Source organism: Strigops habroptila, chromosome 2, assembly GCF_004027225.2.
Source record: "Strigops habroptila isolate Jane chromosome 2, bStrHab1.2.pri, whole genome shotgun sequence".
In the NCBI taxonomy this organism is placed as follows: Eukaryota; Metazoa; Chordata; class Aves; order Psittaciformes; family Psittacidae; genus Strigops; species Strigops habroptila.
The window spans coordinates 31797341-31941519 of NC_044278.2; the positions used below are offsets into that span (position 1 = coordinate 31797341).

The 144179-nt window shown below is 40.6% G+C and overlaps 2 protein-coding genes across 3 annotated transcripts in view; one reads left to right on the forward strand and one right to left on the reverse strand.

Moving 5' to 3' along the window:
* Positions 1-16795: 16795 nt before the first annotated feature.
* On the forward strand, positions 16796-71312 carry PCP4 (Purkinje cell protein 4). The gene is made up of 3 exons (XM_030476395.1): positions 16796-16895; positions 36126-36177; positions 68816-71312. The coding sequence occupies exons 1-3, from the start codon at positions 16887-16889 to the stop codon at positions 68941-68943; spliced, it is 189 nt and encodes a 62-aa protein (XP_030332255.1). The 5' UTR covers positions 16796-16886; the 3' UTR covers positions 68944-71312.
* Positions 71313-103201: 31889 nt separating this feature from the next.
* DSCAM (DS cell adhesion molecule) overlaps positions 103202-144179 on the reverse strand; it is a 476005-nt gene continuing 435027 nt past the window's right edge. For both annotated transcript variants that reach the window (XM_030477062.1, XM_030477064.1), the window contains exons 28-33: positions 142964-142994; positions 137212-137327; positions 134584-134733; positions 130656-130853; positions 122781-123083; positions 103202-104162 (exon numbers count right to left, since the gene is read on the reverse strand). In XM_030477062.1, the coding sequence (XP_030332922.1) occupies positions 103822-104162; positions 122781-123083; positions 130656-130853; positions 134584-134733; positions 137212-137327; positions 142964-142994 (1139 nt within the window). In that variant the 3' untranslated portion in view covers positions 103202-103821. The remainder of the gene's footprint in view (positions 104163-122780; positions 123084-130655; positions 130854-134583; positions 134734-137211; positions 137328-142963; positions 142995-144179) is intronic.

Below are 144179 nucleotides of genomic sequence, written 5' to 3' on the forward strand. Positions count from 1 at the left end.
GTGTCCTTGAAATTTATAGTTGGGGGCATTTGTATGCCTCTAGATTTGTTTTCTTCAGGCATGTTATACAGCCTGTATATCATCTCCAGTACTAGCTGTTACTTATGTTTGCAAATAGTGCTTCACAAATAACAATACATAAAATATAGAGACAACTTTTAGCACATGGGGAATATAAAATATGCAGGCACTTTCAGAAGGCATGGTAGACTAAGAATATTGAATTTCAGGCACTTTATGGAGACACCAATCTTTTGTACACACGCATATTGATTTATAATTATGACTTGAGAGACATTTTATTTATCTAGAAGTATCTAAGTTTTTACTGCTCACAAACTGTGCACAGTTGGATAGCACAAAACCCTTCCACATTTCCTTACAAAATGTTCTGATTTGGATTCCATACATGTATATGTGGAAAAATATGCATTGAAGGTAATCAGTATTTCATTCTACAGTAAGGTTTCCTAAAGTTGTCTCACCAGTTTTATATTTCATAGAAAATTCAGGCTACCTTTAATACAAAGCCACTTAAAAATAACACTGTCTTCATGTGGAGGTTTCTTTTTTACAATAAAAAAGCACCTCAGGTTTGTGTGGGCTGAGCAGAATCAACAGATGAACTCTCACCAAAGAGTACTCACAATATTGACTAAACATTTGGTTTCTTACTGATCTGATTGAGCAGAGCTTCTGTTTTCAATATTTATTTGGTAGAATATATAGTATGTCGTGCCGCTAACCTAAAATACACCATTCTTGAGTATTTGGGCCTCCCAGCGACAGAGATGGGAACTCTTCAGTTACTGACCTCACTATCTCTTTCCTCAAAAGGATCCTGCATGAGGCAGGAAGGACACAGCTTCCTACAAGCTTCCCCAGGAGAAGCTCCCAGAAAACCAAAGCATGGACCCCTCGAAGTGTTGCAGTTAACTCATCTTATTACCCGTCCCACTCCACCCAAATAGATCTTACCTGTCTAAAATGGGGCCCACCCCCAACTCTCCCTTCCTGAATTTCTCTAAATCCCACACCCACGTTCCCAGAAGTACAATAAAATTAATCTGGTGGCCTCATGGTAACTGTGTAAGTAAAATTAAGCAATCAATCAGTATAGACAGGAATGTCCCAAGTGGTCAAACTATAATAAAAAAAACCACCCCTAGCTACCAATAGAACACTGCTCCAAACCTCCTTCTAAAGATGAAGTTGAGAATTGAAATTCATAAAGCCACTTGATATGGAGGAGCACGCTCTCTGTAAATGTGACTTTTATGATTAGACTCTCCTCCTACTCACCATGATCGACTCTTGTTTCCCAAGCTATAAACTACCTGCCTCTTCTTCCCTCTGGGTGACAAGCAGCTTCATTTAACTTTAACTTTCACAGTCTTTCACTTTCCTCCCTCTTTACCATCTTTTCTTCTCCACATCTACCAAATATCTTTTCTTTAAACAAAGGCCTAATTGATACATACATAATTAACATCTGAGCATTTGTTCTCAGCTTGTATTTAGCTCTGACAATTGCTGCTTCTATTTCAGACCTGAATAAGGGCTTGCATACCTGAAGGTTTACATAATTTCCAGCAACACCAGCTGATCCAATAAAACACACTGCCTCTACCTGCAAACGTTCTCTGGCCTATGTACACCCACTGATGGCTGTGTATTTCCATTATCCCACCCACTGGGACTTCAGGCACACTATGCAAACCTCAACTGACCTTCCTGAACTGTTGTTGGGAGAAATTGGAGAAAGAAAGAGAAGCCAAATCAAATCCATGCTAATGTGTCTGCACCAAACCTCCTAAGCCAGTGGAAAAGTTAGCCATGCTGTTGTGAAGGTGTCATTTGAGAGGAGCACTCTGTGTTGCTGCAGCCTGTTGTGCCGAATGAGGTTCCTGCCCTTTTGCCCTGGGGAATTCAGTTTTCTTTTACCCATTCCTCACCCCGCTCTCTGTTCTTTATGAGGTGCTAGTTGGTAAACTCCTTTACGTTATTCTAGAAATCATGGATTATTTATGCTAGATAAGCACAGGTAGTTATTTAAATGAATATGGATATTTGCTGGCACGGAGGAATGTTGCAATAGGCTATTCCTTTTCAGCTTAGAGAGTTAATGTCTTGGATCTTCAAGTGTCATTCGCATTAGCTCTCCTAGCAGAAATCACGTCACGCATGTTATTTATATTGTTTATTTTCTACTGTGGTATGATCACTCCCTCAAATGAAGCTTACACTAAGTGCTTTTTAAAAAAATCATGTTCCAGTAAAACACTGGTTTTGTTTTGTTATGTAGAAAGAATGCCAAAATCCAGGGAAAACAATACTGAGATGTTTTTATTAGAGAAGCCAACCAGATCCATCTTGGCTCTGCCTCCAGCTCGTTAGTGTCCCATTACAAGAAGCCCAGGGGCTGCTCTGACCTTGGATCAGCTCATCTGTGCTATTGATCCCCTTAGCCCAAATGACTTTTCAGTCTATGGTCTCAGCTCCGCTCACTTGACCATGTGTTCATGCATCCCAGGTCACTCTGCTGCAGCGTTACTCCCGCCTGTTTTAGACATACTGTGAAAGAACAAAGGGAGACTTATGGTTCAGATCTCCTGCCCCACAGTCTTTCAGAGATGGTGGCAGACTATATTTTTCTTTCCCAGCAGAATAAGGATTCACAAGGTGCTATGAGCTGCCAGATGCTGAGACTGTTCCATACCACCATTCAGAGACACAGAGTTTAATTTAGATGTTACCCTACTGTCGTTGCAAAGCACAGGCAATGAATACCCCTTGATGAGGTGATACATTTATTTGGTTTTACTACAGAGCCATAAAATGTGTTAAAATTAACACTATGCTCTTTAGGTCTGTCTTGGTACTTCTCTTGCACATTGCAGCACCTATGCATAAGCCAATAACCTTCATGATGATTGCTGGCCCACATCATAAGAGTGGTGAGGCAGCAATTCCTGCTTGCAAATTAGCCTCATGTACTCTGATTGCATTATTTTTTGGTATAGAGCAGTTAGGTACACTTGAATCATGTAAAACAGACACTGTTCTGTTAAAATAGAAGCAACTTTAGCAGTCAGTTTTGTGGAGATCTGTGCCTTGGAATTTTGCAAGGCTGCTGCTTGACCTCTGAAGACATCCTCATTTTTTTTTGTTCATTTTGCTAAATGAACAACTTGAAGAGGACAAAGAGATGCAGTGTCTATGCCGAGCTACCAAAACTCACTGGGGGGGCAGCCAAGCTGGCAGAGGAACAGTTACTTTCCTCTACTCCTTTTATCCATTGCCAGAGCAGGGGACAAACACAGAGGAGTGACAAGGATGGAACCGCTGGCCACCAGGAGTCCATGCAGCCATGGTGGGGCAGTGTGATGCTCTCTAAGTGGAATAGAACAATATGCTTTGAAGAATAGCTGTAACTGCAACACAGGTTAAAATAAAATTAACCCCTTTTCACCTAAAATTAAATATGATGGTTGCATCATGGATTCTGTCATAGTGGGCTATAGCTGAATTGTGCAATGCTTTAAAGCATGAGGCAAGGTTTTACTATGGCTTTGTGCTCCTGCAGCAGGGTGTCATAGTGTTTTGATTAAGAAACATCACCTGGGCATAATCTACTGAAATATCGGCAGTAAGAACATAAGACCTAATTACTGATTACCTTTCATCTTAAGATTCTGAAAAGAATTGTGACTTTCTATATTGTATTGTGCAACCAAATTTGAAGAAATTTTATAACTTTGTATTAAATCACAAGTCAAGATTCTGTTCCGTTTGTTCATGAAAAATCTTTGCTGATTTCAGTGGGGTAACTCTATTTTAAAATTAAAAGACCTTTCTTATTCAGTAGGACTGTCTCAGTTACAAATTCCTTCCAAGGCTTCATATTTTACATCTTTTTTTCAACATGTAAAGATTAGCTGTGTGTATTAAATGTGTTTACAAGATGCATGTACTAAAGAGGATGGAACATTGGGAGGTGCAAGAGCTAGAAAGTACAAGGTAAAGGAGAAGGAGGCTGTGGTAGCACACATATATTTCCACTGCTCTGAGCTGAAACCTAATAGGTGAGGTCCTGGGAGACCTAATGAAATTACTTAGCTTGCATATGCAGTTTTGATAGCATTCATAAGAAACTTGTCAGGGCCCAAGTATGCCAACAGCCTTCATAGCCATCTTTCCTTATAATCCTCCTCTGCAGCCTCTTCCACCCCACACATCTAACGGTTTAGCTGCCTGTGTTTGAGGTCTGCACTAACACAGTGTGGCTGTTGGAGCTTCAATCACGTTTGTGTGAAAACAGCTAAGGTGTAAGAAAGAGCAGTGAGAAGTGTCATCTACGGTCTCTGCTCTTGCACCCTGTGCTCCTGCCTGGGAGCTCAGTCATTCACCCTGCTAATTCTTTTTGATAGGGCAGAGGTAGATACAATTAATATCAGATGATTATGAAGTCATTAATAGCTCTCTGAAATGGAAACTGTAAGAAGAGCCACAAGCTATGGTTACCAATGTTACTTATTTCTAAAGTCACTCCTTTGATTGTATTTGTTAAATTTGCTGCTGTGTAAGATTTGCCCAGCAGATACCTGTGCCCTTTGTGATCTTTGTAGCTGCTTAATGATAAAAGTTCAGTGGGCAAGTGAGTGCCAATGCACATCATCTCTCATTTTCTGTCTATCTTCCGGGGAAGCGCTGCCTTCAGACACATTCGTGGGTCACTGGCCAAGTTAATTCAAAACATCAACTAAATAGCCTGTAATTGCAAAGATTTACATGTAAGTGCTATGCTGAAACTACATTATTTTACCTACCACAGGTGCACAGTGCAGAGTATTCACCTCACGCTGCTTGAGTTCCTGTTACACTGGAGACCTCATAGGTAAGAGTTCACTGAACACAGTTTGCTCCATTTGCTCTGTTTTTGCTTTGCAAACATAGTTGTCACATGAATATAATTGCTAGCACAGGGTTGTTGGGTTTTTTCTGTCAAGGAGCAAGAGGACTTTATGAAGGCTTAAAGGTTTAACTAAAAGGTCAATTGGCGTAATCAAAAATTTAAGTAATAAATCTATTATCACACTTTCAACTTCATTACCCAATTGATGATTCCTTCCCCTGGGTTAGAATTGGCATTTCAGTGTGCAAAGCATGGCAATTCTCAATAGCCAGGTACATTTTTTAACGTACTTTATGGCCAAGATAATTTATGACACAAAAACTCCAAAGGACATAATGGTTTCTTTGTTCTCTAGGCATCAGTCATATACTCCTTTAAATTAGAAATGTGTATAATGGAACAAGGGGAATAAACATCTAATACAGAAATGGACTTGAATTGGGATGTTTAGGTGCTTGTACAACTTTTTGCATGATCTGAATTGAAACTAGCAAGAAACATTCTGGCAATGTTTCATTCAGACATTCTGGTCTCAATCCAAAATAGTTCTCCCTCTTTAGCACCAGTGAGGGAGGAAGGAGAAGAGGGACAGGGAGGGAAAGGCACATTTCAGCAGTAGAAAGCAGAAAGAAGATGACTGTCATGACTTCTCTGCTTTTGTAAACCAAACCTCATTCATTTGAAATTATTTTTTTTTAAAGACACTGCATTGAAGATCCTCTGGAATGACAGAGACAAATACTGACCTATTCTGCTAACAGCTCTCCCAAGAGTCAAATCATGCATTACTTGTTTTCCAGTTTTGTACTGATCATAATTACCTTTACCCACTGAACCTCATGTACTGCTGATATATGCATAGGTTAGTGATAGTATTTTGTCACTGCTTTTTAATACTGAATTTAAGTGTGGTCTAAGCAGACAAATAGCAAACTGTTTACAGATGCAGTACTGAGAGTGTAATTAACCATCCTACTTAATAAAGTATTATTGAGTATCACCCAAGAGCTTGAGGATATGTACGCAATATGGTACACAATATGTTTTTACCTGCTTCTCAGTCCTTGCCCTGCTCAGTGCCTCATCAAACTGAGCTCTCAAGAACAAACAACAACAGAAAATCCCATCAGGAAGTAAAGCTTCAGAATACATTAAAGATCCTGAGTCATCCAAATAGGCTAGTGCAGGACTGGCAGGGTTTTCCTTTCCTCCTGCACCAGGGTAAGAGATGTCCAACATTAGGCAGCCCTTGCCCTTAGGGCCTGGATTGAAAGGTTTTCTGCCTCCCAGAAACTTTGGGCATACTTCAGATCCCAAAAAATGTCGTGGCCTCTAGAGGTATACTACTAAGAGGCATACACAGGGGGAGATTGGCACAGCTCTGCTCTGTTGTAACTCCACAACCAAGCAACTACATAGGCCAGTTCTCTACTCAAGGAACAACTTGAGACCAGATGGCAGCAGGAAACCTGATAGTGTGTATTAGGACTGCTGAGATATTCCTTCAAATACAGAAAATGTGCTAGAGATAGGAACTGCAGTGACTTTACAGTACACACAGAAGCCCTCTTTACTCATGTGAAATTTGTACGAAAATATTTTCACACATCTAATTTCATGCCACCTGGCAACATAGCAGTGCATTACTGACAAAACTATGTACACACAAACAAACAAAAAAATTCCAGGCTCTAGGTCAGAACCCCTTGCATGTGGTGTCCAGAAATTTATATTATATGATTGCTCTACATTTCCTTATGTGGGCTGTACTTCATAGCTGTTCCTGGAGCAATATAAGGATCTCACTGATGCTGGCCTTGCACTGAGCTGGGGAATCTGTTGACCTCCAGAGATCCCTTTTGACCTAAGCTATTCCTGAATTTGTGAATCTGTTTGAAACACGAAACAAGACAAATAAATGCTCAACAAAATGGCAACATCCTCTGTAAGAGAAGCCCTAGCAAGCTTTCGGCCTTTTCTGGATAAGAGGGATGTTATTTAATACCCTTCCTCAATATCAGGTGAACACATCTGTTTACAGTTGCATAACATCATTAAAGTTTCAGCTTCTGAAACTTTAAATACAAAGAGATGATAAACTAAATGTTTAAAAGAACCTGGGATTAGATTCCACTGACCCTCACAAACTCCTTCGAGTAATTTATATAAATGGACCTACTTATTATTTATACACCCCAAATGCCTGAAAAAAATATAAATCCAGGACTACTACTAAATTTTGCAGCTGAGATCAGAGCTAGTTGGTCCATTAGGGCCATAGCCAGTGCTCCATCACACTGCCATATCCACTGTAGTACCTGAACTGCTTCTAATTGACTGGTGATTTCCTTTCTGATCATTTAAAGGAGTAAATACTGGACTTTTGTTTCAGTCAAATCAGAGGATACCAGGGTAAATGCCAGATGTGCCTATGCTTCATTGCACTAGAGCTGCACAGCGAGAAACCAACTACACAAGAATGCATTAAATCGAACTGAACGTTTTTTTTCTAGTCCTAAGTAGCACGATGCAGCTATTTTTAATTTCTCTGCAGCATCAAGTGTTAGACAAGCTACATGTGACCTAGCTTGCATTTTAAAGAGGGAAGATAAGAAGAAAAAAGTGCAGAAGCTGCACAGTGCCAGACACACAGCTTGTGAGTTTGGAACTGGGGGATCCTGTGGCTTGGCCTTGTTCTCAGCCTCCCTCCTTGCCAGCTATAAGAGATTATAATCATTTAGGGGAAGGATTTCTGTGCTAGACCATAAAGGTATATACACAATGACTGAAAAATAGTTCCAGGAACTTCCCTTTCGCTCATCTAACTAGAAAGTTAAAGGAGAAAGTGGGAGAGGGAGATACTCTGCCAGGACACAAATCAGGGTGGGCAGTTATGTCGTGAAATTCCCTCAGGGGAAACTTGTCCTTTCATGAACTGCAGAGAGATCCCTGAGAGTCCAACTCTTCCAAGCTCGCCTTCTGATCGTGCTTTGATAATACGACCAAGGAAAACTCTGTGCTGAATAAAATGGCACTGCAGTGAGTCAGGACAGAGAACCATATCTCTTTTTTGTTCATGAATCTATTTTAGGGTTATGCTGACCTTTACAAGAACCTTTACTTAATAGCACCTCAATTAAAGATACTAGGTCAGAGAGAGAACACTTTCTAGCAAGGATAGAAGGTGGACAAGGCCCTCAGAAAACTCACCAAACATTAAACTGAAATGTCACTGTTAGCTCATAGGAAACAGCTAAACAAGGTGTTATTATTGGGAACACAGACATTGTAGAAGAAAGATGAAGGAAACAGAAAGAAGCTCTTCTTTATGTTAAAAGTAAGGTGTTTTTAGTGAGGGGTTATCCATTCCCATCAGTCAGCTGGGAGTTGCTTTTATTTCCATCTCCATTTTATCATTTCTTAACATAAAAAATGCAAATAGTTTCATTTAAAAAGATTCAGCCAATTAGCTATACCTATTCATCAGTCTAGATCTTTAGATGCTGAACACAATTAACTGTTTTTCTCTCGCATACTTTATGTCTCCCTTCCGCACCTCATATTCCTCTCGGCAAACTAACCATTGCTAAAAGAAGAGATTTAACTCAGTGGCACAGAACATGCTGCGTTAAAGCGCCTGGTTTTGTTTCTGGGCATACCCATTATGAAATGGGTATTTCTAGAAGCAGCACAATCTGTCTCGCTCTGTTGCTGCGCTTTACGGCTCAGAAATTAAAAAATGCTGATCTTACATTTTCCTTGACTAGCTCGGTTTCTGAATGCTAAGTAAATATCTTTACCTTGATATGTGGAAGAGATCCTATTTTATGTATAAAATAAATGTAGGAAATAGGCCTAGAAGAGACCTCTTGGTTTATCAAGTCCATATCATGCTTCCTACCTCTAGCCAACATTATGTGTAATGTTAATTCTATCCAGATCCATTCACCAAAAGCAGGTATGTAAGGGTTAAAACCCCAGAAGCTGGGATTAGGTTAAGACCTCCAAAGCTTCATATATTAACCATAAATACAATTTAAAGAAGGCATTTAGCAATAGAGACAAATATTCATTTTTATTGACTTTCCTATGTGTGAGTCCTAGTATTGATAAGGTTTTCCCTCTCCAGCTATCTGCTTGGTCTTGATCCATACCCTAACCTGGTCCGCCCTGCACAGCAGAGAAAGGCTCCTGCCCTCTGAGAAAGTGAAGAACCCTGACATGTATTTGCATGAGGGACAAGCAGAGATGAAGTATGTTTGCATTTGTATCCTCTTTTAGACAGCCATTAATTATGGATCACTTGACCTTATAACTTTAACTTTCTTTTACTGGAATATGTTGTCTGTAATTACTATTAATACAGCACTAAAAAGGTTTCTGGGGTAAGTGGAACAAAAGGGTTTGAATGTCTTGACTGTTTATTTTTTCCTGTAAAACGTCTGGCAAAATTTGGGAGTGCTATGACACAAGATCAGAGGTTCTTTTGAAGCCTCTGCACTGCCTAAAGATGAAAAGCAAACAGGACAGAAACTGTTCTCAATTTCAGCTTTATGCTGTCATAGAGACCAAGAAAAAAATAATCCAGCAGCTCCAGCAGTCACAGCAGCACTGCTGGGTGGTGCACAGCGGAAGGGGTTTTCTAGCACTACCCTTCATTTTTGGTCAAACCAGCTTTCTACAGCTGGTGTAGGGGAGAAGACTGTGATCCTAAGTTTCATATGGAGGTTAACACTGGCAATGATGTCAGCTTTGGGCTTCACTTCAGCCCTTTTGAAGCTGAGAGCCTTCTAGATCCATTCTCAGAGCCAAATAGGGATTTAGGGAGTCCACAAGGGGGAAAAAGCCTCCTGAACACCTGACACTCTCCTAGAAGTCTTATTTCACCCTGGCATATGCAGCACACATACATACATATGTACATACATACATAGATATGCAGTACCTAATGCTCTCGGCTTGTCCTGGAAAAAAATCTTTATTTCTGTCAGATGCCACTAAGAATTTTGGGGGAAAAAGTTTGATTTTTCCTTTGTTTGTTTAATCCAAAGAGTTGCTGAGCACAGAGAATTTGCCCTTAACCTTAATTTCCCCAAAGTTGCTGAAGTAAAGCAAGGGAAGAAGTATACTTTAAACTCCCTTATCTCTCTATACTGCAAGTTATAATTGTTGTGGATCTTTTTAATCACATTAATTCTTTCGTCTGCACAGAGATTGAAAATTGTTAACTGATAATTATTATGTCTTTTTACATTTTAATTAAAAAGTTAACTGCCATGGATAAGTGCCAAGTACCATCTGAATGCTATACATTTTCACAACCTCCGGCTTGTGCAAAACAAAGCCAATCAAAGAGTCAAAACACTCTTGAGACTTTCAGAAAGTTTTAGGGAAGTTGGTTTAAACTGAGAATGGCTTTTTTATTTTTTTGCACCAAAGTTAAGGACACATCTTTCAAAATTCTTCAGCTGGACCAAAGAATCGACACTTATATTAGGGTGGGTTGTTTTTTTTTGTAGGATAGATGACTCACACTGTACAATAAGTCATGTCATGTAAGTCCCATGAGAAAAGACTCAATTTTTCCAAATTATATTTGATATTTTTGTGACATATAGGATTTTGTGGGAACCATTGACTCATTCCTCTTGCATGGCAACAAAGGTCATATCGTAACAAAGGCCTGAAGGCCCAGATCTTCAAAGGTATTTTGTTTCTTAACTACCCAAAGCTATTAGCTTCTTCATTAGAAGGTAAAAAGGCATACTAATGGGAGTTAAGCCTGAGGAAACCGTCTCCTTTCTGCATTTTACATTTTTTACTTGGGCAAATTAGCTGATATATGTGGTATGACCAGTCATACATCATACAGTGTCTAGGGCTATGCTTGTTAAATCTATTACTATCAAGCAGCAAACCAAAGGCTATAATTACAGCATATTTTCTGTAATTTAGGTCATGTTCCACATCCATTCTATTTACCAGTATTCAAAGGCACAGGTCTTTCTGAAATGAAAGCTTTCTGTTTGAAATGAACATCGTTTATTTCAGCTGCAATGCAGGATTTCTTTTTTCTTTTCTTCCTTTTTTTCTTTTTTTCCCATGAAAGCTTGTGTGAAATTGTTCCTTGTCTTTAAAAATTCATAGAGTGCAAAGCCAGCAAGAGGTATAGGTTTCATTTCACTTCAGTGTAACAATCTCAAGTGCTGGGAAACTTCAGTTTTTGCAGTGACAGTCAAAATTCAAATATATTCTAGCAGAGTGACTCTGCTCTGATGGAATATGCAACACCTTTCAAGACACAGCCATATTTTCATGTTGTTCTTTTTGAGTTTGATCTGAGTCAAATTTTGACTGAAAAATATAGCCACCTAAGCAGTCATCTTCCTCTGAATTCTGCATTACTGTGTCTTCTGGAGCATTTCTGCAGCTAACCATACTTTTAACAAAACCATTTCACTTCATAGACACCTGCAATAGTGGGATCTGAAGTAAAGCAAGACCATGCAGTTGTGTGTCATTGCCAGTTACAAAGACCAATCATACAAATAGCTCTTTCATTACATATATGCAACACACAGTTCTTCAATCAATGCATAGCTCAGTCTTGCAGAGCAGAGCTGTCTTCAGTCCCTTTATACGGATGAAACTCTTTGGAAGCCTGTGAACCTTTCTGTTTCAGGATCCAGCTCAGATGCTCTCTCCTCTCTGCTGAGTCTTTCAGGTAAGTGGGTGTAAAAGGCAGTAAAATTGCAGTCATATGCCAGCAGACAAGATTGAACACATATTGAGTGCAGACATGATGAATAAGGAGGTGGTATTTTAATAGTCAATTTTCAGGATATAACAGCTCTTGAAAATAGATTAGCTTAGAACATTTGCTCTATTTAGAAGTGTCACTACTTATATGTGCACTTAAGTAAAATTGAGCTTTGGACACCTTTAAGATAAAGGATAGGTTAGAAAGGCTGCCAGTGAAAAGATAGCTCAAAACTAAAACCTGGTGCCATCAGACAGCATAAATGACACACTGTAAATACCATAAACATGAATAAGATCTTTCTGGAAAGTTGAAGTTGCTGTTGCATTTACAGAACTCAAGCTATGTAAAGTTAAGCTGGCTCATAAAGGAAAACATCAGAGCTCAGGTTGCACCCAAGATGAGGATGTACCTATGCATCTGTGTGTGTATACATTCAAGAGCTAGTAAGTTCAGTAGGTCCACTCTGAGAAGTGGGAGAGGCACATAGCATTTCAGCCCACAGTTGATATCTAGATTGCTTTGGTTGGCTATAGAAGCTTTCTCCAGTGTATGATATGCAAACCTGGGAGGGAGGGAACAAGATTTGTTCAGACGGAAAGAGAGAGAAAGAACAGATGCATCTCTGAAGATCAAAGGCTTTCACTGGAGAGAGGGGAGTCCTATGACTCACTCAGGAACCTGTTTGAGGGCAGCTTATGTGGCTTATACTGCTACTGCATGCTACAATATGTGCAAGATGTCCTCAGAGTAGAGAGTCATTGCATGGAGAGCACTGCCATCACCATGAGCACCATTGCTCTGGAAGAACAGACCATGCCTGGTGCTATATTTGAAAAGGTGGCAACCTGGCTATGAACTAAAATTTAACATAGGACCTGGAGAAGGGAGGGATTTCCACCCTCCCCTTTTCCCACTAGGTAATCTGGGCACCTCATTCCTCCAAAATGTCAGCTCACATCAATCCTACCTACAGGTACTGAACTGGGACCACAGGGATGTCATGCAGTGGGTGATACTGAGGGCATGGGGCTGAGTGCCAGTGGACCTCTGGGCTTCCCCAGACACAGCTCAGTGTGCTTTCTAGTGTGCCTGTCTTGGAAGTTATGAACTCCTCAAATCAGGTCAGAAAAGAAAAACATTGTATGTTCCCCTGCTGAATCTAGTGCAAAGAGCCTTCGCTGCTAACATGCTTCTCTGTGCACAGTGGCATGTACAGCCTGAATTATCACCATGCGAGTTTCTGCTTGAATTTGACACATATATTTTGATGATGAAGAGCAAGACCAAATCGACTCCTATCAGCGACAATGGGAACTGAAAAATTATCTCTCAGCTGTCTGTATTGTTTACCATGTGATTATAGGGCCTTTGGTCAGAAATACCCCTTTAATGATTTGTGTTAGCATTGTGCTTTGTACCCATTAGCTGACACACCATGGCACTCCTGTCAGGATAAAAATACTAATACGTTGTACCCACAATCACTTTTCACTGAAAAATGTTGTCACGTAATATATAACTTCTTCAGGGGCTAAACTCCATCATAGTTACTTTGGGTCCTTACACTGTATTGACACTCCTGAAGCTACTCATGCAGTGAACTCTTACTATGCTTATTGCCTACTTGGTTCACTCACAGAAGAGCTGCGATAATTAATACCAGTTTAAAAAATGCCAGATGCTTGTGGAGGTGCTGGGAATAATAGGATGATGAAAGACGACCAAAGATGATATTTTAAATGAGGTCTTCCCCCTCTGTTGTTATCACTAGTAACCTGGAGAAGTCTCATTAAAACCCCAAAGTGGAGTGTGGGGAGAATCTTGTTCAGACTTCAAACATTCATAACAACTAGAGTCCCTGCAGTGTTGAGATCCCCATTTGTGAATGGCAGGACTCATACCTAACCTATACCTATTAATCACACAACCAGGCAATCCATGCATTTAGTGGGATGATTCTTCTTTAACCACCTCATGCTGTGAACTCATTTTTAAAGAAACAATTCATACCTGCAAATGTGGCACTGGCTCAGGTTAAAGATGACAAAATACTAGTCAGATAATGTCACAAACTGCAAATATGCCATTGTATTTCATAGGGCAAAAGAAAGTCCTCTGCCTGCTGCTGGATCAATACTGCATGGGTTCACACAATGCTGCCGCCCCTCTGCTTACTTGCAACACTGGGACCCCAGATATCCTCACTCAAAATCAAGACTGTGATAGTTACAGTGGCTGACTTGGACTAGTAATCACATCAGTGTCTGAGAAGAACTGCTGCACTGGCTCTTACCTTGTCAGGAGCCAGCAAATTTCTCCAGAACAAGGACAAATCATGATTTAGCATTTTATTCCTGCCCAGAAGCCAGGGCAGCAAGTTTCTGAGCTGATACTATAATACGTTTATCAGTTCAAGTAAACAGATATGAATCGATTTACAAAGGTAGGCAGGTCAGATCTTGCCAACCTGGGAGCCCAGGAGAGAGTAAAGGCAGGGCTCTTCCTTTTTCCTCAGAGAAGCAGTGAATCAACTGCACCATTCAGATTGGTGTCACCTGCAAACTTGCTGAAGGTATCCTCAATCCCACTGTCTATGTTGCTAATGAAGATATTAAATAGTATTGGACCCAGTACAGATCCCTGAAGGATACCACTCATTACTGGCTTCCACCTGGACATTGAGACATTGACTGTTACCCTTCCGATGTGGCTGCCCATCCATCTAACAGTCCACCTGTCAAACCTATGTTTCTCTGATTTAACAGCAATAATATTATTGGGGACCATACCAAAGGCCTTTCATAAGTCCAGGTAGACAACGTGTAGCTCTTTGCTTGTCCACTGATGAAGCCACTCCATCATAGAGGGCCACTAGATTAGTCAGGCACGATTTGCCCTGGTGAAGCCATGTTGGCTGTCTCTAATCACCTTTCCTGTGTTTTGACATATCTTCCAGGAGCATCCGTTCCATGATCTTACTGGGCACAGAGGTGAGGCTGACTGGTCTGTAGTTCCCAGGGTCCTCCCTTTTACCCTTTTGAAAAATGGGTGTGATGTTTCTCTTTCTCCAGTCACCAGGGACTTTGCCTGACTGCCATGGCTTTTCAAATATGACAGCGAGTAGCTTGGCAACTACATCAGCCAATTGCCTCAGGATTCTGGAATGCATCTTGTCAGGTCCCATGAACTTCTCTGTTCGGCTTCTTCAGATGGTCTCTCACCTGAACTTCACTTTCAATGAGAGACACTTCATTCCCCCAGTCCCTGCTTTGAGGTTCAGTGGTTTGACAGATGTAGGAAAAGAGATGACCATTGAAAACTGAGGCAAAAAATGTGTTGAGTAGCTCAGCCTTCTCCATGTTGGTTGTCACCAGTTTCCTGTTTCATTTACCAGAAGCATAGATTTTCTTTTATCTTAATTTTCTGGTCAACGTACCTGTGGAAGCCCTTTTTATTATTCTTCACATCCCTTGCCAAATTCAGCCCCAGCTGTGCCTCAGGTTCTCCAATCCCACCTCTAAATATCCAGGCAGCATCCCTATATTCTTCCCAGGATACATATCCCTGGTTTCCCTGCCCATGGAGCTTCCTCAATCTCAGGTGGAGGACCCCCGCCCAGGCCTGCTGAGGATGAGTGCTGGGAGGAGCATGGGCCAGGCAGGGGCCCAGCAGGCATTCAGGCAGGAGAGAACTGAAAGCTGTGGCAATGGGAGAGCTCCATATGCCCTTCTGCCACCGAGCATCTGCAGCCCCCATCCCTGGCAGTGTTCAAGGCCAGACTGGACGGGGCTTTGAGCAACCTGGTCTAGTGGAAGGTGTCCCTATCCATGGCAGAGGGGTTGGAACTGAATGATGTTTAAGGTCCCTTCCAATCTGAACCATGGTGGTAGTGGAAGGTGGTAGGGGAAGGTGAAGCTGCAGTGCCTGTACCTTTGCAACTCAGAAGGGAAAGGCCGTTTCCAGAAAAGCCTCACAAAATTTATTTCACTGTCTCTCTTAAGACTGGCCCTGAAAATAGATTTTGATGAAGATAAGAGGCTACTGCAAGGTAGTCCCTGGAAGCGGAAGGGTTTGGCAAGCTTCTTGGGCTCTCCAAAATAATGTGTTAACTTTTTTATTGATTTGAGAAAAAATTGAGGGAGTTAAATGCATTCCCAGACCAAATTGAATCTATATTTCTTCACAGATAACATGAGTCAGAGCATCTGAATTTGTATTGCCCAATATAGTAACTGTGCTCCACCGAAAGATGGATGCTGGAGTAGAACAGCGCGCTTTCCAAAGTTCTGTTTTAATTACTCGCTCAGAAAAATGATCAAAAAGAAAGACTCTTTCCCACATATCTGCGAAAGCAGACAGATGAAGAACAGAAGAGGCAGTGAGTCTTGTGTGACAACCTGCTGAGCCCCTCAGCAACACGGAAAAACGCCAGGTGGTAAAGACAGCTGTGGAACTTTGATGAATTAACTGATCACACTGGAGGGAAGGGATGCCATCCACGGGGATCTGGACAGGCTTCAGAGGTGGGCCAGTGACTACAGGAAGTTCAACAAGGGGCTTGGAGCAACCAGGTCTAGTGGAAGGTGTCCCTATCCATGGCAGGGGGGTGGGAACCAGGTGATGTTTAAGGTCCCTTCCAACACAAACCAGTCTGTGATTCTGTGATTCTACGATCCTATGATCCGCACGCATTAAGTCGCGCTTTCAGGCCCCCTCCAGCACGCACTGTTAGAAGGGTGCCGAAGCGGGCAGCCGAGCCCCCCGCCGCGCTCCCAGGCTGCCTGTCCCAGCGACGGCCGCTCTCCCCGCCACCTCCCGAGGACAACGCTGCTTGTGCCGGCCGCCTGGGGAAAGCACCAGTCCCGCTCCTTGTAACCGCTGCATTTTGAGGACGAGCGCGCAGCGGGGCTCCTGCCCAGAGGGAGAAAGCGGAGGCGGCCGGTTCCGCGCTGTGCGGGACAGGGAGCGCCGCGGCGCGGGTACCCGCAGCCGCCCGCGAGGAGCCGCCGCCGCCAGGGGGCGCCGCGCTCTCTCGGATGTGGGCGCCGGGGCGGAGTGTTGGTGAGGGGACGCGCCGCGGGCGCGTCGCTCATTGGCTGGCGCGGGCCGGGCTGGTCGCGGGGCGCCGGTTCTTAACAGTCGGCGCGGTGCGGCGGGAGCGCTGTACCGGTTGGGCTGCTGCGAGCCGGGCTGCCGCTGCTGCGCGACATGAGCGAGGTGAGCTGGGCTGCCCCGCGGGCAGGCACCGGAGCGTGCGTGTGCGGAGCGCTCGGCCGTGAACGTAACCTTCCCTTTGGGAGAGCGGCTCGGGAGGGGCTTCGCGGGTCGGGAGCCCGGTGAGCATCCTCTGTGCTCCCGGTGAGCCTCAGAGGGGTCCTGGGCTGGATGAGGAGTCTGAAATGTGTAGCTTCTGTTAAACCCTGCCTTCTGATAAACATCCCTCCACAGGTGCATATGCTGCTTCAGAGCATAAAGCAAGGTGGTGGCTTGCCTTTTGAAGGACCATATGCACCACTGGAGAATAATTTTTTAAAATAAACCTAATATTCTAAATATACATTTAATGCTTTCCTGTGCAGAAAGAAGGATTTAGTTAGTTGTGCTAAAGTTATCTGCTAGAGCTCATGGAAAAAAATGCTCTGTTTGTAGTTGGATGCTGATGTAAACTTTATAAATAGTGTCCTGGGAAGGATTACAATTAAGAAAAAAATGTAAATAGTGCTGAGCATGTAAGGATCACTTGTACTCTTATAAAGAAATAAGCTGAGAATTTTCACTTGTTCTCTGTGGGTTGTTTCCTTTTTTTTTTTTTTTTTCTGGTGGGAAAGTTATCTGGGGCACAGTAGAATTTTTGTGAATAGTGTTGTCATGCATGATGACTACCTGACAGCATAGTCAATCAACTGCCAGGCAGGTTCAGCTGGTAGATCTCACAATCTCTAGTGCAGCTCTTCCTTTAGGAATCAGTAGAGATGCCTGTAACTGTGCCTTACCCGGCACCTGTTATTCAGATGCTATTTCCTCTTCTAAAAGACCTGCTGCTTTGTTAATGAATGGGTATTCCTTTCTTAGCAGTGAGAGTAAAATTAGGAGCAATACCAAAGAAGTTCTGACTAGTTGTTGTGCAGGTGTTAAGATCAGCTGTATTTTTAGATGGGGTGTAAACTTGGACAAAAAGCAGTGTAGCAGCATGGTCTCTGGTATGGGGAATTATGAGGACAAGCTTACATCTTGGATTGCAGGTCAGGCCAGATGGGGAGAGCAGAGGAAATTGTCATTGTGTTTTTTTGCTGCTTGCGGGGATCAGGCTGTCTAGGTGTAGTGCACCAGGCTGACCTCTCCTTGGCTGCTGCCTGTATTTATATCAACTGGATAGAGTGCATGCATTATGGGGTGGTTTTTTGCAGTCTCTGCCCCTTTGACCCCCAGGCTAGCTGAGGTATTGTGTGAGATGAAACACTGCTGTTCTACTCCTTAAGATAGGATTCGGGGAAAAATCCTCTAGTGAGGAGTAATGAATAGGTGATATTGCTGTACTTACTATAACCGTGCAAAACACTTTTTTTGTTATAGCCTTGTACTGGGTTGTATTTGCTCAGCAATTACGCCTTCATGGTTTGAATTGGGTTGCTTGCCTTTTGGATTTTAAAAGTCCCAATGAACATCAAGGTCATCCCTAATCCAGCATAGGGGTTCTCTATTTGCAATATGTTTCCCTGTGCCTCAGAACACTATACCTAGCAAACCCTCAGAGCTGGAAAATGTCTCTGTCTCTGACATAGCACTAAGCTGTGTATGTATGACAGTTAGCACTGCACTTGGTGTCTTCAGTGCTGCTGTCATTCAGCTGATGATATCGGAGAGCGTATTGCTCACAGCTCCAGTGAAGAAAAGCTTCCTTGCTGTTACTTGCATGTCAGCGATGCTCAAAAGACTATTCTTTTTCCAAACAGAGATGAAATCAAGTGGATTTCCCCAAGCCACCTCACTGAGAAAGACTGTTAAAAAAGGAGGCAAAAAAGAAAGCAAGCTCCTTAAACATCTGTTTGCAGTATTTGGATGGGGATGTTGGTGTATTTCACTTGTAATGCTGTAACTGAAAAATATTTGTCGTCTTTGTTTTAGCCTGCTAGAAAATGTGAGGGCAGAGTGATTGACAAAAGGCTCAACTACAGCCATTAAAAGATTATCCTAATAGAATGGTGTTGGGAGGGTGGGAAGGCTTTTTGCTTTATGTTAATGCTTGTCGGGATTTGAGTGGAGCTTGAAATGTTGTTGCAAAAAATCTGAAGAGAGCTTTCATATCCCTTAAGTTATTTGCTGAGACTTTGCATGGATTCTTATTTTGCTGCTCCAAGCTAAATTAACTTATTTCCTGTTTACGGGCAGTGATTACCAGTCTGGTGATGGAGAAAGCTGAACAGAAGCAGCCATTCTTCTGACTGTAATACTTTCATGTTTTGTAGCAGCTAACTTATTTTTTTCAGGAAGGATAAAGACATTTTCTACAGAAAACCTCTACACTTCTTCCTCTGCAATATCTGCCTGAAAATGTGTTCAAGATGCCCTGTCTCTGGGCAAAAGTCTGGCCATGTAACTAGTCACAGGGAGCTTGAGGTGTAAGACTACTTAGTACCATTGCAAAACATTGTTAGCACTTTCTGCAGCTTGGTTTCAGTGCAGGTAGATCACTTAGCTGTATGGGGAACTTCTTAATAAAGTCACTGTATACCAAAATGAAATTTTAGATGTCAAAGTAGCTTTGAAAAATCTGACCTCAAATAACTAAGGAGCCTTTTCTTTAGGTCTGTAGGTGTCTTCTGTTATTTTAATGAGTCTACAGAGAAGAGCCACGCTGAAAAATATTATCTACTGTCAGTGAGCACTCATGAGATGCAGCCCTTGTATTAAAGATCTCTGGTCACATAGGATAAACTGGGGGAAGTAATGTTGGCTAATGGGCTCACAGACCAATGCCAAATCACTGCTCACAGTCAGTAGTTTAGCTAGTGGGCCTCTAGACTTGCAACTGGCATAAACTTGGTACACCACAGGGAATCCTGTCATTAGTCATTTAATCATCTGATGTTGCAGACGATGTCAGGTCATGGTGGCAGTAGGGCACAAAGGTTCACAAGAAATGTTTTGGCACATGAACATTTTTACAACATTCACTGCTTCTCTTGCCTCTTGTGTTGAATGATTCTGGCTGTCATCAGGAATCAGGTCTGGACTTGGGAAGGAGTGTAGTGAAATAATATGGTGTTGCATCCCTGGTTCAGGGATGAAGCACATGTGTAAGGAGTTGGACCTTAAAATAGCATTAGCATAGGTTGCCTTGTTGGATGCATTTATTTACTTTTGGTCTTAAGGATCAGAGTGGTACTGCTGGTGTAGGGAAGGAGTTGAGCTTTAACAGGTGCCTGATTTTGAGAGAGCCACCTAATCAGCCCACATGCCTGAGGCACCTGCGACTTAAGAGCTTGCGTTGGAAGTTGGAAGAGCCTTACACAATGTAAGTGAAGTGCTGTGCTGATTGCCAGGGTGCTGATGTGCACCACTTAAGGCGGAGTTTGAGCCGGCAGCTTTGTATATTTGAAGAGCAGCCTAGCTACCAGACAGTAGCAAGAATATTCTGTCTTTCCTTTGAAATAGGTGTCAAGCAACCAGGCATGTGAAATTCATAAGATGGGAGAGAGCTGCTAGAGGTTTGATTCCATAGTGTGCTTAGGTCTTTTAGCTGGGGACTTGATCTCAGTGTGAATACAGAGTTTTGGTCAGGCTTTGAATACAAAGAACACCAGGTCTTGTTTCTGGGAGCTGCAGCAAGCTTTCCCTTTGCCATATGTTGCCTCTGGGCTCTTGGATCCTGCTGCAACTGCTGCGTTGTGTCCACCTTCTGAAGGATCATGAAGGTTGCTCGTGTGCCCTGTAATAGGTCTGTACAGAGCACACACCATGTGGGTTATACTCATCCAGTCAGCTCTCCACTGCAGCCTGGAATTCAAAATCTTTGTTCTGGAGCCACCTTCAGTGGGAGGTACCTAGGTAGTCAACTTGGTAAAGGTGGAAGCTTCACTGGGAAGTTGACATAATATAACAAAGATGTTTTTCTGAAAATTGACCTTCACCAGTCCTTGAGGTGTGTGTGCAAGACACCAGTCATCAAGGCAGTCTCTGCTGTGGCTCTGGTACACAGTCTCTGTGTACCAGGAGTACCACCTGGCTTGGTTGGTTGGGCATGCCCCTAAGCTGGCAGAGTAACAGCTTGTGTCCTTTTCCCTCAAGGCTGAGGGGAGTACCTGGAACATATCTCTATTGCTGTGGATGTGTGTGCCCAACAGGAGCCTGTTGGAGAAGGAGAGGGACATGTCAGAGCATGAAACATTAGGTATATGTGGAGGCTTCTCTCTGAAACTGTAGCTGCTTAGGTAGTTAAATGGAAAAACCAGCGTTCCTTCATGGGTTGCTCTCCTGAACTCAGTTGAAGCCATACCACTGAAATTGTATTTAGGGCCTTAGAACTAGATGTATTTAAACACTGAAGTAAGGACTGTACACCAATAATCCTGATGGCACTAAATCAAAGAGCTGGTGTTTGTAGGGGAAACACATGCCATTTTTGTTTGGAGGACCTCCAGTTCGCTGGTGTGGTGCTTGCAGTTCTGGTGGGTGTCTGAGCCAGCCAGTCATCTTGGGTGGTGGATGGGCCCTTCTGGATGCAGTTTTCAGGTACTGCTGTGGCCCCCAACTGTTAACTATTGGCCTCACAGAGGGTGTACCCACAGTAAGTCCAAAACTGTACAGATCTAAAAAGTGCAGCAAGAACATGGCAGGGTGGAGGAGGAAATTTTGCAGCTGTTGCAGAACGGGGGTGGGACAGATAAGGTGCATGAACATCAGTTTTTAATTTTAGCCCACATCTATTTATTAGCGGAGTGGTAAATTGCAGCTCAAAAGACGAGGAGAAAAGGAGAATAATAAGTTTTAGATTGGTCACTTTGCCTACTCCTTTCATCAGTGTGGTTTCAGTGGGATCAAGCATCTTTAAAACAGCATTTAGAAGTGATGTTGGAAATTTGATTTTAATTTGGTGAAACTGGCAGATGTACTATTTAGAAGTGCACAGGCTTTCTTGTAATGTTTAGAATGCCAAAAGATTCAAACACCACAAGACTTTAATAAAAGATGGTTAGCTTTAATTGTATGCTTCAGATGTTATGTTCCCTGCAAAAGAGTAACTTAAAGCAAAACTCCTGCATTTGTAAAACGGGAAAACTCCAGCCTTCATACTGCTGTACTTGATAATAGGCTATAATTTCAGGTTGTAAAAGTGTACTAGTTTCTAGTCCCATTAGTGAGCTTATAAGAGTTATCTCCTACATCCACTAGATCATGTTAATGATGAAATGTGGTGTATAGTAGCAGTTAACTTCAACAGGAACAGTGGTGGCCTGTAATAGGTCATCCAAGGTTGCTGGGTGTTTGTTTATTAATTTGAATAAAATATTTGATTTCCAGGCCATTATTTGCTATTGTCTTCCTTGCTTTTTTCCCTAGGGATGACTTGGGAAATGTCTCAGTGTTCACATGTTTTACCTCTTCCCTGTAACTTTGCCACAGAAGAACTTGTGATAGAGTGCCTAGGGCTGGACACTGTGTATGTAAATCATAAGACACCCACTTCTTGGCCAAAGAGGCTTGGGAGAAGGAGGCTGCATGCATCAGAGGAAAGCTATGCTTTTCTTTAGCTTGTCAGTTGCAGGAGCCTTAAATTCACTGAGCCATGTAATGCTTTCTTCTCTGCAAGGCAAAGGATCTTCTGATGCAGATGAATGACATACACTCTCCCTCTAAGAGTTGTTCTGTTTCTTTTTCTTCAGTTGTTTGCACATTTGGTTTCTAAAAAAAATCGTACAGTACATAGGTGGAAACTAGATCTAACCATAACTAAAACGTCCTTTCCCCCTTCTTCCTCTACTTTTAATTACAAAAAATCAGTTTTCATTCCTCTCATGGAAGGAAATGGAAGAGACAGACTACATAGGCTACCTTTCTCTTAAAAGGAAAGCAAATGGCAATCTTGATGGAATAAACTTGGAGCAAGCAAATTGCAGAAGAGTTGCAATTGTGAAACTTATTAGTAATGACAAGATTTGAGGTCGTAGTTTAACCGCACTCTCCATGTCTGCTCTGAGACCAGACTAGCCTACTTACAGGGAAACTGGGAAAGTGTCACATAGGTCAGGTCTTTGTCTGGTGCTATCTCATCTGATCAATTCGTACCAGTGGGATATAGCCCTATTTTATGCACTAACATGGAATTTGGAAGAAGCACAAGTTTAGTCAGAGAAGAAATGAAAATTGTCTGTCTACATGCCTTGAATATTAGTTAGAGCTGAACTGCCTTTCCTCTTAAAGGGAAAGGTATTATTTTACAGCCACTCAATGGTCTTACATTATCACCTTAGCATATAGTGCATGGAACATGATCTTAACCAGTGGTGCAGCTGATACTGAGTACTGTGATAGTAGACAGAATGATGTTAGAGATCTCTTGTTAAGGCTGGAAGTAAGAAACAAAAGGGGAAGGGTGTGTGTGGGGGGAATTTCCTGCAACTGTGAAAGGTGGTACCCTTCTATCTGATTTTGCAGACTTCAAGGATACTTGGACAGAGATGAAAAGCTGGTGAGACGGGTGGCACCAGGTATGAGGGCTTCGTATATGCTAATGTGTGAAGAGACAGAGATCTAACTATGTCACAGTGTATGCAAGTGTATATTTAGTGTGTTTAACATGAAGTCTTAGTGTCTAAATGCCTGATAAAAAGGTGGCTGCTTGGTCACCAGCCATATTTGCAGTTCCTTGGCTGGCAGGTTTCATTCTAGCTGTGCTGTGGAGCCAGCTGCCAGATACTGCCAGCAGGACTAGAAAGAAGATAGCAGATGTAGTAGAACCAGAGAAACCTGAATCAAATGCTCAGGTTATAATGGTTTAAAGTTGGAAGGTCATGTTGGATGGATCACAGCACAACGCAAGTCTCCTAAAAGTGAAGAAGGGGGAGACCTGTAAGAATCCTGGTTTGCTATACAGACTGGTCTAGAAGTATTTGTAGGGACTTCAAGTGCACCTATTCTGGGAATGATGGAGCACAGTTCAGAAATGCCCAAGCTAGCACTGGCTAGGCCTATCCCTGGAAACAGGACTGTATTATGCTAAAGCTTGTTAAGATTGACAAGAGTTAGCAGGTTCTTCTGGAGTGAGTCACTGAGACATCTGGAGCAGTCCTGTCAAGTCAGCATCTCCTATAGAAACTAATAGGATTACCCATGAGAAGCAGTTTTTCCACAGAAAGAGCCTTAGTTTTGTAGGGGGTGGAGGAGAACTTTCAAAGAAACTTAGGACCTGCTCAGCTTCAAAATCACTGGGCAGAGTGCTGGAAAGCAGACAGTACCCATTGCTACTGCCTGGGGATGACTTGCATCTCCATGAGTCCTCTGTGACCTACAAAATAAGCCTTGCTACCCAGCTGATATTACTGGTCTGGGTGCCTGGCTGTCCATCTGCCTTGGTGGTGCTTTGTTGTTTATGAATCTGACACTAGAGGGATAGCAAGGTATTGAAACTGTAGTGGCAGCACTCTGACTACAGGAGAAGATACATTTCAAGTGAAAGGCTATCAAGACCATCAAAACTCCTAAATCAGTGCAAGTGATTAGTAAGCAGATGAGGCAGAAATTAATAGATCTGAGGACATCTTTGATTTCTTGAGGATTTTGGTGATGTTTGGCCTTTTCCTAGTGACACTCATGATAAGAAGGAAGAACACTGATTTGTGAGAATGTTTTTATAGGCATCACAGCACTTTCACACAAAAATTTTGGCTTTAATGAATTGGTATTTATGTTCCAGATTTGGTCAACTGATCCATCCCTGATGGGTGCCACTATGCACACGCTAGTGTACCTTTGTGCCCCTGCTGAAGAGCTGTGTGTGTTTCAGCAAAGCCCTCAAAAAGTGCTAGGTTGAGGTTAGGTTTGATCAGATGAAAGGGTGCCCTCTTCTACTAGGGCATGAGAGAGTTGAGCTTTTGATGTACAAGGTGGACTTCCCTGTAAAAGAGACCAAACAAGGTGAGTACAAACTTCATCAGATAGGTCCAATGTAATCTGGTGATGGAAAGAAGCCTGCCTGAGATGCACCAGAGTGTAATGCCCAGCTAAATGTGAAAACACATTAGAGAATGTTAAAGTTCAAGATTGGGTGGGGCACTAAGGGAGAGGTACAAAGGCAGAAAAATAATTCTCGCAAAAATCACAAGCGTGTCTTTGATTTGAATTTTAGGACTTTTCATTCTCTAGCATGAATGTTTCCAGTAATGGGATTCTTGCTGTCTTTCTCTTGTAAAAAATATTTTTCTCTTTCAAATCCCCAGGATTAAATTATTTTTGTTTTAAAATACTGAGTACTCTGGATGTTGACTCTTAAGCATATAGTTTTTACACTAATTGGAATACTCTGAAGGGTGACTTATATGAAATTAAGAGATAGTATATGGTGTTAAGGAAGGAAATCTGAACGATGTTGAAATCTGGTTCCTTGAATTCCAGATTTCAATGGAATGTGAAGTAGCGCAAGAAGGAATATAAACTGCTACAAATTAGAAGTATTAACTTGACAAGGAAGGAGGAGGAAGAGCATACTAAGTAAGAGGGGATGGCTAGGTAGGTAGCTTTCTGCACATGACATGGTGGAAAAAGAAGACATGCGACTTTGTAGCTGCCTCATATGTACTGCTATTCCACTGTGATCCGACAGATAGATACACACTCATCACTGGAAAAGAGAGCAAACACATTGTTGGCTTGGCACACTTTAAAATGCATGTGCCAGCACACATGTGCTGCAGTTTAAGCAGGACAGCCAAATGCCTAAGGCAGGCCAGCTTCATGCCAATTTTAATTTGCCAGTCAGACTTGGCTAACTATCACTTCTTTCCTTCAGCATATTTTGCAAGCTACTGGACAGAACTAACATCCAAGCCAAGCTGAAAGAACATCGCAAGTTAGATTACAGGAGATCCTCTCTTTATTTCACAGGGCTTTTATAAAGCAGTACTCAGAATATTCTTTGCTTGGACTAACAGCCTGGTGCATTTCTATCCTGGAACTGGACTAATGGGATGGATCTGCAAATGCATAAACAGTGGTAGCAAAAGATCTAGCATTAATTTTGCAAATTGCAAAAAAACCGCAACCCCAAAAAATCCCCCCAAAGACAACAAAGTTGCACATTATCTGAATTCCAGCAATGTTTAGTGGTTGTGCCTTTAACAGATGCTTTTGTCTAACTGCAGTGTGTCAGGCAGTACTCAGCTGGATCTAAGTGGATCTGCTTTCTGTATGGAACTTCTAAGGGATCTATTTTCTGTCTAGTTGTGGGATGGGTATGTTAGAATATTGACAAAATGAATGCCTGACTTTTCTGGAGGAGCATATAAATGCTTTTCTTTAATGGCATTGCATGATGGTTTGCCCTGTTCATGTGTAAGTTAAATTTCTAGTTGGGTAACACTTCCCCTCCCCCCCCCCCCCCCCACTTCATATGCAAGGCACAAAAAGCAGAATGGAGCCTGATATATAATAGATGGAAGAACTGACTGATGACTACTTGGAGAGGAGAAACTTGCAAGTTTTCACTGAACTTGAATTGAAACATAGATCTGTGGAGGGAAAGTGTTTGAAACAATCTAGGGGAGCTTTTGCTGAATCTGCTTGACCATATTTCCCTGGACTTGTTCTACAGCTAGGGCACTACGGGAACTGTAGAGCATTTAGTCTTAGGGCCGGTAACTTGGTTGGTCTGTCCTGGGGCCGAGGACCCTGGGAGCTACCTACAGCTGCTCAGTGAAAATTGCTTTCTTCTCTGCCGCTATTAACAGTGAAAGCTGATAATGGCATTGATTTTGACTGAGCATCTACAAAGTCGTGGGAGCTTCTGACTTGCAGAAATCCCTATTTTTTTTTTTTTTTTTGCTAGCTCTTTTTCAGAGCTAGTGACCTGGCTTTTCTTCTGCTCGCTGCGTGAGTGTATTTGATTGCTGTCCCTCATTCCTGGCAATCAAGGTGACCTTGTGCATCTCCCTGTCCATCTTCCTTTTTAGTTTGGCAGGGTTGCTTCTGATTGCTTGGCTGTGGTTTGCACTCATAGTGCCAGGACAGCTTTGCCCTGAACTGCATCACACTTCAAAGAAAGCAGCTCCCCCAGAGTCTCAGGGGGTGATTTCTGATAGAGGTTTGAACAATACAGGACAAATCCTCTGTCAAGCAAGGCCCCATTTCGAGGCAGCTTCAGCAGCCGATTCAGGGTTCTCCTCGCATGAATCTCCTTATGGCAGAGAGCCAGAGATAACAGGTTTGAGTCATCCCTCTGTGCAGCCCTTGGGCAGGATGTGTTGCCAAAGCTGCAGCATGCAGTCAGTCCAGTGATTCCCCTGCTACTGTAATAGCCCTAAAGAACCTGTCATAACCACAGATGGCTGGGGGGCTGCTCAGAGTTGGTCTCTGTGACCAGACTGGCTGCCCAGGGGTTTGAGGCATAGAGTAAGTGATGCATAAACATCCTTGCCACTTAGTCTTTCTCTTGTCTTGAAAATCAGATGCTTTGCCCTAGGGTGAAGGCAGAAAGTTTCTTTGCATGGCAACTTGAAACTGCTATAATTAATACCTTTTAGAAACCTGGCTGGCCAGTTACTAGTGCAATCTAACAGACTGCGATAACATCTGTTATCTGCTGAAGTATATAGGGAAATAGGAAGAAAATGAGAACATTTTTTTTAAGTTGTGTAACTGGAAGTAAACAAAAACATCAATGAAAAAAGTGCCAGAATTTTTGCAGTCTGAGAAGCAGCAGTCTCTTTTAATAATGATAGCCAATATGATTAGATATGAAGCAATTTGTCAGTGCAGACTTTTGCCATTAATAATCCAAGCTGTCCCTTGAAGTCAGCCTCTAACTCAAGTACAGCTGGGTTTATAGCTCAGTAAATTAAATTACCCTAAACTTCAGAAGGGTTTGGAAGAATGAAATAAAAAGTAAATTTTTGTTACAAAAACACTATCTGTAATCCATCATATTATGTCTAGGCAAGGATCCTGACCCCTTAATTGGCTTGGGGAACTCTTCCTATCAGGGGATGCTAATATTAAAGGATACCCAAGATACTGTCTGAATTCAAAAGCTTTTCCCAGATCCCCAGGGTTCTGTTTTGCTCCTAATCAAATCCCTGGCAGCGTTCAAGGCCAGGTTGGACAGAGCCTTGAGCGATATCTAGTGTGAGATGTCCTTGCCCATGGCAGGAGGGTTGGAACTAAATGATCTTAAGGTCCTTTCTGACCCTAACGATTGTATGATTAACTGTCTGTATTGCCTTTACATGTGGCCAAAGCTTATAATTTAGGCTGCATGGATGTACCTGTGTTGCTTCACGTTTTGCTCTGTTGCAGAGTAAAGATTGCTTAGAGGTAATCACACATCACAGAGAGATACTTAGTGGTATGAAGCACTGACTTGCTCTGATTTTCAGTTCTCATAACAAAATTGCACAGCCTCCTCCCCATGGTACCATCTGTTGACTGTTCCATCAGAGATATCAACTGTGTTACTGAAATAATCAACAGAAACAATTAAAATATGTATCTTTTTTTTAGCTGTATCATTTCAATGTTTGTTTTCAACACAGCTCTGCTGAAGGGTTATTTTTAACTTGAATAATTTTAGTGCTTATATTTTTTGCATGACCTTGCAAACAATTGTATCCAAACAAATGAGGCCTTCAGGATGGAAGGGTGTGGCTGGATTGGGCTAGACTGGGAAGTAGGAGTTCTTAGGGCAGGTTTCCTGCCCAAAAATGCCCTTTCTGGAACGGTAGTACCAAGTATGATGCTACCAATAGATAAGAAATAATAGCAGAAAAAAGGAAGAGACCAGCTTAACCTCAGTCATTTTTCATTTATGACATTTAGCTTAATCAATTTTTACGTAATTGAAGTATTCCTTTTGGGTTACCTTGATGTTTCCCTTTATCAATTTTCAGTGTAATTAGGATACGGGCTGTATCGCTCATCTCCAAGGGAGTGCTGAGGTAATTTTTCGGCAAGTGGTGTGAGAAGGCTTATTCTGTAGTGGATTTTACCCTCTTTGCCCTTTGCTATACAAAACCTAACATGCAGCTTAGAGAAATTCAAGCACTACAGTGAGGTTCCAACTCTGCTCATGAGAGTAATTCTGCTGAATTGAAGACAGCTACTTGTCCACATACGAGTTACCCAGTAAATAAGCCTTGCAGGATCAAATCCTCCATTTCCTGTAGAAAGAGGGATTACTTCTCATGGCTGGCATGGTAATTAACAGGATTTGGGAAATACATTCTTGCAGCTGCTTTCAAAATTAACTTCAAAGATTCCATTAATCCCTGCCTTGGAAAAAAAAGTAATTACAATGTCTTTAGAGAAATATCTGCTTAATAATGTTTTAATTCAAAATATGCTAATAACCTAAATATTAAGCAAGCTACTGTTTGTGCTAATTATGTTAATTACATTTGGTGCTGGTGTAAATATTCTGTTTAGAACATTATATTGGATCTGAACACAAAATCAGCAGGTTCTGGCTGTTGATTTTATAAATTACAGCCCAGCATTGGTGAAAGTGGGACACTGTGAAAGTTCTTGTCTGTACTACTGGAATATTTAAAAACAGTACTGTAAGTGGGTTCTTGCATCTCAGATAGCAATTCTCTCTGCCCATTTTCATTAGGTGCCTCCTTATTTAACTTGAAAGTGTGCTGCTGCTGAAGCTTGCTCTAGGTGCACTCAGAAGTGCCTATTCTGAGGACTGTCTTCAAGCCAAAAGCTCTGTGTGGATGAAAGTGAGCAAATTGCACCTCCTGAATTGAGGCAAATACCCTAATTCTGTGATCAACCCTCTTAAAGGCATTCTGCCCATTGGGTGGAGTATGCATTTTGCGTAGACATATAAATAAAATGTGTTTTACATGGACAATGACCACATTGCAGACAAAATAACCCAGAAGCAGGGACTGCAATGCTGTCTTTCAACTACTCTGAGAACCCCCAGCTTCAAGTTTACTCCTTCAATTTCCATTGCTTTCTCTGTGCCTGGTTGTCCGGTAAATCAACAGGAGGGCCATGGCCTTCTACCAGCAGGCCTCCCTGTACTGTTTTATGGGAGCTGTGAGTTCACCCTGAGTAAACAGTACCTAAACCTGCACGCCCTCTTTCCTGGGGAAGTGCAGCAACGAGTACATAAGCGGTCAACCTGTTAAATAGTCTGGTTTTCACACAGGCTGCAGGTTGTATGGACAGCTATACCTTGAATATAGTGCTTTCCTTCTGTGTGTGAAAGTAGTGTTTGAGATATAATTTGCACCAGTGTAAATGACTGTCAAAGATGCAAGGATATGAATGCTGAGGTTTAGCTTGTATCCTTTATAGAAACATGAAAGGAAACATGAAAAGATATTGGATCTTGCCCAGATCATCACAATAGCAAGAGCCAGGGACTGATCCACAGTGTCTAGAAGGAAAATCATTTGTAGTTGTTCACAGCCTTGTTAATTTCTGACAAATGTTACTGTGGTTTCTCAGATGATAATGTGTATGTGTGTGCATACTTGTCATGCCTTCAGCAACTACAAAAGCCATAGAAAACCAGTGTTGGTCACTGCCAACTTTTAGCTGCTTTAGTTTGAATCCCATCAGTTCATCTCAGCCCACCTGTGGAGTTTTAATTTATTAAAATAGCTATAGGAGAGCCTTAATAAAATTAAGTAGAATCAAGAGCTAGTGAAGTAGAACACTGATTGACCCATGAAGATAATTATAGACATTGCCAAAGTGCCAGAGATTGTTTCATTTTGATAGCCAGTATTGAAAGGTGGATCTTGGCACTCTTGCTCTGGCAATATTATGCTGCCCTTGCAATGCAGGGCAGCCTGAAAACTGTCTGTGTAAAGGAACATGCAGAGAAGGTGCTACATAGATGAGAGTAGAGCCTGTATGCTAAAAAAAAATGAGATCCTAGGGTGATAGCAGCTAGGGAAAAGTGGTGGTCTCCAGAAAGCTACTTCTTACTTATGTAAGCTTAGCCATAACCAGGAGTGTACTCCTTTGTACTGAAATATATGTTGATAAATGTATCTGAATGTCTCAGAAGTTGGTCTGGTATTTGCCATCTGGCTGTATTGCAGACCAGTTCTAAGAAAACTTATAATAGGAGGGAATGAGTGAAACAGCGGAACTTGTGCATGGCTCTTCAGCAGTACACTCCTTTCAGCTGTTCATCTTCATGCTTTTTGCTGTATAATACCAAAAAACACAGTGGTGCTTAAATTCCATTCCCATTCCTTTAGAGGCCAAGTATCCCTGCAGCATCAGTAAACAGAAGTATTTCTGTCACAGCAGCATCACTTTTCCTGCTCTTTATCTTAAACATTCTATTTTGTATGTCTCATTACCAAATTATTTACTGTGTTGTGGTTAAGAGTAATGTTTTCCACACTTAACAGTGTGAAATGCTGAATGCTGCTGTTTCAAGTCAATACGTGACATTAGCAAGAGGTTGTCAAGCATAAAGAAACAAATCTCCAGTAAAGAAGAGTTTAACCTAATTAGTCAAATTGAAATAATGAATTCTACAGAGAGTATCCATTCATTCCAGGTCACACAGCTGCCTGGTTCTTGCCCTTACTTATAGTTTGGATCTTCATTTAGTTTTTGACATACAGCTTGTGTTCTTTGCTAGAGTGTGAAAGAAAGGCAATTGCAAAATTCCTGTTGACTTCAGTTTGCTCAGGATATCACCTCATCGCATAATTATTGTCAAGTGGCATGTATGCATAATGTATGAGCTACCAGCATAACTGATGCTTCCCTCAATGCCCACTGGTTGTTTATGAAGTGTTACATATATATATCTTGGGTGTTGGGGTGGTGGTGATTTTGGGGGGTTTTTTGGGTTATAGAAAATTTATATATAGTGTTTAAAAAAAAAAAAAAATCATATAAAACTCTGGGTTCTTAGAACCAAGAGAGTTGAATATACCTGGATAGGAGGTAAACAGAAAAGGAGGCTATGTGAAATATGTAGTCCTGCATTTGATAAGTCTTCTGTGTTTTTAATCTTTAGTTTGTAGGAAGTGTGCATGCTAATGTAATGTCCCCAAAATTCCTCTATGGGGAAACTAAATATACAATGAATATTGAGGCAGTAACGGTTATATGATAAGTATACTTTGGGATATACCTATGCCTGTAGTCCAATGAACCTCAAGTGAGGCTTACTTTAGTAGTGTAAAACTCAGTATCTTCAACTATCAATCAATAAGTAAAGATTGGCCTGTAAAAAATTTTTCTTACATTGCTCCTGGATAAAGTCAACCCTAATTGTCTTCATTTGAGCAACTGTACAAGAAATATTTAGTCCTAAAAAACAGCAGGTAGAAATTGCTGATTGGTCTGCTGTTGACTAGGAAGCTTCCCTTACTTGGAAAACATGGAAAGTCCTTAAGCAGATATTTACAGTGGCATTTTTATCTGCAGAAAGCTTATAAATTTGTAAAATGTATTTCTTGGTACTTTTTTCATTTTAAGGCTAAAGCAGCTGAACTCTTCAAAGCAAAAGGCCATGAAAAAATAAGGTGCTTATGAAATAGTTTAGTTTGAGTCAATTTACATCTCTTACAGAGAAAATTTTGTGTGGAGAGCAGATAGTAGTGCTGAATAAAGGTTTGCTTGGCACACAGCTGGCTGACCCACAGCCATTTTTATGCTGCATAGTACCAATGTGTATTTCCTTTTGTCAAAGCCTTTTACTAGGGATGGACCTAGTAGCGAAACAAGGCTTAAGAAAAGCTTAGGATATGTACAGACTTCACTGCTGTTCCTCTTGTCAGTGAGTACAGAACATCCTAATAACATTTCAAATGTGTCAGTTAAATTATTTTTTCATCCTGAGTCAAGTCTACACTGAGTCTTTCTGCTATTCACTTCACAAAAACTTTCCACTGTTTCTATTCTTTTAATTCTGCTCTTGGATATTCTTTCTTTGATGTAGAAACAATATGCTTTTGAAAATTTGCAGCCATTGCTTTACTGAGATATAGCCAGCTATACGTTGTTAGCCCTGCACTGAGATGAAGCAGCAGACTAATGTTATTACTGAAAGGGCCTGTTTGTCAAAGAACTTTCTAGCAATTTCGTGTCCCTGATCTTGGGCTTTCTGTGGCTCACTGAAAAACAAAATAACCCCTCTGCCCCTGAAAATTCTATAGTCAACATGTGGCTACAATCCCGAACACTGAGGTGATAACTGCAAGCATAACTGAAAAGGTCAGGCTATTTCAAGACAAGAAAAGAATGTAAGATTAAAGGCAAAAATCAGGCTTGGGGTTGAAGGAGAGGCTAGAAGAATCACTAGAAAAGCTGTTGCAGTACTTTAATATTATTCTTGAAAAGTCCTCTGGGCTACAAATTCACTTTTGACCTCAGTTTTTATACCTAGGGGACTAACTTAATATAGTTTTTCATACCATGTTAACTAGCTGCTGTGTATAGCACTGAGAATTTAGCAGAAAAAGTAAACCTCTTTTCTTTTTGGGATTTTGGGCATATGGCAGCAGCCCTTTTTCCTTCTTTTTCTGACAAATTGGGAGTAACTGATTTTTTGAGATGTTTTTAATGATGTGCCTTTGGTGTTCTGTAAAACCACCAAGTTAAAAAATTAATATAGCCCCAAACAGTCGTAAACTGTTTTTCCTCCTATGCAACATAGCAACAAAACTGTTTATTCTGTTTTATAGTATAATCATTATGATTTTGCACTCATGTTCATTTTGGCTCTGGTGTTTGTTCGTCGATGCCTAGTGGAAGGTTTATTCAATGCTGCTTTTGTAGTGCTTGCCTTAGAAAATGCTGGGGAATTTTAAAAGCAATCTTTTGAATGAAGGAAGCTAGCTACAAGTTACAGGAAACAGACTGCTTTCATATTTTAAAATATTGTTAATAACTTGGGGACTTCACCAGTTTTTGCAGGGCTGTCCACTGCTGCTTGAAACTATTCCTGGTAACTCCTCCTCATGCTTACTCCTCTTGTGCTCTCGATGTTAAAAAGCTAAGCTTTGTTTTGCAGCCTGTGGTAGCATCTTGAAAGGTGGTGAAAGAAGCAAGAGGCTCCAGATTCTAATAATACCAGCGTCTTTAAAAAATAGCTTTAAAAAGTAGCTCCACTGAATGTATTGAAATAAAAGACTAAAGGCTTTGCAGGTGGATGATCGCATTTTATATGGCTCTTTCATAAGTTTCAGTGCGTTATTAATCAGAAACTGATTTTCACTTTCAAATCTACAGCACAGTGCTGATAGATCAAAAAATGTATATAGCTGCAGGAAAGGCTATCAGAAGCTTGTTTAGCAGATTTTCAGGCTTCATTCTGTGTATGTCACTGATCGAAGGAATGGCTGTAGAACACTTTGACTGATTTCAGACTTAAAGAAAAAAATCTTGACCTCATGAATAGAAAAATGTTCATTGACCAAAGCCAAGTTTTCTATTAGTTTTCTTTGATAGCTTTCTCCTCTCCCTGAGGGGAGATCATGAGACATGAAATGTGTGGATTCATATTCCAGCTCTTCATCAATAGCAGACCAAACCTGACAGGTATAGCCTAGGGAGGAAAGAGAAGCTTTCATAAAGGCTAAGTAGCACAGCCTGAAACACTCAGGAAATAAGACAACTTGAAGAGCACTTAAAAATAGACGGGGAGGAAAAAGCAATATAGTTACTATTTTTATAGGCAGGAAAATTCCAGTATTTTGGGGGTTTTGGGGAGGCCCCAGTAAGTTAACCCTAAAATCTATTTTCAAATGTGGGTTGAAATTTAAATACAGAAATAGTAACCAAACATTAAGTAAAGGCATAAAGGTTAATATCTTCAGCATAACTGGTTGTTGGGTGGATTTATTGATTTCTGGCTGTTGGAAAGTTATGCTTTTGTAAAAGATGTTTATCCCTTTAGAATCCCCATCTTTGTTATTGACCAAGTTTTCTCTTCTATCATAGGTCTGAGGCTCCAGGGAGAAACAAAATATATATCCATTGTATGGGGAGACTGTAGTTATAGACAGAGCTGTTTTCTCTAGGGATGCTCTGTCCCATTGCACAGAGTGAAAGATGAGGCACAGCTAGTAGAGAGATATGCACTGAAGTCTGCCACAGAGAAGATGAAAAACCCACCACTGGCATGTGGATGCACAATAGACCATATGTGGCTCTTTTGTATTTTCCTGAGCGGTTTGAAGAGCTTTCTCTTCTCCTCTGGCTTCTATAATAAGAGCTAAGAGCACACATGAAGGTTTTGTACTTACATCGTGATTAGCTCCATACACAGAATACCCTGAAAATACCACTGCTGTGAGAGATGAAGGACAGAAACCAGAGCAGTAGAGAAGGTTTCAACTAGATATTCTGGAGTAAATACCTTCAGATAAGTATGTTATATGAATTTTAATAAGAGAATCAATGTGACTGTATCTTGCTACAAACCATTTGGTTTGCAGTGCTACTGTAGCCGTTAACTTTCCTGATGCATGAGGATGTGCTGCTTCTGGCTGAATGCAGCTGGGTTTATTCACTACACTTAATAATCCTGGTTTTTTACATGTACAACCCTAGAGGATTAATTCTTTAGTCTTTCAGTAATACACACATATATGAATATTTTTGCATAAAAATGTGGTTTACCATACTTACTAAAGTACCTTAATTCCAACAGTGAGGTGCTTTCTCTGGGGGATGCAGCAGTTTGTGTAAAGTGGCCATTCCTAAGATAGAAAGTTACCTAGTAGTTGAACTACACTAATACAACCCTAATGCTGTGAATATTTATTTGGATTGCACTGGTGTAAGCCACATATTACTTTGTAGAGTGACTTAAATCACTTTTTCATGGAAAGTCATAAGGCTATTCCTTGGACAGAGTGAACTGAAATGGAAAAGTTCTACCTCCACTTGTGGCTAAAGCAAAAAGATGAGTGTCCTAGCCAAAGTCAGGTCAGGAGAATCATGGGAATGGAGGCATAGCAGAGACCTTAAGAGATGTCCTGCTGTAGCTCATACCTTTGCACTACTGGAAATCTGATTAAGCACATCCCATCATGAACATGTGATAATTATATACAGTTGCACACATAGTTATACAACTCTACCTAAATATTACTAAGCATTCCTGTTCTGACTGGTAGTGTTTCAAAGCAACGTTGCATGACTGTCCAAGGTATTGAAGAGAAATCAGGCTACTTATAATTCCAAGGGGAAAAATGCACATTCAAGTTTGTTCTAATCATTTTTTTTTCTTTTTTTCCTCAACAGAGACAAGGAACCGGAGCTACAAATGGAAAAGAGAAGACATCTGCTGAGAATGGTAAGGGTAGAGTGTATTTCTTGATGGAGAATATTAAAATGAGCAAAAGTATTTTTTTACTGTAATGATAGAGATTAGGTAGCAATGGCCTTAGTTTTTTTTTATCTTTTGAATGTGTTTGAAAAACTGAAGGGCTTCAATGGGATTGTTTTCTTTATATTTGTATGTTCAAATCATCTACTAAAGTAGAGGCCAGATTCTAAGTGTGTACTATAGTAAACCAAAGGACTCTGTAGAAGTCAGTGCAGATATGAATGAGGCTGGAACAAGATAGTGTTAAGTACAAAGGACACCAAGAGTCTAGGTTAAGTATTATGAGCAATTGCTATAATGAATGGGGAAAGTGAACAGAAGTAAACTAATTACAATTAATTACTGGAAAGCAGGAAGAATGTAAGTATCTTCTCTGAAAAGCCAAGGGTTTTCCAAGATAGGAGATTTGAGCAGTTATTTTTCATATGCGTTTTGGCCTTTACATGTTGGTCTGAATAGAATTTTGGGGCTCTTTGAGGCAACATATCCTAAAACATTAAGGGACTTTATGCTTAGTTTTCCTAATACAGAGCGGTGACTTTCCCACAAGGGCTGTTTGCATAATGTTACAGTAAATGAAATCTGTAGATGATATTCCCAGTATGATAAAACATAAATTAGAGTGGAAAAAAAGAAATAAATATTTTGGCTTGTTATAGTGTCTTGAATTAGTGGGAACAAACGTACCCTGACAGCAAAGTCATTTGCATTCGCAAGTTAACAGGAAAGGAAAGAAAGCAAAATTATGTCAGCCATTTGGGCAGCAGGGGAAGCATGTTTTTCTCTTTACTGTTTGAGCACATTATGAACTGAGCTCATTTGCCTTGAATTTCTTCCCAAATAAAATTGTCCTGTTGTCAAGTTTAGCTTAGATTTACTGATCCTGCAGCATTCTTAATTCTTTTTTTTTTTTCTCCCCTCAATGGGAATTTTGAGTGAGAAAGGGCTGCATCATTATTTCACAAATATATATGATTGTAGTTGTAGCCTAGTTTTAGGTATAGTATGAACAGGCAGATGTGCAGTTAATCTTAGACAAGTAGATACCAATTATTTTTTGTAATGAAATTATAACAACAAACCTGTCACCTATGTATAATAGAGGAGCAGTAGGGGAGATGGAATAGTGTCCTCTGATCTCCCCAATCCCTATGCTTGCATGAAAATAAAACAGAATCAGAACTTTGAACCAGAGATTGAATTCTAAATCAAAGAAGCAGAAATGTTTAGGTTTTTTATCCTTATTAGTTCTGTGCAGTTAGAACCTAAGCAGGAGTGACTTATTCCTCTGAAAACTGGGGTGTGCTGTAAACATACATACATGGTTGGGTTTGGGTTTTCTGTGTTTGCTTGGTGGCGATTTTTTGGTTGGTTTTTTTTTGTGTTGTTTTTTTCTTTTTTTTTCCTTTTTTTTTTTTTTTTTTTTTTTTTTGGCCAGAATTCTGCAATATGTCTACAGACATATATGTCCATGCCTTAAATTTTCATTGTGGCTGTTATCAGCTGCCTCCTTAGGTATTTGTTTCCCTGTCAAAAGGAAACTTTCCTTCTTGTTGAAATGGGGAGAGGAGGAAGAAACCAAAACAGTTTTCATCTTTTTAAAACAAAAATAAATAATCATGCTATGAAAATGTTTGCAGAGGCAAACTAGTCTGGTCATTGTCCTTGTTCTGATTAGAGTATGAGGAAAAACTGCTGAAAAACAGCTGAGCATCTTTGTTGTTCAGACTAATTTCAGAGGTTTTATTCACACGATGAAGACGCTGCTATTAGTCAAATTGTGTTCCTTTTTTTTGTAGAAAATTAATTTTGAGCCTGTGTCTAGGCTGGTTCAAAACTGGAGGAAACAGAACTAACGACCATGGCAATAAGCATTCTCCCTCTTTGAAGACATGTATGGTGTTGCTGTCACTGCAAAGCATTTGGGGCAATTCAGTCTCTGAAGATTCCTTTTATAGTAGTGGTAGTTTTGGTAGACACTTGTGAATACATGTTCTTGTTTGACCTTCATTAGATGGTAGCATGATGTCCTTAGTTATGTTTAGTTCCTACCGCCACAGCAGTGGTCTCTCTTAGCTAGCTTCCCTTCTAGTGAAGGATTTTATCACACACAAAATTCTTGCTCAGTCCCAATGCTTACTGCCTTGTTCTAGCAGCCTTGCTTGTTGGCTCAGGGGGATGAGCTGTGGAAAAGACTGAGCTTCCAAAAAGCCAGTAGTGTGGAGCAGTGATATGCCAGTACAGGAGCAGTACAGGAGTTTGTGATCATGGGAGAAGAAAATCTCATACACAAACTGTACTTACTGGTTGTCATGTTGATGAATAGACTGTTGTACCTACATGGACCTCCATTCATCAACAGTTATCTTCCTCAGCTGCCTTCTTGAATAGATTTCCAGACTGCTAGGTGGTAAGGTGTAGGGGACAAAGCTCCCTCTTCTCTTTCAGAGCACCGGTCATTAGCAGACAGGGTTGCTTTCTGGTATATTTTGTACAATATATATCACCATATCTTCTTGGGGTTTGTGCAGCAACAAGCCTGGTAGTTCTTGAGTCTGTATCAGTATTATAAATGCTGTATGCCAACAAAAATATTATTGGGAGTAAATTACATAAATTGGTTTTCCTGGGTGAAAGGACTAGTTTTGAAGAAGCACGACCATAATAATTAGCAGTAATACTGTGCATACAGAAGCACCTATATAAAAACAGTCTGGATGTAGGAGCCATGTAACTGTAGCTGCCATAACTGCATTGGGTCTTGGACATCCTCAGTCTACCTGAAAGCTGAGACATGCTTATTCGTGTATGCCATTACGAACTTAACTCATAAACTCTAATATATAATACTGTTCTCTGTGGTAGAAAGTCCACAGAACTATCCCCCCGCATCTCCTCCTATATGAATCTGACTTGGTCTAATAGAGTCAGTGGGATTAAGAAGCTGTAATTTCCTTCTTACTCATTTTTGATCTAGTCTACTGTGCTTGCAAATGCATCCTAAATGAAAACAGGATGTTCCTACCTTACTTTTCTTATTATCTTGGCGATGTCACAAGGTTCCTTTGTAGGTTAACACTTGTCACTTCTCATTCTGTTTCACATTACCCTGTGTTTTTTTTCTATGTAATTTGCAAGCTGGTATCATACAATCTACTCTTTACAGCCTAGCACAACTGGCAGGGAAATAATTGCATGAGAACCAATTATTTCTATCTTCAAATTTAGAATCGCTCTTTTCCTATTAATAGATCTCACCCTTTCTTCTGCAAGTTCATAAGGCATGTGATTATTAATTGATATTTGTTAATCATTTTCTTGTAATACCAGATTTATCATTTAGCAATATGAATATTTATAATACCAAAATACATGCTTTCATGTGATGAATTCTATAACTTCCTGGGTATGAGTGAAATGAAAATGAATAGGTTTGCATGAATTTACATATCTTGGTGGATTAGGTGTACACAATCACAGCAAGATGGCCAGTTGTACTGAAGGTGGAATGTTGTGGTTTAAGCCCAGCCAGTAACTTGGAACCACAGAGCTGCTTGCTCACTCCCCTGCTTCTTCCTCACCCTGTTCCCAGAGGGATGGGGAAGAGAATCAAAAGAATGTAACTCCCATGGGTTGAGATAAGAAGAGCCCATTAACTAAGGTATAATACAAAACCACTACTGCTACCACCAGTAATAATAAGGGAAACAACAAGGGGAGAGGATGCAATTGCTCACCACCCACCAACTGATACCCAGCCCGGCCCAAGCAGTGATCTAGGCTTTCCAGGTAACTCCCCCCTGGTTTATATACTGGGCATGACATGCTGTGGTATGGAATACCCCTTTGATTAGTTTGGGTCAGGTGTCCTGTCTCTGCTTCCTCTTGGCTTCCCCTCCTCCCTGGCAGAGCATGAGACTGAGAAAGTCCTCGATCGGAGTAAACATTACTTAGCAAGAACTAAAACGATTGGTGTTATCAGTGTTGTTCCCAGGCTGAAAGTTAGAAACACAGCACTGCACCAGCTACTAAGAAGGAGGAAAAAATGACTGCTGTAGCTGAACCCAGGACAGTGAAGCAATATTCAGTTTCTACTCATTCGTAAGCATTCGTCTTGTCAGTGATTTCTGCTTTGGGGTGATGTGAAAACTATAAATAAATGCTCTGCATTTCCTCCTCTTCATACAGTATGCCATGGGATGCCTCTACATAAGGATAAAAATAGAGTTAAATTCTTATCTTTACACCTAAAATGGAGTAACCTAAAGTCACTTAAATCAGAATGCTTTTAGAAAACATGAACTGTAATGGTAAAGAACTGTAAAACAATCATGCATGGTAGAATAGAAATACCTCTCTAGTGAGCTTTCCTAGTAGAGGGATATGCATCTTGCAGTATTATCAACAGTCCATTCACCCATCTCGTCTACTCAAGGAATTTGGGAAATTCTGCACTCTGTGCACACTGCACTCAGGAATAAAGAATCTTGCTAGGTCTGACAGTGAATGATTGTCTTAATAGTTATTTATGCAGAGTGCTTAGCTTCATAGAGCTTTAATTCCTGGCTAGAGGCCAGGATGATTATTGTAGGATGGTCTAATATAAATATCTGTTTAAGAACTTGAAATTAATTTTCCACTAATATTCTCCAAAGACTATGTAAAAATATACTGGTTTTGGGAACAGCCCAACAAATAAACTTGTGGAAAAAATTTTTGAAAAGGGAGGGAACACATGAGACTAACTTGTATAAATGCTCAAAGGATCTTATGGAACATGGTTTGCTATATCTGCCCAGGTCTAGAGGTCATTTTCTTTAGTCACAGGAAAGGGCAGTGACTGAGCTGTAGCAATGCAATGCCTTGTCCATTTTTTCTTTACCACAAAACATTGCTTGTGTGGCAAAAGATACAGTAGGTCTTGCAAACAACAGCTGAATCAGTGTAAAACAAACCAACAACAAAAATCCCAAACACACAAAACCACCCCCAAGACAAACACAAAACCCACCCTTTCAGACTGCTTCTCTGATACTGGACCCATACTGCACTAATCAGAAGTTAGAATGGGGAGTACTGTAGGAAACTAGTTAATACTGAGTTTTCCTGGCTAGTAGATTGAGTGTTGGGAGGAAAATTACCTTGCCCTCTTGTTTCTTTTCATTATGGTGTTCTGCTAAAATTCTCTTGTCCCTTGAAAGTGATACTTCACAGAATATGATCTCCAAGTCAGTAATGCGGTGTGTCTCTCTTCACTTCTTCCAATGTATATCCAGAGCCAAATTATGTCCTATCTCATACAACCTATCTAGTACTAGTGGGGATTTAGGAGTGAGATGAGAATTATTTGCTTTACCTCATTCCCCATCTCTTAAAATAGGAAGTCTGTCTCAGCAATGTTCCTAGATGTATATGCCACCATCAAATAACACCTTCACAAAGCCTAAGTACAAAAGTGTTTGAACCTGCAGCATAGTTACATAAGTTGTAGTTGCTCATGTACAGATCGCTGAGGCTCAGAGGAAAGTGTAAAAAATCCTTTGTGAGCTCACCACCATGATCTGTAGTTGAATGTTTCAGATGAGAGTTATGAGGAAAATTCAAAGTAAAGAGTTCTAGACAAATGCTATCTCAAGGCATAGCTATACATGGCAAAAACAGTACAGGCAACTTTATCTGCTGAGTTTCATTTCAGGCACTTTCTTGGGGATAGCTACACATAAACCCAGAACCAACCCCAATATGTCTCAGGTCCTCTCCTGTCCTGTATCCCTTCCTTTGCCCAGACTGGTCTGTTTATCAGGGAGTCTGTTCATCTCTTCAGGCAGCCAACATGTCTCAGCAAAAGACAGATCGAGCCTTTAATAACAAGGCTCTCAGATTGTTCACAGATCTTCCCTAGAGAGGATACTGAAAGGAAGAGAGGGGAATTACACACAAACTTCATTTCCTCTCCTAGGTGAATTTCCATTTCTTGATGCCAGAGGAAAGTCCTCTCCAGACGAATACTGTGTGTGTATTTATTTGGGGCAATGATGACAATGAAGGATTGCTCACAAAAATCTTCATTTCAACAACTTTTGATGTTTATCTAGCAACAAAAACTTCTAAAGCAATAATCTTTGCATGTTTGGGATAAAGTAGACACCTTCTGTACTGAAACTTCACCTCCTCCCACATGTGTCTGTACACATGCAGTAGTTATCTGGTTTCATGGAGAGAATCCTCTGGTAGAGTTTAAAGTAATGACTATACCTAATCTAAATTGAAGTCATAATTGTAAGAGAGCAGATACTGTTCTTATTTTTGTTACCCGACAAGTTGGGTTTGATACTGTGCATTACTGCTGCACTTCATGTGGTAATGAGAACCTTTCATTTGTAAATGTTTAGGCAGAAGAATCTTTTCAAAAAAAAAAAACAAACAACAAACAAACAAAAAAAAAACCCAACAAAACAAACCCCACAACCCAACATTGTATTAAAAGCTTAATCAATTACCAGAGCCAGTAGTGCTCATGTAGTCTGGCCAATGTCCTGCCTTTGGAATTCCCCACAAGTTTTCATTTTGTGTATCATTTATAACTACTCTCAACATTACCAAATAAGTCCATCCACTGACACAGGGTATAGCGTTATGCTCAGGAAGGGTGTCTGTGTATGTTGATATAATGTTAATTAAGCAGCTTTTTCTCAAATGTTGTTTTGCTGTTTGTTTTGGGGTTGTTTTCCTCCCTGAGACTGCTCTAGAGAGGAAAATAATGGTTTCCTATCTGACGAAAGAGTACCAGAAGAGCAAATTAAATGCAGAAGTCCCGTAGGGGAAAAACAAAGAAGAAAACAAAGCAGGGTAGCACAACCATAGAATAATGATTTCAGCTTTTTAAACTCACTTTTTAAGGACTTAATATGAAATTATTTCAAAATGTATTTCTCCCTTTTCCCTTAGAGGAAAAAGTCCCAGAGCTAGCTGGCATCTTTGAGATGAAAACCTTCACACTTAACACTCCTGCTACAAATGAATCTGCCTAGGTACTTATATGGTCCTCACCACCATAGTAACTGAGTGTCTTCCAAGTATTTAAAAATAGAGATAACAATAACAATTTTTGCCCCAACCCATCTCTTTCCAGCTTGCTACAGGAATAACTTGATGAATTTATGTGTCTTTGTTTTGCACACAGTGCCGGCATGCAACTTGTGAAACTTGTCTGCTGGCAAAAGCTTACTGTATTGTCAGGAAAACCAGGTTCAGTGAGAACAAAGAGGAGGAGTGAAATTGCCTTGAAGAGTGGAGACTGTAAAACTAAAGGTAGAAAGAGCACTGTTGAAGTCTGACACCCGAGCTTCTTCAGGATACCCACAAGGATCTTGATATACTCCTTTATCCTTGGTTGTTTTTTTTGAATATATATTTGCATTGATTGTGGCTTGTTTAATCTATTACCAATCAGAGTAGGATAATGAGAAATAAAACCAAATCTTAAAAGCACCTTCTCCCCATCCCCCTTCTTCCTTGGCTAAATTCTACTCCTGAATTTTCTACCTCCTCCTCAGCAGTGGTGCAGGGTAATGGGGAACGAGGGCAGCAGTCTGTTCATCACATGTTGTCTCTGCTGCTCTTTCCTCCTCAGGAGGGGAGGACTCCTCGTGCTTTTCCCCCACTCCAGCATGGGGCCCCTCCCATGGGAGACAGTCTTCCTCAAACTGTTCTAGCTTTGGGTCCCTTTCATGGGGTGCAGCCTTTCAGAAACTGACTGCTCCAACATGAGTCCCCTGTGGGATCACAAGTCCTGCAGCAAACCTGCTCCAGTGTGGGCTGCTATCTCCATGGCGCTATAGGTCCTGCCAGGAGCCTGCTCCAGCAGGGCTTCCCATGGGGTCACAGCCTTCCTTGGGCATCCCACTGTTCCAGTGTTGGGTACTCCATAGGCTGCAGGTGGATATCTGCTCCACTGTTAACCTCCATGGGCTGCAGGTGATATCTGCTTCACCATGGATCTCCATGGCTGCAGGGGGCACAGCCTGCCTCACCATTGTTGTCCTCACAGACTGCAGGGGAATCTCTCTTTGGCACCTGGAGCACCACCTTCTCCTCCTTCTCTTCCTTTGTGGACCTTGGTGTCTGCAGAGGTTTTCTCTCTGACCTATTCTCACTCCTCTCTCCAGCTGCAATGGCTGTTGCAGAGCTTCCCCCCAGCCTTCTCCCCCTTCTTAAATATGTTATCCCAGAGGTGCTACTACTGTTGCTGCTGGCCTTGGCCAGTGGCAAGTCTGTCTTGGAGCTGGCTGGCATTGGCTCTATTGGATGCAGGGGAAGGTTCGAGCAGCTTCTGGAAGCCAGCAACCTCTGTAGGCTCCTAGCTACCAGAAACTTGCCCTGTGAGCCAAATACAGAGTCCTAATCCTTTTTGAGATTTGAAAAAAAAGAAGAAAAATTTTTCATTAGGAAGAAAAAACCCAGTCAGTTGTAAATTAATAAAATAATGATAAAGCTCTGGTGATGCTGGTGTTTTTTCCTTTTTGATGACTCATAACTATGCTGGTGTTCCAGTCAAGCGTTAATGAGGAAAGGCAGAACTGAAATTATGCCTTTGACAAGTGCCATGTTTTTTTTCGAAATCAGTCTAATTATCAGTGTGCTGCCTCACTATGTACTAGGGAGAACGAGACTTCTTTCCATGGCACGTAGCTGACATGCACTGGTTCACTTCCACAAGCGTGCACTCATTTGAAACTCTGCTGTCATCAACACTCTGGGAAGAGGAATGTTTAGTTCTGCTTTGTTGCTGGTAGCAACCCAAATGAAGGACCCAGGTCAAGCCAGTCCCTAGATAATGCTGATAAATCCAATAGCGTTACCTCTGAAATGAATCTGTCCCTATGTCATCCAGGATGGTTTGGGTCTGTATCAGGAGTAGAATCAATGGCATATGTAAGCTAGTGTAGTTACACTGGAAGTCCATGGAGCTGGACTGACTTGCACAAGTTGCAGATCTTTCTCTACATGCTTCTGGACACTAACAACAGATGATTAAAAGGCTACAAGAGGTAGATGTAGCTCAGCAACATGTTTTTTAATTTAGTGGAAGTGAAAAATGAAAGGGGAACACAATCAACGCACAACAGCGGTTACCGGGATTTACTGTTGTGGAAACATGACTTTTCTTTTTGACTGTACACACTATCTGCTTTACTTCATACAGTAGACTTCTGTTATTTTTCTTTTCCAGAAGACTTGGTTTTGTAAACAAAATGAAAATACTTTTCCACTTAAAAGTTGCTTGTCTGTTAGTAATTTGGTAAATGATTAATCATTTTTTTCTGAAGTTTTTTAAGATTTTAATTTATAGCACACAGCTGTCTTAATGCGCTTAGCTCGATGCTCCAAAATTAGCTTGTAATTTGGTGTTATCAAGCTCCCTTGTGTAAGCAGGCACCAGAATTTAGAACAGCAGGAGTGTTACAGATGCAATTAAAATTTGGTCCTTAGCTGAACCAGTGACCAGTTAAGGCTGCAAAAAGGAATTAGATGCTACACCATGAACCAGCACACCACCACACTTTCAGTCCCAGTGCTCGGAGCTTATTTCAGGACCTTATGTAAAGTGCCTAGGTTGGCTGTACAATGTAAAAGAAGGGTGTCTCACAGAGGGACTTCAGCTCATGGGCATCTTGGGTTCCTATGATGAACAGGAGCTATTAGGATTAATAATAGTAAACTCTGACCCTGTCTATAGGTTAGGGGTGCAATTCCTCTTGCCTGGTTGTATCAGTGTACATCTTTGTGAGACACCTAAAGCTTTGCTTCTTGTCAACAGAGAGAAATGCATTCTCTTGTGACATTCTACTTACCAGAATGAGTTTCTCTGGAGAGCCTGGTATTTATAGATCCTAATCTGATGTAAATATAAAATGGCTTCTGATTTGCTTGACTCTATCAAGGCTGAGGAATGTGTGCGTAATACTAAAATAAAAGTCCAGAGCCTGTATATCTCTGGAGTTAAGTGGATGCTCAACAGGGTTTTTCAGAATGTCATTTTTGGACCTGGGCATTTAATTTCTTCTTAATCCCATTTCAAGCAACTCTATCCTTATTTAGATTGGTATGATCCTGGCCACCTCATGTCAGCTCTTCCAGTGATTTTTCTCAATGGAAATCTGGATGTGAAAGTATCCAAATAGTTCCTGACTTGAGGTCTTTGCTAGCTAGGATGATGGATATGACGAAAGCATTTGCTTTGGTCCGGCACACTTGGTTCATTTTTTCCCCAGCCCACAGTGGGTTACAAATAGGAAAGACTGAGAAAAATACATATTTTCCAAGGAGGAATTCTCAAGAAAAGAAGAAACTTGGGTAGCACTGAATATGGAAAAGGCTTTTCAAGAGTCACAGTGGAATATAGGGCAGGGTGCTCTGGCAGCTCCTTGGCATATTGTGGGTAGTCCCGAGACTGGAACTTGGCTCTCAGCACTTCTCTATGGTCTCACAGAAACATTATTTAATCATGGTTGATGAATGAGTACTCTAACTCTGTTCTGAGTATCTCATCTTTCATTCTAATTTATACCTAAACCCCCGAGACTGCTGTTGACTCTAGGTGGGGAAAGCATTAATTACTTGTTAGTTTTTAGTGAAACATGGGCACTCCACAGTGACCAATTTGCTAGTTCCTCTAAGAGCTGCCAACAAAAAATGGACATGTACAAATTCATTCATTAGCACAAACTAATTAAAATCCAGGCTAATTGCCAGGAAAAATAATACATTACTGCAGGATGTTGGGATTCATCATGTGTATGTACTAATCTAACAGTAACTATCCTTACTCCACAGTTTCTAATCTAAGTTACAGATCTCATACTGATAGGTGGACAGCTAAGAGTTAGCCTTTGGATTGCTAATGGCATTTTCACTCTAAGTCCTTTCTACTTGCATAGGTTCTCCAGAAGTGCTCTTTTCTGAGAATGTGTTGCAACAACTCTTTCAAACACAATGTGTAGGACAGAGTCCCTCACCTGAACATCTTTAGTTTTATTGCACAGTGGTGGTGCATTAACTTCCAATACATTGTGACTTGAGCATTCTGTAGTTTGAAGATTAGCCTTCATCAGTCCTTTCTTTTCCTTTTGTACGTTTTTTTAAGGGCTTGTTCTCTTCATTCTGCCTGCTTTATATAGGCACTGTTTTCTCTAGTCAAACCAGGCTGCACTGTTGTATGTAAATGATTTTTACTAATTTTCTATTTCAGTGTTCATAAAATAATTTAATTATCATTAGAATTGGTAGCACCTGAAGAATGTGGGGCTGAGGTCCCTATAGACACTGCAGAGAGTTTCTGACCCAAGTTTCTGAGAAGAAGCAAGAATTGGCTATGGAGAAAATTCTGGTCTGGATTCTCTGATTTGTGTCAGATGTGGTACAGCTAAACAGAAGGGTAGGAGGGAAGAGATTAATAAAGCTTGAAGATATGTTTATTCTTCTAGCCTTAGACTGATTTCATCTGGTTGAATGTAGGTTATCAGGTGTGGCACCTTCGAGAAAAGATGTGGATGCACACATAATACCAGACCTCAGTTACATTTGGGCCCCATCTTGGGGTATGATGGGAGTGCACATACCCTCATCCTGGCTTATACAGATGGCTGTTCATCAGCACAGATTGGAATCAGATACTCCCCTTGTTTTCACCTCAAATAACCAGGGGCGAGAACCCTCACAGGGAAGGATGTCTAGACAGAGCTGAGGCAGCTGGATTCAAGGCTGACATCCTGAGGCAGCTACCTCTTGGTCTAGCAGCCAGCAGACTAATTACTAGCAGACAGTGCAAAGCACAGCTGTATTATCATCTCATCTAATGATTTTGTTCATAAAGCAGACAGCTATATTTTTCACTAGCAAAAATTTCTCAGTGACCTTTACAATCAATCTATTCATAACTAAACACTATCTCTGGTGAGGTCTGCCTCTGGGAGGCAAAGACACATTGTACCACCTAGGAGAAGCTGTGAAAAATTCATTCCGGGTTTCTTTTAGCCAAGAAGGTAAGAAGACAAATGTAAGATATAAGGTTTTGGACCTTTTTATCAATGGGTGATAGAAACTGTCAGCAGAGGGCACAGACGCAGGCTTTGCCGATCAGTCATGACTCATCATTCAATCCGTCAGCACCACTTTGTCTCATCTCAGACAAACTTAAGCCTTTGGTTTAAGTTCCTTTCTCTGTAAATTCAGGACAAAGAAATAGCTCTGTTAGATTCCAGTGGAAAGAAATCTGGAGATTAAAGATCCATAAACAATACCGTATATGCTTAGCACACGGGCGGATGGGTGCAGTTCTTGTGCCAGGTGCAAGACTTGAAGTTGTTCTGCCCATGTCCAGGAGGTTTGATGGACTTTGTCTGCACCGACTGTTGGATCTCTTTGAAACTGTGACCCTATGCCAGAGAAAAGTGTCCCAACTGTTGTTGAAGTATTTATGTTTTTTAAACGAGGGACCACATAAATAAAAAACAGGAGACTGAGTCATGAGATGGAGGAGATCTCTTAGCTAAAAGCAATTCCATTATGGAAGAACATCAAAAAGAAACTTTAATTTTTGGCTATTCCCTCCATTCCTCCCATACCACAGGCAGAAATTGTGAAGAATGCAATTTAGAGGCTGTTCTCAGATGCAGCAGAATTAGTGTAGATTTTTGGTCTTTATTCATCATCTTAAGAGTATTACTGCTGCTAACATTAGCATTTTTATTACATGATGGACTGGTTGATATCCAGAATGATTTGGAATTCGAATACTTACATTTTTCCTTTTATTAGTTCTTTTTTCTTCTTGCAGTAGAAGATGCTGCACTCACACACACACACACACAAAATCAGTGAAGCAAGCTTCATCAAGGTATACTAGTGCTTCTTTGTAGTTTCTCCCCTGTTTATCTGTGTGAGCTTGTAACTCCCACTCCATTTGGTTCTAAGTTTCAGGTTTTAATGAACCTAAATGTAAGCACATCCACAACTGTCATTTTTTTTGGAGATGCAAAGATCCTCAGGAAGTTATTGTTTTCCTCTGCAAAGTATAAATAAATCCAAATTTACTTGAAACTTGGCATGGAAAGGTTTTACAACTACCATAAATCTGAGCCTTGTTTCAAGTTTCACACAACTCTTAGGGTATCACAGTAATTTTCTATGCCTGTAAGTAGTTTTCTCCAGGATTATGTAGTACCACAAAGCATATGTAGGGGTAGATCTCTTGATTGAACTTGCAGAATAGAAACTGGCATCTAATTAACCTAAGCTGAGACAGAGAGCAGCTGCTTCTATTCTGCTCTGTGTTTGTGAGGTTTCGGGCCTAGCAGCAAACGGCTGAGTACAACTTCCACTTTTGTTCATCACAGCTAAACATTTCAGTATAATTGCTGAGACAGTGAGTGATCCAGCTTAGAACTGCTGGCCTCTTCTTCCAGTGTCAGGGATACCTTTTGTTCCTGAAAGCAATGCTGTCTGGATGTGACAAAACACTTGATAAGCTTGACCAAGCATGCCACAAAAGAAAACAAAAAGCAATGTTGACTTTCAGTTCAGGCAGTTCCAAAAAAGATGTTCCATCCCCCCAGTGGCTTGTTTCAGGAGAAAGTATGATTGATTTGGTAAAAAAAAATATGTTCTGGTTGTTGTTAGTCAGAAGAGGTTGCACAGATTGAGGTAAGCAGCAGAAAACAGAGACTCAGATCCTCATTTGGTGCAAATTGCCATAGCTATTCTGCCAGTGATTTCTGCTGGTTTATGCAAGGCCGAAGAAGCTTTTAACCAGTCATTGTATAAGTAGACAGTTTTCTGCCAGTGAGACCCCTTATTCTCACAGGCAGCAAGTGAGCGTGCCCATGAGAGTAGGCTGAAGCACATAGTGCAGTGGGATGCTCTGTAGTGATTTGAAGCTACCGGTCCTCTCTGCCAGGCAGGCCAGCCTGCTACGATGGGTCAGGTTTGTTATTCCTTACTTTCTTCCAATCTTCATAAAAACTGAAGTTTTCCTTTCATCTTGTCCACAAGCAGTTTCTTCTGTGGCTTGCTTTCTTACTGTCTCCTTCACGCAGTGTTTCTGTCTCACTTCTCATTCTTTCTAGTCCCCCAGAGAATTTCATGTCCCTTCAGCACAGCTAGGTCAAGTGCTACTTCTCCCTCTAACTGCCTGATTTTCTCTCCTCTTGCTTTCCCAGGCAAAGTTCTAGTCTGGGGTTTTAATAAAGAATACACATTCACCAAAAGAAGGTTACTGACTAATGCTCTAATTTGGAGTCATGGTTGACCCTCACCCAAAGTCTCTCATTTCTCTCCAGTTTCACAAAACATTTACTGTTTCCCAGACTAGATTAAAGCAAGGGCCAGGTGAGTAGGCAGCAAATAATTATCTGGAGGAAGAGCAGCACATCTAAGAAACAGACAAAGCAGTCTTTAAAATAGTGGGATTGGAAACAAGTAGGCTTAATTTTTCCCTCCGCCTTATTAACTTGGGACAGAAGGAAGGAGTAAATATTGTGTTTCCTAAGTAAAAGAGAAGAAAAAAATATTTAATTGGTTCTGTTTACATTCAGGTCTAAAATTTGAGCAGTGAAGAAAATGAGGTGGGTTTTAGTGCAGCAGGGACTAGTTCTGAGGGGTGCTGTATACTGTCCATTCTGCATATGCCAACACTTGTGGTGTCAGTTAGGGGTTTCAGTCCTAACTTAAATCCTTCATTGCACTAACCCAGCTTGTGTTTCCTGATGCAGAGGAAAAACATTAAATTTCTAGTCCTTCTTCTAGATGCTAACCCCGAAAGCTCAAGGGGGTTTTAATCCTCAGTAATAGGGGAAGGAAAAATTAATCTATCTAGATTAGAAAACAGGGGCTGGAAAATTCATCTGAGGTTGGTCAACCATGTGTGTCATCTAAGATGCTGTTTCTCATCAGCTTTATTGACAATCTGACATGTCTGTAAATCCAAACAGAACTTAAGAAGTGCTTAAGTTCACACAGGGGAAAATGTTTCCTAGAGAATTTTTAAATGATTAGCAGAATTAAGTGCTAGAGAAACGCTCAAACACAGAATGTATAAGGGAGAGCTTTGATTAATTTTTGTCCTCCATGTAATCATTATAAGCGACTCAACTATTTATTAATTTTTTTCTGAAGTTAAACTTCAAGAAATCATTGGCAAATCTCAAAACAACAGCAAAGGAATAGTCACAGTCTGTTTTGGACCCCTTTTAAAGATTTTCCAGCTATCCATAACTTTTATTTCATTTAGTTTACATTCTTTTACTTGTATTACATAAACTTCTTTTGTTTATTACTATCTGGACTGGTGGCAAGGCCAATTAACAGAGCTGCTGAACTCCGCTGGTAAAAGCTCCCTTTTAGGTTGTACACAGGCTTTCCAAAATCCAATTGCTTAGGCTCAAATTTGTCATGTTGATTGCTTGCCTTAAGCAGAATTATTTTGGAAGGGTTCAGCAAAGTCATTCCAGTATGAGGCTTGAACAAAATGCTAGCATGTCTAGCAATTAAAAATAATTTCTGGTGGCCTTGGTTTTGACTGTTTTGAGCCTTTGTCATTTTCAACAGAAATGTGAGATTTGCCATCTGGGATTTGACTTTTCTATCTTCAAAATTGGCCAAGTTAGGAATGTTTAGAAAGACAAGTCTTACGCTTGCATGTGTTCAATGTAGCAGTTAATTATTTTTTTTAATGACAACTCAACATCACTGAGCCAAATAGTAAGCACTCAAACAACTAAGCCAACACTGTCTTTGCAAGACTTAAGGAAATTACAGTTTTCCTTAATTGCTGCCACATGCTTCTGTAATCTAAGCTTTTGGATGGGAACTGAAACTAAGAGCATGGTAGTGCTCCTTCTGTGTTCCTAGGACATCACAATTGTAGGAGGAAATGTGCCTCCTTAGAACCAGATGGTCACAGAAACTGGAGCAGGGAGGTCAAAGAATGGAATGACAAAGCAGTTCAGTAAGTCTCATCAGGAAACTAGATGCCCAGAGTATTAGGGAGGGTTTGATACCTTTGAATGGGAACTGGGACTGGGAGGGAGGAATATGAATTGGGCTGTGAGAACTGGAGAAGGCAGCTAGTGTGGGAAGGGGCTGGGGTGGAATTCTGAGGTTAGGGGATGCCCTGGTACAGTTTTGAGGACTAGAACTAGCCAAAAAAAGAAACAGAATTGTTGAGGTCTACTGGGAACCATGATGAGGATCCAGGCTGAGGAAGAGATGGTGTTAGCCCAGAGTTTATACAGATGAAGTGGAACAGAATTAGTCACCACACCTGAAGGCATCAATGAGCGATCAAATTCTTGAGCCTGCAAGTCCATACCTTTCGTTGTTTCATTGTTCCTTTCCTGTCAGCCATATGAAACCCACCAACAAAATATGCAACTCATCCCATTTCCTGCTGATTCAAGTAGAGGAAAACAGCCTACTACCACTATCAGTTACTTCATTAAACCATGATGTCTATGTGGTGGATCTAACAGTTCCAAGCAGTCATGCTGCGGAACCATGTGGATATCCATATGTTGTAGCAGAATATAATTTTTTTCTTTAAATCAAGGAAACACAACATGCTCCTAAGGCTATGAAAGTTGCAATGTCAAGAATTTGAAACAGGATTTTCTGGAATTAAAGTTGTCTATTCAAAATTAATTGAATTGCATGATGATATCACTGTCATTCATCCTTCACTAACTTTTTCATGCTCGACTTGGTAAGCTTAATATTTTTTTACGATAGTTTATGTGTGACATAAACATACAACTGAAGCAGGAGGGAAACCTTTGTTCCCTGGCTTCAGTTAGATTTTTGTCAATTAGACTATCTGGCACTGGGCTTAATAACTCCCTAATTGCAATTGCAGCACTTAGCTAAATCAATGCCCACCCTTCCTGATAAAATTGTTTTTAAATAGCTGTTGTTAAAAGGCACCAGGTGAAAACTTAGTGAGGTGAAAACAGAGATTGAATTAATAGGAACCCTTCTTTTCTTTCAGACAACCTCACATTAATAAAGCTTGTTTGTTGTTTTGTTCGTTCTAAAGTGGTTTTGCATTTTTTGCCTTGAAACCATTTTGTATTTAAAAGCAAACAACTCCCAACACCTTCTGAGTTTCAGGGAGATATTGTAAATTTGCAAGGATACAAAACATTTACTGTGAATTGTAGCAAAGTATTTATTTAGAATCTTGCTGAGCTTTACTGTCCTAGCACTTCCTAATTCGTTGCCTGGAAGTTGTGTGGTGGTTTTTTTGTGATTGTGCTTGAGATGAAGGATCAACACCTACTTCTAATTTTTTACTTAAAACCCCAAAGCAAACAAAAAACCAATGGACAAGTAAATGAACATGTGTAGTGACCACCTGACAAAATCTGTGCGCAGCTTTATGCCATTTCTCTGTTTCACTATCTCTGCAAGTCTATTTGCCACAAGGCAGAGATCTATGAGGAGACAAAGCCAGTCACAGACATCCAGGGCAACATGTTGCATACGGATCACCATTGCTTTCCTGCTCTCTTATTCCTCTATCTTAAGGCCATGTATATTGCAAAGGTCAATGAGGCTGCACTAAGAATGCTTCAGTAGGGGTGGTCATGCATGAATGCTATTAGGTGGGATTGCTAAGCCAAAGGAGGTGATGCTGGACCAGGATGGGGGGTGAGAAAAAAGGGCACAATCTCTTCCAGAGAAGGAGGAGGTCAGGAATGCTCCAGGTAGCAAAAGTAGTTTGTTACAGCTCTGAGGGATGGAAGACAGCTTGGGTGGTGGGCCGGTGTGGTACTTCATAGCCACCACTTCCATTGGCAGTTCAGAAATGCACCGCACTTCAAGCATGAACAACCTTTCTTTGTGTCCTCAGTGTACTACTGCGTGGGTTTGTTAAGTGCACCATCTGCCAGGGCAACGAGATCGTTTTCCCTTCCCTGCTCCATAACCTCCTGATAAAAAGCTAGGAATATGGGCCTGCTTTCTCCTCCTTTCACTGGGACTTTATTGGAAAACCAAGCTTGTTTTTTGCCAACATCCAAAAAAAAAAAAAAAAAAAAAAGTGTGTGATTAATCAATACATACAAAAAGGTGGATGCTCCTTCTCCTTGCTACATACTTGAGAGTAAACCCGATAGAGCCCAGCCTTAATGATCTACACTCTAGTCAGATGCTTGTCAGAACATATAACTGCATTCTTATGGGAGAACAACACCTTCATCATTTATATGAAATAGCATCAAGTTCAAACGAGGATGTTGCTGAGTCAGTGCCTGGAACCTAGAAGGTTTGGAATTTTATTTTTTTATGAGATGGGAAAGAGGAAAAAAAGAAAGTAGAAGCATGATTTGAAGTACTGTCTAGTGCCTTTGGTGCCTGACCTTGCTCGTTAATCTCTGCTACTTTGAAAAGACTTGGAAAATTACATTAACCTATACCATCAGTCCTCACTCAATAAATACAGACACTGAAGTCAGGAACGAGAAATCCCACAGAGCCTTAGTATTGACTTGTTAGAATTCCAGGCTTTAGCCTCACAATACAGTAACTGTCTATAAGTAATGAACAAACTGCTGAGAAGGGCACTTTGCCCTTCTGGATTCATTCCCCATTCTTTGAAAAACAATCTATTCATTGCCATTTTTTACTCCCTCATGCTAAACAGTAAATTGTCCTATGTGCCAATAAGGTCTTTCCTATTACTCTATGAGAGGAAATTTGTGGGAGAGCAGAGCTATATTCACGTGCTGTCTTAGAGCCAATACTCCTATTAACCTTAGCTTCAGTTTCTACCGCAGGAGAGAGGAAATTAAAAAAGAAGACAGGGATAGATGGAGGAGCATGTTGTATTTCTTCAATTAAGGAATGATGAAGCAGTAACTTGTGTGCTTTGGCATTTAAAGAACATGTGTGTATACTTGTCCTGCAAAATCAGAATTTTCTATTGACTGCACATCAACTAAGATTTCAGTGCAGAAGCCATGTCTCCTCCTTACCCACAGGTGCTGCACAGGATCCAGGAAGGAAGGATAGGGGACTCATGTTGGGGAACTGTACTAGGAGGTGACCACTATGGTTTTCTGTGCAGTTCATGCAGACTATAATCTCATGTCAATGATCCTTGCTTTGGATCAGCAATGAGAAGCATGCTAGCAATACCTTTTAAAAGGTACTTGTCTTGCCCAGCACAGGCAGTACGTCTGACTCACCCATTTTATTTCTTCTTCTTCATGTAGTCTCAGTCCTACCATCAAGTAATGGCTGCCTTTGACACATGCTAAGTGCAACAAGGTTCCTTTGAGCACCTCCACTTTTCAGCAGAATGGCAGCAGCCATCACCTGGCTCATTACAGCTAAATAGCAGAGCAGAGAGTTGGTGTTTACAGTAGCTTACAAATTCAATTATAGTTTTCTCAGCAACTGTCATTTGGCTGCTGATTCATACATTGATATTGGTTGTCGTGGTGTTAACTGTAATCCCTTATTAGGGAAATATAAGAAATATCACTGATGTATACTTAAAAAAAAAAGGCTTTTGAGCATGAAATAGTCTCTCCATAGCATGCAGACACACATACATGCACAAAAATTCACTATCCTTGAAATAAATTGCGAGGATGGTAAGAGGTACTGGTGCAGGTTTTTTGTCTGTTCAACTATATATCTATAAAAAGAGAAATGTATACAGACTGTTCAGTCAGCTCCTGAGGGAACATGAGAAGATCTATATCAGCTGCACAACTGGCAGCTTCACTGGCAATCTCAGCAGAGGGAGCGAATGTTCGTTTTGACCCTCTGTTGAAGTTCTCTCCTTGCTAGCAGTGGGATCGAAGCACACAGATGGAATAGTGTAAGAAGGTATGCCTATTTTATTTTCTTCCTTCCTGAAGCAAATAAGATATTCTAGCTGCTACCATATCAGTATAATACCTTTCATAAGGGCTAAATAATTTATTTGATGAGAAAGAATTTCACATGAAATAGCAGGTGTGTTCATATGAAATTCTACAATGTGTATTTCAGGAACATGCTCAGGGAATGTTATTCATTTGGTTACGTGTCAGTATCATGGACAGTGGGATAGAATGCTCCCTCAGCAAGTTTGCTGACACCACCAAGCTTTGTGGTGTGGTTGACATGCTGGAGGGAATGGATGCCATCCAGACAGACCTTGACAGCCTTGAGAGATGGGCCAGTGCAAACCCCATGAAGTTCAACAAGGCCAAATGCAAGTTCCTGCACATAGGTCAGGGCAACTCCAAGCACAGATACAGGGTGGATGCCCCATCCCTGGAAGTTTTCAAGGCCAGGTTGGATGGGGCTTTGAGCAACCTGGTCTAGTGGAAGGTGTCCCTGCCCATGGCAGAGGGGTTGGAACTAGATGAGCTTTAAGGTCCCTTCCAACTCAAACCATTCTATGATTCTGTGATCTACATCTGAATTAGCCACCCTGAGCTCCCTTTATAGCAAATAGACGACTAGCCTGTATAGGAAGGGGATTCAAGGCTGAGATTCATGCTATCCTAAAATGTCTGCCTAAAGTAGGTCAGATGAATTGCATCCTCAGAGTGTCTATTTTTCTCCATTGATTTCTTTCTAAAGCGAGCTGCTGATGAGCTCTGATGTAAACACATGCTGGTATTTTTCTTCTTATGGTTGGACTTGATCTTGAAGATCTTTTTCAACCTAAGTGATCCTATGATTCTGTGATTCTAAGTGAAGTTAAATGAATTTTTCTCAGGAATTGCTTCTTTATATAGAATCCAGTTTTTAAATGTTCAGCCTAATGAGCATCTGCACAACATGTAACATGGCTTTCCAAATGGCTGTTGGGCAAGAGAGCCTGCAATACGCTAACACCCTCCAGCACATTATTCCTCCTCATCCTCTTTCAGAGCCATATTGCCACAGGATTTTCGTTTGTCTCCCCCCTAACTGCTATTTCAGTGCTAACATGCATTCTCCTGAGGTGCCCCTCTCTTCCTAAGAAAGTTAAGCAAACCAGCCTGCAGGGGAAATAAATGTATCATGTGGCTTTTTGTGTTCAATGGAGACATGGTAAGCTCAAATTAATGATTCTGCTCAGATAACAGCCCAGGCTTATTCGGATAACAGCCCAAGCAAAAGAAAACAGTGGAAATTTCCTAGAACCCTCCTGCAACAGAATTTCTTTATGGCAGAAATCTCCATCTGCTTTCAGGAGTCAGAGACATGAAAATTTTGTACCTTTAGTGAGAGAATTTCACTATAAAGAACATACAGTAAGGCTACTGTCCAGACTGCATCAATCCAGCACTGCATCTGTTTGAACTTGTGGATGCTGGAGCAGAAGTTATAAAGCAAATTGGTGCAGGAGGACGTAAGATCTGCTGGGAGGCTGAGTCTCACCGTAAAGCGATGTCCATCAGATTACGCTGGTCTCTGCTCAGACTGTGACTGAACTACCTTGGAGCTGCTCCAAAAGCCTAAGTTTTATATCCATCACATCTCTGGGGCTCTGCTGATGGGATTAGTTTGGTTTTATGGAGGAGTGGCAAACTTCCTTTTGCCAAATACACTCCCAAAAGAATTTCTTAGAGCATGATTGTTCAATTCAGCCTGTGGGCTGGATAAGGTACCCTGTGACAATTTTATTATGTCTCCAAAGGACTCCAAATGCTTCCTTGGGCATTTTTAACCTTACAAGCTCCCCTTCTATCTGTAAGGCTTTGAGAATCACCTCCACAAGCACACCCAAACTGGCATGTAGTGCAAGATGTTAAAAAACCATGATACCCATCTGTATTAAAGCAGTGGCTTTTTCACATGGAGGGATTATGCCAAAGTAATTATCCTACTAACAGCACAGAATGGTGCCCATTTTCATGCAAATAAAGGTTGCAGTGTTTGAATATAATTTGTTTGTTTCTTGCATTTAATCTATGCAGTAAAGTAAATGCTTCTTACAGAAAACTTTTTTAGATACCATGGGATAAGGCATAGAAGATACTGAAAATACAGCTCCTTTCCTTAAGAGTGTAACATTGAATGGCAAAGCTCAGTTCCTGTACCTTATACTGTCCACTGCTGCAAGTGTGGTTAAATACTTTGTAATTAGAACCTGGTGATGGATTTTACAAGAGGAGACTATCTTCTTGCTGTGAAGATTTCCAAGCTCTCATGTAACAGTTTTTGTTAAAATTACTGTGAAAACTTAAAATAGCGCTCTCATTAGTTGCTAGCAGAGCTCTGCTGGTATACAATGACGTCTGGAAACTGCCCTTATTTTCCACTTTGAAGATGAGCAGGGCAGTATCTCACTCTTCATTTTCTTCATGTTGTGTGTGAAGAGAAACACCTTCTGACTCCATACCACAATTCTTTTGATTGACTTCTCTCCTTTTTTTGATTGACAGGTTTTCCTCCGTAACCTATGCTACCTTCCCCAGCTCATCTCACTTTGGCAGTACGTGGATTTGAGCCCACTTTTCTGCCACTTCTGTGTGGCATATTATGATCACTGCCATTTCTCTGGGCTTATTCCCTAGCTACTCTTATAAATTGCAAAGGATGGGGCGGGGGAGCATTCCTGGAAAGCAAGGCCATTATGCAGCACAAGGGAGGCAGTACCACGTTGGAAGATGAACACCTCTTTTTTGCATTTTCCTTACAAGGGCTCTCAGGTACTGTTGGTTATCACACAATTAGAGCAAGTGCCAACTCATTTTGGGTCAGTTCCCTAGCAGTCTAGAGCTATGAAGAGTTTTGAAGTGCTGGAAGCTACATCTCTATTAGAAATGGCTTGAATCAATAAGACTAAAGGCTGTTCCACTCAAAAACCCAGGGTGTTCTCATCCACCCTGCCTGCAAGGTAGGGTCCCAGCCATGCTATGTGACCACAATAGCCAGGCAGTGCCTGGCAGAGGGCTAGCTGGAACAGTCCCAGACATGACAGTGGCTGCGCTATTACATGCTTCAGAGAAGCTGTGGATGGCGCCTGAGCCTTGGGAGGCTGGTGCTGGTGTAGCTGTAGCCTAGGAGGTAGCCTTGAGGAAGTTCTTCTGTAGTTATTTTAAAAAAGACACTTTTGCAAAGGTCATAGTACTGAGGGGCAGTGGAGGGGGCAGAATTTATTGTTCTGCATTTGTAATCACATTAGGGTTCCCAGCTATGACTTGGAGTGCCTGAATGCTACCATAATAGGAAAGTAACTGATCATATATTAATCAAGCAGTTGACTAGCGAGTCAAGAGGGCAGCTTGCTTCATGCACTGCTGAAATGCAGCTCTTTCCACAGTCGAAGAGCAAAACTGTTTAAAGGCACAGTGTTTACTGAGGAAGTGAGAACTGGAAATTGCACAGGAAATTAAAACCACATCATAAAAATTCTCATTTAAAACTTGGCTGAGATATTGGGGATCACAGGCTTGCAGCTGCAGAAAGATTCCCATAACTTTGGACTGAATTTGTGAGGAGGATCATGGCACTCTCTCCTGGAGCAGAGGACTTAGGGCTAAGTGTGTTAGCCCTGCTGGTGTGATGTCATTCTGCAGTGAGAGAGGGACCTGATGTGCTAGCACTTGATGCCCAATGCCATTTCCTTTTAGCTCCCAGAAGCTTCCATTGCATTTGCTAGTCAGCCTATCACTCCTCAGATGCAGCTTTAGCTATTAAGAGATTAAATGATACAGCTAAGATGGTCATTTGAATTTGCTGTGTTCCCAGTTAAACTTCTGCAAAGTTTGATCTCCACTTGGGGATGTGAATTATCTCAAGAAGCAAGTTTCATGCCCAGAACACCTCATAGATCCCAATTAACAATTATGTACCTATCTATACATCAGTTATGCATTTGTAAACCATTTAAAAGTCTGTGATACGTTAATTATTTTGAAGATGGGGAATAATTGCTTAAATAATATTAGCATTTAAAGAAAAAAAAACAGTATTTGTCTCTATTAATTGTTGAACACAATCAATTCATTTGTAGTTGGATACAAATTACTTGTAAATACAATTTTTGTAAACTGATTTTTGTTATTGTTCCTTTCTGTTTCATTATGTTACCCCATACATGATTTTGTGCTACTTTATCTTATGTCAGAAATAGTATTGCTGCTCTCCAGCGTTATTACAACTAGGAAAAAAATGATTAATCAGTCGTTTCAAATGCCGCATGCTGAAATAACATTTTTAAAATCATACAAGAACAACCACTATTTTCTACAGCAAAACTGATCTTTTAAATTTGAGATAAAACCACTGCATTACAAAAGTAAAGGTCAATTTGAAGAAGAAAGGATTCTGGTTGCCTAATGAAGTCTTCTTCTTTACACCAAATTGTAATTTACAGTTGGATTGCAAGATGTTGATTCTTTTCTGGCTTGCTTTGAGTGATATTAAGGGGCCAGGTGGTGTGGTTCAAATAAAAATAGCTGTTACATTTAATCTGATCACTAATGATAATCTTTATTTTCCTTCACACTGTGCTTTTAAAGTCACAGGAGACTGCTGAGCTCCAGGGTTTGCTCTTCAGTTTGAGAGATGGTTGCTGTGTGGATGTTAGCACTTCTCTGGTGCCTACCACCTTCAACTAACTGACCATGGAAAATGAACAACCCTGTATAAACTCATAACCTCCCGCACCACTGAGTGCCTGTCTACTGACTTTCAAACACAACAGTCAGCCTTTGACTTTGGAAGGTGGCCCTTTAATGTGTGAGCTCATTATGGAGTGAAAAAACAAGAACAAATGTACTGATGTAGTCAATATCTCACCCTGCAGCATTTTTAATGAGAAACTATTGTGTTATTCATAAACTAATTAGAGAAAAATTCTGTCCTTAAAAATGAAGTAGCTGAACATTTGAGTTGGATAAAACAGTCAGATAGTGATACCCTATTGTGCAGGTATGGATAGGAAAGGGAAAAAGACAGAATTTCTGTCTTGCACAGTCGCATGGTCACTGCTCAGAGGACTGAAGGAATTGTGCCTCTTGTGTCTGAGGAGATGATGGAGCCACAAGACCATCACATTGAGGTAATTCCACAAAGGCCTGGTACTGCATTAGCATTATGCTAGCATGTTGGTAAAGCAAGTAACTACAAGACTGTCAGGGATTCAAGTCTTTTGCAGATGGCCAGTCTGCTGGGGGGCATCAGGGTGACCAAAAGAAAGGCTCAGAGCCACCCTTCTGAGTGATGTGGCCTTGGCAGTGACTGAAGAGTTTTTATTAAGAAGTAGACTGCCTCCTTTCTTCAGCCATGAAGTCAGTTATGGTGTGATTTTCTCTCATCTTGCACAGAAGAAGTCTGAATTGACTTCCCTAGAGGAAGATGAGACCCTGTCTTTTGCTTGCTCAGCCCTCACTTAAATACAGAGGGGGAAGAATGGCCTTGTCAAGTCTTGGCTTTCAAAACTGGTGCTTGTAAGGAGTTAAATCTGGCCTCCATACATCTAAGCACCCATGTGTTTTGTCTAGCTGGCTGGCTACTTTGTGGAGTCTAGTCAGACAAAATGACTCTTCCTGTCACATAGAGATTAAGACAATGCTCTACATGAATGTCAACATCCATGAGATTCCTACCCATTTTGGTCCTCTTTAATTAGGGACTGTTCTGCCTCATTGGACAGACTGGTGTTATAGCTTAGGATCAGAGTAGCATAAAGATTGTCACAGCTTGAATAATCTTTTGAACAGTGGGAGGTAATGATCCTGCCTGAGGCAAAATACTACTTCTGGCATGTAATGGGGCACTGTGATTCTGTCCCAAACTTCCTTTAGTTGTTTTCCAAATGCTGCAGTTTAGCTCCTAAAAAATGCAGTATTTTCACGAGTATATTCCTTCTTCAGTACAGTCCTGTAATTCCTGTTGAATGTGGGCCAAGTCAGCAGGGGCAGAAGATAGTACTTTAGACATGAAATGCCAGTTAGAGGCTCCATTCATGCTGAATGTTTTTCCAGAAGGTGACAAGCAGTCTCTGCATCATCTAGAAGATGGAGACATTCTGAGAATAAAGCATGAGTCCTCTTTTCCTCCATATCCATCCCACCAGCTTTTGCCCTTCCTTGAACACTTTTAGGAAAGACGTCTGTTTAGCCTGTGTTCGAAGGTCACAAAAGACTGCTTTAGGCTTTTGGCCCATGTGGAATAAGCAGTGTTTTCTTTTTCCAGTGTTGTCACAATTCATTTTACTTTATAGTTGAAAAGTAAATGAAAGAAATAGCTGAAGGCATATTTGTGAATAATTACATTTGTACCACATTTCTTGAGAGTTTGCTGGGTAGATTTGTGTGTAAGATTTGATTTCCTTGTTACAGTCAGCTTCATTATCCATCCAGTGTTTGCAATGGATTATGAGGCAATGTAGCAGGTTATGGAAATAGCCTTCTAATGTTTCATCTGGAAATGGAATAAATAGATCTTTTTCAATTTCAATGATGTGAAATGAGCTTTCAGGATGTTAGATGTGGAAAACAGCTAATTAGATGCTGTTTCAGGCTCTGCTGCTAGGAAGACTATTGCATATACTGAAGTAAAATCTGCAACCTGCAAGTTGTCTCAGTCTTTAGTCCTGCAAAATAGTCTGTAGCACCAAGACTGGTGCTGGGTCATGGTGTGCTTCTTATGATGGTGGGACTCATCAAGCAGTTGATGTTGTGCTCCAAGGAGTTTGTTCCACCACAACTCAGATTTGCCTGAATTGACACATGGACAGAGTCAGTCCACATTAAACATGTGATTTTGAAAAACTCACAGAATGATGGAATTGTTACAGAGTTGGAAGGGACCTCTGGGGAGGGATCATCTGGACAACTCCCCTGCTAAGGCAGGGCCACCTAGAGCAGGCTACACAGGAATGTGTCCAGGAGGGTTTTGAATGTCTCCAGAGAGGGAGACTCCACCACCCTCCTGGGCAGCCTGTAAACTCATCAGATCCTAGACTTTTGTTGTGGCCAGCCCATGACCGTTGGTGTTGAATTGTTCTAGTCACCTCCCCTGCTGGCAGTGATCAGAACCCAGCAGGGACAGGTATTGACTCCCCTCTTGTCATGGCATGTTTGGAAGAGTGGGAGTCACTTTCTAGGAGAGAGAATTTGGATTAAGTATGAAGAAATCTTTCAGGGAAAGCCTTGAAACAGCTAAGTGTAGTGAAAAAGGTTAGGGGGTTTATTTTTTATGGTGTTAATAAAAACAAATCCTCACAGAAGGTGGAGAGTGCAGACTAGTGCTTATCAACCCTTTTTGATTTCTGAATCCCTGAAAATCACAAATAGCTTATGAGTTGAAGTTTGCTGACAACAGTCTTCTTCCTACTAGTTTCCTCATGCAAGCCTGTGGTACTCAAGAGATCCTCACATACCCATGTGGAAGAAGTCTGCACATAGTCTAGAAAGCATAGATACCAACAAAAGCATGTGTGTGTGACTGAGGATGGGGAAAGAATCCAGATCTACCTTTATTGCTATAAAAAGGTAGCTTAGAAGAAGGTAGCTTATTATCAGACATACTGGTTTGCCTCCATCAGTAGGAATGAAAAAAGCAAGTCCAAGAGTAAAGCCTGTGCAAGTGTTTATGCTCTGGCCTGCTGAGTGAAAATTTCCTGGGTTTTCAGATTGCTTCCAAGCTAGTGATCCCTTGTGAAAGGAAAGCTGAGAGTGAGAGACAGTGAATGAAAGAGGGACATTTCTATGGACTTGCTTTCAGTTCTCTGTGTAAATTTCATTATTTGAGCATTCAAACTTAAAGCCTGAATGTCTGAGATATACAAATGACTACTGACAGGTAAAAGCTTGCGTGGCATAGGTGCATATAAAGTAGGAAGGGTGCAAAAGGCTTTCAATCACCGATGTTGGTGCAGTGAGGTCATATCTAGTCTGTGCAGGTCCTCAGCACTGGCTGGGTTTTCACTGTAAGTAAGAGGTCAATTCTTAATTCATAGAATTATAGAATCATAGAATGGTTTGGTTTGGAAGGGACATTAAAGATCACTTAGTTCCAACATCCCTGCCATGGGGGATAGGAACTCATGTTCTTAAATCTAACTAACCAGTAAAACAAAACAGTGTAGTTAGCAGGGTGTAATCTATTTTAAATCATTAGGCTCTTTTTAGTAAAGTAACTCAAGGTAAAAGTTGAAGTCTTTTTCCCTTTGCATAGACAAAGCCAAAGAAGGCACACCACTTAATTCCCTCTCCAGATTGACAATCCATCTTTTAAAGTATCTGTATTGTGACAGTTGTGACATCAATAGAAAATGTTTTGGGGAGAACTCTGTGAAAATCCACCCCCAAAATTTAGGAAATACCCCATCCAGCTCTTTGCAGTTTAACACAGGACTTAAGCTCTTTAAGCAAATATGTCTGTGTATTTCTATATTTATATTGCTAAATATTCTCTGTCTATATATATATATTCTTTATATATTCCAATTTGGATATTCCATACATGTATATCAAAAGAGAAAGAAAACACAGATATGTCATATACATTATATATAGATGATATACATATTGTTTTATAATGCACATTATGCATATAGAATCATAGAATCATAGAATCATAGAATAGTTAGGGTTGGAAAGGACCTTAAGATCATCTAGTTCCAACCCCCCTGCCATGGGCAGGGACACCTCGCACTAAACCATGTCGTCCAAGGCTCTGTCCAACCTGGCCTTGAACACCGCCAGGGATGGAGCATTCACAGCTTCCTTGGGCAACCCATTCCAGTGCTTCACCACCTTCACTGTAAAGAACTTCTTCCTTATATCCAATCTAAACTCCCCCTGTTTAAGTTTGAAGCCATTACCCCTTGTCCTACCACTACAGTCCCTAATGAAGAGTCCCTCCCCAGCATCCTTATATGCCCCCTTCAGATACTGGAAGGCTGCTATGGGGTCTCCACGCAGCCTCTCTTCTCCAGGCTGAACAGCCCCAGATTTCTCAGCCTGTCTTCATACGGGAGGTGCTCCAGCCCCCTGGTCATCCTCATGGCCCTCCTGTGGACTTGCTCCAACAGCTCCATGTCCTTTTTATGTTGAGGACACCAGAACTGTACACAATACTCCAAGTGAGGTCTCACGAGAGCAGAGTAGAGGGGCAGGATCACCTCTGTCGGCCTGCTGGTCACGCTTCTTTTGATGCAGCCCAGGATACGGTTGGCTTTCTGGGCTGCGAGCGCACACTGAAGCTGGCTCATGTTCAGTTTCTCACCAACCAACACCCCCAAGTCCTTCTCTGCAGGGCTGCTCTGAAGATCTTCTCCGCCCAACCTGTAGCTGTGCCTGGGATTGCCCCGACCCAGGTGTGGGACCTTGCAGTTGGTTTGGTTAAACTTCATAAGGTTGGCATCGGCCCACCACACAAGCATGTCAAGGTCCCTCTGGATGGCATCCCTTCCCTCCAGCGTATCAACCGAACCACACAGCTTGGTGTTGTTGGCAAACTTGCTGAGGGCACACTCAATCCCACTGTCCATGTCGCTGACAAAGATGTTGAACAGGACCGGTCCCAACACCGATCCCTGAGGGACACCACTCATTACTGTTTTCCAACTGGACATCGAGCTGTTTACCACAACTCTTTGCATGCGGCCACCAAATATATGTGTAATTATATATATATATTCCTATACCATCTATAAACTATTAATGAATTTCTTCATTGCCCAGGTAAATGTTATGGCCCATCTGAACACTTCTAATTTCTTAATCTACACATCTAAGTCATGGCTAAAACTTCTCATCCTACCATTTCTTCTTAGTGATGGGAAAAAGAGAAATACAGAAAGAGTTCATAAGGAATTTTAGTTTTGATTAAAAAAAAAAAAATGCATCAAAAAATAAAAGGAAATCAGATCTTAAGATACTGTAAATTATTGTAGTAGAATTGATTTTAAGGCACTGATGATAATTCAAATCAAGCAAAGATTAATTGGCCTGGAAATTCTAGACAAAAGTTGTACTAAATACTGGGTTTTCTTTAGTCTATAAAATCTTAATGTAAGATTGCCAAATCACTACTGCAGGTGAACATACTGCTAAGACTTGGCTGTAATAGGAAATGAGTTGTACAAGAGAGATTTCAGGACGTGTGAAACCAGTTGTGTTTACTCATCCATTCACCAGGTTTTCCTTATTGACATTTCCAAGGGACAGTAATTTATATACTGAAAAGCTAGTATGAATGTTCTGTTTTCTACTGTTAAGACTGACAGCTGTGTCTAGTGAGTGGCTAGGGAGGAACCTAAAACTCAGAATGTTACAACAAAAATGAAAATCATCAAACAATGAAAAGACATTTGTCTCATCAATTTCAAAGGTGATTAAATGCTTATTACTAATATAGACATTTTGATTAAATATTTCTCCATAAGAAATAAGGGTGTTTATCCATAAGTGATACTCTCCTCTTTAGAATAAAATAATAGGACCCTATTAATAGAGGAGAGATCCTGACATATGGTCAAGGGAAACAGGTTTTATTTTCTTATTACGGATACCACAAAGTGGTTGCTATTAGAACTAGCTGATCAGGCTATTGATTTTTTTTTCCACTTAGATATTTCAAATGAAAAGTCTATATTTACATAGAATTTCATGACTGAAAATTCTTATTCTTTTTTACAGAATGATTTGTTCCCATTAACCCATAAATACCAAATCAAAACCAACCCTGCAAAGTACCAACAAAATGGTACTAAGTAATTTCGAAAATAATAATTCCTTTTGAAATTTTATTAAGAAAAAAATCTCCATTTCTCTGCTGTGTACACAGCAATGTGGAGAAGATGGTATCTGGCCATAGGAAAATTTTCAGAAAGCCTTGTGTTATAGTTATTATTTAGGAACTGGTACAGAAATTTCTGTTTCTTTCACAAGCCACTCAAAGTTTCAGTATATAACATGGCTTTAATGGGACAATTCAGTTTTCTCCTTGGCTGTGTCAATAACTTGTGAGCATAAGGAAGTAATTTGAAACCTTCACCTCCTTTTCCCCATGAAAAATAAAGCAGTAATTTTATTTCTGTACTTAAGGTGGTTGTGTTGCTTGAATAGTTAACACAAGCTGTGCATATTCTTGGATTTAATGGCTGTGGAAGTGTGACGTAATGTTGGTACGATTCATTTTCTTCCATAAAGTCTTTGCTTTGATAACCTACCTTTTCATTATACTGCATAATCAAAGTTTTGGTAAGCTTCCAAGCTGTTCTTCCCCTCCAGAGTTTCTCTTTCTTCTTACATTTTCATCTTTCTTCTTAAATGTTCTAAGTAAAATATTCAGTGAACATTTCATTTATGTTAACATAGCTGCATTTATTTCATTATTGTATTTAAAATAAAATCAGTATGAAATATGCCAAAACCTTCCCTTTAAATATTTGCCCAGTTTAGAATGGATTCTGGTTGTGCAAAATAGACACAAAAATAGAGTTCTGAATAAGTAAAGGCAAGAAATACTGCAAGATTCATGTTAAGATCATGGAATGGTGTCTGTGTTTTCTAGTGGGAAGGAGAGAGAGAGTGGGGACAAAGTTTCTTTTCATTTTAATAATACATTGAAAGTATTTCCCTTGATTTTCATTAACAGTATTTGGGGATGAGCATCCCAGAGTTATTAATCTCAAGAATAAAAAGCAAAGTGGTTCAAAATGGGTGAATTCCCACAGCCATTTTAAGCAGAGCTGTCTGCAGACTCCTGGTATGACGTTCACTACAAGAATTATGTAAGTGACTTTAACAAACAGGCTTCTAGAGAAGAGAAACTCAGTGGTATGACAAGGTCAGTGGAGTAAATGCGTGTTCTGACTTTATTAGTCCAGGCAGATTAGGGTTATCTTTGCGATGAGGCAGGACTTCTCCCAGGCCTGCACTTCTAACACAAAGGTGGATGAAGTAAAATTCAGCAAAGTCAGCTGGGTTGTCAATGTGGAGGCTGAATGCAGTTGAATGAAAAGATGAGGACTGCGAATAAAGGAAGACAAAAAGCCAAGGATTGAGGATGAAGGGCTACAACAGAGCCTGGAGAGATGTGAAGGAAGCAGCACAGTGGTGGAGAGATTGGACGTAAATGACTCAAAGGGGTAGAGTGGTACGTGTTGAAAGGAATGAGGCAGGAAACAAGTGAAAGGATGGAAATTTGCCTTAGGAAGTATTATTTCTTCCTCTAATGCAGGAGGATTGATAGGAACAGGGTCTTAATCCCTACTTTAAAATATTTTAAGGTGCCTTTTAGAGTAAATATAAGGATATGAATAACTTCCACCTGGAGAGTAGCACGGGAGGGTCCCTCTGTTATCTCCCCGGGTAGGAGAGGATTGGCTCAGACATCAGGGTCATGCTCAGTGACTGCCGAGCACCATTTGGATGTCACTCCTTGGTGCCTAGCTACCAATGGGCTGTTACAGACTCTGCCATTGGGAGTGTGTTGGAGGATTTGATCAGCCGTGTCCCAAGTTTTTTTCTGAATATGCTCCCTATCATCATGGCTGTGTCTGTGAAGGAGAGAAGGGCAGAGATTTTCACCTGTGCTGGCCAGTGGTAATCACTGTTTGAAAAAACTGTTGATGTTTTCTTTCGTTTTCTTTGAGCAGATGGGCAGAAGAAGGTTCAAGAGGAATTTGACATAGACATGGACGCGCCAGAGACAGAGCGGGCAGCTGTGGCGATACAGTCCCAGTTCAGAAAGTTCCAGAAGAAAAAAGCGGGGTCCCAGTCTTAGTAGCTACCTCACAGCTTAAAAAAAAGTAATCTGAAATGATTTATCAAGAAAATCAGAAATAACACAAAGATGCATGTACAGAAATAATCAATATTTAAACCCCCATTGGCAGATAACAAACCATAAACTTGTGTGTGACTTCATCCCAGATGTTTCACGCCCATTATCCTCTGTAACTCACCACTTTACTTGATGTTGTAATAAAAAGTTAGGGTGAAGTAATTAAAGTGTCTGCCTTCATCTGTCTTTTCATATTACTCCCGCAACCACAGCGTTACAAATGAGCCCAGCCCAGATGCTTGTTTTCCTCTTCACGTAAAGCTTGGAGACATAAACAACACCGTATGTTACAAGGTTTTTGCTGAGGGATGAGAGCGTGCATCTCAGCCCAGCTTACCTCATTTGGAGAATTCCAGCTGCCAGCCAAATGTGACAATGAAATTACTTTCTCGTAATGAGCTGAAAGTAAAAAGTTGCAAGTAGAAGCTGGCATGAGGGGAAAAGGTGTAGGAAGCAGTGAGCAGTCTATTTTTGTCTAGCGATTATGCCAATAAAGTGGCTTAAGTGGGGAAATTGTCCCTGTCCTTCTTCTTTGCATGGTAACGTTCAGAATTACCCAGCTTGGACCACATTGACTGTTATGGAAAAAAGAATTCAGACACAAAATACAAAATCCAATGCCACAAACCTTTGGAAAGGTTGTAGGTTTTTTTAATTTGTAAAAATAGAAACTGACCCTCCAAATGCTGATGCAGCTTTTCACTCTCTACATAATCAAGAACTATTTCTATGCCATCTCTCTGTTTTCATCTTATTTTCCATTTTTGATGAGTAAATCATAACAGACTCCCTATCACCATTTGCACTGTTATGTATTCAACATTATATGAGCCCCTTAATGTATCACTGTATTAGCCCAGTTTCTAATTAACAAAAAGTGTCCACAACAATGTCTTTCTTAAATTGGGAAGCATTTCTATTTTCTCCCTGTTGTAAAACAGGAACAGACCAATTTCAGGCTAGATCTAAGTGAGGATCTTGCCTGGCTTCAGACCTGATCAGGAATTGGCTGCACATATAGTGCATGAGGAAGGTTTAAACAAGTACCTTGTACTCAGAAAAAGGAGCTATTTAGGTTGAGCAGGTGGGACACGTACTACACAGAGATGTATAAAATAAAATCTCATCCTCTTCTTGGCTTCATCAGATTTAGGGGTTCCAGTAGGCATCTTTGTCTCTAGGGAAATCAGAGAGAGAAGCATTTTCTGAAGGACTGGTGTTTGCAGTGGTTCTCCAAGATGGGAGTGTGAGCCTCACCTCCAGGCTGACAGATGCAGGCGTGCTGAGTTGGGGCAGCCTGCCTGCCTTGCCTTTAACTGGGCAGCCTGGAGCTGGGGCTTCTTCAGCTGTGAGAGATGCAGGTATAATTCCCAGGTCTGTCTAGATTGAGTAATTTCTTCCTCTCCCGCCTTCCACAGTAGTATTCTGATCACCAGGGCAAAGGCCATGTGTATCATTAGTGCCCTCATGTAAACAGAAAGCTGCAACCAAGGGGTAGTAATAGAGGGAAGGAAGGATCTCACCCTGGTGGCAGTCACTTCCCATGAGAGCCCACCATAGCAGCAATACTGAAGGTGTAGAGCTGTGAGGGGAACAGGACCAGAGAGGGAAGGCCCTCAGCCTTATGGAGGTGCTGGGCAACAATTTAGTGAGGAGCCAAAACCTGATGGTGGTGATAGGAGCGCTGGGACTGTGCTGGTTAGGAAGAGCCCTTGGAGATGTTGAGCAGAGGAAGCCTTATGGATACTGTGGGTGATGCAGAAAGCCAGTGCAGAGACCTGTGGGTGCTTAATAAGCACGGCAAAACTGGGTGGGAATGGGCAGGGCTCTTTAGACCTTAGTTTGAGGATAAACATCTAAATGCTGCCCAGACCTGCCTTACGCACCTCTGTCTGGGCCAAGTCCCAGTCCTATATATGTGTTACCCACACATCACCTGCAAAGTCAGAATTCTCCAAGCTGCTGCTCAGCGCTTTCCCTCTAAAAGCACATTTTAGCAGCACTGTTTCTGTGCATTTAGGAATTTCACAAATAAACCTCACGGCTGCTGTGCTCCAAGTGTGGTTTGTGGAGGCCATGGATTCCCCACTTGCCTTTCACAGAGACTGCTCACCATATAATAATTACCTTAGCATAATAATTTAAAAATTGTAATGGGTTTGAATTATGTTGGTGCCATTTTGTTTAGATGAACATATATCTGTAATAAAGGACTGCATTTGTGTTCTGCATTATGTCATTTGAAATAGCATGAGCTCTGTAATGGCTACTTAATTGAATAAAAACTATGGGTAAGCACTAGGCTTTTATATTTGATCTGACATTCCTTGGTCTTCAATTTCCTACACAACAGGAATAATCATATGGTTGGGACACAGAGAAAATGATTACATTATTGAAGCACAGCAACAAGCGCTGTTAGTAAATGAATTATCGCTCTCTCAGCAGCAGGGCTGTTCTTTAATGTGACATTCAGAGTGCATCTTTTACACACACAGTCTTAATATACAGTGAATCATAATGAGGAAACAGTGAACTGGCATGGAATTTGGATTAGTTGTGCCTGCCCCTGTCAGACAATTTCCTTTGTATGAAAATGGGTTTGTATCACAGATTCATATTCCTGGGAGAGGAGAGCTTTCTCCCTCTTGAGTTGCTTTTTGTTGATCCTTTGTTCATATCCCAGGTAGCAGGTTTAATTTCCTTCCTTACCACTAACTCATGCTTTTCAAACACCTGTCTGGATGTTGCTGAGGTGAGGAAGAATTTGGTTCAACCAGGAACTTCATTATGATGTGCAAAAGAGGACATTTAAACATTCTAGGTGTTATATGGGTCTTTTAACTTCCAGACACTCACTGAACTCTGTAGTTAACTGCTACTTCTAGCTGGTACCAAGTCATAGAAAGAAACTTTTAAATTAGGTTGATATCTGTGCTGGTAAACCAAAAGTTCCCATAGGTGACATGAAAGATTATTCAGAGCAGTTGATTTTGCAGAGAAAAGGGTTATCACTCCCACCAACATACGCCCCCACCCTCCCCAGACACATCCATATTGCTTCTGCTCCAAATTACTGTCAGATTATCCCAAAAGAGAATAACCTACAGTTGAATAATCAGAACAATTGCCTGAGCCTTAGAAATCCTTTTTTCACATTGTTGACTGGACCCTAAAATAACCTGTAGAAGTAAACAGCAAAGGAGACTATTAAGAGTAAAGAAACACCATCAGAAAATACAAGAATACCCAAATGAGGAAAGCAGCAAAGGATGTGAATTCTGTCAAGTTAAACAGAGTAAGGCAAGCCAATGCTTGCTGAAGGTACAGAATTATAAATGAAACTGACTCCTCAGACTGGTAGCCTACTGAAGAATTGTGAGGATGTGGGGAAGTGGAGGTCTTGCAGAAAGTAGAAATGAATCTTGCATTAATGCTTAGAGCAGGGTCCCACAACACTGGTCTTTTTGCAATACATCAGCCTGAGGAATTCATTGTCAAACTGAAATATCAGTAGAAGACAGTGGAGTAACCTGGCAAAATTAGTAACAGCAGATTGCCAGGACTGGATGAGGTTCACCTATGTATTATAGAGGAGCTCAGATACCCAGTGGCCACCTTGTTCAACCCATTGCTTGTGATGGTCTCAATTCCAGAGGAATAGGTGATGGCAAATCAATAACTTATTTTAGAAAATGCTCTAGGAGTATTCCAAGATTTATAAAGACTGTCTTCATTAGGTAGCTCGAGAGAAACTATGATATGACATCATACAACCATAATACTTTGGTGCCAGCCTGATAGCAGCTGTGATTCACAAATCTGATAGCAGTTGCTGATAGAGTAAATAGGTGGGTAATGGTAACCCAGGTGCATTTGAATTTTGAAGTTTTAACAGGGCTTGCGAATGGCTCTTAGAGAAGTTAAGCGGTCAGGGAACAAATGGTCAGGTCCTCTTGAAGAAAAACAACAAGTTACGGGACAGGAGCCAGAAGGGTTGGAATGGCATGTCCAGTTTTCACAATCACTGGTGGGACTCCAATGGCATCTATGTTGTGCAACGTTATTAAAAATCACCTGAAAAGAGGGATGATGAAACATCAGGTGTCAAATTGTTATATGGGTGCTTTCTACATAAAAATCCCATTCGTTGCTCCTTAGTTTTACAGAAGGGGTCTGTCCCTTTGCATATCCCAGTGACCCTCCCAGGGAGGAGAGAGGAATGCAGATAGCTTCTGGTCATACACGTGAAGGTCAGACGCCCTGTGGAAACAAGAGACATTTCCCTCCCCTGGCTTATTTGCCCTCAGTCACCTGAGCTGAAATACAACACAACTCAGCGCTGCCCCAGGGAAGTGGTGGATTCCCCAACACTGGACACTTTAAAGATTCGCCTGGGCAGGATGGTGGGATGTCTGGTCTAGGTCATGCTTTGCCTAGAAAAGTTGGATTAGATGGTCCTTGAGGTCTTCCAGTCTGGTATTCTATGATTCAATGCTGTGTTTTGAGCCCAAGAAATTGACAGGATTCCCCAGGGGGATCCAGGGTGAGTGCAGCAGGGTCCCAGTGGGATTCCTTATGGCAGAGTGTCCCCATTGGGCTGCTCACTGGAACCAGTGTCAACAGCATCTCTGTCATCTGCTGCACTCCTGGTGCAATGCCTCAGCTTGCAGTCTGCTTGAAGTTGCTCCAAAGCACCCTGGCCAAGTGCAGCAACCCAAATATGTCAGTGAAGACATCTGCCTGAGCACATAGTGGAGGTGGATGGCTGGAAGGGAATCCTCTGAGCAGCAGAGAAGCACAGCTGGGAAGCAAAAGTGCTGCCGAAACTTACTGAGCCATCCAAAGGTGATTTCTCTTCAGCTCAGGTAATTGACTCCTGGCGTCTGAGCTGTTTCAGGGCTCATGCCTCAAAAAAGCAAGGCTCTCTGGCATGTAGCTGGCATGTAAACACTTCCAGGAGGTGTTTATGCAGCCTGGTGAATCCTGTCACCCAGTGCTTCCCAGATGCTTGTCCACTGGATCCTGAGGAAGGGCGCAGGAGAGTGGGGGCATTGTCAGCCACAGTTCCTGTTCCCCTGCCTCAGAAGGCCAGCTGAAGCATGTCATGGTGTCTCCTTCATGAAAAACAAAGCTTGAGGGGTGTGTGGAAGGGCAAAAACATGACACCAAGGTGGTATAACAGCCTGTGTTTGGGACATGGCTGCAGTGCACATCTAACCCTCTGTGGTGGTGCTCTGATGTAGGAGTAACCAGAGGCCTCTGCATCTGAGGGGCATCTTAGGTGCGCTCTACTACCCTCAGTCATTACCTGCCAGCTCCTATTTTAGACCTGGCAGCTGACTGTGGAAACTTCCAAAATAAAGACCCAGCAGTTTGGCTGGGACTTTATTCTGAAAGCCAATGTGGGATAGAGTGCTTAATGTTTCCTTGAGACCCACAGGCTAGCAGATGTCTTGCAGCAAGCAGAAGCTTCCTAAGGTGTCTCCTGACAGTCAGCAGTTTGCTGTGATGCTGCAAGAGATACTCTGTTTCTTACATCATCTCAGTGCCATAATATATGGCGCTGCAGAAATGCCTTTATATCCATTACTTACCACTTACCATTCACCTCATTTTTGACCTGACCTTAAGTCTTTTTGAACGTGGTTATCACAAACCTGAGGTCACTGAACGGGCCTGGGCTGACTGATTATTTACTTGCAAGTAGTATGACGAACCTTGGATTTTAATTCTGGTTTAACCTAAATTAAATATTCTTTGTTTTCCAGTATCAGCTCTACGCACGTATTCAAAGCCTAATGAGAAAAAAAAAAAGAGAAGAGTGTATTATTGGATTAAATTAATATTTAGACATCTATCTCCTGTACATATTTAAATGCAGATATCCTTCCCAGTCTGCAATCAGCAGGCTTGTATTGACCTACATGGTCAAGATAATCTTCAGAGTGAAAAATCTAGGAACTTACCTTACAAAAAGAAGCCATGCCACTTCTAATCCATTAAAGTCTAGTCAGGAATGGGTTATTTAGCTCAACTCTTAGATTGTGGCAGTGCTGGTTTTTCTTTCTTTTTTAATCCCTAAACTCTCCCTGACAGATGGTCTCCTGCCTTTTAGTATCTCTAGTGATGGTGAGGCTAAAACCTTCCTTGGCAGCTTGCTCCGTGGTTGAACTTTTCTTAAAGCTGTAAAGGTTGGTTTGTACTTAACCTAAATCCTCCCTTCTGCCATTCAGATTGATTTGTTCCAGACCAGCTATACCCAGTTTCCCTCATCTTATCTCGTAGATCTCCTTTTCCAACCCCTTTCATCATTTTTTCTTATTCTCCTTTAAACTTTGCCAATTTATCTGTGTGCCTAAAATGAAATGTAGCCATCCAGATGAAACGTAACCAGTGCCAAGCACAGCAGCATAATTATCTTGACTGTTTTACAAGTGAAGATCTCCCTACCACAAATTTACATGGCTTTTGGCATTTTTTGTGACAGCATTATTTTGTTGGCTTAGAGTCAGAACATAATTTTTCCATTAATATGGAGCCTCTGCAGTCTCTCTCTCTAGTCAGTAATTCCCCCTTCTTTTCTACAAGAGACTATATTGGCTTCTTAATTTTATAGTCCCACTGCACCTCTGCAATACCAGGATGATAGAGAAATCCAAATAAATGTCTTTATCTGCAGTTTTTGGCCTCCAAATTGAGCAGGAATTGTATTTGGTTCAGATTTTTTTGTGTGCCTTCCCCTTTCCTATTTCTAAATTATTACAGTCAGGTTTCAAAGATCTCCAAATCAACCTTTTTTTTGAAGCTCGGAAAAGGTTTCAATGATTTTATTCTCAAAAGTTATCTTGCCTTTACTTGTGATGACTAATTACTTGTTAAGAAAAGTCTGAATATCCATACCTAAAAATAGCTCTTGAAATAAGCCGGAGGACTCTTGCCTCTTCTCAGTGCGTTGTGATTTAATGGTCTTCAGAAAGGCCAAGCCGATACTATTACTCACATTCAGTAGTAGTTTCCACCATAAATATTCCCACTGAAGTCTTCAGCACTAATGTGACAGAAGGAGGGTATGTGAGGGGATGATCTCTTGTCCTCATCAAGTATGCAAAGAATAGTTACTTTCTGCACTTAGTTTGCAGCTTTTGGCAATATGATATCACTGTTTTTCTTTAACCATTGTAATTTCTTCTTGGAAACCAAGTCCACATTTAATATAGTGAATGATAAAAAAAAAAAAATAGCCACAAGATGGTGGCAATGATTAATAGCAACAACAACAATAACTACAGCAAGGGGAAAATTGCAAAAGACTGGTGTCTCTCCCAAACACATAAAAATAGTTCAGATCACATACACAAGACACAGTGACACAGTTCTTTGTGTGGCATGGGAATACCTATAATCCTCTTCCTGGTGTGGCCGAGCTCAGTTGTGGTGGTGACAGCAAATTGGCACTTCTCAGCAGCAGGGACCTTGCTGGTCACATCCCTGCTTTGCTCTAACCCTGCGCAGGTTTGCTGCCATCCCACTTTCCCCACTCCTGCACAGGTGATGCACTGCTGCCTGCAAGCCAAACATGGGAAATGTGTCTGGTTCCCACTTTAATATCACATGGAAGTACCTAGGTCCCCTTTGTAGGACTATGTTTTGTTTGTTTTAAACCTCTCATTGTCAGATTAAGACAAAACTCATTTTTGTCCTGCACAGCCTTGAAGTGGGATTTGCTTGCAGGGTAATTTGTTAGCTGATGGAAATGCACATCTGGCTGGACAGCTGACTGGCCTGAACAGGCAAACCTCATTTCCAAAACACCAGACAGCCCCAAAATAAGCATCAGCATTAGACCTTTTAGTTGATAAGCCACAGGTGGTGGAGTCAACACACTCCCCTAAAGCCTGGGGTGGTCCTAGCATTAGGTACTGCTTGTCAGGCCCCAGCAAGTGGGGAAGAGGACAAAGAAGACACACTGGTAGGAGACGGTAGCAGAGCATGGGAGCAGAGGAAAGTGAAGGTGATTGATGTAGTGGAAAGGGAAGGGTTATGGGAAAGGTGAGGGGACATACGTAATGACAGTGCACTGAGGAGGTATAGGGTGTGGGTAGAGAATTACAGCAAGAAGGGTGGGTGGAGGGGGAGCAGTGGCAGGGAAGGGAGGTGATTGCCTGATGCTGAAGAGCTGGAGCATTTCATTTCCCACTCACTCTTCTGCTGATATAATGAAATACTTAGATATTTCCCATTCAGTTATGTAAAACTAAACACTGTAGCGTTGTCTTTAGGGGATACCTGGGCAACATTGCAAGCACTGAGGCATTTCAATGTGTTCAAGTTATGCAAGGCAATTGGCAGGCATTTTGGGATCACAGCTGTGCTGTGTAAACTCTGTCTTAGAGTTCAAAATAAAAATGTCAGTATTTGATCAGTCATCCTGTAGTTTGCCCTCTAGACTTTCCCCTGATATATGGTAACTACAGTCTCTGGAGAACACACGAAACATCTCCTGTGTCTAGGGCTTAAGAAGTGAGTTGGGAGACATCATATTTGGAGAATTTAAAATCACTGTTAAAAGGGAAAGCAATTTTATTCCAGTGGAGTTATTCTGCCATCAATATCGCTCTGACCATAGAGGATTTTTCTTTACAAAGGATAAGTTAAGGCAATCAATCGTTTTTATCTGGTAAATTACAATGGACAAAATACAATTTGGAAGTAGGTAAACACAGAAGTCATTTTCCACCCTGCATTAGCTCACATCTCAATGGATATTAGGCCTGCGTTTATTGAAAGATAGCTTATTGCCTGGGACATTGGGATTTTAATAGAATGGAATACAAACTCCAGTTTATTGACATCTGCTGCATAGCAAAAGGATGAATGATTAGCTTCTCTATTTCTGCTCTTTTTCATATTGCTGTGTGGATGCACACAAGGGAAAGGCATGCATTATGCATCGTATTCTATATACTTTTACACAAAAGAAGTAGTCATTGCATAGTTAAAGAAGCACTGTCCATTAATGTAAGCTTTTCTTGGCATTAGAGTTACCTACATTTATTCTGTTCTTATATATGTACATGAGTTAGTACCCATCATCTGAATTAAAAGTCCATTATCTTAATTCTGTGTTACACATTGAAATTGCAATCCTGCAAGCTTTGTAGTCAATGAGACTTATTTAAATAAGCAATTTTCAATATTATTTATAGTTTATAGCTGCCAAAGCTTTAAGGACTAGCAACAAAGAGCAAAATAACAGAGTAAAAGTAAAAAGAGTAAAGGAAATATAGTGAGAAGGGGAATTCTCTTGATGACATTTTTGCCTGCATAGAAGCAGGCCATTCTCCTCTGAGGAAGCAAACACAAAATGATAAACATTCCTTTTTTATCTCCACAGCATCCATTCAGTGCCAGCGCACAGTCAGAGCTCTGGCTCACACTGGCGATGTGCAGCTGCTACACAGGAAAGCAGGCACTGGAGAACAGCCCTGCCTGCACCAGCATGACTTACGCTTTGTTTCTGCCCTTGAATTTCACTTGCATCACGTACCACCTCACTGTGCAAACAGCCCAGCAGTGTGGAGCAGGGGGCTGGGCTGCACGACTGCAGCGCAAGTGAGGATGTGCTGCAGAAAGGTGAGATAAAACTCTTGGATCTGCTTCCCCACTGCCGGTACTGAAAGTTATCACCTCCAGATTTATCACTCCATGTCTGTCTGAGAGTGTCCTAAAACTCAGCCTCCCCGCAGCCTGCTCTTGCTGGTGGATGCAGGCATGGGTGGGCAACTCACAGGCACCTGTGGTGAGGTGTATTGTGTTCCCACACAACAAGACCTAAGGGATAACAAAAAGGGTCGCAAAGTGTGTGTGTGGGGGGAAGCACTGCTTCATTTAAAAGGATAGTCATCAGACAAACGAAGACATCATCCAGTGCCCTTTGCAATTCACAATGCTGCAGAGCAGCAGCTCGCTCATTGGTTCTGAAATGTCCTTCTCGCTCTCTGCCTTGGAAATAGCTAATAATATGTAGGGGATGGATCTAAGACTTGCAAAACACCACTGAAAAATTATTTGCATCTCAGGAATACAAAATCAGATAGCCGAGGAAGACACATTTACACAGAAAGCTGATTTCTCAGCTGCCGTGGGTGTTTCAGGGAGTGCCTTAGCTATTGTGGCATGAACTGGCACGCACTTGTGTTGCTTTTACGCTGTCCTAGCAACCAAATTTCGCTCCTGACTTTCCTGCTGCTTCTTGCTAAAACATTCCCAGATGAATAGCTTTTCTGTTGATACACTACAGATAAAGCTTGATTGGGTTGCTGGAGTCAACACTATTATTTTTAGACAATAGACTGAGGCCTCTGATGCAAATCAACTTTAAAAGGTTACTTTTGTTTGTGCACTTTAGGCTATGTTATTCCCTTTTCTGAATCCATTTTCACATGCTCTGTCAGCAGCAACATTCTTTAGGTGAGACGATTATCAAGGCCAGTTAATTCCCTTTGCTTGTCTTTTCTCTGACATAAAATAACCTGTTGATTTCCACTGAAAAACATCTTATCTCTTGGCATTTAGGAACACTTGTATTAATGAGCCTAGGAGTGAAGTATTACAAAGGCTACTTTCCAGTCTGATAATTTCTGAAAAAGCAATCAGTTTTGTTCTCTCGCAACAATACCAGTTAAATTAAAACAAAAGCAAGACTTGCCAAGCTTATGTAAAGCTGGATCACACTTCAGACTGTATTTTTATGCCTTCTTAGGTTTTCTGAAGTCCCAGAGGATGAAATTTGCAAAAGCTAGTGCAATTTAAAGTCATTGGCACTTATGCACTTTAATCTCCTGGGTGCTTTTGCAAATCTCTCACAGCCTGTAAAAATGTGCTATACTCAACTGCAGCAATTCCATGATGGATGAGGTTTCTGCCAAGCAGGGAGGTTTAGCAACATCTCTCTTCACAGTGCATCTCACTGTTATTAACAAGCTCTCACCTAAAGCAAAATAAATCTGACTTAATTTGCACCCACTTCCAGTTATTAGCCATCCATTTATAAGCATAGCTGCAATGACATCCGATTGATTGTTTCTTGTTATGTCTGTTGCATCAAAAATAAAAACAAACAAATTCTGTCTCATTACATATCTGCATCTATTAGCAGTTGTGCAAGATTTGGCTGCAATGAGAGTTTTAAGAAAGAACAAGTCTTATGGAACAGGTATTTTTCTCACTACTGTTTGAATTAATCTCAAACCTGCTCTTTTCTTGAGAACTGAGAGCAGTGGTGCCTGTAATTCCTGGCAGGTGCAATAGTATTGCTGAGGTACAACTACTACAGACATCTTTCTGGGCTGCGAGATGAATGTCAGGTGCCTGAATTCATCAGAGGAAGTGTACAGCAGCCTGGTCATCTTCATACCTGGGTTTGTGCTCTTGTGAGCTTCTTGCTGCCATCTCTGCTGTAGTAGAAATGGCTGAACTTGACGAGGGAGCACATCCTTTTCAGCTTCTGCAGTTACATGGGGCATATCTGTTCAGTAGAGTCCAGCTTTAATCTGGAGGAACAAGACCTTTTCTGGTGCAGAAATTCCCTTTTCTGGAGGGCAAACCAAGCCAACTCATTGGCTATTTAGGTCTTGCCGTAGGCTTCAATGGCTGCCGCAAACCACCTTTCAACACATACTTGAAAGTATCCAGCCCCTTTCTCCTATGGAAAGAGATCCTGGTTGAGATAGAGAGGAGTTTATCCCTTTTTCAAGATAGAGTTGATCCAATCCATTACTCCTTCGTTATTTATATAGCATCTACATTCACTACATCAATGCGTATGTTAGAAATGCTAATGTGATACCAGATGTAAGTAGTTAATAGGCTGGAAAGTCATAGTTAATGGAGACTTGGAAACACATCTAATAAATCCCTCAACAACAGAGGCCAGGCCTTAGAGGTGGGCTACTTGCAAACCAGTTTTCGCCAAACTTGGAAAAAAATGAGAAATTAATAAACGATGCTGGAGACATAACTTTTAATGAGGACATGAGGCTGTTAATTGTATAACCTAGGATATTTGTGACTTCCCTTCATAGCAGTTTAGGGTTTTTCATTCTACAGTCAAAAATCTATTGGAAATTGTCAGAAGGAAACTGATAATTTGTACAGACTCTTTTTTCCTCTAACATGAAAAGAAAGAAAAAGAGCTAATTGCTACAGCCTGACACTGGCTTCTCTGATTAACCAGGACCAAATATTTTAGAGAAATCTGTTTCTTGCCTACATACAATCAACCAAGTTAGTTGATCAAAGAGAGATTCTTTCTAAACACCCTGTTCAGCAGAATAACCATATTATTTTCCCATTTAGAGCAATATGAGAGGCTCTGTGTTCAGCTGAAATTTTAGAAAAGTGTACTGCATCTCTGCTACCTACTTTAATAACAGCTGTATTGCTAAAATAAGCAAGTCTCAGTCTCTGTGGTTAAAAGTTCTCTTTTTTTATTATTATAATTATTATTATTATTTAGTTTTATATTTTTATTTTTTTAATAAAAAAAGTGTTTTGTTTTGTTTTTGGGACGTGGTTTCTTGTGTGTGTGTGTGTTTGTTTATTTGGGGGTTTAGTTGGGTTTTTTAGGCATAGTTTCCAGAGTCATGTAGAAAGCACTATTTCTCCTGGAACAAATACGGAGCCACCTTTTAAAACTTTGTTGACATATTGATGGATGATTGTCTTTGTACTTCAGTAATGGAAAAATTTAAGTAGTTGGGATTTTTTCTGGGCCCTGGGCTATAACACTTCTCTTTTCTTTTCAAACTTTTATACCTTACTTTGTGAGTTTAGAGTGAGGAGAAATACAAGGATAGTAAGTTTTTTTAGCTATGGTATTTAACTTCAGACCTTACAGGATTATCTAGTTAAGTTCATTAACTAAACTGTCAGTCAGGGAACAGGTTATTTTCACATCTCTTCTGTTGACAAAAGGTCAATATAAATAGATGCTAGATGTTTCTGGCCAATGCATCCAACTGTTGAATTTAGCTATATATATTGGGGCTATTCAAATTGGGGCTGTTCAGCCTGGAAAAGAAAAAGCTGTGTGGAGATCTCGTAGCAGCCTTCCAGTATCTGAAGGGGGCCTACAGGGATAGAATAGAATCATAGAATCATAGAATGGTTTGGGTTGGGAACAGGTTGCACAAAGAAGTTGTGGATGCCCCATCCCTGGCAGTGTTGAAGGCCGGGTTGGACAGAGCCTTGGGTGACATGGTCTAGTTGAAGGTGTCCCTGCCCATGTTGGGGGGGTTGGAACTAGATGATCTTAAGCTCCCTTCCAACCCAAACCATTCTACGACTGCCCACGTGGGTACAAACACATGCACATTTTAAAAATTCTGGAAGACAAAAGCATTTAGATTCTATATTTTAATGTGTACAAAATCTGCATTTCATGTAAGAGCTTTAATAATTCCTCATGCGCAGGTGTTCAGTTCTTTCAAAAGTGCATGCATGACCTTTAAAAGAAATTACTCTTTGGAGAACCCTCCTGAGTGGGTTATTTCTGCTTTACAAATGAAGCTTAGATCAAGGTCCAGGGGAAACTAATGGGAAATATATTCACCAAGCAGTCATTTTCTCTAATTGAATTCCTGGAGAGGAATAGCTAGAGGAACTGGTGGCTGATCTGTTTGCCTTGGCATTTGGCTAGGGAGAAAAGAGTGACAGAGATCTTTTGTATGAGAGGTACTGTCTTTCTTGGGTGAAAATAAGGGACAGCATGAAAAATCAGCAACCCTTTGGAGAAGCATGTTTCCCTTAGCTTTCCAGGATTTTTTTTTCTTTTTCTGAATTTTCCTTTGGCTGTGACATATAAAATTCAGTTATTATGAACTTCACTTTCTTGTTTAAGATATTATGTAAATTCAGTGTAACTGTAATGCGTATTTATATTTCATAATCATTTCTTGAAAATTCTTTGCATGTGTGAGCGAAGCCTAAGCTTTAAGGGATTTAATATTTAGCATATTTCTGCAATCTGGCAAGGTTGTCTTTCTGCTGATATATTTGAGTTAGGAATTTACACAGCAAATGCCATAACTATTAAGAGTGAGAGAAAGCTAGAATTTTAAAAAATTAAGACGTTTAAAAATAGGAACCTGACCTTATCTAATACAGGATTCCTGATGCCCTCTGCAACATACATACACCCTTCACTTAATATTTCAGTTCCCATCATACATGGTACAAACAAACCTAAATCAATCAGAAGTTTCCACCTTTTGCAAACGTCTACAGTTTTCAAAAAGTCACCTTTTTCCTTCCTTCAGAAAGTGTAGTTCAAAAAGTGATTAAAAATTTTCCTCTCAGAAATCAGAACATGGATTCAGCTATTTGAGAATAAATGTGCAGCAGCGAATTAAATAATTTTACATATTTATTTTAAAGAATAGTTACTGTTATGAAGAAGTAGTCTGTCATCTGTTCTTTGTTGTAATTTAACTTTCAGCTAATGCATGATGTCAAACTTCAGCACATACAGGAGAAGATTGTTCTAATTTTAAGATTGTCATAGATTTTAGCATTAAAAATGCAGCATTCACCCATCTACTTCTTCACCATCTTTAAGAGACTTAAGAATTACAACTTAGCAAATACAAACTAATACTAAAAAGATATTTGTTATATCTGCAGAACATCTTCAGTTTCTTTGTGCTTTCCTGTGCAGAGCTAAGTACTCTGTGCCTCAAAAATTCCCAGCTGTCAAGGCTGACATGAGCAATCTGCTAGCAGAGAGGGAAATATATTGGAAACCTCCTGTCCTATAGACTTTAGAATTAAACTGATGTCTTAGGGGGAACATGTTTGCTGGTTCTGCAGTGTATGAGCTAAATAAGCATTCAGTAATTCTCTTTTCTATTACTTTGAAGGCAGAGTGATTGCTTCAAAAGCCAATTTTAGTGTCACCAGCTGCGTATCATGATATGTTGACCAACTACAGACAGTTTTATGGTAGTATACTACTTACAATTACAAACACTGTAAACGATTCACTTCAATCTTGAAAACTTTTATGCAGATCTGTTCCCCTTTCAACTAGTTGTACACCAGGAGACAAACTTTAGAAATATTTTGGTACTGCTTTAGCTTAACTCATCAATGGCCACAGAAAAACAAGTTCCACTTCCTTTTTCAACACGTCCTTGCTAACTTCTGCAGCTGAAAAAGGAGCTGATATTTTGCTAATAATGCATAAAATGCACTCGCTATCAAGGTCTATCTTTTTAATGTGTGAAAAGTCTTGGAAAACAAACTTTTGTCATTGTTTAATCACTGATGAGAGCAAGCATGGACTATACCACGCTGGATTTTTATGCTACAGCAGACATAATGCCTTCTGTAATCCCACATTTCTAAACAACAAAAATGGTTTTTAAATGCTTCTTACAAGATATGCTAGATCTATAATGATGAAATACTCTGCAGGCTGCCTTGCAATTAGCCCCTATGTTTCAGTACCATGCCAAGAGACTGGAAATGGCTTCAGCTGAAGCTGTACTAAATCTCATGTCTGTTCTCTTCTCTGCCATGCAAAATCATCCACGTACTCATTGCAGAAAGTGTGATGCCTTTTCTTCTTTTTGGAGGTGCAGTTTGCCTTATTGATGGACCATTACTACTTCAGTTACTTTTATAATCACAGTGCATGAAAGAATGTAGTTTGACCAGCTGATATAAATAAATCCTAATTTCAAAATTAAACCATGGTTCTGCTGAATGTTCTGCTTCCCTTGTGTGTTGGACTAACAAATGGCTCCAGATGCTTTGCCACATACAGCTACCATTTATTGCCTGAAAAAAAAAATAATCATGGAATAAACCAATCATCAAACACTAAGCTGCAGTAAAATACCAGAGCAATCCTAGCCTGGCCTGGCAGGATAAAGCTAGGTGTTTAAGTAAACTGCAGTCTTCTGGAACAGAATTAAAATTTTTGTTCTTTGGAGTTGCATTCTCCTGGTGGCTGAAGGCACATTTATATAAATGACATGAAAAACTGAAGACCCTTTGGTGAGGAAGTGTAAACTTTTGTTGATAACGTTTTAGGATTTGCTCTCAAGCAACAACATCATCTGGGGGAAACAAAGCAGCGTGCAGTAGCCAGCTCAGCCACCCAGAAGCTGGTGGCAGGCAGGGAAAGTTCTCACCATTGCTCCCTGGATAGTCCTAGGTCTTTGGCTTTGCTCTTCTATAGCTGGTCTCCCAGTCTTCTGTCAGCTACAGCCTCAGCAGTAGGCAGAGGCCCCAGCACCTTGGTCTCTGTTCTTTGAGGTAGTGGAGCCTGGGTGACATTTTGCTAAGCTCTGGACTGGACTTTTGCTGAGGAGCTCACTGGAAGGGTGATGCCATGGGTTAAAGCCCAGGTCTTGGAATGTAGTATAGGCAAAACTCTTGCAGAAAAACATTTATGGTTGATTTAGCTCCTTACCCTTTGTTCAGATGGCATAGGAATAAAATAAAGGCTGGTCCTTTAAAGCAAGGTGGTATAGTCACTCCATACAGTGCTGGTGGAATGGATTCAGATTTCAAGTGTCTCTTTTAATAATGATTATTTTGAGGATCTTGATGTTTTCCCACCTTGGACAATGTTTTTCTTTCATCAAATATGCCACTCACAGGCAACAGAAAACGATAAACCCCACAACTCCTGTCACCTACTCCCTTCTGCTAGAGCATTTCTTGTCAGAGGCAAGCTTACTCCCTTCTCTTCTGAAATCAAATCCGGGGCAAGAAATCTGCTTCAACTGGAGCAGAAAGCAGCTCCCTTCCTTCATTACCCCAGTTTGGGGCTCCAATACATGATTGCTGAGGCATCACATAGTTTACCTTTTTAAATAATCAAATTTTGAGCTTTTATCCTGCTAAAGTATCCCCTTAGTTCTGATACTTGAAGGATTACATGTTCCTCAAAGAGGGAAAAAAAGACAAAAAAAAGACAATTCGATACAAAATGACAGCAATTCAACACAGTTTGGATTTCCAGAAAGGTGAGATTTTTCTCTCTCTCCCTCTCTGTCCTCATCAGGCCCCATTTCAGCTCAGCTTTTGGCACCTTTTTGTCCTACCAGAAGAGCTCCTTCATCACTTCTGTGCCTGCTGCCAGCTCTGCACCACCACTTTCTTTCCTGTGCCGTCACTTAATAAAGTCACAGCATGAGTTGCTGGGCAAAATCACGTTTCTCTCCATGATGGATCATTTCTGAAAGAACCACTTTCAATCAGTACTAAATAGTCTTCCCCAGGGTTGCTGGGTGCTCAGCACTTCTGAAAGCACTTATGTCCCTGCTTGTCTGTGGCAGTAGGAAACCAGCTTGAGGCAGTGGTTAAAATCATACTTCAGCTTCATTTCATATGTGCAGGTACTTAAAAGCATTTTTGTTTGCAGCAGTGGTGGGAAGAGTAGGATGACATCAGAAAACATAGGTATCTCTTCTGAATTTCACCAGAAATCTTAACAGAGATTGCCTTGCTCTTCCTACAGCTTGTGTTTCACATGAGCTGTTTGTTGAAGGATGACCAGAGGAAAAAACCTTTAATCACAATCCACGCCAGCTGGTTTTCAGTCAGCAAACCTCTGTCACTTCGATTAGTAACGCAGAAGGGAGAGCTGCTTCATCACCAGCTATTAAGCTACTCCTTCCATCAGCTTATTCGAAACAAAGTTTTCTTTGATGTCCATCCCCAATTTTACTTTCCTTTGTTCTACTTCCCACCTTTAACCCTCTCTTGGAGAGCAAGATGCTTTATGACCACGGTTAAGGTTCTCAAAACTGTCAGAAAAGGCAAGTGATGGTGTCTGATGAGAAGAGGCAATCAGCCTTCAGCCGTCAGACACCCTTCTCTCCACATAAGCAGGAAACTTTTCACAATTCAAGTTTGTTTATTTCCTGAGCTATCTAAAGGCCATGAAATGCTAATGTTAACGCTGCAAGCACATTACTGCCTCTTTAATTTATTTCAGCTAACTTCTGTTGATGGCATTTGGGTAAGCTAAACTGCCAGTTGAACTGAATTTGTTGTGCAGTTCGAAGTAAAAACAAGGCTGGAAATAGATCTGTATTCAGAGGCATCTAATTAGGAAATCATCATGATAGTCAATGCAAATGTTTTCCAAGGCACTGCATCTGTGCACCATGCATCAATTGCATACTGAGATTGCAACATCCATTTTCCAAGTAAAAAAAAACATTTTATGAGAAAAACATGCACTTTCAGTCTGCCCGTATGAAAGAAATAGCAAACTTCAGGTTTTGGTGCTTAAGCCCCTGTGTGTAAATTTCCTCAATGAAATAAAGTTAGAAGGAAAAAAAGAAGGAAATAAGAAGGAAAATTTGTGGGGCAGGATGTAACTTAAATCTGTGCAATGCTTATCTGCTGAGAGTTGTGATTTAGAAATGCCTGCTCCTATAGCATTAGGCTGCATACAACCACTGATTGATGTAGAAGGTGTCAACCCAAATGGATCAATTTTGCAGGCCCAAACACTATGAACTGCTCTGAGCATGCCGACCTGTGCCCTCCTCTTTCATCTCTTGTTTGAACAAGTGTTTATATATTTTCCTCCACTTGCATGTGTGTTTATATATATATATTTATACACACAGGTATATGTACTTACATACAGCAAAAAAAGTAATGCTCCTTCCTGAGCAGTATGAAGGAATTAAGGGCTTGGGGTTCAACTTTTAGATAGACCAAAAATAAGACTGATAATGGGCAAGATTCTCCATTCTTACATTAGTCTTTCTCATAAACCCATGGTCCAACCATTTTTTTTTTTTCCTTTTTTGACTTCACTGTAGAGAAAAAATTCAGGCATTTGCTTCACCGGGCATGCTTCCAGATGTGAGATCATCTTCTTTGTTGTCTGAGCTCTTAGATCTGGTGCAAGTTACACATGGGGCAGGCTGATCATCATAGGTGTATGAGGGAGAGTCTCTTCTATACATAAAGTTACTTAGTTCATTATATACTTTCACTGTCTTTCTGCATCTTGCTACTGATGGAAATAAACTTTCTACAAAAGATAAAAAAATGTAATTGAAACATCATTAGCCGTTAAAAGCCTTATTGGAAAAGAAAACAAACAAACAAACAAAACCCCACCCAAATATCACAAAGCAAAAAAACAAACAAAAAAAATCTGCTAAACTGTTCTGTAGTGTATAAAAGTGAAGTACCAGTATTTCACTAACTGGGCTAAAATGCAAGTGTTAATGTTCTTACACATATAACATTGTTAGCGACATTTTGTGGAGTTTTTCATTAAAACATTTAAAATACTTTGAAAGCGTCAGAAGTGCTGTGGAGTGTTTTTCCTGTGATTCTAAAGTGTTATAAAAATCCTTAAGTATTTGTACAAACTCTCGCTAAGAAAAAAAAGAACTTGCTGCTAGTGACTAAACCTGACTAAAAGTAACTAGTCCATCAAACTCAAAAGAACAAGCAATTTTATTCAAGTTCATTTTGAGATTTGATTATTCTTTTGAAAATGGTAGAAAACAGCACTCCTGAAAATCCAGGCAGAAAAAAAGGTTGATCTCCTAGGTCTGTTTAGTTGCTACCCTTTAAGAAAACAGATAGCTCTCCCCTTTTCTTAGAGTAAGAATATAATTTCTGGCCTCTCACATCTGTAGAAAACTGCTTTTCAGGAAGAACTTATTCAGCTAGCAAGTCATTACAGTTCTATTTGTAGAACAAATGGGTCTTTAATGGTTCACAGTCTTATTTGAATATTCATGCTAATGTGCATTTTTTCCTGTTAGGAAATAATCATGTGGTAACCAAGCACTCCGATTAGCTGCAAGATGCAGTTCTTTTAGGAAACTAATTTACACAGATTCTTGAGGAGATTGAGGAATCTACCATGTTAATTAGGGAAATTAAAGCTACTGTATGTTTTCATCTACCTGTCCTAGCTCTAGTATATGCAACATGCCATTTATAGCTGCAGTGCTTCCTAAGGATCTCCCTGCTTATAAACGTTAAAAATCTTGACTATCCATCCTGAACATAGAAGCAAAGCAGTCACTGCAGATCCCACTACTAACTGCTATACAAAATAATGTAAAGCTAAAATAAAAAATGAGGCAGAAAAGAAATGAAAATGCAGAATTTAAGCAGGTGTTCTCACTTGACTGGTATGAAGTGTCGTAATTCATACAAACTCAGCACCTTTTTCATGACTAGAGTCACTGGAGTCAACTGAAGAGAAGGATGTTCTCACCGATATCCTTGGTTACAGGTACATGTGCACATGCCCACTAAATACCTCATTTTGCTATCTCCCTAAGCTCTTTTAAAACAGAATTACCAGCAATTTCACATACCCAAATTCTGCAATTACACAGCTCAGCCCAGTGCCAACACTGACTGTGACAGTTTTCCACAGACAGTTTTTTAACTGTCCTACTGGAAACTAAAAGGAAAAAAAAAGTTTAACAAATGTTTGTGGTAATAGTTTTTGACAGAGCCTTATAAATCTGTAGTCAGGTATGAACTGATTATGGTACTTTGCATATTTTACTTACTTCCTAAAAGAACCAGTAATGTAAAACATTGGAACTGTCTTCAGGGACTCTTTTTTAAAAAATTCTGTCAATTAAACAGTACAGTTATAAAGTATATTTACAGAATTTTTTTCTCTAATTAATTGTCTTAAAGATAACTGTTATTTGCTGTCATATATTAAAGAATACAAGAAGGAAGGGAAAGAAAAGAGGAACCTTAAAGCATTTCTATATAATTACTTATTTATTAAAGCATGTAAGAGGGTGTACTACCCATACATTTTTATGTGAGATCCATTACAAAAAGTATTGGCCGTGCTGATCTGACGGAAGCTTTGCCTTGGAGACTGAACTTCATAGCCTGAGCTTTAGGCATAGCCTTGTTTTACTCGGTGATCGGGGACTTGTGGTTGCAAAAACTAAAAGTTAAAAGCCTTGCTGACAGAGCTAATAAGGCTGTGAGAAATTGAATTACACAGCATTGCACAGAGAAACAATTGAGGAAGATAAAAGTTCTTCTGGAAGAACTGATAAAAATTGGTGCAACATTTGCAGGACTGGTATGTTAACATCTGCTGTCTGTCTTTGCTGTACTGTCCTATTTTCACCTGTTGTCTTTTTATCTTGCTACGTAAAGAAAACAATTGTACACAAGTGTTTCCTATAATCTTTAAGTAAGCAATTGATGAATACTCAAAATCTTGGACTGGACGACCATTAAAGGTCCCTTCCAACCCAAACTATTCTATGATTCTATGAACGCCACCATGCATGTTCTTGCACATTCCACTCTTAAGGCAGATGGTGAAATATTACTCATTGAAATACTGACTGGAGCAGAAGGAGGACAAAGGAGAGGGTGAATCACCTCTCCTGACTCTGAAGTGCAGACATGACCTATGGCAGTTGGCTGTACACATACACGTATATTGTCACATTCATACATTTTTACCTTCTGTATAAAACATATCCGTGACCCTAGATGCAGACCTTTATGCCCCACAGACATTAGTATATCACAGGACTGTCAGAGCACATTTTTCTTTATTAAGCCACTTAAAACTAAAGGATTGATTTTTATTTTATTTTATTTATTAATTTATTTTGTACTAGGAGCTCCAGTTAAGTATTTTCCTTCTCTGAAGCTCATTTTGCTTTCTGTTTGGTTTCCTCCAGCAGATATTTTTGCTGACAAACTCACCTTTGTGTCCTCTAATAGGACACTTAGGGAAGGCAATAAGATTTGGGAAACCACTTTGCCATGTCTGAACTTAAGCCAGATCACAGTGATGTTAAATGAACTCCTTTTAATAATTCATTGCAGCAGAATATGGTTTACTTTTAGTTAGCTCTTACAGAAGAAAAAAGGCATTTGGCTTCTGAGCTTCATATTGCAGAGCTGATGAATTGCTCCCAGGCTGCTGTCCAGATGGTCCTCCAAGCTGGGCTGCCAGAGAAAATCCACCACATCTTCCCTCTCCTTTTCCTTCTAACACCCAGAGTGCAACACCTCCATGTCTTGTGCCAGCAGCAGCCCTGATACAAAAGGTGATAAATCGAAAAGGCAATTACCTGCGTATCTTCCCATTTTCAAAAAAAAAGGGAAGCCTTTCATCTACTGATGGACAGATTTAATTAAGCCTTCTCTCCTCAGTCACCATGGACAGTAGCAGATCTCAAGCCCCTGTGTACTCACTGAACAAAGGAGCTGTTATGCATTGCAATGTCTGGGACCATGGCAGGACAAACAACCCAAGCACAGCACAGGAAAACAACAATGGTTTTCCACGGATAGGAAGTAGGGACTGTTTTGGGCTTGGGTAGCATGATGTATCTATGAGAAAGCAGCAGTTTGTGTTCAGCTAACACTAGCTCTGTCACAGCTGTGGTGAAGGTTTGCAGGGAAGGATACAACTATTTGTTAGCATAGCTGGTATAAAAAAAGGAAGAAAGACAAATCTGGGGTACATGAGCCCTGAAAATGACCTGAAAAAGAACTCATCTGCCTGAAAGCATGGTTTTTTTTCCAGCCTTTGGTCTAACAAAAGTTATTCCCCATATACTTTACCTCACTTATGTTTATGTAAAAACTAATATATTACCTCATACCTGTATGTGAATTGAAGACATGCTGGTTATATTGCAAGCATACCTTAATTTAAATGTGTATGCATACATAGGCGCCTGTAATTCAAACAGTGTGTGTTACACATGGAAATGCAAAGCCATGTCTGTATCTGTAGACAGACACTGTTCCTCCCTAAAAAAAAAAGAAAAAGAAAAAGCAAAGTAAGAGAGCTGTTTTATTAGTAGTGTAATTCAGTGTAATATCAGCTGAATAAGAGTGATATTCAATTTTACTAGCTGGGGATGTGGCCTGTAGCATAAGTTCCCATTATATGGGACCCAAGGAAGGGAAGCAGCAATCTCTCTCTGCAGGAGCTGTTTGGTAAAAGCTGCCTTGCAGAAGTTGCAGCTTCTTTGAAGGTTAATTTTAGGACAGAGAAGCTTTGAACATAGTCCCCCCAATGACAATTAAAAAATGTTTCATAAAACATGGAAATTAGTGTCAATTAAGATTAGTCTCATGGGATATTCTCTCGTGGTATGTGATCAAATGACTTTAAAAGCTGTACCTACCACCCTTATTTTTAGAGTCCTTACTGCTCTTCCACTTGTCAGTCAGGAGCTGTTTTTTGCCATCTGACAGATGCTGTCTGGATTGACTGGGGTCAAATTCAGCATTCAGAAGCACTTATGAGCAGCCACATGAACACTGCCCAGGTCCCAGAGGTAGCCAAGAAGAGAAAACAGAGGACTTTGGTAAAGAGTTCTTTGGATTACACTTTGGATTCAATTTGTCAGCTGCACCACCAGCAGCAAGAAAAGAGAAATTGAAATGTCACAGAAGATTGTAAACTTTAAAATGCCTGCTCCATTTTAAAAGAAGACCCCAAAGCCTCGCACAAAACCATGTCCACGTACCAGCCTGCAGCAGTGTTTTCAGCCTTCAATGACTTCACTATTCCAGCCCGCAGTCCTGCTGCTCTGCAGTGGTACCTGATCTTGGGAGCCTGTGCCTGCAGGGTGGCATCAGTCACTGCTCCGGCAGTGTCCCCAGAAGGGACCATCAGGTGCCACCAGGAGCTCAATTGCACCACTGCTCTGGCCACTGTCTCTGGAGCACAGTATACAGGGAAACCCATCACAGTCCACCCCAAACCTGTCAGCTAAGCAGCATGGCCACGCCATCAATTTTTAATAATAAAAGTGCATCATAAACACAGCTTTGGTTTTGCAACTAAAAGGCATTTTGGCTGCATATGTCAAAGAGATTTCAGTGGTTTTCCTTTGAATCTCCTTCTAAAGTGATTGCTCAGCTGTTTGAAGAATTAAGATTATACCTAACATCTTCCAGTGTGGCCAATACTCCTTGTGAAAATCCTAGGATGTTTTTTGTATATGTGAAAATGTTATTTTGAGAATGAAGAGTATTGGAATAAAGGTGTCTTGAAGTAAAAAAATACTAATGTCATTGGCATATTTAGACAACATAAGAAATTATCTGCATAAGGAAAATATGTCTGTAGAAATCATGTAGTAAATACTATAGTAGAAAAAGAGAGACAAATAGCAAGTTTTTGATAAAAGCGTTGGAAATACTTGAATTTTTCATAAATCGGTCAACTTTGCAAGTTTTTCTATGGAGTAACATATTTTGCTATAAACATTTTGGTTTAATTTTCTTTTTTTTTTTTTATTTATATATATGTATTGATTCAGCAGATATTTTCAAGCACTCTGGGGAATTTTGACAAGTAACTGACATCCTTCACTGTTTTTTAAAAATTGACACTTCTTCAAACAGAATATATTTAAATTGGGACCCAGGAGTACCCTGCTAGTTCAAAACATCAGCTTTAAAAGTTATCTGAAAGTCATTAAAATACCACAGATGCTCTTTTTAAACAAGGTCACTGGTTAGCAAAACATCAGAAAGTTTCTGCACACTATAAAGCACATAAAAAATAACTAGGTTGCAAAGCCAACCATGTGAAGTTGAGAAGTGCCAGAATTAGATACCCCTGCAGTACTAATGGTACTTGCTCTTCTGTGATGAAATGTGTTAAGACACAGGGTTTGACTTCATAAACCTATATCCTCCCCCTCTCTCCGAGCCCACGCTTATTTCTTGTAATGGGGAATTACTCCTTATTTTCTTTTATGCTACCTGCATTTTATTTAGAGTTCACTATTCAGATGCTGAACTGCACATAAAATTATTCATTGGCTCCCTAGAGATTTCATGAGTCCAATTTCATGAATGCTGTCACAAGTGTCCAAGTGCTCAATAAATATTTCTGAGTTTCTCTACATGAAGTCATGGTGAGATGAAGTAGCAATTGCCTGTGCACTTTAGTACAAGAAACTAAGATATGGGGAGATGGAAAACAAACTTTCACCTGATGTTTGGGACCCCACATTATAATCATATTTAGAAAATATTTATAGCATTGTATGTATGCCAAACTGAGGTGAAACTTGGTAGGTGGCTGCACAGTAGCAAGTGTTAAACCTAAAGCCAGAAGTTTCCCCGTGACCCTCAGAAAGGGGTACAACCAAAGAACCAGGGAAAAGGGACTCTTTCTCAAATGTGGAAGTGTTTGTCTCCTTCCTGAGGATCAGGAGAGGAAAACTTCAGTGTTCTGCTGCCAACAACAAGGAGGAAAGCAGGTCCTTACAACTGAGAAATTCCAAGTATAATTTTGCTTCCATGGGAAATTCTGTTTTTTAAATGGCAGAGTAATTGAGTCCAAAGGAGACCTCCGGGATTATCCCTCCCCTGCTCAGGGCAGGGTCAGGATAGCTCTGGTCACTCAGGGCTTGCCCACTCATATTTGGAGTACCTCCAAAGATGGAAACCCCACAACGTCTTTGGGCAAACTGCAACCGAGCTCGGTTGAGCAGAACCAAGCCCTGCATGAAAACCAATGAGGGCTGAAGTCTTGTGTCTTCAGAATGACCTTGAAGAAAGCATCTGATTCCTGCAGCCTTCCTTTTCTCATAGGTATGATGTGGGGCAGGGGGGTGGGGTGTATAAAACTTTCAGGCTTCGGAGTTATTCAGTTACACTCCTGACGTGCTAACCATGACATAGCCAGCAGAAGACTATACCAGCAGCTTTCACCCTACGAGGTGTACAGTCTTTAGAACAAGAAATGTTGCTATACCCTATTCAGAGGGGGAAGTCCTATCTTAGCGGGAGTAAGATTGAATGAAAAGCTCAGAGACATCTGACCTTAATATTCTGCTATCTGTAAGGCGACAGCATGTCACTGTCAGAGCCACAATAATATTTGACATTGCCACTGTTACTAAATGCTGAAATTTTCAATTTTGATTAAAACTGTAAATGGTAGAAACTGCACTGTCAACCATTATCTCGATGCAGACATCAGCTGTGCATAACTTTATCTACATAGCAAGATCTGGTAAATTAGAGTTGTGGCAATTTTTTCCAAGCTCTTAACTCTTGGTCTGCTATTTTTCTTTATTACACCATTTACTGTCTTTATTACACACTCACTTGCCTGCTTCTCTTATCCTAAACCCCCACTAAAGTCTTTGGGACTTCAGTGACTGTAAAAATAGGGAGGATTTTGTCCTGTCAGACCTAGCTATGTATTTTACTGGGACTATGTAGACTTTGAAGATGAATTTCTCTTCTTGAACTACGTAAGAAATAAGTCAATATATTGCTGGGTAAATGGGGAAGACTTGCTCTTTTCTCATGTTGTCCAGACTAATGTTTATTTATTGAGTGCTAAAGACTGCTTCAGAGCTCACTTGTTGGAAATTGTTTCATCCTTACACAGTAGGTAATGCGCTAATTTCCTTCAGGAACTGTGTTTTTTGTTAGTGTATTTGGAAGTTGCTCCAGGGGCTGGGATATACCCTGATTTCCATAGACCTTGAGCTCTCTGATAAGTTCAAACATGTCAGCACCAGCTGATTGCTCTGCTGGTCCAGCTGCCTAGTCAGTTGAGCAATCAGTAATTTACATGGCAAAGTTTCAAGCCTCTTTCAGGCCCAGCACACACAGCTAGAGAAGTGCTGCATGGGAACCTTCACTCAAGTGCTAGTCAAGTTGTTTTTAACCTGGGCTCAGTATTGGCTAATTTCATCAAGCCTGCCAAAAATGTTTTCTGCTCTTCATATAATCTGAGTGCTGGAAATGCTTTCATTTGCTTCCCAGGGCAGAGAAGGGAAGTGTGTAGCTTGCCAGGAAAATAGAAATTCTGAAAGTTGCCTTTATTTAAAAAAAAACAACCCAACATCTAAATATTTCCTTCACTTGGACCTGAGCATTTTCCCCTAAAAGTCTCTGACATGTATTCTTGCCTTGAACGGATTAAGAAGCTCAACTTCTTGCTGTGAGGAGTAAAGATTAAAATATGAAGTTATAAAAAGGAGACATCTCCTGAATAGGAAAATATTTGCCAAAGGGTGGGCCATAAAAAGCTAAGATCTGCCTGTGCACCCACACGCAGCTAAGACAAACCCTTGAGAGTAATATGACTGAAAGTGGCTGATTACTGTGATTTCACAGAGCTGTAGTATCTCTCCTGCTTTCATCTACCAAGTGCAATGCAGTGGTAGTGAAAGAGTGGTGATGATAACTTGCACCCTGATCTTGGCATTCTCTGTGCAGGTGACGAAGAGTGTGTGTATGGGTATGTGCGTGCATGTCTGCATGCCATAATCACAGATAAGCTGCTCACAGTGCAGGTGACAGCTGGCTCTGTAATGCCAGATTGACCAGAAGTAACCTGCAATCTCACCTGTTCCCAGTGCACCAAATCCCTTTGGTCTGGCAAACCACGATCAGCTATGCTGTACTCCTGCCCCAGGCCAGTGAAGAGCAGTCTAGATCCCAAACATACCTTGTATGTTGCAAGCCACCCATGGGAGCAAATGCACAAGCAGATGGTCACATCTACTCTTTTTTTAGCTCCTAAATCCTGAGTCTTCCTCAAACAGAGTCTGCCCTGAAACTAGCTTTGCCCTCTCTCTAGAGTTTTGTCTTGGCTCTCTTAGAAATGATGGGAAAACTGCAGAGTTATTTTTATCAGCACCTCATCAATTCTGTGTTGCCTGTTGCTTTGGTTCATAGCTCCTCCACCTGAGGTGATTCTGCTTATAAATACTGTAAAGGGTTCACCTTCAAGGATGACGATTTAATTAGAAGTGCAAAGAGGTATGGCCCAGCATGTCAGAGACTAATGAAGGAGCTTTTGTGGTTGGTGGAGAGCAACTTGCCAAGGTATCCATTCATTTCTATGCATATAAAATGAAATGCAACTGAAGCTGTTGCCATTTAAAAAAAAAAATCTTATTAGAGCCTGGGCAGGGATAGCAGGATAAAATAAATGGCTTTTGGTGCTTCACCTGTTTGTATGTAGGTTCAGGTGTGATTATGTAGTCTGCTATCCACTTTAATTAAGCTTTCCCTTTGCTCCCAACCTTGAGGCTTAAATATAATTTATACTATAGGAAAGACAGGTGTTACGACCTCTGTGTTTCAAAGTTCAAATTGATTTAGGTTACATTTAATTCTAATTTCCTTGTGAAGCGTATAATTTTACTATTACTGATGTTGGGGCAATTACAGAGAGGTGAAGAAACTGATACAGAGCAGAGCCTTACAGCCCTCTAATGCTTTTCTTCATGAACAAAAGTATACCTGCCTTGTGCTTTTAATATAATTTTATTTAAATCCAATTCCAGTGAGCTCCCACTTTCCTGTGAGCCTCTGGCTGCCCAGACAGACAGGAGGTGACAGACATCAGCCATCAGAACACTGCTGTGCAAATGTACATGTGGGCTCTAGCAGACCTGTCCCTACCTGGGAACAAAGATGAAGTCCTTAATGCTACCAGCCTGTTTATCTTCTCCAGTACAACAGGAGTTCTTTTCTTGGCATGGGAGTAATGTGAGGCTCCTGAGAGGGCTGGGACCAGCAGCTCCTGGTAAGGCAGGCACTCTGGGCACCATAGGCAGAACAGCCATTTGAATTCAAGTCCCTCGACTGAGCCTTATCCATCAGAATTGAGCTTTCAGTCCTTGAGGCTCTGAGATGTTTGGGAATGCTGTGCACTGGGACTTGCCTTGGACACAGGGCACCCCTTGATTTCACTTTTATGGTTTTACAGAAGGAGGGTGGTGGCCACCACATGGGGGGCATAAGCCACAGGAGTGCGAGACCTCAGTGTGGGGCAGCAGTGGTGGCTAGGGCAGTGTGGGAGCAGCAGTATGACAGGGACTGGGAGATGCCAGTAATGCTGTCAGCAGAGAAGACGGGAAGAAGATGTTCCCTAGGATCCAGAGGCATATGCACTGAGTTTCTGCCACCTCAAAAGCCTCTGAAAATTGAGGGCAAGATAGGATGGTAGGAAAGGATGAGGCCTGCAAATGGATGGGAGGAGAGAGGATTTTCAAGCCCTCCATGAACTTGATATGCTTTCTTTATGGAAAAGCTGCAGGATTACCCATAGCCAGTCTCTAGCTGGTGGAAGATCTATCACAATACATGTTTCCTTTTCTTGGTATTTCCAGCCCCTGATTGCAATGCTTCCTTCTCTCCCCATGCCATCCAACGCCTCTGTTGCATTACAAATAGCACTGAAACCACTGCTTTCTCTGTCACACTGTTAAATCAGATTGATTTTGTTATTCCACTGGGACTGGAACTGTTAAAGAAAGCATGCTGGAAAAACTTTAGGTGCAAATATGCGGCTTAACTCAACTGAATAACTTACTGCATGTTACAGTTTTGATGACAAATTTCCCTTAATGATGGCATTTCTCCAGGTTTTCCACCTTGTTTTCCCATTGTGTTGTGGATTTCTCTACGATCTCACCATTATGTGATATTTTTTTATGAGACACCTATCTTGCTCTCAATTAAATATAAGAGTGTGGGGGTTTCTTTTATGCTTTCTGACAGACTCAGAGAATGAAAACTTGGCAGTTTCAGTGTAAAATCAGTAACTTCCACAATTTATCTCACATCAATTTTGTTTTTTTGGGGTACTCTGAGAAATTGGTTTGGGCATTACTCTTCCACGGGCAAGGGTAAAGATCAGTTTCTTTCACACTCAGGCCCAGATATTTTGAAATCTTTTCTGTGTTTGAATTTCCCATTGAAAAAAAAAATAAAAAAAATCCCTGGCTAGGAATTCTCTATGTTTCTAGCCCAGCAGCATCAGGACACATACCTGTGGCAGCCTTCCTCCTGAGAAGCGCGTTCCAGAGAGATGGGCTTTCATCTTATGCTCAAACAATTGCTCCAACAGGGAGGAAATTTGTCCCCCTCACTCCCCGCAAGCCGTGGCTGTGTTCAGTCAGCTCTGTGCTCAGGGTCATCCCTGATGCTTGTCCCCTTGCCTATCATCAGGTCTGAAAAATATCAAGCACAACTTCAGCGGGTGCCTGTGGAGGGGAAATTCATTCACCTCAGAGGACAAAGGCGCTTAAAACAGAACCAGGAGGAAGTTGCTGCAGGATGGGCAGCCAGCGTGCTGAATGCTGAAGACCTGCTGGGAAGTTTACAGGGTCCTTGTCAACCCTGAAAATAGTTATAGATCCTTTTTCTGTCAATTCTAGCACCTTCCTGCCCTGAAATTCTGAAACAAAGGACCATAACATTCATTGTGAAGAAAGAAGGAATAGCACAGAAAGTACAAGAATACCCAGGGAAGTGCACTGTAATACCCTCCAACAGTGCTAGCGGTGTCTACTGGGCTGGTGCACTTCCTACAGAGGCATTTTGCTTCTGGGAAGACAGTCAGGTTCCCCTTGGGATGTGCAGGCAAGCCCAGAGAAAATTAATGGTGAAAAGTACTCTCTTTTTCCTTCTGGAATGTCTCATAGTCGACTATGAGAGCCCATTAAGCAAGTGATGTGACCTAAAATAACCTGACTAACACTAAAACTAACACTAAAACTAGGAACAGGGCATCCAAACTGTATGCTGTTTTTCCTTTTACCTGTCCTTCCTTTTTAAAGAGAGCTCCCTTCTCTGGGAGAGCTTTTCAGCCTACTCAGGAAAATAGTGTACTGGCAGAGTTTGCCTTTCCAGCTGCCTCCTTTATCCCACCTCTTTGATGTTCATGTCTTCAGAAAAAAGAAGAACAACCCCTTAAAACCCCCCAAGCCCAACCAACCAAAAGAACCCCTCTTCATACATCCTGGCTGTGCAGGCAAATGATGTTGGGTATCAAAGTCTGAAGATATTTATGCTGAATTATTTAATGCAAGGAACCAGGCGGAGACCTATTGCCATTCACTCACCTGCAAGCCAGGGATGGGTATCACTCTTCAGCTGCTAGGGAAAGTGGGAAATCTAGTTGCACAAAGCTCCTCTGGACTTTCCATTTGTCCCAAACTGTAGCCCAGGGTTGGTTTTTTTTGATTTTCAACTATGTAATTTGGTGCAGTAATACCTCACCTTGCTTACAACTCCTAACTCCACTCAGCTACAGTAACACTGCTATGGAGCTCACCTGGTAAAAAAAATAATTGACCAAAAGACAAACTTTAACTTTTAAAACATGAAAATTTCTTTGGTTCTGAATAGGAAAAACAAGCTCCAACCTAAAACAAAGGAGAGAAAAACTGAACCGAGTTTAACATAATTGTGTTAATCAGACAATTTAAGTGAAACAGTAAAGGAATAATGAAGGCTAAAAGGGTTCTTAGAAAAGTGAGGGAGTTGCTAACTCATTTGAGACTAAAAGGGAGAGTTAATTACTATCTATGGATCATTAAAGGGTTAGTTGAGTTTGGGGCATAGGGAAAAGTATAATGTGAAAAAGAATGAGTCTGAAAAGCAATGATTTTTAGTAGACAGAAGAATTCTAGTTCTTAAATTCATCTTTTGAAGTAAAGTCTATCACACTCAGGACTAAGACGGAGTGACAGTTTTGTGCAAGATGTACTTGCATTGATACCTTGATGTTCTGGCACTTTAGGGTTTGTCTTTTGAGATCTCACGCTGATGCCAAGTGTTGTTTTCACTTAAATGAGCATTTTCCAAGAAGTATATCACATACCAGGATACAGACATACAGGATCCATGAGTTTGGACAGTTCTCTTACAGGGAAGTGTTTGAAATGATGCTGGTAGAGACACATCAACTTGTTTTCTTTCATCGTGGTCTTGTGAACTAGTGCATCATGCAAGAACTTGACTGCTCCCAGCTGTATTGATGTGAGAAAAGAGATTACTTCTACCTCCAAAGCTTGATTAGATGAGAGTAGGACAGACACTTCCTTAAAGCTTCTGTTACATGTTTAACTAGATCTACCACTCCAGTGCTGCTTGGAAAATTAAAAGCCAATAAAACCCCCAAGCCAAGGGACTGTACCTATGTTTACAGTTATGCATACTAAAGAGCTGGCTAGATCCAGGGTATGGAGCCAGGCACCCTGCAGGTCTGAGCCTCCATGTATTAAGCAACAGCCCAGTTCCACTCTGATTTTAACCAGCAGGAGACTTGCCATTAATTTCTTTGAATATGGGGCCTCCAACGGCATCTTCACTTCAAAAGGAAGATGAATCTTACCAGGCATATTGAATACAGATAAAGAGGAAGTCTTATTAAGTCAAGGACAGTTGGCACTTTCCAGACTGTCAGCCAAATGTAGATTCAGGGAGATATTGGAATATTTCCACTATCAGCAGTAATCAGGAGTTTAAAATGTGAATATTTCCTTCCTCCATCGTATGCTTATTCTTGTCTGTCACTGAAGGCAAGTTTTGGTGGGGAATGCTGCCACAGGACCTTTGCTTCAGTGCAGCCAAGAGCCAGGAATGGCTCAAGCTCAAATGGATCAAGCCTCCAATTTGCCCCAAAATCTTTCACCTTTTTTCAGAGGACAAGAAGGAAGCTTGAATGGAATACGAAAGTGGCCTGAGACTCAGAAGTCCTGAATGCTACTAGAAAATAAATTTCTATTTGTAAATGCAGTACTAATGCCCCATCCAGCTCAAGTTGAGTGCACCAGAAAGGCTCTTGTGGGAATCAAAAACAACTGAATTGCTCCAAAATTGCCCCTTCGATAAAATTTTAGTTTTCTGTGGATTTGTTTTTGCATGTTTAAATTAGGTTCTTATCAATAAAATATTTCTCTATGAAAAAAAACCCCAACTCAGCACAACAAACCAAACCAAATGAGTAAACCTTTTTTTCAAGACAGTGTTTTTCATCCTGTTTGAAAATACTTCATGGGTAATTCCCAATTTATTTATTTATTTATTTATTTATTTTTAAAGTAGCAGTATTTGGTTTGGTTGATTTTGTTTGTTGTTGTTGTTGTTTTTTTTTTTTTATGGTGGTTTTTGTTTGGATTTTTTTGTTTGGTTTTTTTGTTTGTTTGGGTTTTTTTGTTTATTTGTTTTACCATGGGCAGACTAGATGGGAAATGGTTCCTTATCTGAGTGACATCTCAGCATTTCTCTGTAGGTCTGTAAGAAGTACATACCTCAAGGATGTCTTCATTTGGCTTCTTCTGTAGGACTTTCCAGAACTTTAGCACTTGGGTTTGACAGCGCTAAGGATGCAAGTGCAACTTGATTCAAGATGCTTAAGTACTTTGCTAACTTACTGCCCTTATAACAGCATAATTACATTATTAATAGTAATGAAACGGTTATACATAACTGCATTTTTCTATTTTAGAATAACTTGAGTTGAGCATGGTGCATAAATGTTTGAATTAGCAGTGCCCACACTGCCACCAGCCAGGGAAATTGCAGGAGGTTCTCAGCCCCCTCAAGCATACTGAGTTTTATTGCTTTCAGACCCCAGTTAATACTTCCAGCCAGTGCTGAACAGCTTGTTCATGTTAGCACTAATCTGGGATGCTCTGCACCATGTTCTCTTGCTCAGGGCACACAAAGATAGCCAGAACACACACATGCAGGCACTTAGCAAGGTGCCTCAAATGTTGTTGTGTTAAACCCACCAACTGTGGTATTAAATCATTTATGGTTTGTATAAAACAAGCAATATTACTTCTCACATAGTCAAAAGATGCAACAAACTAATATGAACTGACAGCTCCCCAGTAAAAAAATCTTTTCCTCTAAAGAAAGCCATGTTGGTCTTAGACCAGGAGTAACTTAATACTCCCCTTTCTCCTATTACAGAAAAAGCTGGGGTTTTCCTCCACCTTATGTAAGCGACTAATTCCTGTGAGCACTGTTCCAAAATGGACTAAGAATGCATTCCTATGGAGTAAGTAAAGTAACATCAACACATTTCTTCTGATCCAAAAAACACTGAAGCTGAACAAAAGCCTCCTGGTGGCAGATGAAACAGATGCAGGGAGTCCTGGGTGACTGATTCAGAGCACTTAGGACTTGCGCTGTCCTGGCTCTCTGCCCTATGATAGCAAAAAAGCTGTGGGTAAGTGGATCTCAATTTTTATCCAAAGGTATGACCCTATGGTCCCCCACTTTTCCTTTCTGCCCAAGATACAAGAAGACATTGTTCAGAGTACAGTAGTGACATGGCTATTTCACTTAGAGAAAACCGAGTAAAGCAGAAGGCAACGTAAGCAGACATCACAAATAAAGGCAGAAGACCCTTTTATTTCGCATAGACAAAATGCAAAGAGTGTCTCATTAAATTAATATAAAAAAAAAACCAAAATCAATGCCCTCACTCCACTGACATCACTCATCCTAATTAACAACAAAAAAAAAAGAACAATCAAGGACCCATTTTCTAATTAAAAAAAAAAAAAAAGTGCAAACATGACAAAAGACTTTTTGCTTTTCCAAATCAATGTTCCCGTTGAACTCACAAATAGGGTGGGGGTTTTTTTTGTGTGATTTTTTCCCTTTTAAATCTTGTCTGATGGAATTTCCAGTTAAAATGTTTTAGTTAAGTCTCCATGCACTTCGTAGAAAATCAGTAAAAACACAAACTCTTGTGAAGATCAGAAAACTGGACTCTTTTACCCAAAAATTCAGATGTCCAGTCAGATGAAGCTCACACTCAGACAGAAAAAAAGCAAGAGAGTCTTTGCACTGTCTGTCGTTCATATTATTATTAATTTTTTTGTCAAATATTTTGGCAATCTTCTTCTTTAATTATAAATATTGGAATTCAATAAAAAAAAGGTAGCTTTCATTGGATTATTTTTCAGTGTAAATATTTACAGCCACTGTCCAGCCATGCTCTTTTTGTTATACCAGGGTGTAAGATTTTGCGTAGGGATTGTTTCCTTTCAAGTGGCCCCGGGAGTCCAGCAGGGATTCTTGGGAGCTGCTGATTTTTGCTGCCTGTCCTAGCTCAGCTCCTTCTCGCTGAGGTAACGTTGCCACAGCACCAGGTTGCCATGACTGTACTTCTCTTGTGGAGGATGTCTCCATGGGTATCGGCTCCAGGACTGTGGGGCGCTTCAAGGTTCGGCTTTTCTGCGGCTCCAAGCAGGCTTGCCCCAAACCCAGGTCTCTGCTCGTGCCTTGCACGCCACGGTTCAATAAGAAGTCCATCCTAAGGTAGGGTGGCAGATGCATGAGATCACCTAGGGAGGCAAAAGGGAAAAACAAGTCCTTACTCATGGTCATGTGTGTGCCACACTCACCTGTTGGCTGGGGGAGTCAAGCTGATGGATTTGGCCACCAAAGCAGAGTATCCATAGTCAAACCAGCTGCAGCATTTATAATTGATGTATTGTTTGTCAGCCATTTACTATGCTGTGATCTTACAGAATCAAGGGTCAACACACTCCTTTTGGGCAGATCCATACGAATTCACTATTAATATTTGTTTTCATAATAGAATGACTATGACGAGAAATGTGACGTGTTTTACATGCACTCACAGCATGAAGAAGATAGAACTGAAAAGATCAGGAAATATTTCTTAAAATCCTAAAAGAAAAGATCTTTGCTTTCATTTGTCAAAACTTGGAAAATGTGGAGGTTCTGTATATTTCCATTTCAAATGAAAACCTTTGCAATTGCAAGTAATGACCCCCAATCTAAAGTAGAGTGACTAAATAATCTAAAATGGATGCATAAGTGTTAAGGCTATAGTTTTAAAGAGATTTCTGAATAAGCAGAAAAGCATTCTTGTCCTAATATAACAATATTTACCTGCCATAAATTATCACCGTGTTTAAATCACTAATGATTTTTTACTACTATGGCCATCAATGAGCTGCTGGTTGTGGCAACAAAATGCATTGGGGCTGGCACCTCATCTCCTGCATCATCTTTCCCTTCTGTTCTGTTTTGTCAAGGAAACCTCTTACTTGCTATATCCCCTGATTTCTGGGCATTTCTATGCGAGCCTGGTGGTGGTAGCCTACTCAGTCCAGAGTATTTGCCATTGCAAAACTACTGAGTTCAATCAGGTGTCTTAGACCTGCTGTCTGGAATTAATCAGGGGTGAGTGTTACCTTCCACATATTTGTATATGTATTAGACCTACTACAGAAATCAGATTGGCTTGTTTATTCTAGCCCTGTCTGTTAGGTATTGATAAAGTTGCTTCAAGGAAAAGAGAGGCAATCAGACACACGATAACATTCCCTTCTAAAAATATTTGATGGTGTAACCTCATGTATATATGAAAAAAAGCACTGTTACAGGTGCATTCAAGAACAGTATTTCCCTTTCTTTACAGACCTCTGCAGGTATATAGCTTTCTTTTTATATCAAAACTCTAGTCTCATCTACAGATGGGATGCATCCTGAATGTTTAAAGTAGAAGACTCTTGGCACTACTACACCTGTGTCCACATGAGCTATTTACAGCAGTAGAAAATAAGGCTGACCTGTGCCAGTGGCATAAACAATAGACCAGGAAAGCACTTCTTTGTAATAAAACAATGTATAACAATTTAATTTTTCCAAACCAAGCTAAAAGCTGTCCAATGATCTAAAATAAAACAGGTCTTTTGCTTTCTGGTATAATTCAAGGCACTGCAAATCTTACCTGAAAGACTAACAGCATCTGCTCTATCCATAATTTCAGTTCACAGGCAGAGAACTGCTGAGAAGCTATATTTGAACAGAATCACTGTTTATTCCTATAGGAATCCCCCTAGCACTGTCTGACACCGTATGTTTCATTCTAGCTATATCTCCAACAGAGATGCATGGTACATGGTATCTAACGCCTGTAGAGTAAGATGCACGTATCTCAAGATTAAGCTGACGTACCACAGCAACATTTATAAGGTTGGAGAGGGAGCGGGAGGTTTGTGCTTATAATCATACTGATTGCCACTTGAAGACTGAGTTGTGGTAACATTAATTGGTTTTACTCACCTTATTTTCCTACAGTACCTTCCATGCCAAACACATTCTGCATATGAGACCTATTTCAGGTGAGACAGCAATGAATCTGCCACTGGCGTAAAGTAAATCAGGATACAGACACATGAACTGGCAGGTGCCAACTAACTCCGCTTAACTGCCAGCATCGAACTGAACTGCCTGTGGGTACGTCCATGCTGCCCAACAGCTTCACTGCCCCATTGGCACCCAGACCCTGATCCCCTGGCCACCCACACTCCACCCCATTTATTTTGCTTCTGGGTTCCCTTTTGGACTGAAACGCAGTCCAAAACACAGCTGTGGGGGCAGTTTGCTCCAAAGAGCATTCCCTGGGGGTTCAGGGAGGAGACAGCCTGGGTGGGAAATGCTTCTATCACTTGCTCCCTCTGGCTGTATCATTTGCAGCATTGTGGTATCCTAAATAAGGAACCTTATTACTACCCACTCCTCCCCAGTGGGGGAGACAAGTGTAGGCACGAGTGATGCTGCCCCCCCGTACCTGTCTTTGCCTGCTAACGAAGGTGGTGAAGGCCTTCATATGGCTGCCTCAGGCGTGGGTTATGGCTGTCAGGGCCCCAGAGAAGGCGAGCAGCAAAGCACACCTTTGAGATGGCAATAGTAGGCGTGAAAACTCTGCGACTAACTATAATACCAAGGTAATCCTTCCCTCTTGTCAGGGGTGTTTAAAGACTGCTGGGGTCAGAGAATGGGGTTTCTTTTGCACTGCTGTTTTTGCCCCCCATGCAAAATAGAGGCCCCTCAGCCCCAACAGAAGAGGACCAATTTTCTGTGCTGAACCCCCATCCCTATTTCGCACAACAGCAGGCCTTTTCCCAAAGATGTCTGTCACCCTAACCTGCTGCCAGGCAGCACAGTGCCTGCTGCTTTATTAAGACCAGCCAGGCCATTTCACATGTATTCCCACTTACTACTGCTTTCTCTGTTTTGTGGTTGACTTCTATAGGAAGAAGGTGGTGCAGAGCAGAAACTGGAGCGTGGATCACTGGCAGACCCCCATGGTTGCCTCAGAGAGCTGCTTCTGTATCGCTACATCTTGAGAGCAATGGGTACCCATGGACTATAAAAAAGTTGAGTATTGAACCTTACAGAGATGAAGGTTGTTTTTCAAGCCGCTGTCTAGACGTTTCTCATGTGTATTTAAGAGCTTCAGGCTATGTAAAAAAGACTTTTTTCCTCCCTAAATCTACATAAGAAAGCATAGTCAATAATCTGTGTAAACAATATGCAGTCATTTCATTATAATTTTCTAAATGTCTGGAGGCGAAGTTCCGAAAGGATTGCAGTAATGAGAAACCAGAGAGTGTAACTTGTTCTCCTAAGCTGGATACACAATGCACAATCTCTGACACAGTTCACACAGAGCACTCATTATTTGATGTGATGTACACATTTTCCTATCATAAAGAGTTCCAGTGCTGCTTCTTATCTACAAGGAGCATCTTTCCTTGCAACTGCTTACAAAACAAAACAGATTATTAAAATCACTAGAAAAGAAAAATTTTGAGAATGGAATATTTTCTTTGCTAGAATTGTCTTACAGGACAGTCTTAGAAAGAGTCTTACAGGATGAAGTAAATCTTTGATTTATAACAACTAATGTGTTTCTGACTTAACGCAGTCTTTGAAATCTAACCACAGGGGCTCACTTTTGCCATTCCTACATCAATTCTGAAGGTAATTTTGAGAAGATGAAAAGCCTTTTGCCATATCTATGGAGTTACTTTGAAAGACTTTGGTTCTCATCCTTCTGGCCACAACACCATAGACAGTTTTTTTGTTTCTTGCTATTCATCTGAATGATGTTTTTTTTCAGGCAAAGCACTACAAAGTTTCAGGATGGTTCATTGCCTTTGATGCTCTAATTACGTCTTTTCAGCTGTGTGTGTGCCTTATTAGTAATGAAAACAAACCTTTCAAGTGCATGAGCACTGCCAATGAGCATGTTTAATAATTCATGCATTTTGGCTTAATTAGTACAAAAGACATTCCAAAACTATAGTTTTCTGATGCATTTTTAAAAAGGGGAAATTTGCTGTGCTTAGAAACACTGAGTTTGAACACAAATAATAAACGTCCAGTCTAGTCTGAATGCGGCAATTTAAGCCAGTTACCTCCATCTTTTTTTTTTCTGAGTGGCCAACCCTCTAATGAAATATTTAGTATAGTACATTTAAGAAAATGTTAGCTTCAACAAATATTTGTAAAAAAATGCTACAAGTCACTTACTATCACATTTACCATAAGCAACATGTTCTACCAAAAAGGGAGTATTTTCTGAGTTAATGCATCACTAGGCAAAAGTATTTGCCCTTATTTCAGTACAACTAAGCTGATATAAAACATTTTGCAAAAATAATAGATATTTTTATCCTTCTTCTGGAGGTCTGCTTCAGGTAGGGGAAGGGTTGGGATGAATTTGACAGGCTACGTGGAGGACAAAGTATCATTTTCTGGGGTTTTATTCAACACAGCTATCTTGATTACAGAACTAAACCAAGCTGAGATGCACTCCTTTCTCCCAAAATACTTACCCCATACCTTTTTCAAATGCCAAAGAGCTTGCATGTATTTTTGCTTTCCTCTGCTCTAGAAAAAACTAAGGATTTATGCTGTATTCAATACAAGGTAATCACAGACTGCAAAAAAGGTACTCTTACCAAGTTGTCACATGATAGCTATATGCATTTTCTCATGAATCATACCTTTCACTAAAGCAAAAGCAATTTGTCTTCACAATGCTCCAACACAGATAACTTCAGTGATGATGACTGCCTGATGATTTTCAAGTTTTGGTTACCATGTGAAGGAAATTCCATGCTATTTGAAAGATTACTTTAGAAAAGCTTATGAAGTAGGACTGGGGATTATGACAGGATATTTTATTTTAACAAAGGTAAGAATAAGACTGGGTGAATAGGACATTCACCCAGCTTACTTCAACAGGCGAATAGGTAGAAAAGACTCTTGAAGTTCTCTGGCATGATCTCATGGGGTCAGAGATCATGCCAGAATTGCATCCATATAGCTCAGTTAGCACTGGTAAGGTGCCTTGCTGACGTAGTTATGTTGATTTGGGACCCAAGTATACAACTCTTCCTGACATTGTGCAGTGCTGGGGGGTGTACAAGCCCTGCCAATACATTGGGCATCTCTTGTCTTGTCCTGAGTTTGGAAGGGGAAGCACTGGTGAGATATTGTGTTTTCCTTTGAAAGGAAGCAAGGGAGACACAGCTGCTGGCAGCTTTCAGGTTTATGCTGATTAAAAAGTTTAGTGGGGTTTTCCAGCTCACTAGCACAGTAAATAAATCCGTGAAGCCTTTGCTCACAGGCTGTTTATCAGGAAAAAGACTGCCTATAAGAAAAGCTCTTAGAAATGAGGAAAGGGTGGAAGGTTTGAAAGGCCAAGGTGAGAGGTTTGAAGAAAAAAGAGCACAAGTAATGTTCAGAGGTCTTTGTCACTTCAAAAACTGACAGACCATTAAAGCAGCAGGCAAAGCTTTCCTAGACAGCAGCTGTTTGATCTGAAGCTGGACTGATAGCAATAACATTTCTTACAATTTCTGCTGTCAGCGTTTGAAACCTTCTGGTGCTCTCTCACTGTCCATCTTCTGTCCATATATCATGCACTAAACCTGCAGAACAGTCTGCGCTGCGCTGCAATCATTCCCACACCAGCAGGCTAAGAGTCAGACCTGCAATGCTTGCAGCACAACGTCAGATATAAATACACTTGATGAGCAATAAAGCCAGCTGTTTGGTTACCTTGATCCTGTGTCCTGCTCCAAGCAGGGGGGTAAAGAGGATCAGTCCTGCACCTTCTTGCTTGGCTGATAGAGGTCTCCGCCTGATGGTGCCTCAGTGAAGAGCTCAGCTCCATCTCTCCCCTCCTGCTTTGTTAGCCAGGGAAGAAAGGGGATCCTTTCCAGATGCAGAGTCATTCCTGCCCTGAAGTGGGGAGGTGAGCACCTGCTCCCAGCACCCCGCTGAGCTTTGTGGTACCTCCCTTGACTCAGCACCCTGTCAAAGGGTCAGGTGGATACTTGTTGGAAACTTGGAGGATAATGAAATGAAGACAACCAAAGCAGGTTTTGACTTATGCCTGTGTTTTTTGTTTTGTTTTGTTGTACTGTTTTTTTTTCCCTAGGAACTTCTGGAGCTGTTCAGTGTGGAACTGCCTTCCCAATGCTCTTTGTTTAATAATATTTTCTTGTAAATGTTGCAGTTAAATGCCACAATGAACAATAAAAATATTCTGAAGGATGCTTTGAATAACAGGCCTCCACTTTCTAGGTCCAATATTGATCAGTAATGGAGGTGAAATCTCCCCATGCAAATTAGTGGCTGCTTGAAGGAATGGGAACCTCAGCTGACTCTTGGTCAACAGGAGCATAAAACTGGCAAGTTCAGGAGCTCACAGACTCCTTCTGAGCCCACTTTTTCAATACAAATCCTGGATTTAGTAATTCTCAAAGGTGATCCAGAATAAAAGGAAAAAGGTCCAAGCACTCCCTTAAACTATAGTCTTAGCAAGCAGCTAAGCAGCAGAAGGGGAAAGGAAGGAGGTGAGAGGCTGGGCACAGCTTTCTTGTTAGTAAAGTAGCTGCCGTGAGAGAAGGCACATGCTCTTCCTTTCTTCAGAGTAGCTTCAACCTCTGCTCAGCTGCCCCAAAAACATGATCAAAGTGCTCAATGTTTGGGGGACACTAAATCAACTGAATACATAATATTGAACAAGGCCAGCGAGTTGTCTGGGTGCATTTCAGCTGCTAAACTGCCCTCTGTGGCTTTGTGACTCGCACCATCAAACTCAACATCATTTGAGCTCCTCACAGTGTTTCAGCAGACGACATAAAATCACACCTTTTGCTGTCCATGTTTGTGATCACATAGATAAGAAACAACCAAAACACTTTAGAAAAATATACCAAGTTTCCAATTTCTAGACAGAGAGATCAGAATTCCCTGTCATTCCTGTAGGTCTCTACTTTCTAAAAGACAAGTTTCATTTTTCTTTCTCCATGAAAACTGCACCCCCACAGATAATTTGAAGATCTGAAACACCTAATTAAATGTTACATATTGCAATCTGCTAAAACTGGCATTTTCATAAAAGCATTAAAAATGCCAGCTATGCTAGCATTAAAAATGCCAGCTATGTTTCACAAAACAAAATAAACCCAACAGTTGCTGTTGACAACAGTCGCTGGAGTTATCTCTTAAGAAACGTCAGGGTATCAGTAAAGCTGTAGTTCAGGAGCCAAACTTTCTACTCGTATAAATCAGAGTACCTATATTGATTTCAGCAAGACTATAAATTGATTTATACTTACTGGAGATTAGGTTTAAGTGACTGAAAATGAGGATTCCAAGTAATGTTCATTTTATTAAAGATGATTCATTTTGTTATTTAGATTTAAGCCTTCTAATTCCAAGAAAAAGTCCTTAATCAATGTGTCTCAAAGCAAAAGCCTTTTTGCAGTTGGGCTGGTGGTATATGGAAGGAAACTCCAGAGGCTACATAGATTTAGACCCTATAGTGATACCGTGTGGATATTCAGCCTCACAGGGTCAGTGCATTTGCAGAACAGAGTCCTCCCTTAGTTCTAAGATCTAAGTTATAAATATCTAAGTTATAAAAACTTTTAAAAGGGACCTCACCATGTAAATCAATATGCACTCCAAAACTGAAGTCAGAAAAATTGTCAATAAATAATGAAATGATGATAGAAAAGTAAAGTACGAGACCTCTCCTTTTCTGTCTTCACCTTGTCATGCAAGCTGCTTCATGCATTTTTAAGGATGCTCAGAGACAACATTTTCCTGCCCACTGGATGAGCCAGGAAAGCTGTGATGAAGCCCTTGCTCAGGTGCCTTCAGTTAGCAGTGCTGGAGTTTTAAGACTCTTTTACTGAACCAGGCTGCAATGAACAGAAACTATTCAATTATACATCACTTTGGTTGAGGGTTAAATCGATCGTGACTCCACGGAAACTGGCATCCTTCATGGGTTTATTACTGGGATATCTTGGCAGCCTATATTCAGCATAGAGACTGGAGAGGTGAGGACTTTGAACTATACTTCTGGTTCACTGAAATCAGTGGGAGCCACTCTGCTGACCTCAATGGGCTCTGCCCCATACCCATGAATTCATGGTTAAACCTGACTGTGCCAAAGTGATGGGTAAGCATAACACTCTACTAATAGTTCTGGGGATGTCAGGCTGCAATGAGGAAACCAATATCATCACTGCCCTGCTGCTCTGCTGAAGATATATTCATGGATGGATTACTGTAACTAGGTCTCCACATGTCCATCAGTTTGAATCACCTCATTGCATTTTTTTAATTAATCCATTGGGACCAGAAGTTCAGCTCTCACATTTAAATTAAGGATGCTGGCATGAAAAGGTGAACAATACTGAAACACACCCAAATGTACACACCTATGCTTTAAAAGCCAGCATATAAAGAAGCTCTTAAATGGATAGCAAAGACTACCACTACAGTCAGATTAAGAATGTACTGTACTGTTAGAAGTTTTCTGTCTAGTGATAATAGTTTCAGCTTTACTTTAAAAAAATAGCACAAGCATGGCCTTTCTTGCAGGTAAGATTCAGTTTATATTTTCAGACGTCATAGTCTCAGTTCTCCTGTAGATCTCAGATTACACTAAGGTCTTCTTGGCACAGAGGAAATTAGCAGAGCCTGCTGTATGTGATGTCAGTTAAAGCAGTAACAGCTGTAAATGACCAGAAGGACCTTAAAGCAAGGCTAGATCAATTCTTGACTGTATGGAAACAACTGCTTCTGGTTACCTTGGCCTGACTGAAAGCCCACACAAAAATCACACACATTGTGCCTCAACACTATCAAAGTGAAATGTTTTGACATTTTTAAAATTAAAATGTCATGAGCCGGAAAAACCTAGTTTTAGTAGAAGTGAGGTTTAAGATAGGGACTCTTAACAGAAATACTCTAAAAATCTATTATTTTAACTGCAGTGGACACAGCATCTTTCATTTGATTTGGAACATTTGCTGGTAGTTTCAGAAATTCAACATTGCAGTTAGGACTGTAAGAACACGAAAGTAGCTAAAAATTTACTGGTAAATGTAATCCTTGCTTTAGGCATAAAACTCTCCACTAACTGAAATTGAATCCCATACCTCCAAAGCTACAGATAACATGTCTAGTTTTTCATAAGCTAGTTGTAGCTTATGAAAAGAAAAAAAGGAAAAAACAAACAAACAAAAACCCACAAAGCAAATAATCAGCTTTAGAAAAAATAAAATAAATTAAAGTTTAAAAAAATTTCACTTTTAATAAGAAAGATATTGTTGGTAATAAAAAGATAGGAAATGGCGGTTTCCCTTAACATGCAACTTTTAGCCTAGAAGAAAGCAAAAAACCCAATAGTATTACAAACCAGCACAGTTTTGGATATTGTATTTTTCCAAAGTCACAGTTAATTTTCAAATCAAAATAAGAAATAAATTAGATAGCAACAGGAAAAGACAATTGTGCTGCTACACACTCCTTGTAGAGTCCTTGAGGAAATGGTACCAGTTGTTTCCTCTAATTAAAAAAAAAAAAAAAAAAAAAACTTCCTCACACCAGTATCACTGATTTATAGATGACAGCTGTAAAAATACTTGAAATTACTTTTATCATCAATGACTTGAATTTAGCTTCCAGACATCTTATACACTATCTAAAATGGAGTTGCACAGAAACTTTGTCTGTGTAACCAAACAGCTACCCTATCTAAACTCCTGATTCACACTGATAATAGTTTCCCTTTCTGATCTCATAATATTTTCGCTTCTGATATGAAACTTTTTAGGTTCAATTTTATTGTGTTGGCAAGGTTAAAAAACTTGCAGTGTGAACTTCCTCTGTAAATCCACCAGAAAAATAATGCAAACCAATGATTTCAAGTACATAGTCATGTCACATTAAATGTGGAATTAAATGGGTTTTATCCCTGCAGAACATTTAGCTTTTCAGAGAAGAAGGACAAAAAGCTCCTGATAATTCACAGAAATAAAGCCTGAGACAGGATAAAAGCAATTTACTCTCATCACCAATGTGCTATTTCTATGATAAGAAGCCAATGGCACAGTCTGTCTCTCTGTGACATATTCCTAGTTTTCCAACAAAGCAATAGAAAATAAAAAGAAGGTGTTCTAGGCACACGAGAATTTAATATGGAAATATTAGAGATGCTCATCTAGGGGAGTAATTTCAGAATATGCCATATGTGTAAGAAAGTATACATACAAGTAAGTTAATATACACGTTAAGAGTATCTACTGCAGTCGATAACATAGGCAAGAAGCCTTTTTTCTCCACTTACAACTGTTTTGCCTGTCTTGCAGTTTTCCCACCAGCATATTTTGATTTGTCTCCTTATGCAGTTTTCTTAAAACTGGGCCTTGGTCTCCAATTGTGGAGTTAGGGTGGTGATTTCTTTGTTCTACATACACACTATATATGGTGTGTGTATACACATATATATTTTTATATATGTATTCTATTTTATTTGAAACCAGATGGAGCAAGTGTAGAACTAAAAAAAGACAACAATCCATATGTTAGCCTTCTTATGCTTTGCCGTGGGATTTCTGAACAAAAAAAAGTCAAACGTAGATTCTCCCGTATCTTCAAGAAATTCGGTTGGGATCTGGAAACCATAGAACTATATAGTTGTATTTTTAGCTAATGAAGAATAATATAATAGGCATGTGGAAAGGAGGCAAAAGGTGAGCTGGAAGCCCTAAGTCAAGAGTCCCAGCCATTACTGAATCCCTAGCAGCCAAATCTGTATTGGATTCAGTTACTGCTGCAGCTTACAGAGCACTGTCAGCAACTTTTCAATAGAAAGCAAGTCTGTAAATAGACTCCATCACTATGTTGCAGTTGCCTGCATCAAGTAGAAGAGGGAAATAACTCCTTCACCCTTGAACTCATAGATGAGTGGAAAAGAGTTCACATCTCTTTATCTCAGGTTACAAGGCTGGCAATGGAAATATACTGTGCTTTCTATTACTGCCTGGTTCATACTTTTCTTATTGTGCTAAGCAGCTTATTTTTAGCTGTAGTGACTGAATACTGGAAAAGAGGATTTGTTTCTTGACTCAAGTGTTTAAAGCAGCACTTATGCAGTGCAGGTGATGTCCAGACTGTATTTTAAGGGACCCTTGTAAATGGTTATTTAATAAAGTACTTGCGTTCTGTAGCTTAAGGCTTGTCTACCAGCTAAGACTTTGCTGGTCAAATCGAGAGGATTAATCAAAGCAGCAAGAAACTTGTAAATTGGGTCAAGAATGCTAATTAAGGAATCTTCAAATACTGAAAAGACTTGATCATTCAGCAAAGCTGGAGAAGTTAGAAAGTGCTCTTTTCTAGCAAATATGCAGTAGGCTTAAGGCTGGACTCAGGCTTGCTTGACTCAGGTGCCCAGCTGTAAAAACCCAGCCCAAAGAAGTGCCCATACTTGCTTACTGAGAGCCTGGCTGAAGGCAGGTGTGTTCTGTCCTCGGGCTGCTGAGAGAAGGCAGTGGCTGCTGACCAGCTCTCCTCCTCTGGGATGGAAAGGCGAAGCGGGAGAGCTGACAGGCAGAGAATGGAGCTCTGCGCTAGCACAGAAACCAACAGCACAAGGGCAGCAGGAGGAAAATGCCTTTGCCTTTTCTCCCCATCCACCATCCAAACTGGTTCCTTTCATCAGCAGGAAAGTTTTAGAGGAGGTTCTGAGATGTAAAATCTTGTGATGCTTTAAATGGATTTCAAAATCTCCTGCTCTGATATACCCAGTGAATGATAACGCTTCTCTCGAAGTGTATCTGAGAGGCTGTCAGTCCAGGGTTTAGGTATTTAAAGTGACATCCAAACAGGCAAGGAAGTGGGATTGTCACATTGAGTTTGCATTTGTCTTGTAACATCAGGTATACAAGTTTCTGCCTGGTCCAAGTCAAGCTAACACTTAAGGATAATGTCATGAATTTCAAGAGGTTCTTTTTGTGCTGATTAGCATCACAGAAAAATATAATCTGGGGGTCTGAGTTTTCCAGTACTCCTGTGAAAGGGAGGTTTCTGCAAATAGCAAGAGATCTGATGAAAACTTTCTGGATATTTCCTATTCAAGCACTGGTCAGATATTATTTCTTCCAAGCATGAATTCCATTGCCAAAGGATGCAAGTAAGTGGTCTGGCCACAAAAAAGTGAAACAAAACAACACCACATCAAAAAATACAGATGTAAATAGCACTTGGGAAGCACAGAAATATAAAAATATTTCCCAGTTCATAGCTGTTCTTTTCTCTAGCACAATAATTTAGGAGTAAAGAGAGGAAAAAACCCAAGAGGCTTCTTCACTGAGGCTATTACAGAGATTTAAAATTATAATAACTGGAATCTATTTTTAATAAACTATTATTGCAGTGTTTATTGCAGTTAAGAATAATTGTTCTGATAACTCAATTTGTGGTTAATTTTTTAAAAACAGAACAGAGAAACACTATTATAAAACTTTTTCAACCTCTACAAATATTTTCCATTTTTTTACATTACAGACTTTGATGACACAGTGGGATGTAGGAAGAGCGTATATATCTTTCCAATTTCTGTCCCACCCAGTTTCTCAATGCAAGAATTGACTGACAACTTTGGAGGACGAAGGAATGACTCATTTGTCAACCTCTGAAATAAACTTTGAGTAACAATTGTTGAAATTTCTGAATATGAATATGAAAAAGTGCTTCAGTTTTGATCTGGAAGGACCTAGCATGCTCTTGAGATAATTTCCCAGTATGCCTATTCCTTGAAGACCTGATCTTGCTAACCAAACTTCTGGTTAGTGACAACTGTGGGGAGGAGAACAGTAATCATAATCCCAAACTTCTGGGAGTTTTGATGCCAAGAAAGATGCAGAGCTAACAATGTGTTGACATGATTTTTATACCATAAAGAATATTAACACTGTACAGAATTTAGGAGTTGAAGACTCACTTTTCTAAAGGATGGATTTATCCTATGTGTTTAAAATACTGCTGCGCTATCTCTACTGCTTCAATTTTCTCTTTTAATATGCCTCTTGGGACACATGACTACTCTGATGGCTTACAGAGAAATGTCACCATCTGCAATGGGTGAGCTTCAAGGCCTGGGCAGATTAGGTCTGCCAACTCTGTGAAGTCGACAAAATCCCATGCGCAGGTCTGCATTCATTTTTTCATTTTTTTGAAGGCTATGCATTAGCTGTTGTTAAGCATCAATTTCAAATTGCTTAGTGCTTTATAATGTGTTATTATACAAGGGAAAATAATGATGCTATTTTTGATGCTGAAGCAAAACCTACATATAATCTTATCTTTTTCCAAAAATCTGTCTATGGAGGTATAAAGATCAGAATGCAAGGATACATAAGATATGCTTTCAAAACACTGAATATAGGAATCAATTAAAAAAATCTTACTTCCTTGTTCTATTTCATGTAGCTATGACTTTTGAAATGTTTAAGAAAAATCCAACTCCTAAAATAGCTTTTATTGTAAACTCTTTAATAACATTCTCTCTATATATTTGAAAGTTTTGGCCTGATGTCAGGACAATGATGCAGAAAACATCTACAACTGCTTGTACAGTCAACTAGAAGTAGTATCATGCCTAAGAAAGTTGATTGTTATTCAAGGAACAACTCCTCCAAACTCAGTGAGCAGAGATCAGTAGCAGAGTCTGAAGCAAGGAAGACATACCCTTGCTGGAAAAGGATCAGGTCAGAGAATATTTGACATATGCAAACTAGACATATGTAAATCCATGGGCCTTGATGGAATGCACTTAAAATTGCTGAGGGAACTGGAAGATGTCATTGTGAGGCCACTCTCAATAATCTTTGATTGATCATGGTGGTTGGAAGAAGTGTCTGAAGACTTGAAGAAAGCAAATGTCACTCCTATCTTCAAAGAGGACAAGAAGGAGGACCCAGGAACCTATAAGCCACTCAGCCTCATCTCCATCCCTGGGAGGGTGAGTGAGCAGCTAATCCTGGAAATCATTTTCAGGCACATGAAGAAAAAGATGGTGATCAGGAGTAGTCAGCATGGATTCGCCAAGGGGAAGTCATGCTTGACCAACCTGATAACCTGCTGTGATGAAATGAATGGCTTGGTAGGTTAGTGGAAGTTAGTGAATATTGTCTACCTTGATCTCAGTAAGAGCTTCCACACTGTTTCTTGTGAGATCCTCATAGAGAATCTGATGAATTATGGGCTGGATCAGCAGACAGTGAGGTAGATTGAAAACCAGCTGAACAGCTAATCTAGGGGATGTTCAGTGGAAAAAAGTCTAGTTGGACCAGTAACTGGTGGTGTATACTGGGGGTCAATATTGAGGCCAATCCTGTTCAAGACCTTCAATAATGATTTGGATGATGGGACAGAGCACACCTTCAGCAAGTTTGCTGATGACATAAAACCGGGAGGCATGGCTGATATGCCAAGAGTGTCGTGCTGTTGTCCAGAGGAACTTTGCCAGGCTGGAGAAATAGACCAGCACAAATCTCATGCAGATCAACAAGGGGAAGTGCAAAATTCCTGTGGAGGAAAAACCCCCTGCACCAGTACATGCTGGGGGCCACCCAGCTTGAAAGCAGCTTTGCAGAAAAGGCTTTGGGGTCCTGTTAAACATCAAGTTGAACATGAAGGCTAGCTTGGACAGAGCCTTGGGAGACATGGTCTAATGTGAGGCATCCTTGCCCATGGCAGGTGGTTGGAACTAGGTGATCTTAAGGTCCTTTCCAACCCTAAACATTCTATGATTCTATGAAGCAGCAATGTGCCATTATGACAAAGAAGGACAGTTGTAACCTGGGTTACAATAGGAGTGTTGCCAGCAGGTCAAGGGAGGTGATGTTTCCCTCAGCATTTGGAGGCCACACCTGGAGTACTGTGTCCAGCACTGGGCTCAACAGTACGTGAAAGATGTGGAGAGAGTCCAGCCAAGGGCCACTAAGATGACTAAGGAACTGGAGCATCTCTCATATGAGGAAAGGCTGAGAGAGCTGAGACTGTTCAGCCTGGGGAAGAGAAGGCTTGGTGGGATATCTCATCAATGTATATAAAAGCCTAAAGGGAGGGTGCAAAGAGGATGGAGCCAGACTCTTCCCAGCAGTGCCCAGTGACAGGTCAAGAGGCAACGGGCAAAACCTGTTACACAGGGGGCTCTGTCTGAACATCAGGAAACATTTATTTACTGTGAGGGTGAGTGAGCACAGGTACCCGGAGAGGTTGCGGAGCTTGTACCCTTGGAGATACTTAAAACCCATGTGTACATGGTCCTGAACAAACTACCATAGGTGGCCCTGCTTGAGCAGGGGGAGTTAGACCAAATACCCTCCAGAGGTCCCTTCTAACCTCAACCATTCTGTGATCCTGTGATGGAATAACTTCAGCTGAAATGTAGAGATGTGTACTACAGCATAATACATTTGTCAGCCTGAATTATAAAAGAATAACCATGACAAATATCTAAATCATTCAGAAGTCTCAGAACATGTCTTAGATTCAGTATGTCCAAATTACTTTGTTTTGTCATTTGCTATTCACAATGACATTAGATATGATTATGATTCCACTATTTTTCATTACGAAGTTATTGCTTCTGGCAAAATCCTTGTATTTTTAGCTCCCAGGTCTGAGCTGACTTCATAAAGGTGATTCTTATTTCTGTAAACTAAATGTCAGGAAAAAGGTGTATAAATCCAGAAGTCAGAAGCAGTTTTGTCTGCTGATGTGCATGTGCATCTGCAGTACCAGCTGACTGGAAGGGAAAAAAGTCTATTAGAAGACATACAGTGGGCTAGAATATGAGGCAATCAACTATTACACGTTACTAATTGCAGAGTTAGAGTTGTAAATAATGTGTAGAAGTTCTGAAAAGACAGTCCTAATTCATAGTTCTAGTGCTAGAAATGATCAATTACTAAGCTTGCCTAGACATCTTATGACCCATCCAAATATAATTCAAGCTGAAGGGGTGATCAAATGTTTTGATTCAATTTCTGAATGAAAATGGTATGGAAGTTGAGAATGTCACAGCATGCTGGTGTCAGCGCCCAGAGTACAAATCCTTGAATCTTGATCACCGTTTTTTCCTCCTTCAATCAAAAAGCATTCAGGTTCCCTACTCCTAATCATTAACCATCTGAGTTTGGAGCAATCCTGAGGTCTCAAACCTGTCGGATAAAGCAGATGATTTGACCAGCAGGCAGATGGTTTGACTATACAGCTACAAAAGAATCCTATGAGATGCTCGAAAAACAAGCGAATAATCAGTGACATGAGTTGGGATGTCCTCCGAAACTCACAGGAAGTTCTTCTAAAGCCAGGCCTCAGGTGGTCTAATATTTTACTTCCTCATATCAACACTTATGGCAGCAACAAGCTAAGAAATAGGTACTATAATAACTGAGTCAGTTTTGGCTAACAAAATCTTCACCAGTAAACTCCATTATCTTTCTTCAGTAAAGTTGTAGCTTTGCCATTGGGTAGATTAGTTTTAAAATGTCTTTTGATCAATTGCATTTGAATTATTTACTTCCACAGATTTTCTGAAATGGTGGGTGAAAGGAGAAAGATGTCCAGTAAGTCTTTACTTACTGATTTGAACACTGAAAATGTCTGCTGCTACTACTGGAAATTCTTTCTACCCATATGTTTTGTTTAGAGCCCTTCATAAAGTAACCTTTAATAACATATCACTCAATATTTATGGTCCAACATTCAAGCTGCTCCATTCAATTTTTTTCAAGGTATTGAAGCTAATTATTAATTTCACAATATATTTCATTTCTTGACTGTAAAGGAAAGTTAAAGCTAGTCAAGAAAAGCAGGTAAGAATTCAAGCCATTTAAACTAATGGAGCTAAAAATAGCTACCAGTCTGTAATTCACTAGAGGGGCTCATATGATGTTCCAACATGGGAAGCTTTAAACACAATAACAGCGACCAAAATTTGGTGCTATATGCCCTCAAGAAAATAATCTCTGTATGGAATATATTAGAACATTTCCAAATACTAAATATGTATATATAATGTATTTGGAATATCAAAGAAAGCAAGCTATTAGTTAAAGAAATGATAAAAAATGCTTGTTGTCTGACTGGAAAATGAGGGCTGCAATTTTCTGCATAGCTGAAAATACAGACGCTTGCCTTTGGCAGAGGAATGGAAAATATTTATCCTACTTTTTTTGAGTTAGAAATGAAAAGTATTTCTATCTTTATCTATTTCTACAGCTCCTGGGTTTGTGATTCTACTCTATGACTACACAGAAATCAGTAATTTCTCTCACTATTTTATTTCCTACTCATTTTCCCTCTTTTCTATCTGTATGACACACTAATTTCCTGCCTTGTGTAATTATAACTTTCTACCTCTGCTTGGTCTTTTTCCTTCCATGTTCTTTTAGCCTTCTCTGGCAAGATACTTTATTATTTCTTTTCAGTGTCAGGTCCTGCTTTTGAATGACTTTCCTGATACCACTGTTCATCTTCCATTCCTCTGCCCTCCATTATGGTGTATATTAAGCAAAAGACTATAGTTTATTCTCTATTCTTTTTTATGTATATAAGCACTACTGATTACTTTCTGTGTACATAAGTAGCTCCACCCACACTGGTAAAAATAAAATTAAAATAAAATAAAACAAACCAAAGTAAAATAAAATAAAATAAAATAAAATAAAATAAAATAAAATAAAATAAAAAGTTTTCAAAAAGCACACAAATATAATTACGGCTTTTTCTCATTTGAATCTTCCTTCATGATGTCACATCATGTATTCTGTAGCAAAGCCTGACAAATCTTCTGAGAAGATTTTATATTGTATTTGATCTCAGAGTACTACAGATAATCTATTCTGCACCAGGATATCACTAGAAACAGCATTATTTGTGAACTGGAAATTTGATTGAGCCCAATAGATGGATGTCCCTCAGGCACCTTCAGTCACTAAGAAGTTGGAGTGGGTTTAAATTTGTCTGACGGTCAAAGGCTCCATATTCCTTCAGCTATTGCACTGTTTCAATTTTCTCTATTTTTTATTCTCCCCCCTTTAGATAACCCTAGTTTGATATTAGGAGAAGTCAAAGGGAGAGTATAACATCTCAAGAACTGAAGGGTTATTACATCTTTGACAAGCTACAAGGCAGAAGGGGTGGTACCTCTTCTACAATTTGTTTTGTGAACTATTCTGATAATAAATATTTGCTCTCAAGAGCAAAGTATTTCTGTAAGACATGTTTTATTGGTGGGTGGTTTGAGTTGGAGATGGGCATATGTACCCACATATGGTCTTATTTATCCCAGAAGGGTTTATTGCCTGATGGCTATACCAGTAAAAGAGTGGATTTGATGGCCTAGACAGTCCCCTTCTGTTCCTAAGTTTCCAAATTCCTAATTTTTCTGTATGTGGGAAAATATATGCATATCTTATATTATAAGATATATATATATAAGATATATATAATATATCTTATATTATATTATATATCTTATATATATTATATATATATTCTCAGAATATATATATATTTTTTCTCAGAATATAATATAATATATATATTATATTATATTATATATCTTATATATATAAGATATATATATAATATAATATCTTATATTAGCTGGGACAAAAAGCAATTATCTCTGTAAGTAGTTACAGGCTATATAGTGCACTTTCTTTCTTCCTTATACCTGCTCCTGTTAACCAGCCTAGGTATGGGGTGAAATGCTCACCCCAAGGTCCAAAATGTTACCTCTAATGTCTCACCTGGTCGATGTGCCTTTGGAACTGCCATGTTCATCACTCGCCCTCCATCCTGAGGTTTGGGAGGGGATGCAGTAAACCTGCAAATCCCTGACTCTGACGGCGTGCTTGAGGTCAGGCTGTCTGTGTAGTCATTAGTCCCTGCCGTGAGCTGCTCCGATGATGTGTCTGATATGAAGCATTCTGTAATAGTGAACTTCGCATGTCTCAGCTGCTCTTCCATTTTTGCGTGCTCATATGCTCTCGCTAGCTCCTCGTATGTTGAGGAGGCACTTTCTGTAGAGACCATGCTGCTTCTTGCTCGATCTAAACATCAGAAATATAAGTAATGGGATAAAGAAAACATCTTCACAATCCTTTTTGGAAGAAAAGCTATGAAAATGATGGTATTTCTTAATAAAATGCAGAGCCCTTGAAATTATCAAGGTGATTTAAATGAGTCTGCTTCACTATAAATGTCTGCACAATTTTTAGTTTAGTCAGTTACTTGATAATTACAGATAATCTGAAGTGAAATCTTGTTCTACTAGCAGCATTATGAGGCTTAGCACTAAATTCATGGTTTAGCAGATATAAACCTTAATACATGAAAAAGCTTACTTTTTAGAAAAACAAAAAATAATTTCTCTAAATCTTAAAATCCTAAAAAATGTTAGAAATCCACAAAACAGATTTAGCAAAATGAGAAACACTTTCTTTATCTTTTTAATGCATCTCAGGTATATTTCTGTGAGGTGATGTGTAGGTGAAAAAGGATAGTCTTTCTGTACCTTTTTCAATCTTACGTCTTTTTTTGAGAAAGCTCTAAGGGCAGAGGTCAAATATAAAGGCAGTGTCTCTCAGGCATTTTCTCTCTAGACACCAGGTAAAATACTAACTCATTTCATTTAGAACAAAGGTCTTAAGAACGCAATACTTTTTGGTAGCTATCAGCCTGCAGTCATTCAGGTGCTTTTTTCAAGTGCTGCTGAAGCTAATGGGGGCCTTATATTTGACACACAGGCTATTAAGACCTACAAGCTGTTTTTTTCTGCTGATGAGTTTCTGAGACTATCAATATTTCTTAAACAACACTACTATTGAAAGTGTAAATGGCTACTGCTACATTAAAAAGCATTCTGGAAATGCAGTCCTCATTTCTGCAGGGACAAATCACTGTTCTGTTGCACCCATTACACTTCTACTTCAGTGGGCTGGAAGAGCAGAGGACTTTCAGAAGTTCCTTAGGCAGAAGTCATGTTTCACCGCAAGCTCTGCACAATTTCAAACATTGTTGGAGATGTTCAATAAACAGACACAATGTTATAGCTAATTCATAAAAATGGGACTCCTATAGCAGCCAGAGGCAACTGTGTTGTTATTGCAAATCTTTATCTTTTTTATTATGTGCTATTGTTTTCACTGTGCACAAAGAACAACACTCCTGCCACTTGCAAATAAGACCATACACTATTTAAAATCACAAGTACTTCTACGACATGCTGTAAGTTGCTTAAGATTTTGAGCTGGCCAGAACTTAGGCTAGGGGTTTTAGTGCTGTGGGTACCTTTGTGTTTTGTTTTGGGTTTTGTTTGCGGTTTTCATTTGTTTTTTTTTTTTTTTTTTGTTTGTTTGTTTGTTTGTTTTTGTTTTTGGTTTTTTTTTGCCCCCCCCCCCTTCACCCTCTCCCCCCTCCTCCCCAGGAAACATAATTCTGTTTTTCTGTTTTTCACATTTGAATTGTGAATAAGACCAAAATTATGTCTTTCCAAATTTATGATCTGTGGGAAAGCCCTGGAAGGCTGCAGTGCCACAGTGTCACAGAGCAAAGTCTGTAAATACGATGATCATGTAAAGGACTTGTTTGGTCCATGAAGCTCGGTACATGCAACTTCCCATATCCCATGCACTGGGGACACTATTCCAGGAAGAATATGCTTGAACATCTACTTTAGATTTGATGAGAGCTCATCCAAACCCAGGTTGAACTTCATGAAACCTAGATTCATCAGAAAATTTCTAATGGTCTCTAGTTAGAACATTTGAACATAGTTACAGCTACAAACTCCTGCAATACATTTCTCCTAAGCTTAAAAGCTACTGCTTTGTCACCCTGGAATTGTTTTGATAAGAAGTGCTAAATTCTGCCAAATATCCAGTGCATCAACTAGATTCAGAAATTTAAATTCGATATTGGAAAAGTGATCAAATATACATATTAGTTCAATTGATGTTTGAACACACAATTTGGCTACCTCTATTATAAAGTTTATTTGGAAATTTTAAACTTCTGAGGTACTTAAACCAACTCTAGTCTTTTCCCAGAAACCAAGTGGCATAATAGAGCTACATTTTGGCCCAAGAATCACGTTCTTAAGCCTGATCTGAAGCTTGATATCCCTTATTTAAATCACTGCGTGTTCAAGGGTAAACCGAGGTATCTCCAGAGAGGACGCCTTTAACACCGGAGCGGGGGAAGCACAGCGTCCAGGAGCCTCAGTCCGGAGCGGCAAGGGCGACCGAGGGAGCCTCAAGTCCTCGACAGGACTTGCCCAGGAGCCGGCAGCTCAGCTCACGCGAGCAGCTGACTCACAGGGGGCGGCGCCAGGAGTGACGGCACCAGCCCTCAGTGGGAAAAAACCCATCCAAGGGAGCGCGGCGAACAGGGCAGGCAAACAGGGCGTGGCACGTCAGTCAGGGCGTGGCGCGGCAGTTCGAGCGGGCAGGGCGAGCGGGCAGCGAGCGGGATGGTGAGCACTCGCCTGAGGACCAGGGCCCGCTCTGGGAGCTCTGCCCCGGCGGTGGCCAGCGCAGGCAACCCAGACAGAGCCGATGAGAGGGGAGGCTGCAGCGCAGACCTCGGAGTGTAGAAAGTGCCTCGACTGGTCTCTTGAGGCGAGGGTGCGCAATGGACAGGGCTGAACTCGGTGCGCCCTGGTGGAGGTCCTCCTGCAGCAGGTGGCTGAGCTGCGGGAGGCTGTTGGAGAGCTAAAAGATGCCAGGGAAGCTGAGAGGAAGCTGGGCTGCTTGCTCCAGGCCCAAACTGTGCAGGGGCTGCAAACGTCCAGCATTGCTCATATAGGAAAGAAGGAGGGCAGCAACCCAGGAAGTTGGGAATTAGTCACGAGAAAAACTAACAAAAAAAGGAGGAAGAGGACAATTAACGACAAGGGGCTTCCTCCTAAATCTGATGTCCCCACCCAGAATCGCTTTGCAGTTCTGCAGGGGGCTAATGAGAAGGCACCCACCACACCTAATGAGCATCCTGGTGATGGACCCGTAAAGAGGATCACTACTGGTGCCTCCAGGAAAAAGCGGAGGGTCATAGTAGTAGGGGACTCTACTTTGAAAGGCACAGAGGCGCTCATCTGCCGGCCTGATCCAGTCTCGAGGGAGGTGCGTTGCCTGCCAGGGGCTTGAATCAGGGATGTTGCTGAGAGGCTGCCTGCTCTAGTAAGTCCTGCTGACTATTACCCCTTTCTAGTGGTCCATGTGGGTGCTAGAGATATAGATAGCAGTAGCCTGGAGAACATTAAGAAGGACTACAGAGCCCTGGGAGAGGTGGTTAGGGGCTCTGGAGCTCAGATAGTTTTTTTATCGATTCTCCAGGACAAAGGGGAGGACCTTAAAAAAGCTAGGCGCGTTTGGCAGGTTAATAAATGGTTACAATGGTTGTGTCATAGTCAGGGGTTTGGCTATTTAGAACATGGGGCTCCCTTTGGGAGGCCAGATCTACTGGAGGCTGGTGGAGCTGGTCTGACAAAGAAGGGGAAGAGCTGTTTTGGTAGGAGGCTTGCCAGGCTGGTCAAGAAAGCTTTAAACTAGATGTGTTGGGGGAGGGGAGCATTGATCCATCCCAACACTCCTGGTCAGTTGCCAGCACCTGTAATAGGTGCTTGGAGCGATGTAGAGATGTTCCAGCTGCCCCCAGCCATTGAGTCGGCTGCATTTGGAGCTCGGCTAAGGTGCCTCTATACAAACACCCATAGTATGCGGAACAAGCAAGAGGAATTAGAGATGTGTGCAAGGCTACGGGAATATGATGTCATTGGTATCACAGAAACATGGTGGGATGGCTCCTATGACTGGAGTGTCGGAATGGAAGGTTACAGGCTGTTCAGAAAAGACAGGCCAGGCAGACGGGGAGGGGGCGTTGCTATCTATGTCAGTGATAGGCTAGAGAGTATGGAACTCTGTCTAGGGACGGGTGATGAGGTAACAGAGTGTTTGTGGGTCAGGATCAAAGGGAAAACAGCAATGGGGGACATTACGGTGGGGATCTGTTACAGGCCGCCTGATCAAGAGGACTCTGTGGATGAAGCGCTGTACAGACAGATAGGAGCAGCCTCACGCTCGCAGGCCCTTGTCCTCATGGGGGACTTCAACCATCCTGACATCTGTTGGAGGGACGGTACGGCCCGGCACAAGCAATCCAGGAGGTTCCTCGATTGTGTGGAAGACAACTTCCTCTTTCAAGCAATAGAGGAGCCGACGAGGAGAGGTGCCATGCTTGACCTCATGCTCACCAACAGGGAGGGACTGGTTGGAAATGTGACGCTCCAGGGCAGCCTTGGCTCTAGTGATCACGAGATGGTTGAGTTTGAGATCCTCAGGACGGTGAGAAGAGCGTGCAGCAAGCTCACTGCCCTGGACTTCAAGAAAGCAGACTTTGGCCTCTTCAGGAACCTCCTTAGTAAGGTTTCATGGGATACAGTCCTAGAGGGCAGGGGGGCCCAAGACTGCTGGTCGATATTCAAGGATCACCTGCTACGTGCTCAAGAGTGTTGCATCCCGACTAGAAGAAAGTGCAGCAGGAGGGCCAGGAGACCTCCATGGATGGACAAGGAGCTGCTGAGGAAACTTAGAGGGGAAAAAAGAAGCTTATAGAAGGTGGAAGCGAGGACAGGCGGCCTGGGAAGAATATAGGAGCATTGCCTGAGAAGCTAGGGACCAGGTTAGGAAAGCTAAGGCCCAGCTAGAATTAAGTTTGGCAAGGGATGTAAAAGATAACAGGAAAGGATTCTATAGATATGTAGCAAATAAAAGACAGACTAGGGACAATGTGGGCCCTCTCCAGAAGCTATCAGGAGAACTGGCTACCATGGATTTGGAGAAGGCTGAGGTTCTTAATGACTTCTTTGCCTCAGTCTTCACCAGCAAATGCTCTGACCGCACCACGAAAGCCTTGGAAAGCAAATGCAGGGACTGTGAGAATGAAGACCTTAGGCCCACTATAGGAGAGGATCAGGTCTGAGACCATCTTAAGAACCTGAACATGCACAAGTCCATGGGACCTGATGAAATCCATCCGCGAGTCCTGAAGGAGCTGGTGAATGAAATTGCTAAACCACTGTCCATCATATTCGAAAAATGCTGGCAGTCAGGTGAAGTTCCCGATGACTGGACGAAGGGTAATATAACCCCCATTTTCAAGAAGGGGAAGGTGGAAGACCCAGGGAACTACAGACCAGTCAGTCTCACCTCTGTGCCTGGCAAAATCTTGGAACAGTTTCTCCTGGAAAACATGCTAAGGCACATGAAAAACAACGAGGTGGTTGGTGACAGCCAACATGGCTTCACTAAGGGGAAATCCTGCCTGACCAATTTGGTGGCCTTCTATGATGGAGCCACAGAACTGATGGACAGGGGCAGAGCACTTGACGTCATCTACCTGGACGTGTGCAAAGCGTTCAACACTGTCCCACATGACATCCGTGTCTCTAAATTGGAGAGACATCAATTTGATAGATGGACCACTCGGTGGATCAAAAACTGGCTCGATGGCCGCACGCAAAGAGTTGTGGTAAATGGCTCGATGTCCAGTTGGAAGCCTGTAACGGGTGGTGTCCCTCAGGGATCGGTGTTGGGACCGGTCCTGTTCAACATCTTTGTCGGCGACATGGACAGTGGGATTGAGTGCGCCCTCAGCAAGTTTGCCGATGACACCAAGCTGTGTGGTTCGGTTGATACGCTGGAGGGAAGGGATGCCACCCAGAGGGACCTTGACACGCTTGTGAGATGGGCCGGTGCCAACCTTATGAAGTTTAACCAAGCCAAGTGTAAGGTCCTACACCTGGGTCGGGGCAATCCCAGGCACTGCTACAGGTTGGGCAGAGAAGAGATTCAGAGCAGCCCTGCAGAAAAGGACTTGGGGGTGTTGGTTGACGAGAAGCTTAACATGAGCCGTCAGTGTGCGCTCGCAGCCCAGAAAGCCAACCGTATCCTGGGCTGCATCAAAAGAAGCGTGACCAGCAGGTCGAAGGAGGTGATCCTGCCCCTCTACTCTGCTCTTGTGAGACCTCACTTGGAGTACTGCATACAGTTGTGGTGTCCTCAACATAAAAAGGACATGGAGCTGTTGGAGCGAGTCCCGAGGAGGGCCACGAGGATGATAAGAGGGCTGGAGCACCTCCCGTATGAAGACAGGCTGAGAGTTGGGGCTCTTCAGCCTGGAGAAGAGAAGGCTGCGTGGAGACCTCATAACAGCCTTCCAGTATCTGAAGGGGGTCTATAAGGATGCTGGGGAGGGACTCTTCCTTAGGGGCTGTAGTGGTAGGACAAGGGGTAATGGATTCAAACTTAAACAGGGGAAGTTTAGATTAGATATAAGGAGGAAGTTCTTTACAGTGAGGGTGGTGGAGCACTGGAATGGGTTGCCCAGGGAGGTTGTGGATGCTTCATCCCTGGCGGTGTTCAAGGCCAGGTTGGACAGAGCCTTGGACCACGTGGTTTAGTGCGAGGTGTCCCTGCCCATGGCAGGGGGGTTGGAACTAGATGATCTTAAGGTCCTTTCCAACTCTTACAATTCTATGATTCTATGAAACACAGAGTAGGAAAGTAGTCATGTTAAAACATAGATTATAGAGTCTGTTTACAAAATTACATGTAGTCTGTCTATTAAACCACACACCAAATTGAAATCTCTGCCCTTTGCCATGTGCCCTGGAAAATATCCTTGTTTCACAAAATGTTGGAACACATGCAAGTGAAATCTGGAATGTCTACAAAAAGTAATTTTGCTGTATAACTGTTAGAGTTGGTCCTTAAAGCCTTATGATAATTCTACCTGAAGAGATCAGGATAAAGTTTGACAGCTGGCTAGAGGTGTCTATTGAGTGCCATTACTCTGTGGAGACAACATAAGGTCTTAAACTTATGACCCAGCGTAAGCCTGGATTCACTTCTGTCAGGCATACCTTCGAATAGTATTTTACCTTTCTTCATATTTAACCTTTATTAGGTTTGCTTTGTGACTATTCTTCTGCTTAATCATTTACTCATTTGTCTTCTTACTTTTGTCACTTGTTCAGTGTAGGGCAGAGGAGAAAGCTTTTTTATTCAGCTACAATTGCATTTATATTGTGAAGACATCAAGAAGAGATGAAGACTGCAGGCAGAATATGTATTCAGTGTCTTCCTACTTATCATCTAGAGGAATAAAACCTATGCTGTTTCTCAGGAAGGTCAGAGCTAGCTGCTGCAGTATTCAGTGATATTGTCTTGGACTCAAATTTCAGATTTTTCCCTCTCTTTTTTTTTTCTATGCTTATTTTTATGCTTTTTTTTATGCTGTGAACACACTACATGAATGGGAAAAGGAAAATACTAACCTCAATGTTGCTCAAACCTTAAAACCACTCCGCCTATGACTCAGGCATGTTCTTGGTTGCTAATACTGCCCCTTTCTGGTCAATGCCATTTCATGCAGCAAACTCTCCTACTTTTACCTTCGGATACAGAAGTACAGCACTTCAACTACAGGAAAAAATTACCACCATTATTTTTCAGAGGACCCCAGTATGCATATGTGGTATGAGGAACCACAGACACAATATTTGTAATCATTAGCAGCTACTGCCATCCCATTCTCACCGCGCAGTCATGCAGAAAGCCCTGTACCTGTGTCCTGCGAGGGGCTGACGCTGTAGCTGTCGCTTTCCTTGTCCACTGACCCTGTTGGTCTGGGCGTGGGCAGCCTCCAGTCTGTGGAGAGGGTGTGAGCTGATATGGTGGGGTGAGGTCTGTTGAGGGTCCACTGACTAGCATAGCGGTTGCGAGCTGTAGGTCCGGTTTTGGCACTCCTCCTTGTGGTAGGATCTATGATGGAGAATAGAGAGGATCTTTGCCACTAGGCTTTTGAATCAATAAGGAAACAAGGCCTGCCAGAAAGGGATGGCCACTGAAATCATGTTGGTTAAAAAAACCCTCAAAACAGTCTTTGGGAGGTGGAAAAAATGAATGCTGAAAGTGCTGTTTGTTACCAAACTGCTATTGCTTTTTTGAAATATCCTCTCTCTAATGAAACCATACATTTAAAAAAGAGTGCCACTGGAGAGCTGAGAGACCCATCAATCTCCCATTGACAAATTCAGTATCATCCCTTTACTCCAACACAAGCAGTTCTCCAATACCAAACAGACTTAGGGATGTGAAAGAGCACAAGGCAAGTAGATCTAGTTGGAGATTCCACGACACATCTCAGGCAAAGCCAAAGATAAATTATCAGCATAGATAACATAGAAACACCCTAGGCCAGATATCTGCTCTCAGTTTGTAAAAAACATGTGTTAAGCAATGTGGTGATATAATTTCCTATTCTGGACATCTTACTAATACTTTTACTGTATTATGTTATTAATCAGGTACAGATTCCCAATTTTTTTTAATAAGTAGCCAAGACATAAAACATAACCTGTAATATTCCCAACAAAGCTTCAATAGGAACAGATTGATAAAGATTTGACTGTTTAAAATAAATAAATAAATAAACACAATTTCTTAAACTTTAAAACCCATCTGCTACTTGTTTGAGGTCATCAACAATTTATGTTTTATTTTTTATTATCCTGGAGATAATATGGTGACCAAGAGAGTAAAAGTAAACTATCTGACAAAATTGACCTCAATTTTGTTAATAAATAGCTCTTCTGCAAAAGTGAGTCTTGCAGTCCCTAACAAAGCAAATGCAATAGAAAAATCATTATGTGGCAAACAGAAAATGACTAAATCAGCACTGAAGGATTTATCTTCAAAGCTTCTAAAAGGATATTATTAACAATGGTGAGAAAGTATATTAGAAATGAAAAATTCAAATCTATTCAAATGTTCTTTGACATTCAAATGGTGAAGTTGTCAGTCTTTGAGGTAAGAGACGTTAGCAGAAGCAATTTAAAGAAAAAAACAATACCCAGATAATGACACTCAGCACTGCTTCTGCCTAAGCATTCCCAGTAAGTATTTTTATTCTGCTGCTTCAAAGAACCAAGGTATTTATTTGTAAATACCAGCTATGGTCTGATCCTTCTCCCATTTCACATCTTCCCCCTACAGCAGTGGAAAAATATGAAGCCTGTGCCATTGATAATTGATCCTCTTGGTAGCGAATACATAGCCGCCTCACATGGATAACATCCAAAAACACACTTGGCATGACATGACCAGCCTGTCAGTGTAAACCACCGCTTGTAGCAGCTGTCGAAAGTTGGCACATGGCTGTCGTGTAGCCAAAAGTGAGACTCATGCCTGCTTCGAGGGAAGACATGAAGGACAGAAGGAGAGTGCTGGTTGGAAAACTCTCGACACAGCGCTGGGACTGGCTGTTTGGTCTGCAGAAGAGAAGGACTGGGGAGATTTCATCCAGGTATATAAATACCTGAAGGGGAAGTACAAAGAGGACAGAGCCAGGCTCCTTTCAGTGATGTCCAGTGACAAGATCAGAGACAACAGCCGCAAAGTGACACACGAGAGCTTCCCTCTGAACATCAGGAAATGCTTTACTGTGGGGGTGGCTGAACACTGGCACAGGTTGTCCAGAGGTGGTGGAGTCTCCATCTTTGGAGATATTAAAAAGTCAACTGGGTACAGCCCTAGGCAGCTGTCTCTAGCTGACCATGCTTTAAGCAGCGGGGTTGGACTAGCCAGTGCCCAGAGGTCCGTTCCAACCTCAACTGTCCTCTGATCCCGTGACTCAGTGGGTTTTTGTCAGCAATTTGAAGGAGGTGGGAGAGCACGCAAGAGGTCAGTGCTCATCCTGCTGAGCGTGTGCTGAGCAGTAGCTCTGCACCAGCTGTGCTGTGCCACATAAAAGATTCTGTAGCACAGATGCAGAGAGCTGCCTGTGTGATGGAAAACAGAGTACATCTGGTGCCCTGTTTGTTATGCAAACTCTGCTGTCATATGCTGAAACACAACTGTAGAGAGCTGAGGTGAACAAGACACAAGTTCAGGGAGCATACCTCTTTTATAAATAAATACAAATGAACTAGAGAACAACTTAAAAAGTTCTGTAAGGGAATATTTGCTCATCAGTGAGTGTGAGTGTGTTCAGAATGGAGGATCCATAACCTCTGAGGCACCTGGCTTGTCACTGCTCCCCTCTACAGAGAAATCTGTGGGTCTAGACAAAATCTAATAGCCGAGCCTCTATCAAAGCTATATTAGTGTCTTAAATCCAGACAAGCCTACCTAAAAGTCTCTGAACCAGCCCTGCGCGGTGCTGCAGTCAGATCTTCACTGCATAATAAAAGTGATGGTGGATTTCTATTTCCAAAGTTGAGCTGGACACAGATCATACTCTTAGACACGAGTTAAATCCAAGTTTAATTTGAACGAAGTCTGTCCCTGGTTTCAATGAAGCATATAACTGCATATAGGAAAGACATCAGGTATGGAACGTTCTGGTGATATAAAATGCTGTGTCATGATACAGGCATGCAATTTAGGGGTGGTGCCTCTTTCCTTATTAGAAAAGGCGAGGCTGGAAAACAATGGAGAGTCCATCATTTACTCAGACAATCTTGATCTGCCAACCTAATAAAAGTTATCTGATGATACTTTTGCTCTTGGAGAGCAGTTAAGCCATCATGTATGTGAACTAAAGGAATGAGACAAGAATGGTACCAGAAAGAAAACAAATATTGTATCTTCCAATGCAAATATTGTATCTTCTAATTCAAATGCTATGATTCTCCATAGATGAAAAATGGTGGTACTAATCTAGTCCTCAAGAAATAGCTAACCATACGTTAAAACTGACAGAGTTAGAAAAGCAGCAAGGACAGGACTAGAACAGCTATCATAACAACTGGGGTGGAAATGGAGGTGAAATTAAGATTTTTCAAATAATCTGAATTGTAACAACTGAGCTTTCAGTATTTATGTTCACTGAACTCACCAAGTAAACAAATTCTGAAATGGTCAGTGAATAGAAAAAATCCAAGAGATTTTAGAAATTGTACACTGCTAGTGAACTACACTTTGATAGTAGTATATAGATATGGAACACATAGGAGAAATAAGAAGGCAGTTTATTAATTTATGATAGCATTTTAAACACTATAAGAATAACTCAGCATTAATATACCTGGGAAAAGTAATTTACCATAATAACTAAAACTGGAAATACAACTTTTCAGAAAAGCAATAATGAGAAATGTATTTCTTGACTGATGGAGAGGTAAGGAGGGAATATGTATTTTGAAATACAATAAAGATTGATCACTGAGAAAAAAATATATTAGACATTAAAAGCCATTAAGTTAATTTGCCACATAAATTCTAGAAATGAAAATCTAGCATGCATTTGGTTTAATGAAAGCCAGGCATGAATTATTTCAAATTACACCTACGTTTTCAATGCATATTCAATTTTTACCATATTGAATTACTAAATGCAACTGTACAAGAAATGTTCTCTGCTGACCTAAATAGATTTCTTTCAACTTTCAGATTGAAGAAAAACCCCCATGAGGATGCAAATGCAGGAGCACAGTATTCATTTTCTTATAGTTTTCTCCTCTTCAGATAACATATTCTCTTATATGCTTACTTGTTCCTGGTCGGGCATCAGAAACATCCACTAGTGGTCCTGTAGCTTGTGACACAGACTGATAATGTACTGTGTGGGTGACAGTCAGTGACTTCTGTTTAGATGTCTCTCCAAAGTCAGCATCAGTGAGCAGAACCGTTGACCTGTCATCTGTAAGTAAAAAAATCCCATTAGATAATGAGTAATGAATTTGGTGTTTGCCTTCATAAGAGCTTCCCAGCAAGTCTCCAGACTTTTTTTCATCTGGATGCCACCACTGACAGCTCTCTTTTCTCTGCAGGACTCAAAATGGCTTCAAAGTGTGTACCACAGCTTGGGAGGCTCTGCATTGAAACTCAAAGTTCATACGAAACTAAAGAATAAGTGTAATTTTCATCTCTGTTGCGATTTTGCCTTAGAGATGTGCAACTGAGACTATTAAGCACCCTTCCAAAAAGCTAATTTGTGTGTAATTATTTTTGGCCCTAATTCTTTCTTTCCCATCTTCTGAACATTGCCCCCTTCCTTTTAATTTTCAGAGAACTCGGCTAAACCGTTCAACAGCATATTTATTTATTTCTTTTTACTAACACGATTGGTAATGTTCTCAGTGAAATTGACCATGTCTTCCCCAAAAGAGGTTGTTAGGTTGCTAACTACTCCTCTACCAGTCAGCTTTTTCTCCAGAGACAGAATATTGCACAAGGGATGGCCATGACCCAAGACAGTTCTTAGGGAGCTGCTTATTTTCAAGTATGTGAGTACTGTAGTGAAGACCTTTACTGCTGCATGGTTCTGCTGCTATTGCTTCCCCGTGGAGAAAGATACATTCACCATATTTCTACTCAGACCTTGATCCCTGCAGAAAGCCAGTGCTATACAGCACTACTATTTTTTTTTTTTCCAGTTGTGATCTCTGTGTTGTATTTCTTTCACACCAAAGAGGAAACTGGTCCACTTGATCATAGAAGGTTTAACAGCAATAAATCTTCACTTCGTGCTTGCAGAACACCTATTTGGATACTATCAGACTTTCTTTTGCGTTCTTTACAGTCTTTTTATCCATTCATAACAGTAATAAAAGCCACAAGAAGTTAATGCTATGCTATGCTATGCAATGCTATGCTACGCTATATATGTATATTTGCAATGTATTTCTAAGGCCAGCAGTGGGGCTTCTGTGCATTTACTAGTCAGCAGAGGTTGATCCTCCTCTTCTAAGCATTGCTGGGTTTTGGTTTTTTTTAACTTGACATGACACCATTAAGGCAAACAGTTCTGCACAATAGCATAACTAGCATTTTTTACCCAAAGAAGGCCATAAACAGAATGAGCATTATGAAATCAAATTGTCTCTGGCAAAATATGAGCTCTTATTCAGGTTGGGAACAAAGCCTCTTGGCAGTAAACTATGTCAAAGACCGCCAAAGTGCCTCCTTAGTCTGAGTGCTGTGTAGAGAGCTTGCTATTACCAAGGCACTGATCACTTGACATAGTTATGGCACTAATGGTATTTCCACTATAACCTCCTATTTTTCAGCAACTAACTCAAAAGTAAAAACTATCTTTAGGATGAAGCCTAGTGCAAAAGTCTGCATCACAGAGGCAAACTCTGGGAAGGTCATATCAGCATTAAAATAATATCTGTATTTCAGGTGAAGCATAGGTCTCCTTTTCAAATCTGCAGCACAAACTGTAAAATGTCCCCTGAGGCCACCCCCATACCAGACTGACAGCAAGTGTGCCAGGGTACAGGGCTAAAGCAGCTTGTGTCTTCCCAGTGTGGGCATGGATGGGAGATGCAGAGATGCTGATCCCTGCTTGCCGAGTTTCCTCTCCAGCCACACGATCCCTGGGATGCTGTTACATTCTCAGCCATCACAGGCTTCTTCTACACAGATTTTGATCCAAAAAAAGTTAGCAGTCTAACAAGAACAGTCATTCTGAAGGGTCTTGCCACAGTGTGTACCCACACGATTATGAGATCAGGTTGTATTTTTATTCTGTCGAGATTTCAGACATGTGTTTAAACTATTTGGAAAAAAAACCCCACCACCAAACAATTCTCTTTTTTTATGACAGTTCAGCTACGTGCCAGACATATAAGAAATCTTGTTTTCTGTTGTGTGAAACAGTTTAGATTTGAATTTTGCATAGATACACAAGAGCTGAAAACTGATCAAAATGTTGAAATACCATTCGCTATGAACAGGTGGATACAATATGCAACATGTAAGTTTCAGAAGTTGGCTGCTGCAAGTCTTTAAATACTGATATTTTAGTTTCAGAATTTCATTTTCCTTATAAGTAATGCCAGTGATCCAACTGCCTAGTCAAAGCCAAACAGGAAATCAAAATGAAAATCATAAAACTGCCAGTCTTCATTTACATTTCCTTCAAGAGGCCCTTTCCAACAGCTTCATTTTCCTAATGTCCTACATTATTTTAAATACTGTACTGAGATTACTTAAGGTGGAAAATGATTCAAAGGGGAGAAAAAAAAATCAGTTTACTCTTTTCAATGTGGCAAATAACTTTGTAGCTCTTTTTATTTCATGTGTGCAGTGGGGAAAAGGTGTGGGGTAAGGGAAGTCCACCTACAAGTGCCTGTTACATTAACCATTGAAAACAATCCCAGCAAGAGTTTACCAATGGTCTCCATCGTGTCCCTCTCCTCAATCAGAAGTTGTGCTCTGGGAATGTCTATGTGCATCCTCAGTGTTTGCTGCTGCTTATTAAGCGTATCTGACGTCCTGGTGTTCTTGCTAAAAACAAAAGAGAAGTAAACACATTAACATTTAACCTAAATGATAAGATACTTGCAAACTTCCTCATTTAAAATCTGTCCAGCTCAAACAAAAAATAGTATTACCAGTGCATGGTATTAATTCATTGCACATAATAAGCAGTTAGATGAATGCACAGTGCATAATTTTGAGGGATTTAGTCTATTCTTTACCAGGAGGCATCTCCTGAAAATTTTTTATCATTTGCTTCAAGACCTGTCATATAAAAAAATTAGTAAAAACACTTTGCAAGATGGACCTTTTCTTTCATTCCTCATTAATATGAATAAAGAAACACAAAACTGCTCAAACAGGTTGGTAGGAAAATGATGTCTTGATTAATTTCTAATTGTTTATTTTTTCTTTTTAACTTCCCATTGTTTTTCTTTCAATAGAATCCAAGTACCACTAGAACTGATAAATGAAAAAGCAAATTAATAACTAGGGATTCTATTAATGAATTGCATAAAATAAATAAAGGTTTTAGTCCCATTGATGTTCCAAGATTAAAGATGCAAATCTTATCTACATTCATGGATTATTTTCTAAATGATTGATGCAATATTCTAAAAAAGAACATAAACCAATTATTCCATCATCATGCAAATTGAAACAATTTCATTTTGAAGTTTGTGTACCAGAAAATGACTTCTTAAATAAGCTGTCTACTGAAAGCAAATGAAAATGGTTAGTAAAACTGAGTGCTACAATCATTTCTAGTACAGAGCTTGCACCAAGAAACCTTCAGACTGCACTGAAATCCCAGGGACTTTTTGCCTTTTTAGATGTAATTACTCTTTGGAGGAGAGAAAACATTTGCAAATACTTCTTTATGCAGGGAGGCTGAGGAAAATTAAGATAAATCAGCCTGTAGTGTGATCCAAGTGCTCACACTTCAAAGAACTTTAAAATCCAAGTGGAGGCTCATTTTCTAATGTAAAATATCTGTAAATCACAGATAATTCTCTTTTGGCAATGGATTATTGTCGTTAATGGAATCAGCAGAGGACTATTAAACCGCATGATGAGAAGTTCAGTTCTTCCCTGAGTGTGAGCCTCTACATAGGAGATTAATGCATGCGTGATGAGCCCACATCTCTAGACAATTTGCCTTAACTTTCTGTTGTATGTCCATGTGAGAAAGACATAACTTTCAGGTTTAGAGGTTCTCCTAGAGTCCTTTTTAGGTGGAATTTCTGTGGTCAGTAATTCTGCTCCAAATCCAAGAGTGAGATCTTCAAGTCACACAGGTACAACTCTCTGGCTGATTCTCACTTCCTAGCTTTCTGTGCTTTTGTGGTCCTCAGCATTAAGACTATCTATGTATCTCAAACTTTAACATCTCTGTCTTCACCTAGGTGGTTAGGTGGTATCATTGTCATCGTGTACAGCTGGATAGCTAATATGCATTCAAATAGCCTACAACTGGTGCATCATTTAATCATTATGGAAGCAAAATATCAAGAGAGCTAACCAAGGGCTGCCACATTTTTCTCCATATATAATCAGTGGAGACTACTAGTCACAGTGTCTTATTAAGCACATAAATTTCAAAGACATTTAGGATCCTAAAATGTAGATAAATTCCACACTGACGTTCTCGAAGACTCTGTAAAGTCTCTGCATTGATTCAATGCCACTCTCTTATTGGTTTCCACTCAAGTTGCTGAAATGCTTAAGAGAATTAGAGACTAATATATTATCTTCATGCCAAATATGCTTGAATACATGACCTTGAAAAGTTGGACTACTTTGGGCTTGTCTAAGGTCATAGAGCAAACCTGTGACTAGGAAACTGAATTTCTGAGGTCCAATTTCAATTCATAATCAATAACTCAATAGTTACAGGCTACATGCAATCAGACATACAGAATTTGTGCAATATGTAACTGAGTCTAATAAATTAATCACTGCACTCCTCCTTTGCTCCAGGGAAACAGGAGACAAAGAGATTAATTCCTCAGAGAAAGCAGATGTCAGAATCCCAGTGAGATCTAGAAGCTTTTCTGAGGTATAAATACTATATATTCATACTATTGCAAAGTGCTCAACTGCTCAGAAAGTATTGTTTGGACCATGGAGAGCAGGAGGACAGTTCCCCAGTTTCCAATTATGCTGCTCACCCGCCAAGAGAGAATTCTGAATCCCATTCTTGGCTCCAGGGATAGTTTTATGCAAAATAACGTGGAAGGACCTTCAAGCCAGAACTGCAACACAGGCCTTTCTATATTTATGAAAATTACCCACTATGCTCAAGTGACAAGCATGGTGACATGGAGTGTCCAAAACCAGAACAGAAAACTGGCAATAGGAAGAAGGTTGCTGCTGATTAGTGTGCTATCTTTTCTGGCTCAAGGAATTTTGAGTTATTTTCTGCAGAGCACCATAGCTCAACTTTCAGGTTATAAAATCCTAAAGTGCTAACAGCAATTAAGTGCCACTAGGACTTGACAGTGAGGCGAAGATTTTTAGGATTCCAATTTTGAAGTTTGGTGCCCAAGTATTTTCTGACCCGGGAAAATTCAAGTATCAAAGTATTATAACAGTCTGGTGGATGCGGAGTTGTCCTGGTTTTAGCTGTAACAGTTATTTTTACTCCTTCCTAGTAGCTGGTGCGGTGCTGTGTTTTGGCTTTAGTTTGAGAACAACGCTGATAACACACCGATGTTTTAGTTGTTGTTAAGTAGCACTTACCCAGATCAAGGACTTTTCAGTCTCTCATGCTGTGCCACTGAGGAGGGGCACAGGAAGCTGTGAGGGAGCAGAGACAGGACACCTGATCCTAACTAGCCAAAGGGGTATTCTATACCACAGCACGTCATGCCCAGTATATAAACTGGGGGGAGTTACCCAGAAGAGATAGATTGCTGCTCAGGTTGGGCTGGGTATGCGTCAGTGGGTGGTGAGCAACTGTATTCTGCATCACTTGTGTTTATTGTTTGTTTTCCTTTCCCCTTTTAGTTTTATATTCTCTTCCCTTGTTATTTCCCTTATCGTTGTTGTTGTTGTTGTTATTATTTATAGTAGTAGTAGTAGTAGTTCTATATTATACTTTACTTGAGTGACTGAAAATTTCTGTATGCACAGGACAGGGTTAAACCTATCAAGCTAGTTATGTTAAGGAATGAAATATGGTTCTTTGTAAACCCAAAGTCATTCTGGGTACTTGGCAGAGAGTCAAACCACCTCACAGTTTCCTGATGTCCAAGATGGTTGTTGTAGAAACCTATGGAAAACTAAATCTTGTGAGTAATCAGCCTGACAGAGGAATATCTGTGGAGAAAAATTCCTTGCCTTGTGTTCAAAATTTGAAAAACAGTCAGGTGCTTTACTGATTCGCAGAGAACTGATACAAAGAAGTTGGCTGGACTGGCCCAAAAGTAACATAAAAAAAAGCTGTGATTTTATAACAGCAGAGATTTTTATTTGTGAGTTTAAGGTACAGCAACAAGTTGTGTGGCTCCCATTAAACTGCTAACTTCTAGAGCTTATCCTGCGTCTCTTTTTGACTTACACAGCCAAAGCCAGGGACTTTCAAAGCAAAGAATAAAGCTCCATTCTCAATCCACCTTACACACGCTCATAAAAATCTCCTCAAAGGAAAAGATACACAAAGCTCTCTCAATCTCTCACACCTTCCTACCAAGCAGGGAATTGTCTTTTCTGCTCTTTGTCCAATACTTAAACAGCAAGGCACAACCCACAGCATACCCTAATTCTTGATATTTGTATCACAGCAGATTTTGGTGAAATCTAAAAGATATAAAATATCAGGAAATTTCTAATATATGATTATTGCTTTGGAGAAGACTTATTATCCTTTGATTATTAACATGTTAAATCTTCAGGAACATCTGGTGGTTGTGGGCAGCTCAGGTGTCCATTGCAGGTATTTCACAGATTTATCAGAAATAAGAGATCATTTTGCCTGTAGAAATTGGGCTTCCCAAAACAGCATCACTTTGAGAGCTCCAAATTGTGACATGTCTGTAAATGTAGGCCTATATCCGCTAATTCCTCTGAAGTCTTGTTTTACTAGTCATTTGCCTTTGTTCATGCTTTTAGAAAAGAAATATAAAATATGAATATTTAATAAAAACAAGATTATTTGTTAATAAATGAGATGGGAGAAACTGGCTTGATAATATTTCAATGCAGGTGAAAGGAAAAGCAAAAAGAAATGGTGGCAGATGAGATACCTAGAAAAACAGCTCTGAACTAAAGGCTGGGAAGGGACCTGACTGCTCTCTGAGTGCATCAGGGTGGGGATGGGAGAGGGCAAAAGAAGTTCTTTAATAGAAGTTAGACATTGGCAGAGGAAAAAATGGGCCAAAATTGGGCACCTGTGTCGGCAGTTTGATGAAGTTTTCTAAGTTTCAGAGGCTTGAGACTGAAATGGTCTTTCAGAGGCAGTGACAAGAATAGTGAAGGTAGCCAGATATAAGGCAGACATTTATCAGTTTTTCAGAGGTGTTATGTGTGGTTGTCACTGAGATTAACTATCTTCATCCACGAGTTTCAGCCAGTCTGTGCTGGGTTTCTTTAGGGAACAGACTTGCTGTATGCTAATCTGTGCAGCTTTCTGCTACACTGGAAAAAATAAAGAGCGTATCTCCCTGATGTTGCTTAAACCTGCAACCTGCTGCTAGCAGGGGTTTCTAACAGGCAGATAGGAGGTGTATGACCTGACCTGCATGACCAGTCTTGTTACCATCAGTGGGACTATTCAGATGTGTTTGCAAGATTGATGGTGTAGAGCTGAGCTGACAGTAAAACCATCTGCCACCATGTCTTAGGTGAGTATATTCTTACAATAGCAGGTGAAGTTAATCACGGGTGAGGAAGTTTAGAGTACGGTTCATCTGGTAAAATATCTGACATCTCAAACTAGTTGCTTAAAAATAAAACCAAAACTCATTTATACTTAATCCTTTGGTGATCCCATTTTCAAATATATGTAGCAGTTTTAAAGTTCAGACAAAACAATAAACATTGAAGATATGAGATTTCCATCTTTGAAAGAATTGTGGTGCCAGAATAGTTATTCTTTTGCATTTCAACAACTGAATTTGATTTCTGGATGCTGAGCTGATGGAACAGAACTGAAAAATAATACATGGATTTACGTACTTTTCTGTACCTTTGGGTATAAGCACCTAGCAATAGTGAATTACATAAATATAACAAATGTTTAGAGATAGTCGCATCCAAGCATTTACTGACTTTAATTAGATGATTTCTGAAAAGCAATTACTTTGGTACATATTAAACATGAAAATGTTTTTCTGAATAGGAAAAATATCCAAATGGACCTACATTGCTTCTATAATTTAATCTACTAACACAAGAGTTCTCAGGTTTTTACCACTGTATTCCCTCACAGATACTGTTCACAAATTGTTTTTTTCCTCCCATTTCTAATAATCAATGTGTCCTAGTTCTTAAAAAAATGGTCAAATGGTGTATTTTGAAAAAGGATTTAGGAACAGAAGGTTCTCAGAAAAACTCAAACGGAAACTTCTCCATTTGTCTCTATAATAATTTTTAAATATAATGCCATAGTTGACACACTTTTCTCAATGAATTAGTTAAAATTTTAATAAATCTATTCTTACCTCATAAGCATTTCAGCCAAACTCTTTGCATCTAGAAGAAAACAGAAGAAATGTCATTAGGAAAGAAAATCTGGTTTATAGATGGATTATTAGGAATTGATTTGAATCATCCATGTGTAAGACCATTGTGGTTTCTCAGATCAGTGGCAAGAATTAAATCATCTCTAAAAGTCTCTACTTTTGCTGAAACTGCATTTATGCCCCAGATATCCCTGTTAAATTCCTCAGTAGCACCAGAGATGTTTACAGAAGTACAAGCTACCATTAGCTTAACTAGAAAAAACTGCAGAAATGTATTAGAAGAAGGAAGAGTTTAGCAAATAATGGGGATCTCTGTTCCTTTATGCCATGGTTAGCAAGTGAACAGCTGAGGAAGGAAGAAAAGGCAAGAAGAAATGTTGACATCCATCTCTAGACAGGAGCCAAATGCAAGCTGGATGAGCAGTTGCCAATCTGCCATTTCCAAACCAAACATGACTGCATGGAGGTCTGAACAACGGAAGCCTCCAAGAAGTCAGCTTTTTTGATTGCTCTTACATATGAATGTTTTTCTACTAGCAATAATTCCAAACTCCTACTGGATCTTCAGAGAACAGTCTATACGCAAAAAAGGAGATAGCATCTTCCCACATGGATCAGCCCTGCAAAATGAGGTGCTGCTGAAGGAAAAATATGACCCCTGTTCTTGTCATTGCTGTTATTATTAGCGTAAAATCTTTTAGGGATGTAATTATTCTGCTACTTATCAGGTCCAAAGAAGCAGCCGAGGGGTGGTTCACCCAGTGTTATTCAGGTAGCTTTCTGTAAAACTTTATCAACATAATATAATAATTTCCATAGTATTATTTAGCAATAGCAGGCAGATATGCTTTGTTCTCCTGCAGTCTGCTGCTAAAAAACTCACTTAAAAATGCTGACTCCAGAGCCCTTAAGTACATCACACAACAACAAAGCAGCCTTTTGTGCAACCAAGTGAAGCAAATCGAAGAAGAAAACAATTCCAAGTTCTAAGTCTTTAAGCAAGTCTTCAAGCAAGTCTTCTACTATGTGAAACTTTAAATTTCTTCTTTTATCTGCTGCTTGTATATCTACCAGCACCAGCCAAGGATTTTACTGAATTTCTTTGTTTTTTCCATCCCACCTATTTTATTCCTTAATCACCTTCTGGGTATCCTTCACCTACAACAACTTCCTTGCTGTGATCCTATTAAATATC

Coding starts and splice junctions, on each gene's coding strand:
- PCP4 (XM_030476395.1), top strand. Junction 36,178..68,815: donor GAAGACATCTGCTGAGAATG/GTAAGGGTAGAG, acceptor TTCTTTGAGCAG/ATGGGCAGAAGAAGGTTCAA.